This window comes from Halichoeres trimaculatus, unplaced genomic scaffold (genome assembly GCF_033239565.1).
Source record: "Halichoeres trimaculatus isolate MK-OKI-2021-1 unplaced genomic scaffold, fHalTri1.1 fHalTri1_scaffold_1, whole genome shotgun sequence".
Taxonomy (NCBI): domain Eukaryota; kingdom Metazoa; phylum Chordata; class Actinopteri; order Labriformes; family Labridae; genus Halichoeres; species Halichoeres trimaculatus.
The window spans coordinates 39,988,698-40,101,445 of NW_027437179.1; the positions used below are offsets into that span (position 1 = coordinate 39,988,698).

The window sequence follows — 112,748 nt, forward strand, 5'->3', positions numbered from 1 at the left end:
CACTTGGCTTCATTTTAGTAGCTAACAGTAGCTAACGGTGCTAACGGTTCAGAATTGTACCCAGAGATGGAAAATCAATTAAATTAACAAAAAACGGTTTAACACAGGTTTATTTGCGAGTTATATTTCTGAATTTTTTAGTTTATTTTTTTATTGGTTTTAGTTTAAAATCTGAGGCTTCTGAGTGCAACTTAGCTAACAGTGTTGGCAAATGTATTGCAGTTAGCTTACTGTCATTGAGCAGCTAACTCGGCTCAAAGCAGAACATTACAGTATTGGTTAGGTTGATATTCAGTTTTAAACGCTATGATTTATTGTATTATTAACCAGAGAATATGTTTATTTACTTGAACTTACATTTCAGAGATATATTACAGTTTGCTTCATGCTATAACCTTTACAAAAAAGAAGTTTATTAAAGCATGCTATTAGTATACTTATTTTCAAGACAGTACACTTTCAGTTTACTTTCGATGTACTTATCCCAGGTATACTTAACAAAGTAATGCGTAAGAATAAAAAGTCTAAGTATACTTAGCCTATAGTTAAAAGTATAAAGAAATTCTAAGTAAACTTGGCTTTAATTGAGAAGTATAAGAAAAAGTCTGTGTATTTGGCATATACTTAACCTTTTGATCAAGGAAAAAGGAAAAGTATAGTAAGTACTCAAACTTACATGCCTAATGTTCAAGTGAATTTGGGTTGTAGCTGTGTCTATTCTGTTCAGTGCTTATTCTATTCTTTTATTTTTAGGTTAGAAAACAATAAATAAAAACTTCAGAGTATACTTACAGTGTAAAAACTATTAAACTAGCAGCGTATTGAATCTTTTTTTACTATATTGAGACTTGAAGTATACTCAAGAGTGCACTTTCATAGACTACAAAGTGGTTTGGAAGTTTATAAGTTGTATACTTGCAGAATACTTGTAGTATTGTTGCAGTACCAAATAAAACTTTAATATGACCTAGCTGTGTACTCAAAGTTTACTACTCTTAACTTGACAACATACTTTTAGTATTCTCTTAGTATACTCTTATGAACTAAAAGTAGACTACTATCATATAATTAGTGGACTTAAAGTGTACCAGCAGTACACTTCACAGTATACTTTCATAAAGTGAAAAGTGTGCTAGAAGTATATAACTAGTAAATTTAAAGTATACTTGTAAGTTTCGTTGTAGTATACTTGCAGTACAAAATAAAACTTGAATACAAACTAGTAGTGTACTCAAAGTTTACTTCTTTTAACCTAAAAAATACTTATAGTATACTTTTTTAAACTATAATGGGCCAATGTAGTCCCAATAAGTATTTAAAAAGAACACTGGTAAGTAAATTACTAGTATATTAATATTAGTACACTTGCTGTAAAAAGTGTACTTGAAAAATACACTTTACCTTTACTTCAGTATACTTAATAAAATGAACTTGAACTATGCTTCTTTTCTGTAAGGGAAATCAGGTAAGCTAACGGGTTAGCACAGTGAACTATGAGACTCAGCAGCAAGAATATTAGTTTAGAATACTTTTGAAAACTAATTTGGATCTCTGTTTGAAGACTATTTAGTCTAATAGTCTATTTTGGATCATTTTATAGTTTATTTAAATTGTAAAATGTTTTGTTTGATTCATTTGTCTGACTCAGAACAGTCAACAACTGTGTGGCTTAGCTTTAGAGTTGTTTAGCTAGCAGGTCAGACTATATGCTAATATTGTTTCTACCTAGTTTTGCTCAAGTAGCATCCTAATTTATCAGCATTTTTGTCAGTATTAATAAAAAACTTCATCCCCAGCTTCTGAAAATGTCAGTTAAATTAAGCAAAAAGTTTGTTGGATTAGCTAAAAGCTCACATTAGCATTCTTATCCCTTAGATGGTTAAGTTTAAAAACCCACTGATTTATCCTGTAGAGTGGTTTATTTCAGTATTATTCTTTCCTCAGTGTTTGAAGAAACTTTAAACCATCATCATGAAGCAAAGTCAGAGAAAAGTAAATAGTGAAAGGTAAGTCAGCTATTTCATTTTGTAACTGTACAGTACCTCAGGTTTTCTTTTTGTAACAGATAACGGTAAAATTCTACTCTGAGAAAGATTTTCTGGATTAAAAGAATACTTTGTGACTCAATCACATGAAGTTAAAACATGAATTGGATTGAATCTGTAATCTGAGGACAAAAGCCCTCAAAGTTTGTCAAAGTTTGCTTCTGTAAACGTTGGAGCAGAAAAACACTGAGGGATCACCAGCGGGATGTGACACTGATAGTAAATCCTTTCTCGCTTCCTCTTATCTTTCGTGGCTTTCTCGTCTGTTCTTCTGTTTTCCGGCACAGAGTGCTGATGGGAGGCATTTGTGGAGGTTTAGACGGACATCAGGACATCAGGACATGGACAGAGAGCCAACCACGACCTCTGGCACAGGCCCCCCCCTCGATTCATGTTTTTCAGACTTTTAAACAGGTCAGCAGTGAACGACTGTGTGTGCTTAATGTGTGTGAAAGTGTGTGTGTGTGGGTTATGCAATAACAGTTATGATGTCTTTAAGAAATGTTTTATTTATTTGTTTCATATAAATTAGGATAATCTCGAGGTATCAAGAATGTGGAATCACGTTTCAGTTGTTAAAACTATTTTCCCCATCGATGGTGTTACTCATCTATCAGTCCAACCTTTTTGTCCAGACTAAATTTTCCTTACAGCTATTACACAACAATACTGTAGGGGTATTCACAAAGGGTATCTTCAAACCAAGTAAAATTTAATTTTTGGTGCAGACAGGCGCACCAGGTTAGGTCAATGGTCAGAGCATAGCATGCTCTCCTGTATTGAAGTAGAGTCCGCAAAGCGCTGGCCGTAAGTCCAACACCACCCTGGGCATGAATGACAACTTTCAAGTGTGCACAGGACAGAAATGATTTTATCTTATTGATCAGCTTTAGTTGTGCAAAACACGGTTGGACTACTGTAGTCACCTGTGCATCAAAGGACAGCTCACTGTCAAAGATCTGTTATTGAATCTTTTTTTTAGAGATTTCTGCTACTCCAAGATTCAGAACTTGAACTTATCACATATCACAAAACTGTGGGAGCTTTAAAAGAGACCTGAACAGGGGCGGAGTCATGGGTGGGCTCAGCGGGGCCCAGGCCCTCCCACTTTCTGGAAGGCCCCCCTCAAAGTTTTCTTTGAAAAAATTATTTTCTCTTAAATAGTTAATTAATAAATTAATAAATTAATAAATTAATTAATTTATTTATTTATTTATTTATTTATTTATTTATTTATTTATTTATTTATTCATTAGATTTAATTTAATTTTATTTAATTTAATTTTATTTAATTTTTTTAAGTTGCTTTTAGCAAGGAATATCATGAAATTTTGTCACTTTATGCTCAGTTTGTTATTGCTAGAGGCCCCCCACTGCAAAAAACTAAAAATCAACTCAAGTGTTTTTGTCTTATTTTAAGTAAAATTGCCTAATTATACGCAATATGAGCCACATTCAACTGAGCAGTCCAGAAAAATCTGTTGTTTCAAGTTATTTAAAGACAAAAATGAAGCCTTAATTGTTGTAACAAGTAAAAATAAAAATTGCCAATGGAACAAGAGAAATTGGCTCAAAAATTTTGTTTGAAACTAGAATAATGTCTAAATACAAGAAACTTTTCTCATGTTCCATTAGCAGCAGCATTATTTATTACTTGTTACAAGTAATTCATATCTCATTTTTGTCTTTAAATAACTTAAAAAAAAATATTTTTCTGGACTGGTCAGGTGAATGTGGCTCATATTAAGTCTAAAAAGGCATTTATTACTGAAAATAAGACAAAAACACCAGATAAGATTTCACTGTTTTCAGTGTGTCTTAATAACTTGAGCCAAGTTGGAAATTTTTAGTGTCTTGGTAAAATTTTATGACTCATTTAGCCTCATTTTATACCTGTAGGTCTAGAGAATGATTTTGGGAAAGACCATAGATTTTAATCTTTGATTGAATTGTGGTTAATGTTTCTGCTCTTACAGCCTGTAATACATAAAAAGTTGAGGTGGTGCAATATTTTATCAAGTATTAAAGGATCAAAAAGCAACCAAATCTGGTTTTAAACGTGCATAGTAACAGTAATATATCTATATCTGTTTAGTAATAGTTATTTACCAACTTTTGTAATTTAAGGCCCACCCTAAACTGAAACCCTGGCTCTGAAGTTAAGATGTAGGTGGCGTGTTTCTGATCCTGACAATGTGATGAAACAGTTCATCGATGTAATTTGTGACTGCTTGGTTCATGTCTTCAGAGTATTATGGGAAATCTGTCTCAGAGACAGCTGTTGAAGAATGAGCGAGCAGAGCATCAAACTCCACAGTGTCAGCCTGCTTCCTGCTATTGTTCGGTCCACTCACACTTTGACCTTTGACCCCTCCTCGAGCAGGACTCACCTCAGCGCGTCTGTCACGTCTTCATCAAGTCAAAACATATTAAAACAGGAAACAAACTCGGTTTACTCATTAGTTTCTTCTCACTCTGAGGAGCAGGCGAGGAGCTCTGTCAGCTGACCAGGAAATCTGTAAACATCACACCGCCCCGCTGGGACGACCAGGAGGGGAAATCCGTCCCCAGCTTCCTGACAGGAAGAAAGAGGAATTCTCACCATCCCTCTTTTCTCACACTGAGCTCAGACTTAGAGGCCAGAGTGTGCGCATAGATCCCAACATTTTCACAGCTTGTGGAAACAGCGTTAACACCAAAAACACTTCAGGACCTAAAATCTCTCCACACAGACAGATTAAAGCTCCTGAACACAACCTGAATAGAAAAGTCCCTTTGGGAAGGAAATTCAGAGATTACATCTGTCCTCAGACGAACTTTTGTTAGAGGAAACCTCAGAGGTGGAGGAAAAAAACAAGAAGATAAACACACAATGTGTGACATTTAGAAACCAGACACATTAATCTAACATTTACATCCTGAATCCAGGGTTAAAGCAAATCCAAAATGTGGTTTTATCCACAGAAACCTTCAAAGAAACATGCTGATGATTGGTTTCTGAAGTATGTACACAACAATAATCCTGGATGATTTAAGCCAAGCTAAGGTTAGTTGTTGTTTTTGGGATAGATGATGAACCTGGCTATTATGCTACCTCTAAGTTTAAAGATTCTGCGTAGACTATTAAAGTTTATAAAATAGTATCACTTTTATATATCTGCTTGTTCATAATTCACATTTTGCAATGAGATTATCTGCAGCCCCAAAAATCGTATTACTTAATGCTTTTTCTCAATTTCTGTGGGTGACCCAGACAGTCCATTCACAGTTAGCTCTGCTTGGTGAGGTTAGAGTTGGTAGATGAGCGCTGGGAGGACATTGAGTTTACAAAGTTTGATTGCTGACACCTTTGATACAGTCAATTCATACATTAATTCCTCACTTTGCATCATGGGAAAAGTTGCTATGAACAAACAAAAGTAAAGTTAAAAAGAAGATCAAATAAGAGTCATGTCTTTACAACAGTGGGTGATTGGGCTTGTGGGAAATGGAGTCTTTATAGAAATAGAAAACACTTTATCTCTGAGGAGAAATTCAAGAGAAGTCACAGCAGCAATCAAGAAAACAAAGTAAGAAAGTGTATAGAAAGTGTAAAAAGCTCCATAAGAAAATAGATGCTGACAGCTTGTCCATCATTGTCCAGTCAGCCAGCCTCCACCTCCACAGGGTCCAGGACTGGGCTTCTTCAGCAGTCTGTTCAGTCTCTGTCTCCTGGATCCTGTCTGCTCACAGCAGGTGAAGCTCCTCCAATGTAGAGTTGGTGTCTGATGTTAGCTCTGTTAGCCATGACTGTGAATAGCATGATGCTACTCTGCCTTCTGGTATTCCCTAGTTGCTGGGTTAGCACGGCTAGCTCGTCCATCTTTTTGGAGATAGATCTCACGTTCCCAATAACGATGGATGGAAGGACAGGTCCATGTCGTCACTTCTTGAACCAGCACCTCCTTCTCCTCACCTTGTAGGAAACATCTGGCCATGCACCAGTTAGCATTGACATGCTACAGGCTGCTAACAGCTGATTTCACATGTAAACAATGCAGCCATGGTTACATGTAGGATCTCCAGACAAACACAGGAGAAAAAGTAGTAAAAATATCACTGAAGACACAAAAAGTTTGGTGTCCATGACCAACAAATGAGCCATTATATCCTCATTGTTATCTTAGTTATGTTAATGTTATGTAAAGTTATCACAGAAAAACACTTGTCCTTTAACTGTTTCTCACATCCTGTGCCTTAGATGCAGCTTGGTGGTTTACCAGCAGGGCTATCAAGTCTCAAGAAGCAGCAGCATGTTTACTTTTTTATGTGTTTTCTTTTGCTTTAAGGGCCTGGAAACCCCTATATTTATCAACATCATACAAATAAGAATCAGAACTCTTAAAACCTGATAGCCAATCTAATAAAAACAAACTAAAAATAAATTTACTTCAGGTTTTAAATCTCTATTTCTGATTTTATTTTTATGCACTCAGTCAAAATCCCTATTGTAACCCTCTTTGCAAATTTTACAAACTTTAAGTAGTTTGCATTAAACCCATCGTACAAGATTGTTTCCAATCGCTAGAAACTACTAATATTTACAAATGTTTTCTTAAATTTCTGCAAAAATGCTTCTTTAATGACTAATTCTTCAGCCTCTCGAATGGAAAAGACAAATCATTTAAAGGTTGAATTATTTTGTGCATCCGAAGGCCGCTGAAGCTCCTTAGGTTTTGTTGTGAGAAGTTCAAGCTCTGAGTCCTTGAGGTGTAAAAATCTGCTTTGTTTCTCATGAGAAATAAAGCAAAAAATGATAAGAAGTTAGAGAGTTTTCTATCATTTTGAATGCCTGAAATTCTTTCAGACAAAAAATGTTATCTCCTGAATGTTTGGCCTCCTGTGCATGCAGAAAAAGCTGCACAGGGTTAAAACTCCTGCACTAGCATGAAAAGCTAACACAAAATTCTCATTCAGGGTGCACAGGTTTCCATGTGTCCCTGACGCAGGCTTGTGTGAAATCTTCTGCTCCACCTTGCTCTGAACATCTAGCCCTGGTGCTGCCCCTGCCAGAGGAGAAGTGGTAGGAGGAGATGACCTCTGATGGGAGGTTCCTCCTGTGCCAGTTTGCTTTTTTTCTTTCTTCCTAGATTAGAGAGGAAAAGACATGACGCCTGTACTCGCTCCAGCTTCTCTGACCGCTCCGTTCCTCGCCGGACGCTGAGCTGAGAGATTATTTCTTTGGTGTAATCTGTTTGTTAGCGGCTTCATGTCAGAGTTTGTTTGCTGAAAACAAAAGAAGAGTTACTCTGATGATATCAAACAGGCTGGAGATCACGCTGTAGTTTTTATTTTCTACATTTAACGTAGACTCACATTTCCAGGTTTTTTGCGTCTTTTAAAAGTTGCTTTCAGTTTTGCTGCTGGATTTTTTTTCCTCTATTGTTCTGTGATAGTTTTGTTTTTCCCGCACACAGGATGTTGTTATCTGTGCGTTTTTCCTGTAGCTAAAAAGCAGGTTGTGTTTGAGGCTCAGGCTAGATGTGAGAGGAGAGCGCTGGCGTGAAGATCCAACACCGCCTGAGCACATTCCTCCACTTTATCTGCTGGTTTGTTCTACTGACTGAGGAGGGCGCCGGGTGGGTGGATTTATTATTTTACCCCCTGGATGTGACACCCTGAGCCATGCTGCTGCTGCTGCCGCTTCTCCTGCTGCTCCGCCTGCAAACTTCACTGCAGGAGCAGGTAACACACCTCAAACTCCACCACCCATTCATCGCAGATTCACTCTTTGGTTTTCATCCTGGATGGAAGTTACAGGCATGGTTCAGAATATTTTTCAGTGTTTGGACACATAATGGAAATGTGTAAATCACATGAACTCAGATAAAGCTTTAAAATCAACCTTAAAGTTTCCTTTTTTTCAACAAAACTTGTATCAGTGCCTGGAAAGTTCTGAAAACAGATAAACTAAAACCTTAACCACAAACTCCAAAAACCTTTAAAGTTTGAGAATGATCACTTAAACTTCACTGAATCTGTCAGTCTATCAGATTTTATTCCCTTTTCATTGAGCACTTACTCCTCTTATCTGAATATTTAACAGATTTCAGTCTTTGATAAAAGAAAATAAGTTACTGTATTTGAGCAGCTTCTCTGAGGAGTAAAAAAAACACAACGTTCACATTTACTTCAGCATTATTTGCGAGAGCCTTTTACTTTACTACATTTTACATTTAGCGTCAGGCAGAAAGGATCCAAGCTGTCCATTAACAGTCTGCCTGCACCTGATTGGCTGACTTCCATGATACAGTGATCAGATGATTAGCAGTGCTGCTCACGCTGAAATAACAACAAATTAAGTCCCCAACAAGGCAATAAGTGCTTCAAGAAACAAATTTGATAAAGCCGACTGTAGAAGCCCAAATCGTAATAACTGACCAATAATGTAAGAAAAGTCCTGAACCTATAACGTAATAACTTTTCAGCAATAACGCAATAACTAATTACGTTATTGGCCGGTTTTTACGTTATGGGCCTGATGCAAAAAAAAAAACTTTGAAAATGTAATAACTGCGCCAATAACGTAATAACCAGCCAAGGGTGTAACATATTTGCTCCTTTTGACAATGTTATAGGCAAAACACATAATAACTGACCATAATAGCGTAAAGCATATCAGTTAGTGCCTCAAAAAAGTTCTAATTTTTGTCATGAAAAATGCAATCTTTATTAAAACTCTGTAACAGTTGTTCCTTAAATCTACTATTTTTGTTATGGCTTGTGTTCTTCAAGATAAAATTAAACAATAAATAACAAAATTGAGTTCTGGTCTCAACAACTTTAGATCGTGAACCAAAGAATAAAACAACAGAACTGAACATATTTAACCTGAGCACAAAAATAATGAGGATTACTGTTCCCTTTCTTACATTTAAACATTCAAAAAAATCTAGTTCAAATTATTTTCTACATTGAAAAACACAACAACTTGTCTTTAGCAAACAGCTCTTAAAGACCAGTTATTACATTTTCAAAGTTTTTTTTTTTTTTTTTGCATCAGGCCCATAACGTAAAAACTGGCCAATAACGTTATAAGTTATTGCGTTATTGGTCAAAAGTTATTACGTTATAGGTTCAGGACTTTTCTTACGTTATTGGTCAGTTATTACATTATGGGCCTATTACATTTTAAAAATTCCAAATTTATTACGTTTTAGGTCATTATAACGTTATGGGCTTCTACACCGACTCCTCTTTCCAACCACTGACAGCTACAACCTGAGAGGAGCTAGCCGTCCTGCAATCCGGACACTTCATTAGCTATGTTTCAACCATCAGAACTAGGGGCTAAATTAAGCTCTGGGGATACATTTACAGCTTGAATGTCCCTACCTACAGCGGGCGGTACTTTCCAGAAGTCCAGAGACTTTGGGAGGTGGTGACTGCATGTTGAATGTTTCTGATTGGTGGAGCAGCCACAGGTTGGTTAAATTGGTGGCCCCGCTGTGATTGGTTGAATAACTCCTAGACAATGTCCACATGTAGCCGGGTATCTGGGAAACTGCATATATTTTTATACAAAATTTTAAACAATACAAACTCTAAAACTTAGCTGCTTCAAATACCTTCAAGCATATGTTTATTAAACAGCTCCCAGGCTCAGCAGCATTTTTTATACAGTTGAATGAAAACATAAAAACATAAATAAGTTAAGTTTTCCATAGTAAATAAAGTTTTCCAGAATTTCACTGTAACTGCAATAACTGTAATAACTCCACTGCTGATTGGTTGTTACCCAAGCCATGGCTCAGCTTGTAACCAATCAGATGGTACTGTGGGCGGGACAGTGCTGGGGGCTGAGTAGTGACTGAAGACATCAGAGCCGCAACAACGCAGTTTTAAATATGTTTCTTATTGGCTGTCAGATTAAAAAAAAGGAAGATGCCGATATGCTTCAAATTCCAAATATCGGCCCTGATAATCAGTCTATCCCTAGTTTCGGCCTGTTGTCCACACAAAACAGCAGTTTTACATCACTGGAAACAATCTTCTCTGAAAACTCTGGCCAAAGCGAAGATTTTGGAAAACTCCGGTTTCGTGTTGACCCCTGAAAATAAAGTTTTTGGTTCTCAAACGTCACAGCAGAATAATAGGGGTTCATCTTGATTGGAGGGCACGGGTTTCATGCCTGAAAAACATCAAATATGGGTTTGACATGCTTCGAGCTGCACTCACTGTCAGATTTGTCCACTACATGTGGACTTAAGTGTAAAAAATGAAGGGGGATATCTGTTAAAAATACCTGGCTACATGTGTATAAGGCCCTGGACAAAGCTTGGTGTATGCCTCCCTGAGGTCCACGCAGCTTCCTAGGAGTTCCCAGTGTCTGAAGAACAAAACACCTTGGCATTTACATGATTCATCGCACAGAGATCACTGTGACAACCATGTGATGAACGATTCCTGGTGTAAAATTGTGGGCAAACTCAGCAGAGAAGAAGAATCAGCAAAACAATGTCTGTTTTCCAAACCGCCTTCTACATACTACCTACTGCTTTTGCATGTAGTATGTAGTATGACGGTTCTGTTGGGTCTATTTTGTAGTTTACTACTCTGGTTTCTAGTCAGACAGAGCTACAGATGATGTTGGGTTTTTTTGCCTTTAACATAAATGTACAAAACAAGCTTTAGGCAGATCTCAGCAATTAGTTATTTTGTTAGTCATATCATAGTAAAACCATCATTCTTGATTTCTGATCTTAAACCAAAAGTTATATGGTTGACTGAAAATAAATCTGGATTTTTATTATTTCAGCTGATGAATTTGTAGAAGTAAACTTTCAAAACTAGAAGTGACAAGATTTACTGTCTCACAGATTGTCTAACGTTAGTGTTGTTGTATTGTAGTTGTAATGCTGACTCATTCCACTAGATTGCGGTAATTCACCCAAACCTGCCACTCATATTGACAAACAGCGTCAGTGCTGTGCATTGTGGGAAACAGTATGCCAGGTAGACTCGTCTGTTGCATACTGAGAAATTTTCCTGGATCAGGACATCCAGGGATTTTTGGCAGATTTTGCAAGTTTTTGCATACTGACTACTACAGACTGAATTTCAGCCAAAATAGTAGGCGCTGCTAGTGTAGTAGGCAGTTTGGAAAACAGCCAACATCTTCTACTCTAGTTTAGAGCTGTGGTTGATGTGTATTTGGGATACACTGCCCCCTACAGTTTGGGGACACACACTGCCCCCAAGACACGCAGAGTGTTTCTCATCTCATTTCTGTGCGTCATGTTGGTGTGGAAACCCTGACCAAGGTTTCTAGTTCCAGTCCTGTGCTCAGTCCATTCCATTAACAGGCAGAAACCTCGAGCAAGACCAGACTCATGTAAGACCAAGATCTGCTGAGACTGTGGAGTTCATAGTTTGGTGTTGTAGAAGTGTTTTTCTGGGAAAATCAATCTCATCTTCCTGTCTTAAAATGTCTTTTCCAAAAAACTAAAGACAGCAGATGTCAGAGGATTGTGCTGTCGTCAGCTTTGTTGGAATAAAACCAGTCCTCAGCTGATTCATCCTCAGACCACAAAGACCAGAGTGAAACTTCACTGCATCAAGTCAGAGCTCTAACTTCTCCTTCTCTGGGTCTCTGATGATCAGTCTTGATAATCCGTCTCAGTAGGCCTGTCACGATAACAAATTTTGCTAGACGACAATTTTCCAAAATATTGCCGATAAACGATATTATTGTCAATATTATTTTGATTTTTTTCCATTTTTTTCATTGATGTAATTATGATAAATGGGATAATAAAGTGAGTACACCATATCAAAAGCAAAAAACTTTAATTTCTTAAGAGTATTTAACTGTAATTAAAAGGTCAGGATCTTTTAAGTAAAATAAACTTAACAAAAAAATATAATAAATTTAACAAACAAGAAAGAGAAAAAAAATACAATGAAAATGAAATGGACTCTCTTTTAGAAAAAAATACATGTCAATGAAAATAATTAATACTAATCAAAAACAATAAAACATCGACCCTGTCTCTAAAGAAAAAATGAAACTCCAAAAAAATAACAATAATAAAAACTAAAGCCTAAATAAAAGGGAGTTTATACAGTTCCTGAATTGTTTGTAACATGTCCTTTTTCCCAGTCAATCCGTACTGTCTGTCAAACATTTTTAACATTTCTGGCTTTCGACCGTATTGAAGGGCTGCATTTCTTTGGCAATGTAGCTGTCTTTGAGCGCCACCATTTGGCGCTTTTATTTCTATTTACTTTGCAGACCAAAAGCCTCAGTAAGAGCGGATTGTCAAAGAACAAGGCTCCGCTGCACCTCCCCTTCTTCTTCGTCGCCACTATTTTCAAACAAATGCGACATATCAGCTCGTTGGTGTTCATGAGCTCACACTTTGTTCATTCTGATAAAAAAACAAAATATTCCCACACTGGGACTGTGGCAGGCGGCTTAAGAACCGTATCTTTGGTGCCATCACTCATATTAGCGTGTGTTTCCTCCTTACCCCTCAGGACGCTCGCTTCAGCTTTCTCTGTGTGTACGCGCCAGCAGCCCCGTCTTCACCCCAAAGATAACATTTTTGACAGATGCTCACTCCGCTAGAAATCCGCTAAATCCGCTATAGAACCTATGCACCCCGATGTTAGGAAAAATAGACGTAGTGAGCCATCTTCTCATTCAGCCTCTTTGGTCGAAAGAGAGGACAAACATGCACGTGTCAGTTTATCGAGGCTGGCAAACTTACTGAGGACGTTTTCATTTATCATTCGGTTAATTGATTTATTGATTATCGTGACAGGCCTATGTCTCAGTTTCCCACTCACTGTCTTTGAGGATGGTCCAGCTCAGTTCAGGTGGTACCATCTGGTGTAAAGAGAAATAAAATGGTGTCATGTTATCCTTCAGACTTCTCCTCCTGGTCGCTGTGATATCCCGCAGAGGATAGACGTTTACACCGCCTGCACCTCCTGTGCCGCCGTCACCACCAGCAGCTGCCCCAAGGGCTTCGCCAAATCTGGCACGACCAACTGCAGGTAGATACCCGGGTATATCTCCAAAAATCAGTCATGTATGCACATAAATCCTCATGAATGTGGGATTTTAGCTGTATTGTTGACTGATTAAAGCCGTTTATCTCGTTTTGCAGTTACGTGGTGCAGATCGGTGGCAGGGACATGGAGCTGTCTGGGTGTAGACTCGACTGTGCAAAGAGCTACATGCATCCAGTTTGCTGCCCGCAGCACTGGGGACCACTCTGTCTGGGTAACACACACACACTCACACACACACAAATACCCCTGAAGACTCCAGATTTATGCAGCACACAATCATCTGGTCCCTGAGCCTAAGTCCTTGCTGCAGCAGTCTGGTTTGATTCCAGCCCGTCCCTTTGTCTGAGGACGGATACCTTCCCTTTGCTTTCAGTCGTTGGCCTGATTTGTTTCACTGCAGCAGCACATCATTGTTTGTGTTTTCGTCCAGTCTCTGACTTCATATATTGTTAGAGAAATCCAGGAATGGTGCGATAGTATCTTGAATTCTCTGGTGGGAGCGAGCAGGTGCATGCTGGGATGGTGAGAAGGAGGAAAATTTGAGCGCAGTAATTATGCATGGCAGTGGAAGAGCAGAGGAAGAGCCCAGAAACCTCGGGCGTCAGACGGAGGATGTTTGTCATGTTTCTGTGAGAATGACGGGAGTCGAGTGAGAAATCTGTGCAGCTGGAGTCTCTGCCTGAACCAACCCGCAGGTTTCACTCGGTTTATTCTGATTTTCTGATGCTGAAGAGTTTATTAAGAGATAAGTTAACATTTTATTAATCTACAGGTAAAGAATTAATTTACTTACAGCATAACAGGAAATACAGACAGAACGCTGAGGGGAAAAAGAAGAGAACAACAAAATAATTAAAAAAAAAGTTAAAGGATGAATGCAAAATCTCAGCACACCTGAAGACACAGGTGCATAAGAAGAGGGCGTAACCAAAAACGTGTTCACAACATCAAAGACAGGTTCCTGCACACTGTACCACACTCATCATAGCTTTATTAGTGCAGAGGTGGCTCTTTGATCCATTTATAAAAAATAAATATATGTACATGTACACTCACCGGCCACTTTATCAGGTAGACCAGGGATGTCAAACTCGTGCCATGGAGGGCCAAGAGGCTGCAGGTTTTCTTTCCAACCAAAAACTTCACCAGCTGATTTCACTGATTAGTCCCTGCCCTCCGCTTGAAGGTGAGGTAATCAGTGGAATCAGCTGGTGGAGTTCTTGGTTGGAAAGAAAACCTGCAGCCTCTTGGCCCTCCATGGCACGAGTTTGACATCCCTGAGGTAGACCTTGCTAGTACCAGGTAGGACCCCCTTTTATCTTCAAAACTGCCTTGATCCTTTGTGGCATAGATTCAACAAGGTCCTGGAAACATTCCTCAGAGAGTTTGGTCCATATTGACATGATAGCATCACACAGTTGCTGCAGATTTGTCGTCTGAACATCCATGATGAGAATCTCCCGTTCCACCACATCCCAAAGGTGCTCTATTGGATTGAGATCTGGGGACTGTGGAGGACATTTGAGTACAGGGAACTCATTGTCATGTTGAAGAAAGCAGTCTGAGATGATTCCAGCTTTATGACATGGAGCGTTATCCTGCTGGAAGTAGCCATCAGAAGATGGGTACACTGTGCTCATAAAGGGATGGACATGGTCAGCAACTGCACCAGGGGTCTTCAACCTGTGGCTCTGGAGCCTTATGTGGCTCTTTGAATCCTTTGCAGTGGCTGCTTGTAGCTTTAAAAATATCATTAAAATAAAGGTCTTTTAATATTTTTCTTATAGAGGTTATTAATAAAGACACAGACACAAATTAAAAAAATAATGTTATTTTATTTTTTACTAAAAATGCATCACCTTTTGAAGCAAAGCTTTAAATTTTTTGTGATTTTTTTTGCAGTTTTTTTAATTTTTAATTTTTTTTTTTAATTCATTTTTTTTTTACATTTTTGCAAATTAAGAAAAGAGTTCCACATTTTTTGGAAGATTTACCAAATTTTTGATTTTTTTTTAAAATAAAAATCCCATTTTTGCAATTTTAGAAAGTTTTTACAAGTTTTGGAAATCAAGCAAAATTTTGAAATTGCATTTTTTAGGTTGTTTTTTTTTGCAAATTTATGACATTTGAGCATTTTTTTTAATTGTGCACTTTTTAAATTACATTTTTTTATTTTGCAAATTTGTGATTTTTTTAAAATTTCTAACTTATTGAAATTTCAAACATTTTGCAAATTTATAAAATCTATGACTGTACATATTTCTTTTTTTTTCTTAAATTTGCAAATTTATTAAAAATAAAAAACTAAGAAATCACATGTGCAAATTTATAAACACAAAAACTTCTCGTTTAGATAATTATTCACCTAATTATACACTTTTTTTGTCTTAATGTGAAGATAAAGTAGATTTTGCGGCCCCCTAATGACTTTTATCCAGGTGAGATGAGGCAAAACGGCTCTTTGGAAAGTAAAGGTTGCAGACCCCTGAACAATACTCAGGTAGGCTGTGGACTTTAAACCATGCTCAGTTGGTACTAAGGGGCCCAAAGTGAGCCAAGAAAATATCCCCCACACCATTACACCAGCAGCAGCAGCCTGAACCGTTGATACAAGGCAGGATGGATCCATGCTTTCATGTTGTTGAGGCCAAATTCTGACCCTACCATCTGAATGTGGAGCAGAAATCCAGACTCATCAGACCAGGCAACGTTTTTCCAATCTTCTATTGTCCAGTTTTGGTGTTGCTGTGTGAATTGTAGCCTCAGTTTCCTGTTCTTAGCTGACAGGAGGGTCACCCGGTGTGGTCTTCTGCTGCTGTAGCCCATCTGCCTCAAGGTTGGACGTGTTGTGTGTTCAGAGATGCTCTTCTGCAGACCTCGGTTGTAACCAGTGGTTATTTGAGTTACTGTTGCCTTTCTATCAGCTCCAACCAGTCTGTCCATTCTCCTCTGACCTCTGGCATCAACAAGGCATTTTGTCCCACTGAACTGCTGCTCACTGGATATTTTCTCTTTTTGGGACCATTCTCTGTAAATCCTAGAGATGGTTGTTGGTTAAAATCCATCAATGCCTAAATGCATTGAGTTGCTGCCATGTGATTGGCTGATTAGAAATATGTGTTAACAAGCAGTTGGACAGGTGTGCCTAATAAGGTGGCCAGTGAGTGTGTACAGTTATGAGTAGTGGTGTGCCGATCAATCTAAACTAAATAGAAACTAAGCAATCCTTTCCCCCCTCCTTCTATAAAAGATGATGATTATTTAGTATTATCTACCTCTTCATACACCTGTTACTCTTTCCTCTACGCTCACTCGCTGAATTCTCCTCGGCCTCCAACAGACCGACACAATTCCTCTCAGCTCGCTGATTTAGCTCTTACAGAGGAAAGATGCGTCTCTTCACCTGCTGCTGTGTCTCTCTGTCTGTCTGCAGCTTGTCCCAGTTGGTCCGGGAGGACCTGCAGCCTCCACGGCACCTGTCTGGACGGAGACCTCGGGAATGGGACTTGTGTCTGTGACGTGAGTGTGTGAGCCTGTGTGTATGGCAGGTGTTTGAGAAGTGTGTGTTCTGTGTTGGACGTCATACTGGTGTGTGTTTCTGCTTTAAGGATGGTTTCACAGGTTTGGCCTGTCAGGAGTGTAAGAATCCAAACGCTTACGGAGAAAAATGTGATAAAGGTGAGCTCTGTTTTTATCATCTGAAGCCACGGCCACAAAATACAGTGATGTTAATAACGTCTTTAATCTGTGTGTGTGTGTGCAGAGTGTGACTGTGTACATGGAGTGTGTAATAAAGGTCCAGAGGGGGATGGAGAGTGTTTGTGTCAGCCGCCATACACCGGGAAACGCTGCGACCAAGGTAAGAATTGATCCATAACTAGGGTTATAACTACACATGTCCCTTATTTGACTGTTTAAAGACTTTTACTCTGAATAATGTTTTAGTGTTTCCTGCTCTTTGTCAGAAGTCTGACATCGTATAACTCAGTACTAACATTAAGATGTTGTTGAGACTGGTCTGTCAGATGATTCTTACAGGTTTGGTCGACCTGCTGCTTCAGATGGTACGACTAATTCAAAACCATTAAAATGAAGATCTTCAGGAAACACACACACAGATCAGTACCTATTATGGACATTAGAGCAGCTATCAGGCCCCAAACTTTCAGTAGTAAGGAGGCTAAACAACCGAGCAAACATGACGACAGAAAGAAGGAACAAAGGAAGGAGAGAAACGCAGAACAGAGACAAAAGAAGACACAAAAAAGTCACCCTTTTATACGTTTGAAAGAAAACAGAGCGCATCCAAAGAACAATGAAAAAGAAGGAACGGTGGCGATTGCTCTAAGACTGCAAGGGAAGCTCAGCTTCCCCTAAAATGTCCCTAAAAAAGTGTTGATTTGTTCTGCTGTGTGTACATTTCATTGATAAAGTCTGAGCTAGAATTCCTTCATCTTTAGTTCAGAATCAGCTCCTATCACAGGTAACTGGCTCCACCTCCTTCTCATTCATCCCCGCAGCGTCTCAGCGCTTTAACACAGTCGGACGCTGAGCGTCTTCTGACTTCAGCGGGGAAGCGTAGAGTGGGTTGTTCCACTGTGGAAACTGGACGGTCATTGGATAAACGCTGGGCTTTGTCCCGCCCATCGGACGCTCAGCGTCTCTGGGGGTCTATGAGGCAGTGGGCTGGCCTGGACGCTGGGCTTCTGCATGATGATTGGATGATCTGTCTGAGGATGAATCCCTTTTTGATTGACAGTGAAATGAGCCAGTCAGAGATCTTGAAGTATAACCCTCCACCGGAGCATCTTCTGAGTTTTACAGTCAGTTGTTCTGGACTGATTCAGAGGTTTTATCGATCCCCAGTGAGTTTACCTTTCTCAAAAACGATGAGAGTTGTGTTCAAAGATTCTCTCTCTTTTCACCAATAAGCAGCTACAGCTACAGCTGTGGAGCTCCTCCCCCTGTCACTCACACTTACAGCCTGTCGTAGTCTCACGTAGCAGCTCCAGCTGATAACTAGCTGACACAGAGTGTAGAAATTATGTTTAAATAAACTAATGTATGATGTAGGCCGGAAAAAAATTAACTTCCCCTCCTTGACTGACCAGCAACTGCCACTGCCTGAAATCAACCAGAGACTTTCAAAATAAAACAAACTGTGTCCAAACCAGATGGTTTTTGGAATGACTACACCAACAAATGAGCAGAGTCAGACCAGGAGTGAGCAGGTTTGAGATTTTAGAAAAGAAAAGAAAAAACACTTTCTGTTGTCTAATCATCCTCTCCCTGCTCTGGAAATGTGAAACCTGGTGTTGTCTTGCACATATTGACATATTGTTTTCTGTGTGTGTGTGTGTAGGATGTGTGTGTTCTCTCTGACAGATGCTGTTTTGCTCTGTGTGTGTTTCCTGCAGTCAGTAACAGGTGCAGCAGCTGCGGCACCTTCTCATACTGCAAAGGGGAGGGGGCCGGCGCCGCCTGCGAGTGTTTGCCCGGACACGTAAAGCAGCTCGACGGCTCATGCACAAGTAAACACACAGATCAGTGGTCACCCTAGATTTCTCAGAAATGTCATTTAAAGGATTTAAAGGATCTCACTGCTGAATCTGAGCAGATGAGACAAACAGACGCCTGATTCACCTGAAGCACGCTAAAGGTCACCCTGTGCTGTTTGCACGCTTCGTCTCCCTCCTCAGCCGTCTGCCGTCCCACGGACTGCGACGTCAACGCCCAGTGCTCCGTGCAGGGCTGGAAGCAGACCTGCACCTGTAAGCCGGGCTACCAGGGAGACGGCAAAGTCTGTGTACCCAAGAATCCCTGCTCTGTGAACAACGGGGGGTGTCCCTTTAACTCCACCATCTGTGTCTTCAAAGGACCCAACAAGGTTAGGACAGAACCAGAACCAAGACCAGGATGAGATCAGAGCTGGATTCTGTAACAACAGTTAACGTCTGTCTGTCTCTTTCAGTCCAGCTGTGAGTGTATGTCCGGCATGTCTCCTATAGGGGGCAGTGCTCAGTTAGGCTGTCAGCTGATCTCCTCTTGCTCAGCGAATATCTGTGACGTCTCTTCTGTCTGTCAACCTGGACTGGATGGACACCCCATGTAACACACACACACCCCCACACACACACACACACACACCCACACAAGTCGTCTCTTTGTATCATGTACTCCCTGATGCTGTGTGTCCTGATGACCTGTAGTCCCCTTCTCTCCTCCTCAGGTGTGTGTGTGATCCGGATCAGATCGGGGACGGCCGGCGCTGCTTCAGTAACTTGATGGAGCAGATTAAGGAGCTGGACTGGAGGGGGAAGTGGACTGGGAAACTACCCGGAGCAGTTGCTCTGTTCGGTAAAAACATGTCGTCACTTCCTGCTGTTTCCTGATACAGAGATTTAACTGACTACGATTCGTCAGATAGACGAAAAGTTTGCAATTTTTAGCTTAAAGAATAACTGTGCAGATATCTTGTGTGGAAATTAATAAATAGAAATTATCCTGAATATGATTCAGTCGACTAAGAGGGTAGAAAATGAGCGGATTTATCCTTTAAAACCTGATTTATAGTGTGTACGTGTTTTTGTTTCAGGGAAAGGCTGCGGCCTCCTGCTGAGCCACAGTGGACCCTTCACAGCTTTTATCCCGTTACTGAAAACACAGCTGACAGTAAGTTCAACATCAGGATTATCAGCTTTGTTGTTTTTGGATTATTTATGAAAGTATCTTAAAGATCAGAGTAACACTGTGGAAGAAACGTTGGACGATAAGGGTTGGCAGATCAGATCCAAACTCAAACAAACTGCACTCCTGAACAAAACCTGAAGACCAAGGCCCACGTGCACTTCCAGTCACAAACAGGACTGTTAGCCCAAGGCACTGTACATGTAACCGGGGAAATCCGCTGATAAGTGTGGCTAAAAGCATGTGAAACCCACATTTGTCAGTGTTTTTTCAGACCTAAAACTTGTGCCATCCAATCAGGACGAACCCCTGTCATTCAGCTGTGACATTTGTTTAGTTTAGATGGTCTTTATTTCATTCATACTGTCATAAAAATATAATATATATTCAATTAGTGCTGCCAGAGGATTGAAAAGAAAGATCAGTGCTAAAATCAAATTAATGTGTTATAAAAATCAATCAACTAATCAAACTTTATCTGTATAGCACTTTTCATGCAGAACTTTGTAATACAGAATGCTTTACATGGGAACAAAAAAATAAAATGAAATAACAAGAAGTGAAATAAAAGCAGAAAATTGCACAACATAAGAGCTAAAACTAAAACAACTGTTAATTAAAAAAAAACTCGAAAATATGAGAGGGTAAGATAAGTAAATGTGTAAATACATAAATAAATAAATAAAATAACAAAACAATATAAAATACAAGTTGGATAAATAATATGGTAAAATGAGAAAGTGTGACATCAGGTGCTTAATAAAATCAGCTAAGATAGGATAATAAAAAGAAAAACATTAAACACAAAATAAAATTCAAATAAAAGAAAATCTGAACTGAAATTTAGAAATAAAACAAAAAAGGGATTAAAACAAGTTAAAATATAACACAAAATAATATTAAATACATTTAGCTAAAAGCCAGATTTAAAAGGTAGGTCTTGAGTTTTCTTTTAAAAATATGAGCAGTAGGGGGCACTTTTAGGTCTTCAGGTAGACTGTTCCACAGAAGGGGGCCGTAATAGCAGAAAGAAGCACCACCGTACATTTTAGTTCTGACTCTGGGAACAGTTGAAAGGCCACTACCTGAAGACCTGAGTGCTCTACGGGGTTCATATGGTAAAACCAAATTGAATAATTAAGGCTATTAACTCATTGGCTTCCAGACATTTTTAGAGCATCTTAAACGGTCTTTAAAGACCCAAATAATATTGTTTTCTATGACTACATAAACACCAAAACTACTTAAGAAGAGTGGACTCTCTTATTTTATGTATCTCTTCCTGTTTTTTAACTAAAATTGACAAAACATACTTTTGTAATCACGTTCATCTCGGGCACTCCATCCCTTGATCCTCTCCATGATCTCCGTCGTGTTTTCTCATGATGGCGCCGCTCTTTCTCTCTGAACTACCGCGGCACATTCTCAGTTGGAGCCTGAGTTGCCTGAACTTTTATGACTTGCAGCGTCTCTCTAAGGCTGTATTCAGACCAGAAAAGTCCTTTGGTCCACTTGTTTGGTCCGGACCAAAAGCAGACTTTTTTTTTTTTCGTTTGGTGCGGTTCTCATTCAGATTGTACTTTTTGCAAGTGGACTATATTCTGTAAACACATCCATGTGTGTGACGATCGGTGCTCTCATTGGACAGCACTGACAAAGGGCGGCACACAGAGTACAGACCTGGAAATGGAGGTAAACGTGTGTTTGTGCTCTTATTAGAGCTGCTAAATCATTTTCAGTTTCAAGAGCAGCTCCTTCAAAGCAGCTTAACAACACCGTTTACAATTTAGGAACAGGAAGACCAATGATCGCAGCAAGGAGGCGCTATGCTCTGCGTGTCCTGACCCACAACATGCTAGCAACAGCGTGGCTAAACAGAAGACGGAGGATCAGGTATGAACCAAAGACGGTTAGGTTACGGTGGCTTTATAGGCCCAAAAGGCACATGTATCCTGTAGTTAGTTCGGATGGACCTTGGTTTGTATTCAGACCTGCACCGGAGAACCACCTCAAAAAGTGGGTCTTGGTCCGGTTGTTTGGTCCGCACCAGGGTTCGTTTGTGTCTATTCACATCTGCATGAAAAGTCCACACCAGCGTTGGAAACGAACCCTGGTCCGTTTAAAGTGGACCAAACAGTCCAGGTCTGAATACGCCCTTAGTCTCTGTCATCTCACATCTTCTCCTCATATCCATGCTGAGCTCTCATCCAAAAAGTTTACAAGCAGGATTTTAATTGACAAGCTCCACCAGACCCCGCCTTAAATGTGGCTTTCTTTATTTGGGAACCTCAAGCAGAAATTAGGTTAAAATGCGATTAATTGGATTAATTAATTACAAACCCTGTAATTAATTAGATTAATTTTTTAGTTGTCTAACAGCACTTATTTTTATACATTTACGCCTGTCAATCACACGAAACCGTAGCTTTACTTCACTAAAAACTATGTTTTCTGAAAACTCCAGCCAAAGTTAAGATTTTGGAAAACTCTGGAACGTCACAGCTGAATGACAGGGGCTCATTCTGATTGGCTGGCACGGGTTTAACGTCTGAAAAACGCTCACATTTGGGTTTGAAATGCCTTGAGCCGCATTTATGGGCAGATTTTCCTGCTACGTGTGAACAAAGTATCTTAAAAAACGAATGAGGGGGTGTTATCGTTTTTGAAAATACCCGGCTACATGTGGACAAGGCCTGAAAGGAGAATCAAGGACATGAAGGATACAGTGTGGATCCAGGTGGTGGGTCATTACCTGGTGGTGAAATCAGCGCAGAGCTCTGGAAAGACGGGGAACACAAAGAGCTGGTGGATGGGGGTTAAAGTAGCCGCTTGATTGCAGACGAGCTGCAGCTGTGAGCTCAGGTGCACCGAGGTGCTTGATGAGGTGGGCGTGACCGGCAGGCAGCGAGCTGCAGGCAGAGGTGAGTGGAAAATCACTGAGCAGGGCTGCGACACAAGCTTTTTAGCTGCTCGGTAATGTTTTTCTACGTGGTGTTTTCTGCAGCTGGTTGACGAACACAATAAACCTGTGAAGCTCTGTGATTTCATGATAATAACGTGAGCTCCCTGGTTTTCAAAATCTACAACATAGTTTACATTCGAAGCAAAAATGACTCAATTTTCTCTTGGTTTGCTGGAGATGGTGTTATAAAATGTCCTAAAAGTTCTTATATTTTAAAGTTACATGTGTATCTGGTAAAATATTCTCTGCTCAATTTTATTTTTAATGAATTGTTCACCTCCAGTCTTATTTTAAAGACTTTTCCTTTCTTCAGGACGTCAGATATTGAAAAAGCAGCTAACGTGTCGTAGCAGTTGTTATAAAATCACCTCTGCGTCTCTGTTTGAACAGCTAGAATGGAGAAAATGATCATGAATTTAATCCCAGATGTTTCGATCTACTCTCTCTGGACTTTCTCTGCAGGGGGTCAACGAGAATCTGGTCTGTAAAAACCATCTGATTCTGGGTCAGCATCTCTACAAAGACCTGGAGGGACAGGACTTCAGCTTATACGGAGGAGCCAGGTTCAGGAGCAAAGGCAACAAGGTAAGACTGTCTTTGCTGGAAGTGAGGTCACCACAAAAACTGCTCCCCCTGGTGGCTGGCTCCAGCATAGGTCAAAAAATCCAGCTCCCCAGTCATTCCAGATGGGCTGTGGTCAAACTTTAAAAAATTAATACACCTGGTAGAAATGTTTCTCACGTCCGATTGTTGTGGTGATTTAAAGATATTATGCCTTGTATTCAAGTCCTCTTTTTTCTGAAAAGTTTTGTTTTCATTTGTTATAAGAGGTTAAAAACAAGTTTTTACGTCATGTTTAATGGTGATTGACAACTGCCGTTCTTGTGTATTTTTTCGGGGATTGTAAAATATGTCTGGAGATAGAGTCAAGAAGTGATTAGACTCTCGAAAGAAGAAAAATTATTATTTTTGTCACCCGGCTCCACTCAGATTCTCCCAGCGGAGCCACACTGTCAACTTTTAGTGCTGATAGTCTTATTTAAATTATGGATCATGAGCAGATTGATATATAAAAGAGAGACTATTTCAAAAGACCATACTATATTTATTTTTATGGCAGTTTACAACAGGAAACTACTTGAAAACAAGCTGCTGCAGATATTATGCTTTAAATGACTAAAAACTTCAAAACATCTTTAAACTCACAGATGAGCAACATGATATGAGTTTTTTTAAACCAAACTTTATTCATCCCACAATTAGTGAAGTACAAATTGACAGATTTTGAAAATTATTTAATAAATTTGAGTAAAAAATATTTTTGTTCTTCAAGTTTGGCATATTTTCAAACAATTAACCTCAAATGTGAATTACCACCATTCTCCTTCTACTGTGTCATGTAACTTCCTGTTTACTTCCGTAGTCTCTCACAGCATTAAGAACAATCCTAACACCCTACTTCAAAAGTTTTAACAACCCTACAGTGTCACTTTTTTAAAAATCTTTTCAATTTCTTTCATAGGAAGTCAGCGTTTCGAAGCATTTTTTGATGTACAGTTTAAAAAACAAAAAAAGCAAAAATTAGGTTGAAAGTAAACTAAAAAGACAAGGAAATAAAAATATTCTTATACTGACAAGAAAAAAGCATAAATCTGTTTGCTTTTGAAAAGCCAGGAAGCAAAACTCAGCCTTGATTTTCAAACTTTTTCCATAATCTCTGATTGACGTCCAGTATTTTTAATCTCAGATCAATCCTATTAAACAGATTAGTGAGTTGTTCACTCGCTGGAGTCTCGAAGTGCTGCTGTAACTAAATATCTCACCCCACTGCAAAAAACTGAAATATTATCAAGTTTTTTTGTCTCAAATCAAGTAAAAATTGTCTTATTATACTTGATATGAGCCACATTCAACTGGTCAGTCCAGAAAAATGAGAAATTTGCTCAAAAATTTGCTTAAAACTAGAATAATGTCTTAATACAAGTAACTTTTCTCTTGTTCCATTGGCAGATTTTTTTAAAACTTATTTCAAGCAATTCAGATCTCATTTTTGTCTTTAAATTACTTAAAACAAGACAATTGTCTATTCTGGTCAGGTGAATGTGGCTCATATCAAGCATAAAAAGACATTTTCTACTGAAAATAAGACAAAAACACTTGATAAGATTTCAGGTTTTTTCCATGTGTTTTTCCTGTTAAACTCTCGCCAGAGCAATGAGTCAGTTGGTTTTAACATCTTATTGAAAAAGCTGCGTTTCGACCAGAGGCTCTAGGATCTTTTAATTCCTGTTAAACATTCCCCTGAACTAAACTGCCTCTATAGCTCATTATTTCTCTAAGGCCCTGTTTACACAACAACATTTTTTCTGAAAATGCTGAAACGTAATTCAAACGCAGTGAAGAAAATCTGTGTTTACACAAAAACACCAAGTTGGGTCGATCATCTGGTGTATTGGTGAATGCTAAGAGCAGAAGTGGAGCAACAGATGCTCATTTTGTTAAAGACAGTCACAGATTCAGCAGATTGAGCAGCACAAGCTCAACACGGTAGTTTGTGACAATCCTAACAACGGTACTGTTGGACTGTTGTATGCGTGCGCGGAGCAGAGTGTGACGTCATTGTTTCCACTGAAAACGCCGGCTTACTGTTTACATGGTAACGGTGTCGGCAGCGTTTCAGAAAAATTCCCCTCTGGAGGCCGTTTTCAAAAGTTTGCGTTTTAGGTCGGCTGAAACGCCGTTTACGCGTAAACGTGAGGCTGAAACGCAACATAATTTTGTTTCTCCCTTAAAATGTTGTTCTGTAGACGGCCCTTAATATCTCACCCCACTGCAAAAACTGAAATCTGATGAAGTGTTTTTTTCTTCTTTTAAGCAAAAATTGTCTTATAACACTTGATATGAGCCACATCCAACTTAACTCTATTGATGTTACAAAAGCTGCATTTTGACCAGAGGCTCCAGAAGATCTTACATTACATTACGCAAAAATAGCACCGGACCACTAGGGGGCAGTAAGCCAACAACAAAGGCCTTCCAGCAAAAATGACAGAGAAAAGGAGACATGTGGCTCTGCAGTTAGCCTGTTAGCATGGAGGATCTTAAGCCTGTGCTGGTTTTGATGGTGCACTCCTTCCTCTAAAGCATGGAGACGCAGAAAAGAAGCAGATTATGACACGTATATATTCGTATATCAAAGTAAACCAGGATGGCTTCCCCAGGACTTCTCCTGTGTTTCAACAGCTTTTGTAAACTGGATATCCACTGACATGTTCAGCTGAAGGTCTCCACTTTACAGGGTCACTCTTTAAACTGGAGCTGACAGAGACACATTCACACCATCAGGCTCAAAGAAGACTGTTGGTTAGGAGGAACTAAACCAAGACCATCACAGCTGAGGGTCAGATTACTATGAACGGAGGGATATAAACACAATTTATCTACACTGCAAAAAACTGAAATCTTATCAAGTGTTTTTGTCTTATTTTTAGTAGAAAATTCCTTTTTAGACTCATTATGAGTTAAAATCACATGACCAATCCAGAAAAATGTCTTGTTTAAAGTTATTTAAGGACAAAAATGAGGTCTGAATTGCTCGTAACCAGTAAAAAAAAATCTGCCAATGGAACAAGAGAAAAGTTACTTGTATTAAGACATTGTTCTAGTCTCAAGGAAATTTTCAAGCAATTTTTTCTTGTTCCATTGGCAGATTTTTTTACTGGTTACAAGCGACTCAAACCTCATTTTTGTACTCTGATAACTTGAAACAAGACATTTTTCTGGATTGATAAGTTGAAAGTGGCTCATATCAAGTATAATAAGACGATTTTTACTTCAAAAAAGACAAAAACACTTGATAAGATTTCAGTTTTTTGCAGTGGATAAACAATATGTTAAAATCATCAACAAGATCAACAAAACAAACATTTTTGTACTGTTACAGCTCAGGATGATGTACGCCATTAAGAACAAACGCACACATAAGCTTATATGAATTCAAAGTAATCTAACATATTCATGAGAAATTCTTAAAACTTAAGCATTTGATAAAATTCTCTTCATCCACTCCCGTTTTTTGGGACCAAAGATAATGTTGGTAAAAAAGCCTGATCAGAAGAAAAAATGGTCTTGCATTAACTTGGAGAACTCTTTCGAGATGATTTCTGACCGTGTTTCTCGACCATCACACAGATCTTTGCCGGTAAAACCTTCACAGGAAGTGGACTCTCAGTGTAAATGTACGGAAACACTGTGTCAGTGAAGGTGTGTGTGAAGGTGTGTATGTGTGTGTTGGTATCTACGTCAAAGAACGACAGTTTTCCTCCGTCAAAGTCCAGATCAACCCTGATCGTCTGAGGCTGAATCTTAACGGGTAGATCTTTCTCTGAGCCCGTTGTTGAGAACGCAGTGAATGTGCTGTTGGAGAACATGATCCTCCACAATCTGGACTGAAGGCGTCCATCTTTCTGGGTGTGCTCCCCTAAGACGCCGAGTTCCCAGTCCTTATTCGCTCCTACTGCAACCTCCCAGCTGTGAGTCCCTGCGCTGAAGCCCTCCGAGCTCAGGACGGAGCAGGAGAACTTGGTCCTCTTGGGGTTTTTCGGGAACTGGAGCCGCTCTCCGGATCTCACGCTCGTAAGATCATCTGACAGGATGAGTTCAGGATCTGCCGTGTTTGGATCCAGAATCACAGGACTATAAGAGACGACTCTCTTCATCTTGTTCCAGATGTTGAAGCTCAGGTTGCCCAGGTGTTTGGCCTCATCGATCAGAGCTCCTGAGACCAGCTCTGGATCCTTCAGCAGGGGGCGCTGTTGGGCTCTTTTCACTGCAGTCTTGTAGTTCTGGAGGAACGGGATGTCTTCAGCTCTCAGCTCTTTTTCTGCAGCTCTGATAGTTTCTGAAAGAGCTGCTATCTCTCTGTTCAGTCCCTCAATCTTCTCCCTCATCTCCCGACTCTTCCTCTCCTCTTCGTCCCTCAGGGCAGAGATCCTGGCCTCCTCTTCCTCTTTCAGAAAGCTGTAAAGCTTCTTGAACTCTCCTTTGATTCTGCTCTCCGTGTTTACAGCCTGAACTTTGAGATGTTTTGCCGTTTGATCCCAGTCTCCTCTAACCTGCTGAAGCTCCTTCACCCTCTCCTGTTGAGGCTTCAGGACCTTCTGCAGCTCTTCTCTCTGCTCCAGAGCGGCTTCATCGATGGGTCTGAATCTGTGGTTGTTGTGCAGCCTTGAGTCTCGACAGACGACGCACACTGGCTCCTGATGGTCCAGACAGAAGAGTTTGAGCCTCTCGGCGTGCAGACTGCAGAGAGCCTCTCCTGACTCTCCTGGAGGTCTCTGGTCTGTCTCCTGAGAGAAGGCCTCACACAGGTTCCTCAAGGCCAGGTTGCGAGGCGGATCACCCTTTGAGGATTTCCTCTTGCAGCACGGACACTCCCGCGACTGTTTCCTCCTCCACCACTCCTGCAGACAGCTTTTACAGAAGCTGTGGCTGCATGACAGAACGACGGGGTCTTTAAAGATCTCATGGCAGACGGGACAGGAGAGATCATCCAGTGGTCTTAAGGACATTATTCTGTCTCAGGGTGAAGTTAGAAACAGGAAACACACAAAGAGTCAGTCTCCCTCGGCTCTCTGAAAGTTACTTTCACTTTTGGTTGTTGCTCCTTCAGTGATGTCTCGTTTAGCTGCAGGTTGAAGTGTTTGGTATCCTGAGTAATCCAGTAATCCAGTGTTTCCTTCTCAGTCGTTTGTCGTTGTTTTGGTGGTTTTATCGTCAGTTACAGCTTTGTGTCTCTCAGTCTGCCTTCACTCGTGGACGAGGAAGAATAATCTGTCTTTTCCTGTTTATCTGCTTTCAGCCAGAGAGGGGGTGGAGCTTGTGGGGACATATTTTCTGACTGATATGTCAGGTTTATTAGTCTGGGTGTGTCTTAGCAGCCACTTGATTCTGAACTTTGAAGTTACGCTGCTCTCATGTCGACTGTTACATAAGATCCTGAGGCCCTGATGCAACTTTATGTCTTATTTTATAATTTATGTCCTGAGATTTTTAATCCCAGTGGGCTTTCTCAGTTAGATAAACAAAACAAATGTACGGAAATGATGCAACACTTTGATTTGGAGTTTTTGGTTCATTTTTTCCAGATTGTATATGTTTAAAAACAAAAAAAGTAGAAAGTACAAAACTTATACTGCAAATTTTCTTTGCTTCTCATGGGCTGAACAAAAAAATGTTTTGTTGGAGATTAACCATTTCCTGCCTGGATGAAAAAAAAAAGAATATCAAAAAAAGTTATGAACAACATTTTGTCTCTTTATTAAAGCCGCTCATTGTTCCATAAAAGACTTCATAGTTTATGAAAAGTTTGGCCCAACAAATCCAGAGATGAGGTAAGATGTGATGTTGATGAGATGATGATGATGAAATAAGATGACAATAAGATGGCAATCAGATGAGATGATGATGAGCTGAGACGATTATTGGGTGAGATGATGAGATAATGACATGCAAGATGAGGTAAAAAGAGATCAATTGATGATGAGATAAGATGAGGTGGAATAAGATGAAATAATTATGGGGATAGATGAGATGAGATGATGATGAAATGATAAGATAATGATGACTTCATTATAAGATTAAATGAGATGTTCTAACAGATTGATTTTTTTTTTTGAAACCATTTGAGAGTCACCTTTGCCGTGTGCTTTGGATGGTTGTCCTGCTGGAAGGTCCAGCCACGTCTCATCTTCATCATCCTGGTGGATGGCAGCAGATTCAGATCAAGAATTTCCCCATACATGGCTCCATTCATTGCTCCATCAATTATATGAAGTTTGCCAACACCATGAGATGAGAAACAACCCCATGTCATGATGCTTCCACCTCCAAACTTCACTGTTGGTGTAGTGTTTTTTGGGTGATGTGCAGAGCCATTACTCCTCCAAACATGGTCTGTAGTATGACAGCCCAAAAGTTCAGTTTTGGTCTCATCTGACCAGACAACATTCTCCCAGTATTCTACAGGCTTGTCAAGATGCTGTTTAGCAAACTTTAAACCAGCTTCAACATGCCTTTTCTTGAGGAGTGGAGTCTTGCGGGCTGAGCGTCCATAGAGGCCATGGTGGTGGAGTGCATTGCTTATTGTTTTCTCTGTAACAATTGTACCTGCTGCCTCCAAGTCTTTCTGGAGCACTTTCAGGGTGGTCCTTGGCTCGTTGAGTACTCTTCTGACTATCTTTCTGACTCCCTGGTCAGAAATCTTCAAGGAGCTCCTGTGCGTGGCCTGTTGATGGTAAGGTGGTGCTTCTTCCACTTGTGAATAATGGCCCCAACGGTGCTGACTGGAATATTCAGGTGCTTTGATATAAGTCTGTAACCAGTTCCATTCTGATGCTGAGCAACAATCAGGTTGTGAATGTCTTCAGAGAGCTCTTTGCCTTTACCCATCATGAGGTGTGTGCTATTTAACTGCTTGGTGAAAAAACAACCTTTTTTATAGGACCATCAATTTGCTCAAGCCCAGCTGATGTTGGTTTGCACTAATTGGAAGTTCAAGAAATAATTAATGACAGATTTCAGGTGGTATGGTGCATTTCCTTGCCAAAGTATACAGCCTTTCCATGGTGTGTTCAATACTTTTTTCCTGTGTTATTGTACTTAATTCCACATAATCATTATTTATGGACCTGAATGTTGTGATTTCTTTTCATGTGTGAATTATTTGAGTTAATACCAATGTTTGGTAGAAATTTTGTTTGAATTGCAGCTTTGGAAATAAATGTAATGGGAAAAAAGTTGATGCGTTCAATACTTATTTTCCCCACTGTACACACCAGAATGACCGAGAAGTGACATAGAACTGAGCCTCTTTAAGAGCCTGCTGCAGACACTGAAAGACCCGAGTCTCTTCAGGAGAAACAGTCTGCCCTGTCCCTTCCTGTAGATGTCTACGGTATTAGACCAGTCTATCATCACCTGGTTTTTGACCAGGGAAGAGGGAGTCATCTCCTTGAGCTCCTTGGTCTCCCAGATGTTGAGCTTCAGACAATTGATGTCGCACCATAGCACCAACTCAACTGCATTTGCAAAAGTAGAATGAAACGATAAATACTTTACTGTTTGAGTGGCTGTGATGGAGAAACCATTAGCAAACCTTAACAGGACATCATGGGACTATGAGAGCACAGCTTCTGACATCTGTTCAGTGCAAAAGTGCCAAATGAACTTTAACACACTCGTTATTTGCTCTGTTAAATACAGAAGTTCATCCTGATGGAAGATCCCAGAAAACAGTACACCATCATCCAGGAAGACCTGCCAGCAGCCAATGGGATAATCCACATCATTGACCAGCCAATCACAGACACTCTTCCTGTTAGACCGGCTCGGGATGAACAGGTGAGTGAAAGGATCTCTAAACTAAAAACTCCCAAAATAAACAATAAACGGTCTGTTTCAGAGATCATCAGTGAATTCATACTTGTCTTCTCCTCTCAAACAGTACGCTGATAAAACCATTGGAGAGATCCTGAGGATGGATGACAAATTCAACCGCTTCCTGTCTCTCGTTGATGTGAGTATTTTTTGGTTGATAGCATCACACAGATGCTTGTTTTTATGCCACGCCTTCACCAAAATTACATTAAACCATTAAATAATGGTCGTCCAATGATAACCAAGGATTGACTAGGATTTGTTTATAAACAGTGTTGTTTATTTTCTTACAGTTGTTTTGTGGTATTTTATATACAGTCGTGACCAAAAGTTTTGAGAAAGGCACACAAAGTTTACAGCCTCAGTTTTTTTATGGTGGCAAGAAAATTGGAAAATCTTTGCCGTAAAAAATGGGAAAACAGGCTGTTTCAGTTCATCCAACTCAAACCCTCCAGATCTTCATCACTCTCTGTCACTACCGGTGCACCCCAGGGCTCTGCTTAAGGGCTCCTTCTATTCATCATTTATCTACTTCCTCTTTGTATGTAATCAGCAAATTTAACATCAGTTTTTACTGCTTCAGACCATCCTTCATTCCCTCTCCCTCCCTGACTGCCGCCCAGAAATAAAACCATAGTTCTCTTCCAGCTCTCAACCTCAACAGCGATAAAACCAAAGTTCTCCTCATTGGTACAAAATCCACCATCACAAGTTCAAACAGTTTTTCCATAACCATTGATAACTTCTCAGGTTCTTCTTTCCCTTAGACCACAAGGTCACATCAATAAAATCGTTTGGTCTGCATACTTCTATCCACTTAATATTAACTGACTTCCGCTAAAATATCGCATCAATTTCACAACTCAGGTGGTGTTTTTGTCTTATTATCAGTACAAAATTTCTTTTTAGACTTAATATGAGCCACATTCACCTGACCAGTCCAGAAAAATATCTTGTTTTAAGTTATTTCAAGACTAAAATGAGGTCTGAATTACTTGTAACAAGTAAAAAAAATCTGCCAATGGTACAACAGAAAAGTTACTTGTATCGAGACATTGTTCTAGTTTCAAGCAAATTTTTCTTGTTTCATCGGCAGATTTTTTTTTACTTGTTAAAAGCAATTCAGAGAAAGGAGTGCTAAAAGAGAAAAGAAACTGAAACTTAAGTACACGTTTGCGTTTCTCATTCTGGAGAGCTGACCAGCTGACTTTTAAGGCTCACATGGCCTCAATTGTTGGATCTTGTGGCTCTGCCCTCTTTAACATCAGGAGGATCAGACCCTACCCATAACAGGCCACACAGCTTCTGGTACAGGCCCTTGCGATATCACGCATCGACTACTGCAATTCCATCTTGGCAGGCCTGCCTGCGTGCACATTTAAACCTCTGCATATTACCCAGAATGCAGCAGCATGTCTGATCTTTAACCAGCCCAAAACAGCACATGTCACCCTGCTGTTAATCTCTATTAACCGGCTTCCAGTGGCAGCTCCAATCAAATTCAAAGCTCTTCTTCTGGCTTAAAAAACATTGATAAGAACGGCTCCTGCCTACCTGGGGTCCCTCATCCAGGTCTACACTCCTTCTGGTCCTCTACGCTCTGTTTGTGAAAGACGCCTGGTGCTCCCAGCCCAGCATGGCTCCAAATCTCTAGCCAGTGTTACAGTTCTGGGCAGAACTAGCAAGGTACTCGCTGGACCCAAAAGCGAGGCGGAGGCAAGGAAGCAGTTTAAGAGTTTTTATTGCACAGAGGGAGTAAGTGAGAATGAGAGTCCGGTTTGTAGCAGCTCTCTCCTGAGAGCGCTGGGCACAGAGAGTTGTGGCTGTGGAAGGTGGCAAGGGCTGTAGCAGTAGCTCGAGGGAGGCACTAGGACAAAGCAGCAAAAAGACAGGATCAGCAAAAAACTCACAGAAAAAGATACACAACAATGTGAGGTCAGTATACTCATCACGAAGGAGACCAAACTACCACGAAGCAAGACGGAATCCACTGGCGCCGGTCCACACCTGACGAGCGTCTTAAGAAGCCGGCGCCTGATTGAAGATCCGCTGCAGCTGTGCCGGCTGCAGCCGCGGGAGAGAGGAACAGGGAGGGGAGGGGGAAGGAGAGGAGCGCTCCCAGAGCGCAGCAGATTCACCACAGTACCCCCCCCTCAACGGACGCCTCCTGGCGTCCTACCAGGCTTCCCAGGGTTGGCACGGTAAAAGTCATCAATGAGAGAATTGTCCAAGATCAACTTACGGGAAATCCAGGATCTCTCCTCAGGACCATAGCCCTCCCAGTCCACCAGGAATTGGAATCCCCTCCCCCGGGGACGGACGTCCAGAATCCGGGAGACAGAGAAGGCCGGATGGTCATCGATGATCCGGGGGGGAGGGGGGGGGACGGCTGGAGGACTAAGGTCACTGGAGGAGACAGGCTTGATTAGTGACACATGGAATGTGGGGTGAATCCGAAGGGAGGCAGGCAATTTCAACTTTACACATGAGGGGTTGATGACCTTTACCACTGGGAAGGGTCCGATGAACCGTGGCGAGAGCTTACGTGCATCCGAGAGGAGGGGGAGGTCCCGGGTAGAGAGCCACACCTCTTGGCCTGGCTGATACACAGGAGCGGGGGAGCGATGGGCATCAGCCAGACGCTTATTCCGGTCAGCCGTTCTGAGGAGCGCCGCCCGCGCCTCCCGCCAGATGGTCCTGATGCGACGGTGGTGCTCCCTCACCGACGGCACGGCCACAGTCTGTTCCTGCTCAGGAAACACAGGGGGCTGGAAACCGTTACAGACCATGAAGGGGGACATACCTGTGGCCGAGCTGGTGAGGGAGTTGTGGGAGTATTCAATCCACGGCAGGCAGGTGCTCCAGGAGGCAGGATGCTGGGCCGCCACACACCGGAGCGCAGACTCGAGATTCTGGTTGGCCCGCTCTGTCTGGCCGTTGGTTTGAGGGTGGTATCCAGAGGAGAGGCTGGCTGCTGCGCCCACCGAGGAGCAGAAATCCTTCCAAACCTGGGAGATGAACTGGGGTCCTCTGTCAGAAACTATGTCCGCAGGGATACCGTGAAGCTTGAAGACGTGGAGGACAAGAAGGTTGGCAGTCTCTAGAGCAGTTGGGAGCTTGGGCAGGGGAATGTAATGAACCATTTTGGAAAATCGGTCAATAACGGTGAGTATGACTGTGTTACCTTCGGAGGGGGGCAGACCAGTGATGAAATCCAGGGCGATATGGGACCAGGGCCGACTAGGCACAGGGAGGGGGCGCAGCAAACCAGCAGGCGGGTGGTGAGAAGCCTTGCCTCTGGCACAGACAGAGCACGCAAGGACAAACTCCCGTGTGTCCTTGCTCATGTTGGGCCACCAGAAACGCTGCTGTAAAAACTCGAGAGTGCGGGTCACTCCGGGGTGGCAGGCCAGCCTCGAGGAGTGTCCCCACTGGAGGACTTTGGCACGGGCGGACTCGGGAACAAACTGCCGATCCTTGGGTCCTGTCCCTGGATCTGGTTGGGCCTTGAGAGCTTTTTTAACCTCCTGTTCTATCTCCCACTGAGCTGCTCCCACGAAACAGGAGGAGGGAAGGATAAAATCCGGGTCCTCTGAATCCGTAGAGGGGGAATGAAGGCGAGAGAGTGCGTCAGGTTTGGTGTTCTTGGAGCCAGGTCGGTAGGAAAGGGTGAACTCAAACCTGCTCAAAAAAAGGGACCACCGAGCTTGTCTGGGGTTGAGTCTCTTGGCAGAGCGAAGGTAAGAAAGATTCTTGTGATCCGTCCATATGATGAAGGGGACGGCAGTCCCCTCCAGCCAGTGCCTCCACTCCTGCAGAGCCCATACCACAGCCAGCAACTCTCTGTTACCCACGTCGTAATTGCGCTCTGCTGGAGAGAGGCGTCGGGAAAAGAAGGCACAGGGATGAATCCTTTGGGTGGATTTATCCCGCTGGGAGAGCACAGCTCCTGCTCCTGTGTCTGAAGCATCCACCTCCACAATGAACTGGAGAGAAGGGTCAGGATGGCGGAGGATGGGTGCGCTGGTGAACAGCGCCTTCAGCTGGTTGAAGGCTGTCTCAGCCTCAGGGGTCCACAGGAAGGGAGAGGAGGTAGAGGTCAAACGGGTGAGCGGGCTAGCCACCAGGCTAAAATCGCGGATGAACCTCCGGTAGAAGTTAGCGAATCCCAGAAAGCGCTGTAACTCCTTACGAGTGGAGGGAGGGGGCCACTCGGCAACCGCTTGGATCTTAGCAGGATCCGCTTGAAGTTTACCTTGGGCGATGATATAGCCCAGGAAGTGCACAGAGGAAACGTGAAACTCGCACTTCTCTGGTTTGACGAAGAGCCTGTTCTCAAGGAGACGCTGGAGGACAGAACGGACATGCTGCTTGTGTTCCTGAAGATCGCGGGAGAAGATCAGTATATCATCCAGATAGACGAAGACAAAGCGGTTCAGCATGTCACGCAGAACATCGTTCATCAGGGTCTGGAAGACAGCGGGGGCGTTGGTGAGGCCAAATGGCATTACTTGATATTCGTAATGTCCCAGAGGTGTGTTAAACGCTGTCTTCCATTCATCTCCCTCTCTGATGCGGATCAGATGGTAAGCGTTGCGTAGATCCAGTTTAGAGAAGACCCGCGCCTCACACAGAGGCTCAAACGAGGGGTCGATAAGGGGTAGTGGGGTTTTATCCTTGATGGTTATGTCGTTGAGCCCCCGGAAGTCAATGCAGGGTCGCAGGGTTGAATCCTTCTTCTTAAAAAAGAAGAATCCCGCTCCGAGAGGGGAAGAGGAGGGTCGGATAAATCCAGAGGCCAACGAGTCCTTGATATACGCCTCCATGGCGTGTCTCTCAGGGCGAGAGAGATTGTACAGTCTACAGGAGGGTAGAGGTGAACCAGGGAGAAGGTTGATCGCGCAGTCATACCGGCGGTGAGGTGGCAGAGACAGGGCACGGTCCTTACTGAAGACTGGCGCGAGATCGTGGTACTCGGGAGGAACAGCAGACAGGTCCGGAGGTGGAGAAGAAGACAGAGGAGCTCTGGTAGTAGGGACGGCAGATTGAAGGCAGTTAGCATGGCAGGAAGCGCTCCAGCCTGTTATGGATAATGTAGACCAGTCTATAGAGGGGTTATGCAGTTTCAGCCAGGGGTAACCGAGGATCAGAGGAGTAGTGGGGGAGTGGATAATGAATGGCTGAAAAGTCTCTCTATGGTTCCCAGAGATGATGAGGGTGAAGGGCTCAGATTGGTGAGTCACTGTGGCGAGGAGACGGCCATCCAGGGCGGTGACTCTCTTGGGCTCGGGAAGGGGAACTTGTGACAACCTGAGCTGTTGAACCAGTCCTTCGTGGATGAAACTGTCATCCGCACCAGAGTCAATAAGAGCCTGAAGAGAAGAGGACTCCTGTCCCCACAGGATCTGAGCAGGTACCAACATGCGAGGAATGGAACTGGCAGGGGTAGAGATCTGGCTCACCGTGATCCCCTCTCTCAGCGGTGAGCCTACCCTTTTACTGATGAAGGACAGGAGGCAATGTAGTGGCCAGCCTCGCCACAGTAAATACACAACTTGTTGTTCATGCGCCTCCTGCGCTCCTGTGGATGAAGGCGGGCTCTGCCCAGCTGCATGGGTTCCTCTGGGGGCTGGGGATTAGGTGGCCTGACCGGGGAGGCTGAGGACGGGATCTCTGGGGCTGCAGGCTCACCTAGAAGGGCTGGTCTGCGAGGTCTAGCACCCCGCTCTCTAACCCTCTCTCTTAGTCTATTATCAATTCTGATGGCGAGCGAAATTAAATCCTCCAGGGAGACTGGTTCATCCCTGGTAGCCAACTCATCTTTTAACTGATCAGATAAACCCTTAGCAAAAACCCCCATCAGGGCTGACTCGTCCCACCCACACTCACTGGCTAGAATACGGAATTCTATGGAGTAGTCGGCAACAGAATGAGAACCCTGAGTTAACGCTAGGAGTCTCCTGGTAGCCTCCCTCCCCCTAACCGGGTGATCAAATACCCTCTTTAACTCAGAGGAAAAACTTGAAAAAGAAGAAAGCACAGGTGAAGAACTGTGCCAAAGGGCAGTAGCCCATTTAGCGGCCCGGCCGCGAAGTAAATTAATCACATACGCTACTTTAGCTTTATCACTGGGATAGCTGGAGGGTTGCAAATCAAAAACAAGAGAGCAATTTAACAAAAACTGAGCACAAGCTCCTAAATCACCAGCAAAAGGCTCGGGAGAGGGAACATAAGGCTCTCTAACAGTGCCAGAGGGTTGGGGGGCAGGCTGCACAGGACTGCTGTCAGCAGAGGGCACTCTAACCTCACTGGAGGAAGCCTGCGGGGTGAGCTGGTTGATCTGGAGGTGCAGGCCCTGTAGTGTCTCCAAAATCCCCTGTAGCATCTTGTCGTGCCTTCCAAGCAGCATGCCTTGGTGGGTGAGGGCTTCCTTAAACTCCTCTGGAGAGGTTGGATCCATACTTCTTGGCCAGTGGATTCTGTTACAGTTCTGGGCAGAACTAGCAAGGTACTCGCTGGACCCAAAAGCGAGGCGGAGGCAAGGAAGCAGTTTAAGAGTTTTTATTGCACAGAGGGAGTAAGTGAGAATGAGAGTCCGGTTTGTAGCAGCTCTCTCCTGAGAGCGCTGGGCACAGAGAGTTGTGGCTGTGGAAGGTGGCAAGGGCTGTAGCAGTAGCTCGAGGGAGGCACTAGGACAAAGCAGCAAAAAGACAGGATCAGCAAAAAACTCACAGAAAAAGATACACAACAATGTGAGGTCAGTATACTCATCACGAAGGAGACCAAACTACCACGAAGCAAGACGGAATCCACTGGCGCCGGTCCACACCTGACGAGCGTCTTAAGAAGCCGGCGCCTGATTGAAGATCCGCTGCAGCTGTGCCGGCTGCAGCCGCAGGAGAGAGGAACAGGGAGGGGAGGGGGAAGGAGAGGAGCGCTCCCAGAGCGCAGCAGATTCACCACAGCCAGACTCTTCTCCTCTGTTGTTCTCAAATGGTGAATGAATTACCTAACTCTATATGATCCACAGAGTCCCTTTCTACTTTAAGAGATGTGTTCAGGGAACACTTAGACCCTTAGTCTGACCCTCTTTGTCCTCTTTCAGTCAGTAGGTCTTAAATTTACCTTTTAAATTGATTTTTTTAACTGAATTTGAAATTGTATTTTACCTATGAAAATTCAACTCTTTTTATACCTTAAATAAAAAAAATACATTTTTCATAGTTAAAAAACAATTTCAAATTCAACTTGAAAATAAAATTAAATTAATAAAAAAATAAATTAAATTTCAACACATTTAATTCCATTAGACGTCAGGCTTTTTCAAATTCAATATTTTAATTCAAATTCAGTTTCTGGTGACACAAATATAACCTCATATTCCTGCAGCTTTATGGACAAATTCCTCAGATTCTTGATATAAAGAAACTAGTTGAAGACCATCCATCCATCCATTTTCTATACCGCTTATCCTGTTTAGGGTCGCGGGTGGCTGGAGCCTATCCCAGCAATCATTGGGCGAGAGGCAGGGTACACCCTGGACTGGTCGCCAGTCAATCGCAGGGCTGACAGGGCTGAAGACAAATAACATATATCTTACTCTTATCCTGTAAACTGTTACTGAAGTCCCAGTCGACCGGCTGAATGAGAAGCTGTTTTTGGTGATTTTCTGAAATGTGTCAACTCCTCTTTATAAATTAATGGAGATTACTGGAGTGTAAATCTGGGTCTTAACAAAGCCCAGCACCATCAATACCAAACCCTGATCTGGTTGAATGTCTGCAGAACTGTGGGTCACCTCTTCATTTGAGGGGTCCGGGGCCCCTCACTGTGTTTGTCCCGACTAACGAGGCCGTGGACCGAGCCAGGGACGGCAGCATCTTGTACATGATGCACAGTGTAAGTGTTCAAAACAAATCAAGAAGGAAAATGTAGATTTTAAAAAAGATGTGTACAGATATTTTTATGGAATTGATGTTCTCTTCTTTCTTAAGGCCTTACATAAACTTCAGGAGCTGCTCAGACACCACATTTTTACCCAGGCCATGGTAAGACACGTACGCTCGATGTTCCACCGCAGCAACAAATGGAGACCCGTCAGAAAGCTAATCCTGTTTTATCTCTTCAGCTGACGGTCGACGGGCTGGCTGCTCTTCCTCAGATCCGTACAATGGCCAATCAGGTCGTTACTATCAGTGTGTCTGAAACTGTAAGTGTTTCTGATTGGCTCTTTCCATATCCTGGCTGTTACACATGAACTCTAACTCCCTCCTCTCCTTTTCCCAGGGGGAGATTCTGTTGGGGGAGAAGGGCATCCATTTGAAGAGCACCAACATTATAGCGTCCAACGGGATCATCCACATGATCGATGGCCTTCTCTTCCCGCCCTCCATCCTTCCGATCCTTCCACACCGCTGCGACGTCACCGAGAACAAGATCACTGTGGTAAGATGTGGATTAAACACAAACCTTAAAAAGAGGTTATCAGTGTCAAAATGTGTTATTTCTCTTTTTTAATCAAATCAAACAAGGAGTTTTTCTGGAATTCCAAATCCAAAACACTTACAGGCAGACAAGTCCTCCGTCCCTCCCAGCTGCAGCCAGAGCAGGCCACTGTGTTCCCCTTTGGGTCACTCCTGCTGATCCCAAGCCCCCATAAGGAGAAGGGTTGGGACTTGGACATTGACACATTCTAGCTGCAACTTCCTTCTAGCTGCAACTTCTAGGACAGCGTGTAGCTACGTTCCTTACTGAAGAGTTGGCAATGCAGTGAAAGTCACTTTGACACTATGCCAACCAGTAAAGTTCAGCGGTGAGAAGAGAGATCTGTGTTTTTCTCTGGGGAAAATGATTTCTGGACACTGGACTTTTTGCCCTGAGTGGAGGAGTCCAAGTTTCTTAGGGTCTTGTTCACGAGTGAAGGGAAAATGGAGGGAGACATTGACAGACATATCAGGGCGGCGTCAGCCGTGATGCAGACACTATACCAATCCATTGTGGTGAAAGGAGAGTTGAGCCAGAAGGCAAAGCTCTCAGTTTAGCGGTCAATCTACGTTCCAACCCTCACCTATGGCCACGAGCTGTGGGTAGTGACTGAAAGATCAAGATCATGAAAACAAGTGGCTGAAATTAGCTTTCTCTGCAGGGTGTCTGGGCCCAGCCTTAGAGATAGGGTTCAGAGCTCGGACATCCAAAAGAGGTTCGGAGTAGAGCCGCTGCTCCTCCACATCCAGACGAGCCAGATGAGGTGGTTCAGGCATCTGGTGAGGATGCCTCATGGACGTCACCCTGGGGAGATGTTTCCGGCATGTCCAGCTGGTAAGGGGACCCCGGGGTAGACCCAAGACACGGTGGAGAGAATATATCTCTCGACTGACCTGGGAACCCCTTGGTATCCCCTCAGAGGAGCTGGTGGAAGTGGCTGAGGACAGGGGCTATTGGTCTTCGCTGATGGCACTGCTGCCTCCGCGACCCGGACCTGGATAAGCGGTGGAAAATGCGATGAGATGAGGTGGACACTGGAGCCTAACTGTCGGACAGAAAAAGGACAGAAGAGCAGAAGAAAGATAAACAGGAGAGAGATAGAGCACAAGCTAAAGGCTAAAAGGGCTAAACTGTTTGTGCTAATGTTGACTCCAACCCACAGTCAGCAGTTATTCTGCAGTGGTCTGTTCAAATTTGAGAGTCTATCAATAAATGAAGAGTGAGGTTACGTTAGCTCTGATTGGTCGATGACTGGCAGGACATAACCAGAATTCACTAACGTGACACATTACAGACATGTCTCACCTCACGAACCAGAGCGCTACTTAACTACAAATAAATACATGACCTTATTGCTTTGCATCCTGGGAAAGTTGCATTAGAGAGAAGATCTGCTCTCCAAAACACCACATAGTCTCATGAAGGGAGAATAAACTGGACCAATACAAGCTTGGAGCTAACAGAAACGCTAACAGGAAACGCTGACTGTTGTTTTTTTAAATTTGTGTTTTTCTGTTTTTATTCAGGGTCCATGTGTTCACTGCAGTTACCTCTACGAGACCGACTGTCCTGAAGGCACCACTGAAATGGTAAATCAAGCCAATACTGGTTTAACTCTGAGGCTTGGTTTGATTGGACTGAGGCCTCACATTAGCAGGTCACTTTTAAAGCATCTTGGGTGTAAACAAACTTTGATTTTGGTTTATAAAATGAATGTCGAGCTTTGTGTATTCATCACACGCATATTCCAGAGATCTTTATTAAAAATGTCGTACAGGAAGTGCAGCTTTAAAGCACCGTGATGCACAATCTCAGAACTTAAACCCAACAAACTGTGTGTTTGTCTGCAGGACACCCATCAGACCGACTGCTATTACGTGGTGTCTCCTCTCAGGGCAACGCTCGGTAAAGGATGCGCCAAATACTGCAACGCCACCAGAGAGGTGAGAGCTGGATGGTAATCATTGTGTCAGGAGATCTATTTTAAGCCTTATTCATCAGCTCCAGGCTGTTTCTAACACCTTCAAGTAAAAAGGTGCATCGACTGTGGGATCATCTGAGGTGGACGATGAACCTGAAGCAGACTTTACTGACAGAGACGATGGTTTTTATGTGCAGGTTATACAGAGGAAGGCTCTTTTATGTGTAAATCTGTTAAATGCTTTAATGTGCGTGTGTGTTAAACAGATAGCGGAGTGCTGTAAAGGTTTCTACGGTCCAGACTGTAAACCCTGTATCGGAGGATTCCAGCACCCCTGCTACGACAGAGGAACGGTGCGCAGCATACAAACACTTCTGTCTCTGAGTTTTCATTTCCTTCGTCTCTCTCTGATATGATTTCTCTCCTCTTGACCCCCTGCAGTGCTTTGACGGCATCCAAGGCAACGGCTCGTGCAGCTGTCAGCCGGGATTCGAGGGTATCGCCTGTCACATCTGCTCGGATCGCTCGAAGCATGGAGAGAAGTGTGACGAAGGTAACAGCTCCTCCTGATTGACACCTGAAGAGCGAGAGCTGCTGAACCAAAGACAGGCACTGGTTTAAGATGGGAGTAGTTTTACTCATCTGGACTGCTGTCAGGCTGAGACAGAAGCTTTGGGGTTTTATAATTGAAGAGAGGAAGTTAAGAATTAAAACCATCAAAGCCAGGTCTGCACTTTCTCCAGAGCCTCAGCTACAATCACTAAATTTAAATCATTTTTAAACTGCAATGCACATTTTTGCCAGTTGTTGACAGTTAGACATTTCACTTTTTACGAAGAGCCTTTTTCTGTGTAGCCCCTAAAATGACATGAAGAAAGAAAAGGTAAAAGAAAAAATAGTTCTCATGTGCACGATACCAACCCATCCTAGCAGAAAAGTTACCAAACTAATAAGAAAGTCATCATGCTCACAAAAAAAGTTTAAATGACCATAGAAGAGTAACTGTGCGCACAAGCAGGTTTTCAAACACTAATGAAAAAGTAGTTACTTCATTGATGAGAAAGTAACTGTGCTCATGGGTAAGTTACAAAGCTCATGGCAAAGTTACTGTGTTTATGGTAAAGTTACTGTGCTGATGAGAAAGTCACTGTGCACATAAAAAAGAAACTGTTATCATGAGAAAGAACGGTGCTAATGAGAAAGTAACAGTGCTAATGAGAAAGTTACTGTGCTCATGAAAAAAGTTAACATGCTCATGAGAAAGTTACCCTGCTGGTGAGACAGTTACTGTGCTTATGAGAAAGTAACTGTGCTCATAAGAAAGTTACCATTTTAATGAGAAGGTTAACCTGCGAATGAGAATGAGATATGCTCGTGAGATAGTAACTGTGCTCATGGGTAAGTTACAAAGCTCATGATAAAATAACTGTGCTGATGAGAAAGTCACTGTGTTCATGAGAAAGTTACTGGTCTCATAAGAAAAAAATTGTTATCATGAGAAAGTTAATGTGCTCATGAGAAAGTTACAGTGCTAATGAGAAGGATACTGTGATGATGGGAAAGTTACCATGCTCATGAGAAGGTAAAGGTGCTGATGAGAAAGTTACTGTGCTCATGAAAAAGTTAACATGCTTATAAAAAAGTTAACATGCTCATGAAAAAGTTACCCTGCTGATGAGACAGTTACTGTGCTTATGAGAAAGTAACTGTGCTCATAAGAAAGTTACCATTTTAATGAGAAGGTTACCCTGCTAATGAGAATGAGAGATGCTCGTGAGATAGTAACTGTGCTCATGGGTAAGATACAAAGCTCATGGAAATATAACTGTGCTGATGAAAAGGTAACTGTGCTGATGAGAAAGTCACTGTGTTCATGAGAAAGTTACTGGTCTCATAAGAAAAAAAATGTTATCATGAGAAAGTTACTGTGCTCATGAGAAAGTTACAGTTCTAATGAGAAGGATACTGTGATGATGGGAAAGTTACCATGCTCATGAGAAAGTAAAGGTGCTGATGAGAAATTTACTATGCTCATGAAAAAGTTAACATGCTCATAAAAAAGTTAACATGCTCATAAAAAAGTTAACATGCTTATGAGAAAGTTACCCTGCTAATGAGAATTAAATATGCTCATGAGAAAGTTACTGTGCTCATGAGATAGTTACTGTGCTCATGAGAAAGTTACCCTGCTAATGAGAATTAAATATGCTCATGAGAAAGTTACTGTGCTCATGAGAAAGTTACTGTGCTCATGAGAAAGTTACTGTGCTCATGAGAAAGTTACCCTGCTAATAAGAATTAGATATGCTCGTGAGAAAGTAACTGTGCTCAGGGGTAAGTTACAAAGCTCATGGAAAAGTATCCGTGCTGATTAGAAGGTTACTGTGCTGATGAAAAAGTCACAGTGCTCATGAGGAAGTTCCTATATTCATGTGAAAGTTACTGTGGTCATGAGAAAGAAAGTGTTATCATGAGAAATTAACTGTGCTTATGAGAAAGTTACAGTGCTAATAAGAAGGTTACAGTGCTGATGGGAATGTTACCATGCTCATGAGAAAGTTACCATTTTGATAAGAAAGTTACCCTGCTAATGAGAATGAGATATGCTCATGAGAAAGTTAACCTGCTTATGAGAATTAAATATGCTTATAAAAAAGTTACCCATACCCCAATGAGAATTCAATTTGCTCTTTTGAAAATTACTGTGCTTATGAGAAAGAAACTGTTATCTCACCCTGCTAATGAGAATCAAATACGCTCATGAGAAAGTAACTGTGGGCACGAGAAATTTACTTTGTTCATGTGAAAGTTACAGTGATGATAAAATGATAACAATAATAATAATGATAATAATAATAATAGTAATAACTATCATTTGTATAGCACGTTTTAAAAACTGAAGTTTACAAAGTGCTTTAACAGCCGGAACATAAAAACAAGCACAAGCATCAAACACAGAACACCAGCTTTCACCCATATAAAGGGGTTGGGAGCAACATTATTGTTGATTTTACTCACACAGATTGTTTCTCTTTTTATTGAATACAGGGGGAGTGAAGAGCAGATGTTCATGAAACTGTTTTATCATTTAGCTGAGGAGTTTTGGTGTTATTGTCTGTGTGTGTGTTTTCTCAGAGTGTCACTGTGTCCACGGTGTGTGTGATAACCGTCCTGGCAGCTTTGGAGCGTGCCGGAGGGGATCCTGTGACGAAGGATTCTCTGGAGACAACTGTGACAGGAAGGCCACGCCGTGCAACTCTGACGGACTGCGCGAACACTGTCACATCCACGCCTACTGTACGATGACAGGGCTCAACACCAAGTAGGAAACTACCACTGCTGCTCAGAGTCAGTGCGTGATGTTTTACCTGAACAGCTGCTGAGGCTTTTAATTAACAAACCTGTCCACGTGTGTGTGTGTGTGTGTCACCAGGTGTTTGTGTAAGGACGGATACGAGGGTGACGGTCACTCCTGTTCCCCCATAAACCCCTGCCTGAACAACCGAGGAGGCTGCGACAAAAACGTGAGACTTACTGGTCCTGTGTGTGTTCATGTGGTGTGTGTGTGACTGAACCACTGACTCCTTTCAGTGTGTCTTTGTTCACTGTCAGACTGTCTCACAGATGTCTGCTCACCTTCACTTCACACCCCCCTCCCTCTCCACAGGCAGAGTGTGTGCACGTGGGGCCAGGCAACGCGTCGTGTGTGTGTGCTGAAGGTTGGACAGGTGATGGAAAGGTGTGTGTGGAGATCAATAACTGTGAGCTGGAGAGTCGGGGAGGCTGCAGTCCAAACGCCAAATGCACCCACATCGGTCCTGGACAGGTCAGTTATTATTTTACCTCGTCTGTGTTTTTATCTTTCACCACAGTTTGTCCAACACTGGCAGAATTTCTTCAACAAACCAGCAGATTTCATTCAAGGCCACAGCTTAGAGGTGAAGAAAGTCAATTAATGTGGGCATTTACATTTTCAGTCATGTGGAAAAACCAAAGCCAATCTGTAAGGTCTACATAAACTCACTCTGGACTGTGCATAGGCTGCTTGTCTTTCAAAAATGTTCAACATTTTTGCAAAATATCAAAATTTTGTTAATTTCATACATTTGTTAAGTTTTTTAAATTTCAGGTCTTTTTTTTTTTTTTTTTTTACAATTTTTTGGATTTTTTTTTACCTTATTTTTGCATTTTTTTCATTCTTTTTTTTGACAATGTTGCAAAAAAAATTACGTTTCTCTTTATTTTTACTACTTTATGTTATAGCAAGATTAAAAAGCAAATTATCAAACTTTAGAATTGAGAAATATTTTTTTTTGCAAACTGTGACGTTTTTGAAGTTTTGCGTATATTCATTAAATTTGCAAAAATGTTGGAATTTTTGCAAATTTTTAAACTTTTTAAATTTTTACTTTTTCTAATTTTCTTTTTTTAAGTTTTTCAATTTTTGATTGATTTTATTTTCAGTTATTGCAAAATAATTAAATTTCTCTGTATTTTTGTAAATTTATGAATTATTAAGTATAAAAAGTTCTTATTTTAAATAATCCCATATTTTCTTTTCAAATTGTAACATTCTTGATATTTTGCAAATTTTTTTAATTTTTTTTTTTAAAAAAGGAATTTTTGCAATTTTTTATTAGGGCCCGAGCCCCCGAGAATCGGGGGGCGAAGCCCTATTGTAACTGTTAGGATTCTTCTTCTTCTTCTTCTTCTTCTTCTTCTTCTTCTTCTTCTTCTTCTTCTTCTTTGTTTCTGCCAATACAATGCCATTTTGCGTGCCTTTGGCTTGAAAAAAAGGCGAAATGACCTAGCCACAAAATTCAAACTCGGCGAAAAATTTATGATTCCACTGTCTGTGCAAAAATCCATCCCCCCTTGCGCCCCCTAGGGGCTTAAAACTGCAGCCCCTTGCTCTGCTTTCAGCTACAGCCCTGAAATTTGGTGGGTATAACAAGCATGCCCACATGAACAAAAAAGTCTCTTATGACTATCGTGAATTCTCAACACGAACTTCGCTATTAGCACGTAAACATGGGATTTTGACGATTTGTAGCCTACGCATTTGAACGAACTAGTCCTAGGGCTTTTGTCACAGCAACTCCAAACTTGGCATGTGTATACTACACACATTGAACATTAATAATCATAGCTAAATTTACAGAATTTTTTTCCGTTTGGCTAGGACACAGGCTCAAAGTTCGGCATTTTTCAACTTTGTCTAATCTGCACCAAAATTTACACACATGTTCAGTGTTAAGCCCTGGACACAGCCATGTCTCTATTCCTCCCAGAAATTACAACGCCTCCTGATGGCAATGGCCTGAAATTGCCAAAATTACGTTTATAGGCTATGTATTTCAATGAACTACTCCCAGGTTTGGACTAAGATGAACTCCAAACTTGCCTTGTGGAAACTACACACATTGAAGATGAACACTTACAATACAATTCTTATCATCTTGTATGGCTCGGCCACAAATGGCCGCCAAAGTTCACCATTTTGCTACTTCATGAAAATCTTAATAGCTCTCTTGTACAATGTTGGATCAGGCCCAAAATGCACACACATGTTAACTCTCCCATCTCCAACACATCCATATACTTCTTTTCATCTAACACTACAGCGCCCCTTACTGTTAACAGGAAGTAATGTCTTTTACTCTCTGATTTATAGCCTCTTCATTTTTTGCCATTTTCTTTTTCATTTAACTTGCAAATCTCTGTCACGCCTTCATAAAGCATTACAAATCAGCTCATGTCCTCAAGGTCAAGGGTGTGTCTATGGCACTAGCTTCACCTCGCTAATGTCAAAACACAGCAGGAAGTAGTACTAACTCAGTCATTTAAGGTCTAATTTCTTCCAAACTTCACACACACCATGAAAGTCCATCCCCCAACTCTTCCATAACCTCAAATCTCTGCTACTGCAATAGCGCCACCCACTGGAAATGCTTGATCATATTATTACATTCATTTTAACGTTTGCTCCAAATTTTACACACATGAAGTCACTCCCACTCCTGACTGCTGTTGACATGAATTACAGTGATAATGCTGCTCCCCCTATGGTACACTAATCATATCAACTATGCTTTCAATGTACTATGTATGCTTGCTTGCGGGGGAACAACCTCATCCATACACAGAGCTCTTGCTTGAGGCACATTTTGCTGCACTTAGGCTGCTTGGGAATTACCCCAATACGGACCATTTTCCGCGGGGCGAGGGCCCGTCATTGCTGCATGCAGCTATATTTTTTATTATTTTTACTTTTTTATTTATTTATTTTTTATTTTTCATTAAATTTTTAAGTTTTCATATTTTGAAATTTTACTTTTTTCGTTATTGCAGAATAATTAAATTCCTCTTTATTTTTGCAAATTTATGAAATATCAAGATGTTTAAAACAACGTATTAATTTTCAATAATCAAAAAAAAATTCACACAGTGTAATGTTTTTGAAGTTTTGCAAATATTCTTAAATTTCCAAAAGATTTTGAAATTTTTGCAAATTTTTGGCACAAAATTTTAAACTTTTTGCAAAGTTATTCGAAATGAAAAACTTAGGCATCACATGAACAATTTTATTTATTCCAAAACATTTTATTTGTATAATTATTCACTAGTTTTTAATTTGTTTAGAATTTTTTACACTTTACTGTCTGTATTGTGAAGATTAAGCAGACGTGGCTCCTGAATGACTTTAACCCAACTGAGCTGAGGCAAAATGACTCTTATGGAGTAAAGGTTGCCTACCCTGGTCTAAAGTATAATTTTCATTAAGTTAGTCTCCACCTGAACTTGTAATCCTCTTTGTCTTTCTGTCCGCAGAATGAGTGTGTGTGTAAAACAGGTTACATGGGGAACGGTGAGGAGTGTGACCTTGTTGACCCCTGCCTCAGACGGAACGGAGGCTGCCATGACCTGGTGAATATTAACAGCCACACAAACATAAAATAAACATCTCTATTTATTTATCCATTTGTTTGTATCTTGTCTACCATGGACTTTATTTCCATTAATATGCTGTTGTTGAGTCTTTATCCTGAAACATTACTGATTCCTGATAATCCTTTAAGTGCCTGATAAAAACAGAGAAATGTCTCAGCAGGTTAGATTAGTCTCTGATCCCTCTCTGCTGTAATCAGGCCGTATGTGAGAGGACAGAGAATGCAACACGCACCTGTACCTGTGTCGATGGCTACTTTGGAGACGGACTTGTCTGCTATGGATCATTAATGAATGTAAGGATAATTCAACTGGATGCACAGTATCTGAGTGAAGCATGAACCCCTGACTGCATGGCAGACACCAGCTCACTGAAGAAAACAAGTCTTCATCTTCGTCAGATGTTCTCATGTTGTTTCTGTCTGTGTTTGCAGGAGCTGGAAATGAACATGAAGCTGTTCCGCTTCACCAGACTGGTTCAGGTGAGAAAAAACAAAACTCGCTCGTTGTGAATCTAACTTGTAAGGTGTATCATATGTGTTCTTAAAACAACATGCTGCAAAATGGAGATGGAACAACCAAAAACTCACGACTAGAAGAAAACTAACAGTTTGTTTTTGTTTGTTGTCAGAATAACAAGTACAGCGCTGAGGACCTGAGTGGAAACGTCACTGTTTTGGCTCCGTCCAGAGAAGCTATGAGGAACATGACTGGAACACAGATATCATTCTGGTTAAGCCGACACCGCCTGCCCTACTTCCTGAGGTCAGTCATTGTTTTTATCCCCCCCTCCCCACCGTCCACGCTAAGCTGACCCCCAGCTGTGATGGACTTGGTTTAGTTCCTCCTAACCGATGGTCTTCTTTGAGCCTGATATTGTGAATGTGTCTGTCGGCTCCCGGTGTCCCAGTTTAAAGAGTGACCCTGTAAACTGGAGACCTTCAGCTGAACGTGTCAGTGGAGATCCAGGTTACAGCAGCTGTTTAAACCAGAACAACTTCCCCAGGACTTGTTCTGTGTTTGGTTTGATATACTTGTCATAATCTGCTCATCAGATCAGGATTTAATGATGATCTAAAGCTGTTGGAAAAGGATGCATCCCGCTCAGAGTCCTCGATCAACGGCTCCTTTTGAAGCTCAAACATGGCTCTATCTCTGTGTCTTCATGCTTTAGACGCAGGAGCACGCGCTTCTAGAAACAGCTTAAGACAGTTTTGTCTCTAGAGCTGGTCTCCTTTATGAGTCCATCTGCAGTGAAATAAATCTCCATCAAAACCGGCTCAGGCTAAAGATCCTCCATGCTAACAGGCTAACTGCAGAGCTAAACAGCTTCTATGTCTTCTTCTTTGGTGTCATTTTGTCTGAAAGGCCTTTGTTGTTGTCTTACTGCCCTCTACTGGTCTGGTGATTTTTTGCATTTACCTTTATGGGCTCTAATTTCGTGGCTCAGCGCAAGGGGCGCAAGCCTGGCGCACCCCAGGCAGTGTTAATTTCGTGTGGCGCACCGCCGTGCACTGCCAATTTGACAATTTGGTAGACCGTCTGTGCAGAGATGGGTATGGTTGAACGCCAGGGGGAGTTGACGGCGCACCAGGGGGAGGTGTCGGCAGATTCATGTTGGCGCAGTGACAATTTCGTGCCAAAAACAGTGCAGAAAGTGCGCTGAGCGCTCGCCAACTCCAACCTGGTCTATCCTCGGCGCAAAGCGGAGTGCACCCTCCGCAGCTGTAATTTGGTGACAGGCGCACATGTGCGCACATGTCAACAAAGCCTCAGAGGCAGGTTTCCAGAGTGTCAGGCACATTTTAATGCAATAAACAATCACAGCAATCACTATTTAATGTAACCGTCTGAACCAGCATATACATTTATATCTATATTAACTGTCCCGTCACATCTGATGTCAGATTAAAGCCGTTTGTCATAATGGAAAGTTAACCTGACGGCAGCTGGAAGTTTGATGCACATCTTACAATTAAACAATAAACAGCCTTAACATATGATACTGAGTATATATCTGGTTCTCTCATTACATTTAATTCAAAGAAAAGAGGGAGAGAAAAGACGAAGAAAAAAGAGACAAAATAAATGTGTGTCACTCTGGATTTACCGGTGATTTCCCATATTTCTCTGTTTTAGTCTTTATTTTTAACGTGATCTAAAAAGATGGAGTACATAATTGTAAGGAGGATGAGGTGAAGACATCAGGAGAGTAAACAGTATATCACCAAAGGTTCTGCTATTTGGTGTTGACAAACCAGGAGTGCAGGTGGATCAAAAGTATTCTGAATGGATAAGCTTCGCTGGTCTTATTAGAATAATCTACAAACATAAATATTGGGCCACAAGATCAATTTAGTTCGTGGACATTCCTGCAAAAATGTACCTTTAATCTGGATTTCTTTTACTCCCACCAGCTTTGACCGTCTTCTCCTCATTGTGTTGACTTCCACCGTGCTAGTTCTACGTTTCCAGCATCTGTCATTAATCAGACCCCTGCAACAGTCATCATCCGTGAAATAAGCCCTTTCCTTTTACCTTTCCTGGTTTCAGGGCCCACTTCCTGCAAGGGTTGTACCCTGTGGAAGATCTGGATGGACTAGTGGGTCACAGAGTTCCCACCCTAAACCCCCAAACCTCCTGGGAGGTCAGCAACAAAAGCGGGGTAAGGAAAGGGCGCTGGGCCGAGTAGATTTAAAGTTAGGAAAGAAAACTTGGTATTCAAGTTTTTAACTGTTGTTGCTTGATTTCAGGTGATCCACATCGGGAACGCCTCCATCATTACCCATAACCTGCCCGCCACCAATGGCTACATCCACGTCATCGACAAGGTGAGAACAAGCCTGGGAGGAAGTCAGACTAAACTGACAGCCTGTTGTGGTTTTTAAGTTAAAAAACAAAAAGAGAGCCAGAAATCCTCAATAAACCAAAACTGTTTTTGTTTGTTTGTCTGAATGTGGTCAGGTTCTTTATCCTCTGGTCTCAGATCTACCCCCTGATCCCCCGACCCTGATGGGCTTCCTGAACTCCTCGTCTAACTTCAGTCTTTTCAGGCAGTACGTTGAGGTGAGACAGCTTTCGCTCTGTTTGTCTACACCGTAAACAGTGTTGTTGTTACTGAGGGTCTCAGACCTCAGGGAGAGGTGTAGTCGTCCATCTTTAAACAGTCTGTGTGTTTTTTTTTCAGATGTATAACCTGTCAAATGTTTTGAAGCGTGACGTCACCATCCTGCTGCCGACAGATGATGTCATCAAGCAGCACCTCAGCGGGACCAACTCCTCCACTCTGGTAGGTCTACGCTTGTATTTAAGTCTGCTCTGTCTTAAAACTTAGATTACATCTCTGTAGTGCTGATCATCACGTTTCTTATGTTTGACCAAAAATCTTGAGCTGAAAGAAAGAAACTTAAAGTTACAGAGTTGAATCATCTGTGGGTTGGATCCTTCTCCATGTTTGAAACTTTCCAGGCTTGAGTGAACGAAGAATAAAACTGCAATTCAACCATTTCTGTGACCCATGCAAAACAGGGAAATGTCACATGGTGGTGAAAATAAAGATAAATGCAAAACATCATCAGACCAGTAGAGGGCAGTAAGAGAATAACAAAGGCCGTTGAGGACTCTAACAGCTTTAGATCCTCATTAAATCCTGATCTGATGATCTGAAGTCAAAAAAACATCTCTTAGAAAAGAGACGCCATTCGAATCCCACTACGTCATCACCTCTAATCTTTCTCTGGCTGTCATTGTCAGAGACTGTTTCTTCTCGTCCCAAGCGAACACATTTTTAAAAAGTGATGTCAGATTAGGGCGACACATTCACAGCAAACAGACACCACTACCATGGACTGCATTACATGAGTGATGAGACAGCTATGCTAGAAAAAGCTAACATGAAGCTAATGCTACAGTATCCAGAATAGAATGGAAAATACTTTATTTATCCTCGAGGGGAAATTCAGGAGGAGTCACAGCAGCAATCAAGAAAACAAAAGTAAGAAAGTGTATAGAAAGTGTAAAAAGCTCCATAAGAAAATAGATGCTGACAGCTTGTCCATCATTGTCCAGTTCAGCCAGCCTCCACCTCCACAGGGTCCAGGACTGAGCTTCTTCAGCAGTCTGTTCAGTCTCTGTCTCCTGGATCCTGTCTGCTCACAGCGGGTGAAGCTCTTCCAATGTGGCGCTGGTGTCTGCTGTTAGCTCCGTTAGCCATGTCTGTGAAAAGCATGATGCTACTCTGCCTTCTGGTATTCCCTCTGTTGCTGGGTTAGCACAGCTAGCTTGTCCATCTTATTGGAGACAGATCTTACGTTCCCAATAATGATGGATGGAAGGACAGGTCCATGTCGTCACTTCTTAGCTCATACCTGAGAACCAGCACATCGTCCTCACCTCCTTCTCCTCACCTTGTGGGGAAACATCTGGCCTTGCACCAGTTAGCATTGACATGCTACAGGCTGCTAACAGCTGATTTCACATGTAAACAATGCAGCTATGGTTACATGTAAGATCTCTATCATGGGAAATTTGTCAAACCCCTTGGTTTCAACTGAGGTCCTGGTTTGTCTTTGTTTAAAGTCAACTGAACGATTGGTGTATTTGTTGTTGTTTTTTATTGAATTAGGAGCTGTTAACTGAATTCACTATATGGGATAGATAAAGTTTTGTGTTTCTGAATGTAACATTTGACATAAAGCACTTCATCACCAGCGTCTCTTCATTTGTCTGTGACTCTGTCCAGGACCTGGATGTCCTCAAATATCACCTGATTCCCAATGAGCTGATCTTCCCTGACCACATAGCTGACGGCATGTTGAAAAGCACTCTGCTGGGCACTGAGTACCAAGTCCAGTTCCACGTAAACAGCAAAAACCAGGTAAGAACACCTGGACTATCAAAGTCATGTGCCTGCTTCTCAGACCCTGCCATTCTCGCTGTGCTCCTCATCCAAGCTGCCAATAGTCAATGCTTTTATAGGTCATGATGTCATCCTATGGTTGCTAAGTGACATATGAATGAGCTAAGGGTCGTCCTGCTCAGTGGAGATTAGTTTTGATTCTCTGATGGTAATAATTCGAATCAGAATCAGAATGAGAATCAGAATACTTTATTGATCCTTGAAGGGAAATTTCATTTCAGTTACATCCCTTCCAAGACATAGAAGAAAACAGACATGGGGAAAAACCCGAGTCTGAGGGCTCTAATTTCGTGGTGGAGCGCAGGGGGTGCAAGCCTGGCGCACCCCGCGCAGTGTTAATCTCGAGCGGCACACCGTCATGCTCTGCCAATTTGCCAATTTGGTAGACCGTCTGCGCAAAGATGTGTGTGACGGCACATCAGGGGGAGTTGACAGCGCACCAGGGGGAGGTGTCGGCAGATTCATGTTGGCGCAGTGACAATTTCCTGCCAAAAACAGAGCAGAAAGTGCGCTGAGCGCTCGGCAACTCCAACCTGGTCTATCCTCGGCGCAAAGCGGAGTGCACCCTGCACAGCTGTAATTTGGTGACAGGCGCACATGTGCGCTCACGTCAACAAAGCCTAAGAGGCAGGTTTCCAGAGTGTCAGGCACATTTTAATGCAATAAACAATCACAGCAATCACTATTTAATGTAACCGTCTGAACCAGCATATACATTTATATCTATATTAACTGTCCCGTCACATCTGATGTCAGATTAAAGCCGTTTGTCATAATGGAAAGTTAACCTGACGGCAGCTGGAAGTTTGATGCACATCTTACAATTAAACAATAAACAGCCTTAACATCTGATACTGAGTATATATCTGGCTTCTCTCATTTCATTTAATTCAAAGAAAAGAGGGAGAGAAAAGATGAAGAAAAAAAGAAACAAAATAAATTTGTGTCACTCAGGATTTACCCTTGATTTCCCATATTTCTCTGTTTTAGTCTTTATTTTTATTGTGATCTAAAAAGATGGAGGAAACTTGCCTGCAGAAAACTTGCAAAGTGCGCAGGTCACACCCTGTCTGCGCGGCGAAGGCCTGCGCAGGGCATGTGCACCTGCGCTTGCGCCTGGTCTACAAAATTAGAGCCCTGAGTGTTGACAGCCCTGCACAATCCCTCAATGATGGGCTGCTTGTCAATTACCAAAACTGCAGCCTCCGTCTTCTAAAGTTTGCAGTAAATCAGGAAATCGCAAACAGCAGAAAGCCAGATATCATAAATCCAAATATGTAGAAATCTTTGACATCTTCAACGGAAAGGATCGACAGGCATACGGTCCTCCAGGTATCCCAGGAGTCGATCGTATACCGCCGGCGGGCTCCCCTTTGCCCAGTTTCCTCGTCGAGAAAATTTGATCTATTGCGTTGGGAGACCAGCTGATCAAATCCAAGATTATAGGTTTTGGATTGGATACAAAGAGAGGCTCTGATGGTTCAGGCAGAGACAGACCAAGAGCAAGCAGGACAGATAGGAAGGAGGGAGCTAGAAGGAAGGTGTCCATCTTCGTTGAGAGCAGAAAAGAAAAGACAAGCAGACAAAGTTCAAACTTTTAATGTGAAAACAGACAGCAGCCTGCAGGAGCTGAAAAGTTTGAGTTTTACTGCCAGTACTGAAATATCTGAGATAAAAAAGCTTTGTTTTTTTTGTCTCCTCCTGTTTCCCTGCAGACAGCTGTAAACGAAGTCCCTCTCGATGGCAGTCACATCAACGCTGAGGAGGGAATCATCATCATCGTCCCTCAGGTCCTTAAAATCCAACGCAACAGATGTGGGAAAGAGGTCCTCATTAGGGGCATGGTAAGTATGGAAGGAGTGATGGGTTAAAGGGTGGCTGGATGGAGAGCAGAGTAAAAGATGGATGGATAGAAGGAGGAGAGGTACGCGGGGTCCACACTCAGCCAGTAGATGTGTAACACAACACATAGATGAATGTTTACAGGGCTGCATCTGTTCATCTCTCTGTCTTTGTCTCCAGGGACGTTGTTCAGACTGTGAAGGAGTGCCCAGATGTTCGTTCGGATACAAACCAGTAAGAAAGCCTCGTCTAATCAGGTCTAACAGGGTCTTCTGTTTTTATTAACATTTCACTCAATGCCTCAACTGTTGGGGAATTGGGGACGTATCATTAAAATTAAAAGGAAAAGAGCTTGCTTTGTTCCAGATACATGGTGTTAAAAAGTATTGATTTTATTTATTTATTTATTTATTTATTTTTATGCACTACCATTCAATAGTTATTAAACAGCCCAGTTTACCATTCTTTTTAAGTCAAGCAGTTCTAGTCCAATGAACAGCTTGAAATGCTTCAAAGAAAGTGTTGAACTGACAGAGGTTAAAAAAGATGGAGTTGCACAAAACTGAAAAATAATGAACATTTCATAGTTCTACAAAAAGTTAGCGCTCCCAGTTCCTCCAGGAGTCCAAAGTTTTCGTGATTCTTTCCAACCGTCCCTGTGTATAAAAGTAGAACTGAACACAGTGTGGGACCAGACCCTCATGGTGAGCATTATTGATCTATAGAAAGTTGTGAATTCTCTAAAAACGAGCAGGAAAAAACAGTTTATAACGAAAAAGAGGCAGAGCATCAGAACATTTCTAGAAAGAGGTCTTTGCTCCAGAAAAATGAAGTCAAAGAAAGTCAAAGTTAGCTCAGTGAGGAGAGTTTCCTTTAGCATCCAGAGACACTCACACACTGGGACTGGAGACTCAAACATCAAATTCTGATGCGTTCAGGAATTCTGGCGACATTTTAGGGTTCTGGAAACGTTACATTGCTTGAGTAACATTCTAGAATCTTGGTAATAATTTAGAATCTTGGAAGCAATCTATAATTTTGGCCACATTTGAGAATTCTGAAACAGTTCCCAAATTCTGGTGTTATTTGAGAATTATAGAAAATTTTAGAATTCTTGTGACATTCTAGAATTCTGGGGTCTGTGTAGAATTATACTATTCTAGAAATCCAGCAACACTCTACAAATATGGTAACATTATAAAAACTTAGATTCCTTAACTGTGGTGTTATTTGAGAATATTAACAAAATCTTAGAATTTTGATATAATTCCGGAATTCTTGCATCACTGTAGAAACAAAGCAACATTCTATAATTTTGGTTACATTTTAGAACTTGGAAATGGTTTCGTAACTACAGTGTCATTTGAGAACAATACTGACATCCTAGAATTTTGGTATCATTCTGGGTTTCTGCTATTAGTCCAGAAAACAAGCAACATTCTTAATTCTGGAAACATTTTAGAATGCTGGAGTAGTTCCTTAAATCTGGAGTCATTTGAGAGCTATATTAAATATCAAGAATTCTGGGAACATTCTAGGATATCTGTCATATTCAAGAATTCTGGGGTCAGATTTATGCTCCTATTCCAGAAAGCAAGCATTATTCTATAATTCTAGTAATAATTACAGATCTTTAAATTATTTGAGAATCCTGGAAAAATTCCACAATCCAGTTACATTTTAGAATTCTGACAGTAATCCACAATTCTGGTATCATTCAGGACTTCTAGACTTTTGCTTTGATTATAGAATCCTTCTTAAATTCTGAAATTTTCCTGGCATCCCATAAGTCTGGAAATATTCCAGAATTTTGGTGGCATTCAAAAAATCTTGAAAATGGTTTCGAATTCTGGTGATGTTCTAGAAACAAAGCACTTTTCTTTAAAGTCTGGTAACATTTTAAAACTCAGAAATGGTCTAGTATTTCTGGTGTCATTCAAGAATTAAATGAAAATTTTAGAATTCTTGTGACAGTGTAGAACCTTGTGACAGTCTAGAATCCTGGGGTCAGTGTAGAATTAGGATAGTATCCTAGAAATCCAGCAACATGCTAGAATTCTACTGATAATCAAAGATCCTTGAAACATTTGAGAATCCTGGAAAATTCCACAATTCTCATGACTCTGAAGTTCTAGAACTCTCCTGGGATTCTAGAAATCTGGAAATATTCCAGAATTTGGATCTTCAGTGTAGTGAATTATCTCAACTTTTTCTTTCACTGAATGTCCATCCATGTGTGTAGAGTTGTGTTTGACTTCCTGTTATCTGTCTTCATGTAGACCAGACAAAATTTTCCACCCAAAATGCGAAGCAACTGTAGCTACATGAAGCGAATCAGAACCCTCAGGCTGTATGTGCCCGGCTGTTCCATCGACTGTATTAAGACAACCAAGGTCAGCATCAGCATTCATACGTCACCGCCTGCTCTTCTATAACTACTGTAAATTATCCTCTATGCTGTGGTTTGGGCTCTGTGGCAGGTTAGCTCAGAGATGTGCTGATAATAACAATCACCTTTCCCGTCCGGCAGGATCACACATGTTGCCCTGGTTACTACGGCCACGAGTGTTACAAATGCCCAGGAGAGGAGGGCAGCTGGTGCTCCAATCACGGGACTTGTCTGGACGGTGTCTCTGGCAGTGGGGAGTGCCACTGCTATGAGGGTTTCCATGGCACTACGTGTGAGGACTGTGAGCCAGGACGATACGGAGTCAACTGCTCCTCTAGTAAGAAACACACACACTCACGAAGGAGACACAAAATCTCACGTGGTACTGGAGGATCATTATCAGGTTGGAAGAGGAGCTTCAAAATGAAGAAACAGGAGCGAGAGACAAAAAAATTGTGAGTAGGTAATTTATCGAAGACACAGAATGATCCTCGAAATGATCCTCAAAGCGTCACTGCAGCCCAAAAAAGGCAAGACGACATCTGAGGAGACGAACTTTAAAGAACTGTAACTCCTTTATCGTTTAAGAAGATTCAAACAGCCCCATAAAAAAGCTTTACAGTGATATCCAGGGTATTACCGTACAGTACATAGGAGTCCAGGTGCGGAAACGTTCCAATCATAAGCAATAATTAAAGCAAGCTGTTCTCATTACCGTAACTCTTCAACTTTAAGTGCAAGAGAAAAATCCAAATGGTTCCTAAAAGAAGAGATGAGCTTTGCAGACGTGATCTCTGACTCTTTTAAAGACAAATACATACTTGGATTTTGCAAGGGAGCATCAAACATTGAAGTGTGGAAGAAAGTTGTAGTCCCTGACAAAGAAAACGCAACCCAGGAGGTTTTCAGTCAGTTTAATGATTTTGTCCAGGAGTGTACGCTCAGCTTGTATAACATAGTCCTGCCACAAGGAGGCATTGTTTGACCAGATGGATCACGTAAGCTGAAAAAATGGGTGTAGGCTAATATTCATACACAGATCGGCATTTATCAATCTGGAGGATACACTTAAGTTCAACACCAGGTCTGAGTTTGTTTACTGGGAAATTCATCTGTGGCAATATTTAAAAAGTTGAATCAAATACCACTAAAAATGTATCTAAAACTTTTCTTCTACCACTCTGTGAAATACTTTGCATATAAAAGGGAAGCGTGTAAATCCATAGCACTCTATTGATTTACTAAACAGCTGCTTGTTAAAAAAAAAGACATTCACTTACAAGAGATCACTTAACTGTGCACTTCTGGGCCAGACTACAAAAAGACCATAAGTACAGTGACTTTAAACCATTTTGGGTTACGAGTCTGCTGCCTGGATGTTGTAATTATCCCTATCTGAACCGGTGCAGCTGCAAGTAGAGGGCACTGATTGTAAAGTTGTACACAATGCAAATAACAACATTTCTCCAATTTTAGATCTAAAACTTCACTTTTTCCACAGATTGGGTGAAATATTTGTGAACTATATTTGTCAAATATTATGTATAAATGTTGAATGTTTTATCTAAATACAAAGATTTGCAAATATTTGCTAAAATTTATAAATATGAAGTCAAGATTTCTAAATCTTGAGGTACAACTTCGAAATATTTAGCTAACATGCAAATTCACACTCCCGCCTGCCAGAAGTACCGAAATAAAAGTTCAAGCGATCCCGTCAAGCTCAAGATTTTATAATATCTAGTCAAGATTTATAAATCTTGAGTAGATATTAAGAAATCTTAGCAAATATTTAGAAATCTTTGCTAAAGATTTATAAATCTTATATAAATATTTAGTCTTAGCTAAACTCTGACATCAAACTCTGATGACATTCAAGAATTCTGGTGAATATTTAGGTTCTGGAAATGTTACATTAATTAAGCATCATTCTAGAAAATTGGTAATAATTTAGAATTTAGAAGCAATCTAACATTCCAGAATTCTGGTGTCATTCGTGAATTATAAGAAAATTCTAGAATTCGTGCATCGTTCTAGAATAACCTTGTGACTTTCTAAAATTCTGGGTTCTGTGAAGAACTATGATATTATTCTAGAAATCCAGCAACATTCTGGAATTCTGGCAGCATTATAAAATCTTTGAAATGCTTCCTTAACTGTAGTGTTATTTGAGAATATTATTGAAATCCTAGAATTATGATATCATTCTGGAATTCTTGCATCATTCTAGAAATAAAGCAACATTCTATAATTTTGGTTATATTTTAGAACTTGGAAATGGTTCCGTAATTTAAGTGTCATTTAAGAATAATACTGCCATCCAACAATTTTGGTATCATGCTGGGTTTCTGGTATTATTCCAGAAAACAAGCAACACTCTTAATTCTGGAAACATTTTAGAATGCTGGAGTAGTTCCGTAAATCTTTAAGAAATCTTGACGAGATATTTAGAAATCTTAGCAAATAATTAGAAACCTTTGCTCAAGATTTATAAACCTTTGATAAAAATATAGTCTTAGCTAAACTCTGACATCAAATTCTGATGATGTTCAAGAATTCAGGTGACATTTTAGGGTTCTAGAAATGTTACATTAATTAAGTTACATTCTAGAATCTTGGTAATAATTTAGAATCTTGAAAGAAATCTACAATTGTGGTAACATTCCAGAGTTCTGAAACAGTTCCCCAATTCTAGAGACATTCCAGATTTATATGAAAATTTTAGAATTCTTGTGGCATTTTAAAACCGTGTGACTTTCTAGAATTTCGGGTTCAGTGAAGAATTATGATACTATTCTAGAAATTCAGCAACACTCTAGAATTCTGGCAGCATTATAAAATCTTTGAAATGCTTCCTTAACTGTAGTGTCATTTGAGAATTATATTGAAATCCTAGAATTTTTATAGCATTCTGGAATTCCTGTGTCATTCTAGAAATAAAGCAACATTCTATAATTTTGGTTACCTTTAAGAAATTGTTAATGGTTCCCTAACTATAGTGTGATTCAAAAATAATACTGACATCTTAGAATTTTGGCATCATTCTGGGTTTGTGGTATTATTCCAGAAAACAAGCAACATTCTTAATTCTGGAAACATTTTAGAATGCTGGAGTGGTTCCTTAAATCTTTTAGAAATCTTGACTAGGTATTTAAAATTCTTGGCAAATATTTAGAAATCTTTGCTAAAGATTTATAAATCTTTGATAAATATTTAGTCTTAGTTAAAAATTTAGAATGAAACTGAAGGTTTGGAATCGAAGGTTAATATTTAGAATCAGGACATTCTTTTATAACATTTATAAATAATATTCAACATTTATTTACATTATTTGACAGATATCTTTTACAAATATTTCTTTAAATCCGCAGAAAAGTGATTTTGTGGAGAAACGTCGTTATATGTCTTGTGCATCTTTACAATCAGCGCCCCACACGCAGGTTCCTCTGTCACTTATCAGAGCCTGTAGATGCTCCACGTACTGCTCAGTTTGTCACATGACGTCGCTGGCAGCCACAATGGTTTCTTTGTCAACGTGGTTTTTCTGACGCCACTTTTCTTGCTGCAAACAACGAACCTTCACTTCCCTTCCCTTCTGTTGCCGTGGAGTCCATCTCCAGCACGGAGAAGCCTCTTTTTTCCATGATGTGTCCCTCCATTCAAGATTGATTAACGAGGGCCCGAGTGAGGCGCAGGATGCAAAGAGGTCGAATTAAGCCCCTTGATTTTTCAAAGGTGTTGTTTGTGTCACATAAATCAGCTCCTCCCCTCCTCTCAGGAGCCAGGTGCGCCTGCAGGCAGGAGGAGTTTCATGGTATACACTTCTGATCTCAGCTTTACTCCCTAAAAACATTAGGCTCCGGCCTGAGCATGGATGGAGGTTTTATGCACTGACTAAAGCTCCTTTCAAAGTGTGTATGCAGTGAATACACACCCCTATGTGTGTGTTTCTGTGTGAATTACAGAGTGTGCGTGTGCTCACGGGAAGTGTCAGGACGGTCTTGCAGGAAGTGGCAAGTGTGTGTGTTATAAGGGTTGGAAAGGAGCGTCCTGTGCTGTAGGTAAGACACACACACACACACACACACACACACACACACACACACACACACACACACACACACTGTGACTGTGACTGCCATCTTTTTCTTGCATCGACTGAAATCTTTGTGTGTGTGTGTGTGTGTGTGTGTGTGTGTGTGTGTGACTCAGAGATCAAGGATGATGCCTGTCAGGGAGCGTGTGATGAGAACGCCAAGTAAGTCCTCCTGCTGCGTGAACTCAGAAACCTGCCGCCACGGCGAGCAGGATGAGCCGAGCAATCAGTCAACACGTCTCCACCTGAGCGCTTTGACACAAAGGAGTCAGACACTTCAGATTTAATGATCTGCTGGCGTGTTTGATCGATCAGTTGGTTTTTGTTTCTAGTCTTCTGGTCCAAACGGTTAAATGTAGGACGCCTGCTGCTCTTTGCTGCATTAGAAACATGAAATCTAACAGTTTGTTTCTCTGCTGCAGCTGCATCACAGGACCAAAGGGTACGGCTGCTGTGTGTCTGTGCATGGCAGGATACGAAGGCAATGGAACCCACTGCAAAGGTAAAAAGGCCCTCACACACACACACACAGGCTGACACACACAGACCCACACACAGAATCTCACACATACAAGAGTCACACACACAGACTTACACACAGAGAATCACACACACACACAAGCTCACACACAGACTCACACACACAAACTCACACACACTAACAAACACCTTTAGAAAAATGAAGAGACCACTGCAAGCAGGGCTGTAAGAGCTTCTAGAGACAAGCAGGGCCCCCAAAGGCAGGCAGGATTTCTTGAGGAAGGTAAGGCAAGCAGGGCCCCCAAAGGCAGGCACAGCAGGCAGGCCTTCTAGAGGCAAGCAGGGTAGGCAGGATTTCTAGACGCAGGCAAGGCAAGCAGGACTCCCAAAAGCGGGCAGAGCAGGCCTTCTGGAGGCAAGCAGGGCAAGTAGGGCTCCCAAAGGCAGATAGGGCAGACAGGGCTCCCAAAGGCAGGCAGGGCCTCCAGAAGCGGGCAGGGCTTTTTGAGGCAGGCAGGGCGAGCAGGACTCCCAATTGCAGGCAGGGCAGTGAGAGCTTCTAGAGACAGGCAAGGCAAGCAGGGCTGCCAAAGGCAGGCAGGACTTTTTGAGGAAGGCAAGGCAAGCAGGGCCCCCAATGGCAGACAAGGCTTCTTGAGGAAAGTAAGGCAAGCAGGGCCCCCAAAGGCAGGCACAGCAGGCCGGCCTTCTAGAGGCCAGCAGGGTAGGCAGGATTTTTTGAGGCAGGCAAGGCAGGGCAAGCAGGACTCCCAAAAGTGGGCAGGGCAGGCAGGCAGGCCTTTTAGAGGCAGGCAGGGCGGACCGGGCTTCCAGAAGCAGGCAGGCCTTCTAGAGGCAAGCAGGGTAGGCAGGATTTCTAGAGGCAGGCAATGCAAGTGGGACTCCCAAAAGTGGGCATTACAGGCAGGCCTTTTAGAGGCAAGCAGGGCAGGCAGGGCTCCCAGAGGCAGGCAGGGCAGTTAGAGCTTTTAGAGAGAGGCAGAGCAGACAGGCCTCCCAAAGGCAGGCAAGGCAGGCAGGCCATCTAGAGGCAAGCAGGGCAAGTAGGGCTCCCAAAGGCAGATAGGGCAGGCAGGGCTCCCAAAGTCAGGCTTGGCAGGCAGGGCTTCCAGAAGCAGGCAGGGCTTTTTGAGGCAGGCAGGGCGAGCAGGACTCCCAATTGCTGGCAGGGCAGTTAGAGCTTCTAGAGACAAGCAGGGCAAACAGGGCTTCCAAAGGCAGGCAGGACTTCTTGAGGAAGGTAAGGCAAGCAGCCCCCCCAAAGGCAGGCACGGCAGGCAGGCCTTCTAGAGGCAAGCAGGGTAGGCAGGATTTCTAGAGGCAGGCACGGCAAGCAGGACTCCCAAAAGCGGGCAGGGCAGTTAAATTTTCCAGAGGCAGGGCTTTCAAAAGTCTTTAATCAGTGAGATGCAAAAAAGATCTAGGCTGAGGTTTGACAAGGACCAAAAAGACTTCTTTCTCTGATGAGTCCAGTTTGCAGTTCTCCCTAACAGCTGGTGAAGTAATGGTTAAATGGAGACCTGGAGAGGCCCACAGGCCACAGGGTCCCACACCCACTGTGAAGAAGCAGTCATTAAATCAGCCATGAACAAGAACATCCTGGAAGAAAAGCTGCCTCTCTCTGCTTGAACCATGTTCCCTGACTCCGAGGATGGATCCATGACACACAGCTCAGTCATCAAGGTGTGGACGAAGGAGCAGCAGATCAAGATCCAGCACAGTCTTTAGATCTGAACCCCATTAAAAACCTCTGGACCGTGATCCAGAAGAAGATGGAGGGTCATATTCCATCAAATAAAGCTGATCTGCTTGAGTTTTTCTTCAAATGATTATACGGTTTATCATTTTCTGCCTATAAATGGTCAAGATGACAATATTCTTATTTGAAAACTGGAAGGAATCTGTAAAACCTATAACCTATAGCTATAAAAAGTAATGTCAGAGGAAATTTCGCAGTGGTCTCTTCATTTTCTTCAGCTGTTTGTCCTCTGTTTTTGAAAACATGTTGATGGGTTTACTCTTCTTCTCTCAGAGCTGGATTTGTGCAGCATGTCTAACGGTGGATGCTCAAAGTTTGCTATCTGCACCAAGGTGTCGGCAGGTGAAAGGACCTGCACCTGTAGAGATGGATACACTGGAGACGGAGTCGTCTGCCTGGGTTTGAAATCTTATTTTATCTCCTATTGTCTGAAACATGCTACATGATTCAGAAGTCACAGTCTTTTTAATGTTTTTACACGTGCATAGTATAAAGAAGTGGATATGTTTTGAATGTGGTTGTAGGAAATAATCAGATAGCTCAGAAACAGTTTTAATAGAGACAGAAAAACCTGGACTGATCCTCTGGAAAACGTCAGACTCAGGGGCTCAGTCCATCTTCACGTCTCTTTCCTCGTCTGCTCACAGAGATCGACGGCTGCCTGGTGAAAAACGGAGGCTGCCACCAGTCAGCAGATTGCATCAGATCAGGTCCAAACATTGTAAGTCAGCTCTGTTCTGTTGCTCTGCAGTCAGATTAACGTCATGTGGATGAGGGTCACGTAGCATCCAGAGGGTGGATTAAACCTTTTATTAGCGTGCTGCTCTCTGGGTTTAGACTTTATGGAGGAAACGCTCCTCCTAAACATCTGACCAGCTGTTCCCTGTCTTCTCTTTGTGGTCGTCTGCAGACTTCCTGTGTGTGTCGGATGGGCTTTCAGGGATCAGGTCGGTTCTGCTACCCGGTCAACCCCTGCAGAAATGTAAGCATACGTGTCATCTTCAGTCACTCTTTCCTGATTAATCCAAAAACATGTTTTCAACGCTGAACTGGCATCAACTAATCCAAGGGTATCTGAAAACTACACTGGTTTAAACAGGTGCTCAATCAAAGCCAACTCTTTCTCCTCACTGGAAAGACACATTAGGGGTCAGCTGACTTGTGAGCTCCTAGGGGGCGCTGATTGTAAAGTTACACATGCTGCAAATAACAACATTTCTCCCCATGTAGCTCTAAAACATCACTTTTTCTGCAGATTTCGAGAAATATGTGTGAAATATATTGGTCCAATATTATATACAAATGTTGAATGTTCTATCTAATTGTTGAATGGTATTTATAAATGTTATAAATGAATGTCCTGATTCTGAATATTTAGCTACGTTTCTAAACAATTAGTTTTGTTCTAAATATTAAGCTAAAACTAAATATTTATCAAAGATTAATAAATCTCGAGCGAAGATTTCTAAAAATGAAGTTAAGGTTTCTAAATCTTGAACTACAATTTCCGAATATTTAGCTTGTATCCAAATTCACACCAAAGTAAAAGTTGGAGGAAGCGATTTTGAGAAAGTCAAGCCCTACTTCTTCGATGTCGGCCACAGGATCTTCAACAGCGCCATCACAGCACTTGGTACGTTCATTTTTTTAACGGCTAATTTAGTCGACTGTGCAGGCGGGAGTGTGAATTTGCACATACGCTAAATATTTAGAAAGCGTACCTCAAGATTTATATATCTTGACTTCATATTTAGAAATCTTTGCTCAAGATTTAGAAATTTTTGCTTGATATTGAGAAAAAGTTTTTTTATAATGTTACAAAAATTCTAGAATGTTGCTGGTTTTCTAGAATAGTATCATATTTCTACACTGACCCCAGGGTTCTAGAATGTCACTCTGTGACATACTTTGCTTATGAAAGGGCAGCAGGAGCTGTCAGCTGATTTCCTCTTATAACGAACGCCTGGTTCCTTTATTGATTTACTAAACAGCTGCTTGTTTAGAAAAAACAACATTCACTTACATGAGATCACATAACTGTGCACTTCTGGGCCAGACTACAAAAGACCACAAGTAAAGAGAGTATAAACCATTTTGGGTCACTAGTCTGCTGCCTGGATGTTGTAATTATCCTTCTCTGCATCAGACGCAGCTGCAGGTAGGGGGCGCTGATTGTAAAGTTGCACACACTGCGAATAACATTTCTCTTCATTTAGATCTAAAATATCACTTTTTCTGCATAATTAGAGAAATATTTGTGAAATATATTTGTCAAATATTATATATAAATGTTGACTGTTTTATCTAAATACAAAGATTTCTTGATATTTGCTAGATATCTTTGCTAATATTTGCTAAAATTTATAAATATGAAGTCAAGATTTCTTAGTCTTGAGGTACAATTTCTAAATATTTGGCTAACATCCAAATTCACACTCATGCCCGCCGGAAGTAAAAAAACAAACATTTAAGTGATCCAGCCAAGCACATTTTGAGAAAGTCAAACACAGCTGACTGAATCAGCCGTTAGAGAATAAACACACTCAAAGTTTTTATAATGTTACAAGAGCAGAGTTCTAGAATGTCACAAGGTTCTAGAATGTCGCAAGAATTCTAAAATTTTCATATAATTCTCCAGTGACACAAGAATTGGGGAACTGTTTCAGAATTCTGGAATGCTAAATATTTTGAATCAGGACATTAATTCATAACCTTTATAAATAACATTTGGCATCACAGCACTTGGTATGTTTATTTTCAAACGGCTGATTTAGCCGGCTGTGTTTGACTTTCTCAAAACCCGCTTGGCTGGATCACTTCCTCAAACTAATGTTTTCGTACTTCCGGCGGGCAGAAGTGTGTATTTGCATGTTAGCTAGATATTTACATTCATAACATTTATAACTAACATTCGACATTTATGTATATTATTTGAAAAATATAATTTACAAATATTTCTCTTAATCTGCAGAAAAAGTGATGTTTTAGAGCTAAATGTGGATAAATGTCGTTATTTGTAGTGTGTGAAACTGTACAATCGGCGCCCCATAAGCTTGTGGCTCAGAATTTAAAAATCCAAGCGGTCAGGTTTAAATCCTGACATTCCTCGCAAACACAGACTTAGATATTTTTAATCCTGAGCTCTGAATGTGACGCCAAACTTGGTACCTGAAGTTGAGTATAAGTATTCCTCTGTTTCTCTGCGTAGATCTGTTTTTAAATGTCAGAATAAAACTGAACATTTAGTTTTAGATCTGCCAGAGAGTGAGGGAACCCATAGTGAGCTCCTCTGAGCTTCAGATTTCAGGATTCAGAGCAGAGACTCTCTGACGTTACCTCTGTCACAGCAGCAGATGAAGTTTCTGCTGACGGTATTTCAGGATCAGTGCAGATGAAAGTGTTTGAGGTGAACCTGGAGCGTAGCGTCATCTTCGGCTGTACTTCACGGCCCCCCGGTGAGGTGACTCCTGCTGGAGGAGTCTTCTTCAGGAGGCGCAGACAAAACTCTGCTCATCTGAATTCCCTCTGAATCAGCACAGGACATCACACTTTCACCACGACAGAGCTCATATTTTTTGGTTACTTCTGAGTGTGTGTGTGTGTGTGTGTGTATGTGTGTGTGTGTGTGTGTGTTTGCAGAACAATGGCGGCTGCAGTAAGTACGCGCGCTGTGAGTATCTCACCATGGGTCAGAGAAACTGCACTTGCCTCAGAGGTCACATCGGCGATGGCTTTGAATGTCGGGGATCCACCAACAATGTGAGTCACATGACCTCTGACCTTTAACCTCTGCCCTCCTCCTCTCCCCTCCCCCTCACAGATAACTCTGTTTTCTCTCCTCCAGGAGATCCACAGACAACCAGAAAACTCCTTCTTTCGTCTGATGCTGAGTGTGAGTCATTTTGATTTTATCAATTTGGTGCTTTTTGTCAAAACTTTCTGAGTGATCCTGAAATAATCTCACTTTTACACGTTTGCCAGTTGATAATCCACGATTTAAAATGAGATTATTAGGGCGAAAACATGGGTTAAGGCACATTTCTCCTCCCTTTACATATGAAAATGTAAATTTTTTTTTTCTTCGGAGAGTCTTATTTTTTCTTGACTCTACCTCCTGTCATATTTTACAATCCCTGAAAAAATACATAAGAACAGCAGCTGTCAATCATCAGTAAACGTTACATAAAACCTCGTTTTTAACCTCGTATAACTAATGAAAACGAAACTTCTTAGAAAAACAGGACTTAAATACAAGACAGACAAATAATATCTTCAAATCACCACAACAATCAGACATGAGAAACATTTCTACCAGGTGTATTATTTTTTAAAGTTTGACCACAGCCCATCTGGAATGACTGGGGAGATGGATTTTTTGACTTATACTGCAGCCAGCCACCAGGGGGAGCAGTGTTTGTGGCAACTTCACTTCGAGCTGAGCGAGATGGCGTCCACTTATTTTACAGTTATGGTTGTAACAGCAACCCTGCCCCCACTTTAGTGAGACATGAAGAAGAAATATCAACAGTGATTTATTTAACAGCCTCACCACCTCCAACGCTGTCTCTGTTTTTGTCTTTTATGTTCGAGCTACATCAGCAACACCTCCTCCACAGTCGCCATGTTTGTTTCTGAGTTTGTTGTTGTCACAAACTTTTGACTCTAAGCTGCCCCTCCTGGTGGATGAAATGGTTAACAGCAACGCCAACATAAACGGGAAAGACGGAAAGATGTATGTGAGCAGTTTGACAGACGTATATATTTTCGTACGTAAATGGAGGGTAAATGTGCCTTAACCCGTGTTTTAGCCCTGATAATCTCATTTTAAACTGGTGGTACTGCTCCTATTGCTTATAAGCTTTATAGAAACGTGCAGAAATACAGACAAATTGACGCAGACAGAAAGCTGGGTTATGTGTTTAAAGTTGAGCATAAACGGGTCTTTAAGCTGTTTGTGATAACGTGTATTACAACCCGCTGCATTACTGATTCTGGCCACAGGTGTCACTGTAGTCAAGGCCAAACAGACAGTCCTCACAGAGACTTAAAAACGCTCTGTGACGACTGTACTGGGATCAAGACTCCATTTCCCATGAGCACAATCACCCATTGTAGCAAAGACATGACTTTTATTAAGGCGCTTTCCAAACACATTAACGGGTCTAAACCTGAGATATCCCAGCTCACAGTGGGGGCAGACAGAGATTGGTTTATTTCCCTTTTTGAACAGAAATCTGCTGAAAGTGCAGCCGACAAACTGAACTCAAAGGGGCTGTGAGGAGTTTCTGGATATATGCCTGACCGTTATCCACACTTCAAAATGAGATTATCAGGGTCAATATTACTGGTTACAGGTTATTTCAAACTGCTTCTTTGTAGCTTCCTGATCAGGTCGAGCAGGACCAGATTTATTTACAGCACGTCTAGGTCTTAATGACAACACCACACCAACTGATGAAGTTTAGTAGAGAGTAGAGAGATCTGAGTTTTTCTCTGCTGAAAACAATTTCTGTGATTAATTTGATAACACTTTTCTTTAGAGGTCTGCAAATTTTATCACATTTAGGTAATAATTAGACAAAGTTTTTTCTTATTTCTTTAAAATTAGCACATAACTTCTTTAAAATAATGACCTAATGTATGTCACAAGTCAAAATAGGTAGGTTACTGTTTTTTCCAGTTTCTTTGAAATTTACTCCAAATTTCAAGGTAAGAAAGTGACGATTAGCAATTGATTGATTTGAAATTAAATCACAACCCACCACAAATTATTTTTTAAGGCGCATCCCAACATTTCTGCTATTTCCAGAGAAGCAGGTGATAAATAACTGCTTATTCTTGAAAACAGAAGTTAGGTTCATTGTTCCCTCTGATATTTACCTTTGAAATGTTCAGTAATAATACTTTAATTTCCCAATAAGCAGTTGAAAGTTAGCTATTTGTTATTTAATTTCACCAAGATCTTTAGTACCCAGTTTGTTGATCTGCATAACTGAGATCAGATGTAAAATGATAAACTTTATGATCAGGCCTATAATGTTTTACATGATACAACTGAAGGCTTCAGGTGTGATATTCACCAAGAGTGGGGTTGGAAATTGGTCTTACCTGATTGTGATAGACACTGCGAGTACAGACGCACTGCAAAACAGGATCTGGCCAGAAGTTACGTGTTAATTTTCACCAAATTCTCGTGAAATTTCGGGGATAATTTCAAAGAAAAAAACTTTGTCTAATTATTACCAAAGTGTGTTGAAATTTGCGGATCTCTAAAGTAATGTGTTAGTGAAAATCTTGTTGTGATGGTGGACACTGGAGCCTTACTGTCAGACAGAAATAGGACAGAAGAGCAGAAGAAAGAGAAACAGAAGAGAGATAGAGCACGAGCTAAAGGCTAAACACAAGAGCTAATCTGTTTGTGCTAATGTTGATTCCAACCCACAGTCAGCAGTTATTCTGCAGTGGTCTGTTCAAACTTGAGAGTCTATAAATAAAATGAAGAGTGAGGTTACGTTAGCTCTGATTGGTTGATGACTGGCAGGACATAACCAGGATTCACTAATGTTACACATTACAGACACGTCTCAGAGGATCAGGCTGCCGATAGCGCTACATTTAGCCAGCTACTGACATACGGCACAAACTTATGTTTGCTTGTTATCACGCTTTAAAAAACAAAAACTTTGTCACAAAACAAACACACGTCTGGTTAAAGTCACATCTTTACGACAGTGTGTGTGAGATTCGGGCCAGAAGGTGGCGCTGCAGTCAAATTAAACAGCAGCTTTAAACTGGTAACACGTTTTGTTTTCGTCTGGCAGAAGTCAAACAGTCGTTCTCTGGTTGGTGATGGACCGTTCACTGTCTTTGTCCCTGATTACCAAAACAACAACGACTCCACCGTGAGTGAAACTTCATCATCTAACAGGACAGTATTAATGCTATGGTTACGGAAAAGAAAAATATCAAAAGTGTGTGTTTGTGGATGTGTGTGTGGGCAGTTAGAGGAGTGGGGAAACTACGGTCGTATCGATGAACTGACCCGCTACCACATCGTCACCTGTGAGACTCTGACCCTGAGCGACCTGAAAACCACCTCGACCGTCGTCTCCACATCAGGAGGAAGACTTCACTTCAGCTTTCAGAATGTAACACACACTCTCACAAACACACACACACACACACACTTTCACACACTTTCACACATTCACGCTGGATCAGGTTGAAGCGTAAAGCTCTCTGTCCTTACAGGGTTCAGTCTGGATCAACAACGTCTCGAGGATCGTGGAGAGCGACTACACCACATCAAACGGGGTCATTCACCGCGTCGACAAGATGTTGACGCCCTACAAGCTGCGCGACAAAGGCAACCTCACCTCTCGCAAAGTGCGCAGAGTTTGATCACAGAGAATGAAAAAGTAAAGATCTCTGATTTGACAACATTAAGTGACCTCTCTCTGTCGCTTTGTTTAGATGAACTTCACCACAGCGGCTGAGTTTTACGGCTACACCCGCTTCTACAAACTCATAGAGGTAAACACTGCAGCAGTGGTCTGTTCAGACTTGAGATTATGGAGCTGTTATTGTAGCTTAGTTATTTGTGTGTGTGTGTGTAAATGCATCCACAACTACGTAAACTGATCCACAAATGTGTAAAATATTGACAAATGCACTAATGCACAAATCTACAAATGTGTGCACAAATTCACGAATGTATCCAAAACCAACAAATGTGTAGACTGATAAGCAAAAGTGTAAAATATTTGAAAATGTTTTTTACACATCCTCAATTGTGTGCAAAAATCCAAAATTTGTGCATAAATCCACAAATGTGTGCACAGTGGTGGTGATTGCTCTAAGACTGCAAGGGAAGCTCAGCTTCCCCTAAAATGTCCCTAAAAAGTGGTGATATGTTCTGCTGTGTGAACATTTCATTGATAAATCTGAGCTAGAATTCCTTCATCTTTTGTTCAGAATCAGCTCCTATCACAGGTAACTGGCTCCACCTCCTTCTCATTCATCCCCGCAGCGTCTCAGCGCTTTAACACAGTCGGACGCTGAGCGTCTTCTGACTTCAGCGGGGAAGTGTAGAGTGGGTTGTTCCACTGTGGAAACTGGATGGTCATTGGATAAACGCTGGGCTTTGTCCCGCCCATCGGACGCTCAGCGTCTCTGGGGGTCTATGAGGCAGTGGGCTGGCCTGGACGCTGGGCTTCTGCATGATGATTGGATGATCTGTCTGAGGCTGAATCCCTTTTTGATTGACAGTGAAATGAGCCAGTCAGAGATCTTGAAGTATAACCCTCCACCAGAGCATCTTCTGAGTTTTACAGTCACTTGTTCTGGACTGATCGGGAGGTTTTATCGATCCCCAGTGAGTTTACCTTTCTTAAAAATGATGAGCGTTGTGTTTAAAGATTCTCTCTCTTTTCACCAATAAGCAGCTACAGCTACAGCTGTGGAGCTTCTCCTCCTGTCACTCACACTTACAGCCTGTCGTAGTCTCACGTAGCAGCTCCAGTTGCTGACAAGCTGACACAGAGGGTAGAATTTACCTTTAAATAAATAAACAAATTTATGATGAAGGCTGGAAAAAAATGAGCTTCTCCTCCTTGACTGACCAGCAGCTGCCACTGGTTTACAGATCCACAAATCCATCAAAGTGAGCATGAATCCACAAATGTGTAAAGTAATTCACAAATGCATCCAAAACACACAAATCTCTAAACTGATTTGCAGATATGTAAAATATTAAAAAATCTGAGCACAAATCCATAAATGTGTGCAAAAACCTTAAATTCATGCACAAATTCACCAATGTGAATACTGATGTGCAAATAAATATCTAGTCTCAAATGGCTGAAAGGTGTAAGTGTTTTTCTGCAAGACCTGAAAATACACACAAATCATTGGTTACAACTGAGGCAGGCCTCCTGATTGGCTGCCTGTGTTCATGTGACGTTTGCTACGGTTCAAGTGTTTTGAAAAGGAAAGGGAAAATCTGTCTGTAAAAGGTGGGTTAGTTTGCCCTGAGCGCAGGCTGCCAGGTGGAGCTATCGTTGTAGCAATAATAAGTATCATTGTAAATATTTTACGCATTTATGGCTCAGTAATTTTTCAGCAATACTTTACTTCCTTGCTTTGCATCCTGGGAAAAGTTGTCTTGAACAAAGAAAAGTCACATCAAAAAGAAGATTAAATGCACGCCTCGGTCAGAGTCACATCTTTACGTAAGTGGGTAAAGGTGCTCCAGAAAAGCACTACCGATTTCAGCCACAGGTGTCACTGCAGTCAACGCCAGAGGGATAGTCCTCACAGAGACTTTAAATGACGTCTAACTAACCATTCACACAGTGAAAAACACATTTAAAACTTTTCTGACACCTCCTGCTTTGGTCCTAAAAAGTTGGAAGGATCATGAGGCCCCGCTTTCCTGTATTCAAACTGAAAATCAAGATCAAGAGTTTTTGTCCTTCTGCTCCACAGGAGGTTTCCGTCCTCCCTGAACTCGCCTTAGGTGACCTGTGCTATCATTTGACAGGTGTTTGGCTCTGAATAAGCAGTTATATTCCATTTTATAGACCAGGTCCCAAAGTTGGGAGTCATTAAATGCATTTCAAATCCAAAAAACTATATAAAAAAATGCACATTTCATTCATTATTGTAAAAATATAACTACAAAAAGAGAATACATTTGATATAAAAGCATGCGAAAAGTAGGTGTTTGATTTTTTTTCTGTGTTGAAGACATTCAAGGTGACAAAACCAGGATAACAGCAGCATCAGGCAGATTCATACAGGAATACGTGACCATACATGATAATAAAGTATAATAACACACTTATACTCATCAGATAAATTCAGTATTCAGTATTCAGTAGACTTTAGCTGGGGAAAACAATACCAATTCTGACCACAGGTGTCACTGCAGTCAACGCCAAACAGATAGCACCTTTAAAAAGCTCATCTCCTTCTTAAGTCTCTGTGATAAACAAACACAATACGTAAGATTTTGAAGTATGAACACATTTAATGATAACTAAATGATAAATCATGACGTGTTCTTTGACTTAGCACCTGGTTTGGCTCTGGGTCTTTGTAAACCAGGAGGAGGATCTTAAATCAGACGAGCAGCTGAACCAGGACTGATGCTCCTTTGTCCGTATTCAGCGGCTAAGATTTACGAGCTGAACTCTCCGTGTGTTTGGTTTGTGGTGAGGCTTGTAAAGACGTCTGACGAGGAGCGTTTAAAGCATGAAATGAAGTCATGAATCAGTGCAACCCCTCCACTCCTCACACATCCACACGTCCTCCTCTAACACCTACCTCTCCTCGTCTCTCACATCTTTTTATCACGACTTCCAGCAGCCGCCCACAACTGTTCCTCTGCTCTCATCACCTCTTTCTTATCAACTCTAACAACAAGAGAAGCTGCAGGAACAGACTTTAACCCTTTAAGACTTTTCTGGACCTGGTTTGTGAAGAAAAGTGGATTTGGAGAAATGATTTAAAGTTGGTTTCCAAAGATTAAACAAACAGGATCTGTGAAAAATAAACAATCCTGGCTGGTTTTTGATAATCTGTTTGTTTCTTTGCACGCAGGATGCAGGTTTAATCCCCGAGCTCCAGAGAAGCCTCCACCAGCCGTTCACCATGTTCTGGCCCACAAACCAAGCCCTGGATGCCCTGCCGGCTGAGAGACAGCGCTGGCTCTCCAGTCCAGACAATCAGGAACTGCTGGCTGCGACAGTGAAGGCTCACATCATACGTAGCTCCAAGGTAACGCCAACGCCCACAAAACTCTTCGATCTTAAGGCTTAGAAAGAATCTAAAGGTTTTTCTCCTATAAGAAGGTCCAAAACTTTAAGTTCAGAGTAAAAAAAATCCTGAATCAAGCCAGTGAGGTAGGAAAAAAAGTAACTGCGATACACCACTAGACCAGCAGAGGGCAGTAAGACAATGACACCATGATGCAAAAATGACACCATGGAAGAAAACTGGACCTAAAAAAAACCTAAGCTATAAGCTGTGTCCCAATTCAGGGATTGCAGACCACAAAGGCTGAATTTAAAGACCGATTACGCCACAGCAGTCTGTCTAAGGCTGTCACATTCGAAGGACGGTTTCGATGAATCCTTCTTAGCCTCACGTATCCCAAAATTCATTGCGGGTGAATACCAAAAATGATGGACATGGCCAAATACCAGAAGGAGTCCAGTTTTATCTAGATGTGAAGAATTTCTGGCAACAAATGTGTGATTGTATTCTAAAACACTAAAGAAGATTTTGTTTTACTGAGGATAAATGTGTTTAGGCTCTTTCTAAGTAACAAACTGAGGAAAAACAGTGCTTTGTTATAAATCTTATCATTATAGAAAAATTCTACGTTGATAAATATACATTTTTTGGGGAAAGAAACTTCATTGTTTTTTACGTTTTTTTTTTTACAGGGAATTCAAACAATATATTTAATCAATTCAGTATTCTAAAAAGCAATTAAAAGAATAATTTATCTAGTTATTTTTTATTTATTTATTGATTTGATATATTTTATTTTGTTATTTTTTCTGGATCCAACACCCCTCTTGTGCTTTTTAAAATGTTGAAAGTGAACGTTGTTGCTTAACTCTTACATGTAAATTGTGGTTCAATAGAGGGATTATTTGTTTATCAACAACGGGGTGCAGAAACACTGCAGAGTATAATGGTTTGTCAACTGACATAAAGGAGTTAACCACCAAAAAACACATTTTTAAACTAAATATCATCACTTTTTACAGATGGTAAACGGCTCCCAGGTTTTTGAAATAGCAGTGAGTGAACAGAGTGGACAGATATTAGGCAGACAGACCTTTTTTTTTTTTAGCGGAGAAATCCAGCGTGTACCCAGGGAGCAATTAAAACACACAACTGTCACTCGATGCTCATGACTACATTATCTGTGGACACTTACCAGACTGTGACAGACCAGGACGTAAACATGTGTCAATAAATCAGAAACCCTCCCAGACCAAAAAAAGCACACAGACTGCTGAGTCTGAGACCAGGTTTATAATAAAAGAACCAGAAAACTACGTCCAGAGTTAATTATTCACCCACAGACGTCGCTGGTGTTTCAGTGTAAAGTGTGACCCTGTTAACTGGTGACTCTCAGCCGTTAATCACTGACACTGTGGACTGAGAGTCACCAGTTAGCATGGTCGCTATTAACTCCAAAACACCGGTTGCTCTGTAATCAGGGTTCCCGCGGATAGTCTGCCTTGAAAAGTCTTAAAAGGCATTGAATTCATTATTCTCAAAATAAGGCCTGAATTGGCTTTAAAAAGTCTTAAATCCAAATTTCAAAAGTCTTAAAAATTTGAACACATTGGTAAGATTTATGTTAGTTTGAAGTAAAAAAAAATATTAAGTAACATTTATCTATTTTTCTAAATAATTTCCTGATTTACTCTCATGGCAACATTACGTAATTACAGTAGTGGAACTAACAAAACGATGATGTGGTTGCACAAGGAACTTTTAAAGCAGACGCATGTCTTGGTTCTACCTAGGGTGCCTGGAGAGAGAAAGAAATGAGCAAAAATCGGCAAAAAAAAATCTAAAAGTGGAAAATTGATTATAGCAGCAAAATTGAGACTTAAATTTGAAATTGAATTTCAAAAACCATGAAAAAATTCCAAAAATGGTTATGACAGTGGCCAAAAAGATGAATAGGGGTTAAATAGGCATAAGGTTGTAAAAATGGGGTTAAAAAAAGGTCAAAAGTGATGTTTTATGTAAATTAAACATTGCGTTAAAATTCCCTTTAACCCAGGTAATTCATGTGGTGTTTTTGTTTGTTAGTTTTGTTTGTTTCAATTGTGTTGGTTATCGACTTGTTTTTAAATTTTATTTCCAATGTCATTAAAAAAGTCTTAAAAAGTCTTAAATTTAACTTACCTTGAGCTGTAGGAACCCTGGTAATGGTCCAAACTTGATACACGTTGCCTCTGTTGTAAAGTATCGTTTCTAAAAACTGACCACAGAACAACCGTACATTTTTATGCTGACAACAGGTTGATTTTAGTGTTTAAAAAACGCTAACTCGTCTTAATGAATGGAGCTAAACGCTGCTTCTGCGGTCAAGATGTGTGCGCATCTTTATACTCTTTTAATACAGAAAATAATAAAGTAAAACATTTAAAAAAACTAATAGAAACAAACATCCTGCATTGGTTTAAGTGTGTTTTAGAAGCAATGTAAGCCTGACAGGTGAGGATGACAAACAGGAAACGCTTTAGCTCTAGGGTCTAAACTTACCCAGAGTCTTCCAGAGGACCAGGAACATTGGAGTGTGAGTTGATAGGCTGATAATGTAAATGAAATTTGTTTCTCTTTGTGTTTTCGTGTGTTTGTGTAGGTGATGAGTGTCAGTCAGCCCGGTAAATACTCCAGTTATCGGACCATGCACGGATCTCAGGTTAAATTTTCCTGTGACCCGACTCTGGTGGTGAGAAAACCTTCACTCTCTGGTTGTTGAAGCTGTTTGGATCCTGTCTGGTTTTATAATGACGTCCTCTGTGTCTGTGCGTCCAGGGGGAGATTTTAATAAACCAAAACGCCGCCAAGATAGGAGACCGCTTCATGACCTTCCAGGAGGGCCTGGCCTTTGGCATCGACCAGTTACTGGAGCCGCCCGGCCTGGGAGCTCACTGTGACACCATGGAGAACAAAACCACCAAAGTGAGTCGAGGAACGATTGTGAGAAACACAAACCTGACCCAGAGCTCATCATCATCATCATCATCCTTATTATCTTTCTGCTATCGTCTCAGGGGCGCTGTGGGAGCTGTGTGATGCCTCCGATCTGCCCGTACAGAAACCAGGACACGGTAAGACCTGCCTCTCAACAGATACAACACATCGATGATCAGAAATCAGAAATGAGTCCTGCTCTGTTTCAGGGACAGAGGGAGAGCTGTTTGAATTTCCGCTCCAGGTTTGGGCGCGGCTACGGGCATCTGTACGACCTGGACAGTTCTTTCAGGCGGATGGGCTGCAGGAGAGTGTGTCAGCTGGAGACCTGGACCCAGAAGTGCTGCAAAAACCACTACAGCCGTGACTGTCGAAGTAAGAAACGAAGAAAGTCAGAAAAATAACAGACTACGTTAACAGTTAGCTCCATGTTTTTACTGAACACAGGGTGTTAACATTCACAGAACAGGGTGGGAGAAGTGTTGCCTGATGTGACCAAGGCCTCACATAAAGAGCTCTAACAAGACCCAGGACTAAGAGTTGGTGACTTTCTTAAAGCTGGAAACAGTTAACAATTAGCACAGCACACAATCCCCAATCTGAAACTGTCAGCTAAAGACTCACACAGATCTCAAATCTTTGCAAATCTACAATCAGCAAAACACTCAACAAAAAAAGACGAAGCCACTGCTGTCCATAAAAAACAGATTGCTGGATGTTGGAAGGAGGAGTTTGAAACAGAGCACCTGGATGTTCCACAGCACTACTGGCAAAATATTTTGAGGACAGATGAATCCAAAATTGATTTGTTTGGAAAAAAAAAACACAAAGTTGAAGCAGGATTAACACATCTGGGACCTCTTTGAGCTACTTGGGTAACATTCACAATTCTTATAAGCTGAACTACGCAGAAAAGAAAAATAGATGCTGACAGCTTGTCCATCATTGTCCAGTCAGCCAGCCTCCACCTCCACAGGGTCCAGGACTGAGCTTCTTCAGCAGTCTGTTCAGTCTCTGATCTCATTTCGTGGCGCAGCGCAGGGGGCACAAGCCTGGCGCACCCCGCACAGTGCTAATTTTGTTCGGCGCACCACTGTGCGCTGCCAATTTGACAATTTGGTAGACCATCTGCGCAGAGATGGGTGTGACTGCGTGCCAGGGGGAGTTGAAGGCACACCAGGGGGAGGTGTCAGCAGATCCATGTTGGCGCAGTGACAATTTCGTGCCAAAAACAGCGCAGAAAGTGCTCCGAAAGCTCGCCAGCTCCAACCTGGTCTATCCTCGGTGCAAAGCGGCGCATCCTCCGCAGCTGTGATTTGGTAACAGGTGCACATGTGCGCTCACAACAAAGCCTCAGAGGCAGGTTTCCAGAGTATCAGGCACATTTTAATGCAATAAACAATCACAGCAATCACTATTTAATTTAACCGTCTGAACCAGCATATACATTTATATCTATATTAACTGTCCCGTCACATCTGATGTCAGATTAAAGCCGTTTGTCATAATGGAAAGTTAACCTGACGGCAGCTGGAAGTTTGATGCACATCCTACAATTAAACAATAAACAGCCTTAACATCTGATACTGAGTATATATCTGGTTCTCTCATTTCATTTAATTCAAAGAAAAGAGGGAGAGAAAAGACGAAGAAAAAAGAGACAAAATAAATGTTTGTCACTCAGGATTAACCCGTGATTTCCCATATTTCTCTGTTTTAGTCTTTATTTTTAACGTGATCTAAAAAGATGGAGGACATTGTTGTAAGGAGGATGAGGTGGAGACACTGGGAGAGTATACAGTATATCACCAAAGGCTCTGCTATTTGGCGATGACAAACCAGGAGTGCAGGTGGATCAAAGGTATTCTGAATGTATAAGCCAGCTGTGTAACTGTCTCTTCATTTTGTTCTCCTATTAATGACAAAGGAACAGATTAAATCTGTCCTGGGAGCTGGCCCACACGGTGACGCGCTTCATGTCCTCCGATGCACCCCGCTGTCCATTCTCTTGCTGCAGGGACAGCGGCTCTGACCATCTCCGCTACCGGGTCTTTCCCAGTGTCGAGGATCACTCAGACCAATCAGACGCTGCGCCTCGGCCGCAGGGCATTTAAAGGCGAGGAGAGGCGCTCATTTGATTGGTGAAAACAGCGCTCAGCTGTGTTAAACCCACTCACGGCTTTTCTCCTCCCTCTCTGCCATTTGCACGGAGGGAGGCGTGGACGCGCAGCTCTGCGCCTCTCTGCGCCTTGGGTGCGCCTCTCTTGGCACTGCAGGAAACTTGCAAAGTGCGTCGGTCACACCCTGTCCGCGCCGCGATGGCTTGCACCTGGTCTACGAAATTAGAGCCCCCTGTCTCCTGGATCCTGTCTGCTCACAGCAGGTGAAGCTCTTCACATGTGGCCTTGGTGTCTGCTGTTAGCTCTGTTAGCCATGTCTGTGAATAGCATGATGCTACTCTGCCTTCTGGTATTCCCTCTGTTGCTGGGTTAGCACAGCTAGCTCATCCATCTTATTGGAGATAGATCTTACGTTCCCAATAACGATGGATGGAAGGACAGGTCCATGTCGTCACTTCTTAGCTCACACCTGAGAACCAGCACGTCGTCCTCACCTCCTTCTCCTCACCTTGTGGGAAACATCTGGCCTTGCACCAGTTAGCATTGACATGCTAAAGGCTGCTAACAGCTGCATGTAAACAATGCAGCCATGGTTACATGTAGGATCTCCAGACAAACACAGGAGAAAAGTAGTAAAAATATCGCTGAAGACAAAACAAGTTTGGAGTCCATGACCAATAAATGAGCCATAGAAAGTCCTGACCTTTACACACAGGAGATGCTGTGAGATGACCTCAACACAGTGATTTATCCCAGACATCCTGAGAAAATTACTGAAGGTAAACAGTTGAGTAAAGAGGAATGATCCAACACTCCTCCGTCAGGCAGGTTTGGTCTGACTACAGGAAAATGTTTGGTCCAAGTCCACATATAAAATCTGAGGGTTAGGATCCTTTCTCCATCCTGCATTGTGAATGTTTGTATGTTGTGATAAATAAAAACATGAAAACATAACTGTTATCCCAGCGGCACCGCGGCGTCTGAGGAAGTCAGCTTCTCTTCCAGTATTCTTGTGTCGACGTCCATAAGAAGGAGCAGCGTGCACATCTCTGCTGTCTGACGCGTTCTGTGTGTTTCAGTCTGTCCAGGTGGCGTGGAAGCCCCCTGTGGAAAAAATGGGGAGTGTGATGACGGGTTGAGAGGCTCTGGATCGTGTCGGTGCCGCGAAGGCTTCAGGGGTACAGCCTGCGATCAGTGTTTGCCCGGATTCTACGGCCCCAACTGCACAGGTAGACCAGAACACACTGACAGGAAACACAGGATGATTATCACCATCAAAACAATGTTTTTGTTTGTTTTTTTTTCTGGATTATTCAAAGTTAAAGAAGAAGATTTCAGATCAGGTCGATTACAGTTCAGGGAGCTCAACAAACGACCCCGGAGTAATGTCACTTCACTCCTCTACCCACCCCAAAACACGCCATCTGAAGTCAGCCTCAACCCCTTCAGCTCTACTTCAGTCTGTCGCCATAGCAACAGTCCCCACTCACCATCACACAGCTGGATGTTGTTCAAGCAGACCAAGCCGGCAGCTGTGCTCACCCAGAGTCACCCTCCCAGAACCGGGTGTTTAATCAGCTGCCGATCAGCGTCTGTGGGGTTTCAGAGGATCTCCTCCATGTTTATCAAACACGCTAACGACTGCGTGTGGAAAGATGGAGGCGTCTCCACATCCTCCACAGCTTCACCCACAATGAGGAAGGAGCTTCATCTGTTTGTCCGTTTTGTTTTGTTTTGTTTCATTTGAGTTGTGTTTTCTTCCTTTGTGCTACGTTTACTATTGTTGCTGCTCTGATTAGCTTCTTCTACTCGCTATTATCAACACACAGTCACTTACACACAGGGAACGCTGTGATCGGCTGAGATAACCATGTAACTCTCTGCTCAGAAACGTCCTGATTTAACCAAAACATCACCATCCAGGCAGAGGAGAGGGTTGAAGCAGACACAGACACTGACACACATGCATAGAGGCTTAGAGGAGACGATTGAGCAGGATTATTCCTGTAAAAGTTAAATGCTGGATCTAAATATAAATCTTAAACCATCCCTGATTTTGAATTTCTCCCAAATTTTCACATTGATTCTGTAACGTCTGAATAATGGGAATGAGAATTACAAGGGTCGGTGAATGCATCATCCACGATCAGCTGTTCAGCAGGCAACATCTCTGTGTGTCGTGTGTTTTCTGAGAGAGATGTGGGACACACTCACCAGAGGATTGAATAGAATAGAATAGAATAGAAAATACTTTATTTATCCCCGAGGGGAAATTCAGGAGTCACCGCAGCATTTAAGAAAACAAAAGTAAGAAAGAGTATAGAAAGTGCAAAAAAAGTCCATAAGAAATTAGATGACGACATCCCGTCCACCACTCGTCCACCACTCTCCAGTCAGCCAGCCTCCACCTCCACAGGGTCCAGGACTGAGCTTCTTCAGCAGTCTGTTCAGTCTCTGTCTCCTGGATCCTGTCTGCTCACAGCAGGTGAAGCTCTTCCAATGTGGCGCCGGCGTCCGATGTCAGCTCCGTCAGGCACGTCCGTGAACAGCACGATGCCGCTGGGTTAGCACAGCTAGCTCGTCCATCCCCTGGGGCTAGATCCCACGTTCCCAACAACGATGGATGGAAGGACAGGTCCACGTTGTCATCTCCCAGCTCACACCCGAGAACCAGCACGTCGTCCTCACCTCCTCCTCCTCAGCTCGAGGGAAATCATCAAGCCCTACACTAGTTAGCATTGACATGCTACAGGCTGCTAACAGCTAATTTTGCATGTAAACAATGCAGCCATGGTTACATGTAGGATCTCCAGACAAACACAGGAGAAAAGTAGTAAAAAATATCACTGAAGCAACAAAAAGTTTGGTGTCCATGACGGACAATGAACCATACAAAGTGATGATCCACTCCAAATACAAAGATGACGAAAAAGAGACAAAAAAATTACAAGAAACGGACAAAGACGAGAGAGCTGCTGCAACAGGCAGCTACTTAGGTAGCGCCTAGCAACGGATTAATGCAGGGCTAAGTGTTACTTTTTGTGGTGGTTACGGCCAACAGTAACTGGTGCAAAGTGTTCAAATGAACTACTTGATGCTACAATAACAATTAAAGGCTCGTTCATAATTACTGTGTAGGATACACTGAAAAAACTTAAATATTATCAAGTGTTTTTGTCTTATTTTAAGTAAAATTGTCTTGTTAGACTTGATATGAGCCACGGTCACCTGACCAGTCCAGAAAAATGTTTTGTTTTAATTTATTTAAAGACAAAATGAGGTCTGAATGGCTTGTAACAAGTATAAAAACCTGCAAAGGGAACAAGAAAAATTTGCTCTAAAATTTGCTTGGAACTAGAATAGTGTCTTCATAAAAGTAACTTTTTTCTTACCCCATTGGCAGATTTTTTTTTCTCATTACAAGCAATTCAGACCTCATTTTTGTCTTTAAATAACTTGAAATGAGACATTTTTCTCGACTGGTCAGGTGAATGTGGCTCATATTAAGTCTAAAAAGACATTTTACAGAAAATAAAACAAAAACACCTGATAAGATTTTAGTTTTTTTGCAGTGCATTTGTCCTCAGACCTGGAATTCCCATATGACACCTACAAGCATTAGCTGCAACTTTTTACATTTAGATTTGACTTTAACATTAAGATTAAGTATTAGGATTAAGTATTTAGATTTTAAATTCAGATAAAGACTTAAATTTTAGATCTAGATTTAACATTTAAGTTGAGATTTTGTATTTTAATTTATATTTTGTATTTAGATTTAGATTTTATTTTAGATTTTGATTTAAAATTAGATTTTTTTTTTTTTAATGTGCACGTTTTTAGCAAGGCATGCCAAGTTTATTGTTTTAGCACATTTCAGCAAGGCAAATCAAAGTACTTAACAAAAAGACCAAGAAGATTAAAAAAAAATTCAACTAATAAAAAAATCAGAAAAAATAATAAGAATCAATAAAACAAAATAAGATTAAAAGAAAATAAAACAGATTTTAAGATAAGAGTAGCAGTGCAATGTTGCAAAATTGTACAACTTTTCTTTTTTTTTTCAAAAAAGAAAAGCAATAAAAAATAATTTTTAAAATGCTCTAATAAAGGCAGCTGTAAAAAGGTGAGTCTTCAACCTGGATTTAAAGCAGCTCAGAGTTTCAGCAGACCTGATATTTTCTGGCAGCTTGTTCCAGATATTTGGAGTATAGAAGCTGAACGCTGGCTCTCCATGTTTGATTCTGTTGTAAACCAACAGGAGTGTTTTAAAGTCTATCCTCTGACAAACAGGAAGTCAGAGTAAAGACCTCAGAGCTGGACTGATGACAAGTTTACAGAACTTTCTGCTTTGCATGAATTTTAGTCTCAAATGAAAGAATAACAAGCTAAATCTTCTATTCTTCTATTAAAAAGTGACTGAAACTTTGCATTCAGTTTCCCACAAGCCTCTACCTTTAAGATAAATCAGGTGTGTTTTTTTCCCTCCAGTCTGCTCCTGTACGGCGAAGGGGAGGTGTGACAATGGGATTGCAGGATCTGGAAAGTGTGTCTGTGTGCCCGGCTGGGAGGGGACGCGCTGCCAGAACAAACTGGGTGAGTTTCCCTCATGAAGTTAACATCAGGAAAACTTATTTAAATCAGATTTTATGTTTAAAAAATTAATATTTTGTTTTTGATGGATCGCCGTGTGTCGTTGTGTCCCAGGCTCCATCCCTGAGGAGTGTCGGCAGTGCCACTCTGAGGCCGACTGTTTGCCAGGCGTTGGGTGTCAGTGTAAACCCGGGTTTCAGGGGAACGGGACCTTCTGCGCTCCAGAGCCACGTGAGTCTCTTTTTCTTTTTCTGTTATTTAATAATCCCATCCTAAAGCATAAAACGTGTAACTTTAAAGCTTTTCAACACCGAATTGAAAGATGAATTTCAGCACGTCAGGGTCACAAGCTTCCTTTCTTACAGGAAGGAGAGAAAGAAAGAGAAAAACAACGAAACAAAGACAAATTCTTCAAAATAAGCAGTTTGTAGCTTTTCAACTCGTCTCCAGGTGACTTTCAGTGTGAGCAGTTTAATCAAACATCCACACTTACAATAAAGGTTTTAAACAAACTAAAGAGCTCTTAAAGACAGAGAAAAGGAGCCAGAGAAATGATCTTAACCTTCAGCTGTGATGAGAACAAGCAGTCCTGAATTTTTCTGCAGCGTGCCGTGAGATCGTCCTGACCTTGAGGCTCGAACAAACAAGCTCTCACCTTTTAGAGCTCAGATAAGAAAACTGGGACCGTTAACACCGGCTTTGTCTCAGCGGTTAAAGAAATCCAGATTTTATTTGATCGTTTAACGTGACCCGAGTGCAGAGGATGGGCTAACAGATGAAACACAGCGATCAGACTCCTTCTGCTGTTTTCACGTCTGGAGGGAAGCCAGCTCCACTTCCTGCCTCTGAGGGAGTTCAGCTTTCACTCTGGTCTGAATCACTCAGAGAGATTTAGTCAGGGTCGTCCACACTCTGAACGATAACAGGACTTAAAGAGAGGGTATTCTGCTTTCCCATATGTTAAACAAGGATATAAAGTATTTAAAAGTTTCAGACAGAGGCTGAAGTACAGGTTTTTTAAAACATCAGGGAGACAAATAGAGATTTTTTGAGCTGTCAATCAAGTAAAGATACTACAGGGGCAGCAGAGGGACAAAATAAAGACCAAAAAAAACATTAGTTGATGCTAAGATGCTACAAGGCAGTGTTAATTCCAGCGACCAAAAATATAGTGTAAAGTTTTCATCAACAACACATTTTTCCGCTGAGATGACGAATGATGACGAGCTAAAAATAAGTCACTGACAATAAAAACTGCCAGCCATTTCCAGAGCATCTTGAAAACGATCTTTCAAGACGCAAATAATCTTTTTTTCTCTGACTATATAAACACCAAAACTACCTAAGGAGAGTGGACTCTCTTCCTGTTTTTGATCCAAAAAACAGACAAAACGTACTTTTTTGATGACATTCATCTCTGGCGCTCCGTCCTTTGATCCTCTCCATGATCTCCGTCGTCTTTTCTCATGATCACGCCGCTCTTTCTCTCTGAACTACTGCGACACATCCTCAGTTGGAGCATGAGCTGCCTGAACTTTTCTGACTCACAGCGTCTCTCTCTGTCTCTGTCATCTTAAATCTTCTCCTCATATCCATGCTGAGCTCTCATCCAAAGAGCACACCGCTCTCACCCACAGTAGCTTGATTTTGATTGACAAGCTCTGCCAGACCCCGCCTCCCCCTGCTGAAAAATATAATTTACTTCTATAGACGCAGTAAATGGTTGTAACTGAAGACGTCAGTGGCAGTGAATGAGTTAATAAATGAAACATGGATATAGAAACACTGAGACTGCTCCACCAATCAGAAACAGGCAGCTTAGAGGCCCTGGAAAGTACTGCCTCCCAGGAAGTGCTGTTTTCAGGGGTAAATTTATTCCCCAGAACTAAATTCAGACCCCGGTTCCAAGAGTCGAAACGCAGCCGACGAAAATATATCACATTTATTTGTTTAATGAAAAATAATGTCAGCCTGTTGACGTTTTAGTCCAACTAGATCACATGTGTCAAACTCAAGGCCTGCGGGCAAAATGTGGCCCACCACGCCATTTTATTTGAGTTTAAAGGTCTGATTGCGCTGCCGGGCAAAAACTATGATAGCATTTGGTACTTTCCCAGCACGTTGATTAATTTTGTTTAAATGGAAAGAGAAATACCGTCCAACTTTTAAATTAGGGATAAATGATGTTGTTCACCATCTGACACGTGAGAAAATATGTTATACCACAAGAGGCAGTGCCCAGAAATTTTATTCCATCTGGCAACCTTTTTTAACCTTGCAGAGCAGACGGACCTGCCTGATTCTGTTTCTGGACTCCTGCAGATCCATCTTGCCAGACTCCATTGACCAACGATTTCACACGGCTAAATTCTGACCGACCCAATCAGGGAAGAGAGGCGGGAGCTGTGGGAGCAGACGTGACGTCAGCAGACTTTCGTACTTGTCAGCGTTCCTTTGATTCTTAAGTTAAATTTATAAAGACGGAAGCTGTCGTCTAACGCCTTTTTCACAGCTGTTTCTCATGATTCAGTAGTTGTTCATCTATTGTTTCTTAGAAGCATCGGCTCACATAAGCTACGTCATACCGTGGCTTGATGTGGATTGGTCCGTGGTGAGTGTGTTAATCAGAACGGTTGTCCAATCACCAGCTGTGGATATTTTTTAAAGTCCCGCCTCTGAAAACAAATCGGAAGAGCTGCTACCCAGATGGACTTGTGAAATATTTCCGTGGCGGATATATGAAACTCTTCGTCTGGCGTGTCAGGTTAATTCCAGATGGGCTGTGGTCAAACTTTAAAAAATTAATACACCTGGTAGAAATGTTTCTCTCGTCTGATTGTTGTCATTTGGCTGTCTTGTATCCAAGTCCTCTTTTTTTCGGAAAAGTTTTGTTTTCATTAGATATATGAGGTTAAAAACAAGGCTTGACGTCACGCTTAACGATGATTGACAGCTGCTGTTCTTGTGTATTTTTTGGGGGGATTGTAAAATATGTCGGGAGGTAGAGCCAGGAAGTGATTAAACTCTCAAAGAAAAAGAAAATAATTATTATTTTTGTCACCCAGCTCCACTCAGATTCTCCCAGAATCCCTCACAGTCTCTACTGCTGCTACAATGGCTGAGCCTGTGACGGGGAATTTGGCTTCAAAACCATACAATGGTAAATTGTGGAGCCACGTTGTCCACTCTATATACAGTCTATGGTCGAAACGCAGCCTACGAAAATATGCCACATTAATATGTCAAAAGAAAAATACTGACAGCCTGTTGACGATTTAGTCCAACTAGATCACACGTGTCAAACTCAAGGCCCCAAATATGGCCCTTATGTGGCCCTCAAGAGTTTAAAAGGTCTGAATGCCTTACAAAAGATATGTCATAATGCATTGACCTTAAAACTACGTTTCCCATAATATCTTCCAATTATGTTAACCCTGAAGTGATAGCATCCCACCACTAGACTGCAGTGTTTTCACATAAGTGCCATTTTTTGAACCAGCGGAATTGATAAATAAAACAACGATCCAAAAATATCCAGGAAGGGAAAAGCTGATGCAGATGAAGGTTGTTTGAAGAAAGACGGGAAGGTCAATATATGTTTGTGCTGAAGGAGAAAAACCAGTATGACTTTCATTTTATCAGGCGGTGGCGGTTGTCTAAGAGTACAATCCACGTCGGCATTTTAACAACAAACATGGAGCTAAGTACGCTAAAGTGAGCCTTCAGGAAAATAGTGCAAGATTTAAATTGCAAACTGCAATCACAGCAGGATGTGTTTAAGAAAGCCCCGACCAAAAACAACGTAGCAGAGAAAGCTAACATTACTGTGGCTGAAGCCTTTTTCAGAGGGGCCATTTTTGAAGCAGTAGTTGCATTTACTTTACATTACATTTAACTCTTTGTGGGCAACCATTGTTGTTGATTTGGCCCTCGGTGAAAACGAGCTTGACAACCCTGAACTTGATGATTTTAAACAAGTTAAATCTTTGAGAAGGCAAACAGCCAATCATAAAGCCAGATTTTGGGCAAGCCAATCAGATTTTAAGAGGGCTAATTCCACCGCCATTTACCCCTCGAACACGGCCCTGTCAAATTCACTCATAAGAGACAATCATTCAAACAAGTAAATCAGGAGGGAATGCGTAAAGTGGAAAGTATTCTTGTTTTGTGAGTTTATCTTAAAGAGTTTGTTTTGAAAATCCTCATCTGATAATGTTTAGCGACAGGTTTTTGAGTGAGACCTGCAGCTGTTTGCTCTGGTGATTGGATTATGATGAGGAAGAGGAGGAAGAGGATGTGTAGATATGAAGACGACCCCCTCACAGATCAGATACCGTCCCTCTCCCTCGACATGAATCCACATCCTGACAGCTTTATCACACCCCACAGCTCCAGACCTCTGCTCCGTGTACCACGGCGGCTGTCACCAGAACGCCGACTGCAACCAGACAGGACTGCTCGTCAACTGCACCTGTCGCAGCGGTTACCAGGGCGACGGCTACTCCTGCGAGCCCATCAACAGGTTGGAGCGGCCTGTCGTTTCCTCTGATTTAAATCTCTGTTCCTCTTCGCTGGTTTGTGCATTACTCAGTGGATTCAGGAAGTCCTCAGCGTGTGTTTGTCTCCTGTCTCTGTCAGGTGTGTTGAAGAAAACGGAGGCTGCAGTGAGTTCGCCACCTGCAAGTTCACGGGGCCGGTATGCCACACTTCCTCCCTCTCTGTATTTATCATCATTTATGTTTTATTTTTGCGTGTGAAGCGATAAAATGTTGAGATATTTTTTCTAGAATGAGCGTGAGTGTGAGTGCCTGCCGGGGTACCTGGGTAATGGAGTCCAGTGTTTGGAGAAGGTGGTCCCCCCCGTCGACCGCTGCCTGGAAGACAACGGAGGCTGCGACCCCGTGGCCACATGCAAGGATCTTCATTACCACGGTAACACGTCTGAATGAGCTGCTCTGACGTTTAACTCCTGACACTGAGTCTGATTTTAGGACCTTCAAACCGTCACGGTGACTTTCAGGTTACGTAACACTCGTGTCATATTTCAGACAACAAAGCCGGAGTGTTCCACCTGCGCTCTCCGGAGGGGAAGTACAAGATGAACTTCAGCCAGGCTGACGCCGCCTGTCAGGCCGAGGGCGCCACGCTGGCCACCTTCAAACAGCTGGGAGACGCACAGCAGGTGAAGCTGCTCTCAGAGGCCCACCCCACTGAGCAGCTGAAGAAACTACTTCTCAAAAAGTGGAAATAGAAAAGCAGATTTTAGTGCAGTGCAGTAATTTTTAGTGCAGAGTGAGAGGTCTCTCATTTTTTATTACTATCTTTGATATATAATTAGAAAGATTTTCTTCTGTAGTTTTAACAAATACACAGACATGAGAATAAACAACACTTTAAAATCCCATTAGAGCACCAGCACTCCCTTTTTGTTCTCCTCAAATTACCGTAATTCCTCAAATAAATGAGCAAGTGAAAACATCCAAACAGCTCCTTAAAGAAGAAAGACAAGCTTTACGGCTACTAATGAGGTGTTACAGTAACACCTTAGTTTAGTTTAGACCGGTTTTGTCTGGTTTAGTCTGGTTAAGTCCAGTTTAACTCAGGTATGTTAAGTTTAGTTGGATTTTCTTTAGTAAATTCAAGTGTAGTTAATTTTAGTAAAAATAGGTTTAGTTTAGTTTAATTGATTTTGTTAATTTCGTTTTTGTTTAGTTGTAGTTGTAGTTTAGTTGTGATTTAGCTGAGATAAGTTTAGTCTGATTTAGTTTGGTTAACTTTGATAACATTGAGCTCAGGTAACTTTTGTTTAATCTAATTTAGTTTTTTTCTGTTTAGTTTATTTTTGTTAAGTCCTGTTCAGCTCAGATACATTTGGTTTAGTTTTGTTTAGTTAAGTTCTGTTTAGTTTAGCTTAGCTTAGCTTAGTTTAGTTTGGTTTATTCCTGTTAAGTTTGGATATGTTTTGTTCAAGTTAAATATTTCATTTGTTTCAATTTGAGTTTTGTTACATTAATTATTTTTTCTCAAGTTGATTTGTATCTTGTTTGTTTGATTTAGTTGAAAAAAGTCAAATTAGGTTTTACGTTCCAGTCACAGGTAAAAATTAATGCATTCATTTTCACTACCGTAACTCCTCAACTATTTGGGCAAGAGAAAAATTCAAACAGTTCCTTAAAAAAAGAGAAGATGAGCTCTCCAGGCCTTTATAAAATGTTAAAGCATCAAAATCTGTATGTCTATCAATATATGACTACCCAAGCTCGTCTGTTTTCAGGAAAAAAAATGCTATAGCCACAACATTTCTCTTGCAAATGCCGACACGTCTGTGAGGATCATACATTTGTGTGATGAGCAGCAGAGCTGAGTATGTGCTGATGAACCGTTTGCCAAATCTTCCATTCTTAATTACGGTTATATTCTGTGTGTGCATGCTGGACTCAGTCTCCCATGCTGCTTTGCAATTTTTCCCTGGTTTAGGATTTCACACACATTATTGAGTGTTGTGTAAAAAAAAGGTTTGCCTTACTCAGAGGTGTCAAGTAACAAAGTAAAAATACTTTTTTAATCTTACTTCAGTAAAAGTTTTAGGTATTTATACTTAAGTATTTAGTTTTTAGCCAACTTTTTCTTCTACTCCTTACAATTTTAGGCAAATATCTGTACTTTCTACTCTGCACATTTAAAAATAGCCTCGCTACTCATGTTTCATCCCAGTTTGTCAGTGTTTAAAAAGACTCTCACCAAAAAAAGTAAAAACCCATCCTGAAATCACTGAAATCACGCCATCCAGAAAGCATGAATTTGATTGTGGATGGATGAGAGGGATTAAAGTCATTTAGGAGCCACAAAATCTACTTTATCTCTACAAGGGGGAAAATTCAAATTCTGTACATGGTTAAAATCTAGTGAATATTAATCACAACAAGACATTTTTTGAAGTCATGAAATTTGATTTGTGATGTCTTTGCTTTTTGTATTTGCAAAAAATGTCCAAAAAAAAAAAAAAAAAGGTTTCAAAAATTTCCAAATATTAAAAAAATTTTTTTTAAATCCAAATAAATCAATAAAGATAAATTTGCAAAATTAAAAAAAAGAAATTTCAAAAATTTGCAAAAATTGAAGTTTAATAAATTTGCAAAAATATCAAAAGTAAATGAAATCAAATTAAAAAAATCAAACATTTTTGAAATGTCAAAAATTTGTAAAATTAAAAAAAATTATATATATATATATATATATATATATATATATATATATATATATATATATATATATATATATATATATATATATATATATATATATAAGTAGATTATTTGCTAATGCCACATATCAAGCATGTTTATTAGGCCGTCTCGTTGCCAGTTAAATGAATCCATCCACACAGAATTAAAATCAGTATTTTCTTCCAGATTAGTCTTTTTGTAGATGTAGTTATCTTCCCAGGGCTGTAAAACTTGAGGTTAGCTACAGGTGCATGGAAAGTTGGTGGGCTGTTGATGTTGTAGGAGGTGAAGTAGAGCGGTGGCAGGCTTTATTGACAGATGGGATGAAGATTTAGTTCAACTCAATGTTAACACAGGATTTTATTTAGTGTCAGTGTCTTTAATCATCAATACCATCTGTAAGAAAAATAACTATTCTTTATTTCAGTAATATTACTTAAAGTAGTTTTTTTACACTTTTAATTAAGAAAAAGCTTGAGTTGATACCTCTACTTTTATAAAAGTCTTTTTAAACCCTTGGATCTATACTTCTACTTAGTAATGAATGTGGATCCTTTAGACACCTCTGGTCTGACTTTCTCAACAGAGGGATGGAGCGTTGGTAAATCTTTTTTTTCAGAGCCGTATTAAATGATCTGCTGTGTTGTTGATGCTCTTTACTGACTCCTGAATCCATCACCAGCTGTGCCCTCTGCTCCCACAGACAGATTCAGTCTGACACTCTCTGTTTTTGGTCAAAGTATTTTATGTGTTTTTACTCCTTCCTCCATCTCTGAGCTACAAGCTCTCCTAAAACTGGATGATTTTGATGGTTTGGATTATTTTAAAACCAGGATTAAGGATCATGTCGTGAGTTTGAGTTTCAATTCTCACGATCCCTAACAGTAAAATCTCTGCAGCTGATCGTGAAGTATTTCTTTGATCCTCAGACCCATTTTGCAGCAAAGCATGCTGGTATTTCTGGTATTTCTCCTCTTATCTTGGTTCTTCTCTGGCTGTGACAGCTGGGAATGCATCTGTGTGTGGCTGGCTGGCTGGACGGAGGAAAAGTTGGATACCCGACCACGTTCCCCACCGTCAGGTGTGGAGGGAACCATGTTGGTGTGGTTCTGTACAAAGAGCCGGTGGACCAGAGCAGCACGTACGACACCTACTGCTACAGGCTCACAGGTACAGCGTTAGCTAAGTTTACTTAGTTTAAATTACTGACATCTGAGAAGTTAAAACCCCCAAATACTTGTTGCTATGTCTTCATCAATATTTCACTCTTTTGTATTTCACTGTTAACTAATAACAACAAACCAAACGTTTAAAATCTCATGAAGAGATCAGATTTTATGAACGTGGCTTCAAGACACAAGAGTCAAGTTCTGACCCTGAGAGAAATCAGAAATTGTTGAAAAATAAAAACTCTTCAGACGCATGATAAGCAGCAATGACTGAGCGTTGTGACGTGTGTGTGTGTGTGTGTGTGTGTGTGTGTGTGTGTGTGTAGATGTTTCCTGTGACTGTCCGGCCGGTTACATCGGAAACGGAGACTTCTGTAACGGCGTCCTGACCAGCGTCCTCGCAGCGTACAGTAACTTCTCCATCTTTTACAAGGTCAGTGGAACACCTGAAACCAGGGTCATCCAGACTGATGACATCACAGCTCACCTGTCCCTCAGGTGTCTCTGATCCCAGATGATCAGTGGTCAGTTTTCTGCAGCGTTACGTGCTACGTCAACATCAGCAAACTGCTTCTGACCAAGGAACATGTTCTCCATAGGGGGGCGATGTGAGGGGAATATGTCAGGATGGTTTTATGGCAGGATCAGGATCTGGATTTGATCAGGATCTGGATTTCATACTCAGACTATTTTGTCCTGAAACAACATTTTAGCTCTAAATATTTCTGATTTCTTCTTTCTCATGCACCGTTTTTTGTCAAGTCTGCTCTATTTGTAATCTCATCCTGATAAATTCATTCATTTAAAGACGTCAGCTGGATTAGTTGAGTTTCTGCAGAAAGTACAGAGTTTTAGCTTTAGCCAAGCAGCCTATGAACACTCCAAATGCTACATTGCGTTTTGTCCCTGGTTCAGGATTTCCCTCACAGCTCGGAGTCTTGAATGAATTGATGCTCTCAGAGTGAGACATTTATACTTTGGCTTTGTTCGAGCACTGAAAAAAGACCTTGGGCCGGTCTTTGGACATTCCTGCTTCAGTATCTTATTTACAGAAAGTTAATCTGCTGTGATTATAATCTGACTTCTCTCCTCTTGTTTTAGTATTTGATGGATTACAGCGGCTCGTCTGCGGAGGGACAGAAGCTGGTGGATTATCTGACTCGTAAAAAGTCTGAAGTCACGCTGTTTGTTCCTCACAACTCAGGTTTTACTGTGAACAAGGTAAAAAACCTTCAACAATCACCCACCAATTACAACTTTGATTAAAAATCACAAGTTTCTTTCCAGCTGAAAAATTATAAATAACTAACTTAATGATTACCTAGTTAAATATTTCTTTTTATTATGAATTTAGTTAACTAATTGATTATCGAGATGATTTAGAAATCACAAAGAGATCAGGTAGGGCAGCCAGAGTCAACTTTAAACAAAATCTTAACAGTCTTAAGCCCTTTGCACATTAGATGCATATTTTTGTGCCAATATTTTGCACGTTATTTACTTTTTTAAAACCTACTATTTTCAAATGAGAGCTTTCACACCAGCAATATTATTTTGCTGAGCAAAATTATGGCTTTTTATTTTTTCAGACCAAGGTTGATTTTTCCAAAGTTTTGCTTGCAACAAGTTTACATCTGACACGTCACATACCAAAAGACTTAAAAACTGCAAAAACAGCGATTACAAAGACAACGTTTGGGGGAGAATAGCTGCAGAAATTAAATTTTCTCCAATTTTATTGCAATTTCGTGCTGTTTATTAGCCTCGCCAATGGTGTGCAAAGGCCTTTAAACAAAAATGTGTCCGAAATTAACTCAGAATTAAAGCTGCAAGCAGCGTTGGACGGGTCCTCACTCTCTTGCCAGTCCTTCATACCAGCCCGTCATGACGGATTCCCTCCAATGTCCAAGTTTCATCCCTTTAGAATGTGTATGTGTGAGAAACAAAGCATTTTCCCGCCTTCACTGAGTCACATGACCAGCTGCACGGAACTCCTAATCAGTGTGTGACATCATCACTGCTGCTACACTGAGGAGTGAAGCTGACTGAAGTTTTGGAAACAACTCCTCATAGACGCCACAATGCTGACCAAATCTGTGTAAAAATATGATATTTGGGTATGAAATTTTGTCAGGAACCCATCCATGTTGTTTTTAAAGCTGTACCACCTTTACATTTTTGTCCAGAGGCCTAAAGGTGGCAGCATATATGGTCTAGATTCAGTAATCCCATGTATTCTAATGGAGGGAGCTGAGGGGGTTTCTTTGGGGTTCACCGACTTTGAGGTGTCGTAATTTAAAAACCGGGTCAGAAATAACAACTTCCTTAAAAAATGTTGAAGAGGAGGGTCCACTCTTTCATCTGAGCAGATTTCAGGCCAACACCTCTTATGGTTTTGGAGGAGATAATATTTGAAGAAAGGTTAAGAATGTGGCAAAATCTTATTTTGAAAGGAAAATCGCTGGCTTCCTGTTGGAGATAAGTTAAAATACCTGGTGCCTTTTTTTGTGCGTCTTAATGAGACAAACATTTTGATGTTGGGCATTTTCATCAACAACATTCCTACTGCCCACCAGAGCCATTTAAGTGTGTTTTTGAATGCCTAGGTGGCGCTAGAGAGCAAATTATGGGATGCTGGGGATTAATTTTTGCATTTTATTATTTTTTTTCACGATCATGAGGTGTGTGCTAATTTTGGTGTGTTTTTGAGCATGATTTGGGGGTCAAATTCGAGTTCCTGCGTGGGAGGGAATAGGGCAAGGAGCCTAAATATTTAATTTCATTCAAACAAAAAAAAATGCTGCAGAGTTTAAAGCTTTGTGTTTAATAACCATTACTGTATTATCTACCTTCCCATCCAAATGTCTGCTAATGACATCTACTGTTTCTATTTTTTCCCTCTGTGTGTGTGTGTGTGTGTGTGTGTGTGTGTAGACTCTGTCAGGTCGAGATCTCGAGTATCACATCTTAGCCAACAACAGCAGACGACCGTTCAAGGGTCTGAAACACCAGGAAGCCATCGTCTCCAGGCTGGGGTTCAACCTGACGGTTACACACGGGAAAAATGAGGTCAGAGAAACACACACACACACACGCACACACACAGACCAGATTCATGAATCTAAATTTATGAATTCAGGACATGATGAGAGTGGTTTGATGGTTTCACTGACGTCTCCTCAGAGCGTTAAGCTGGTGAACAAGCTGCTGCTGCTGGACTGGGACATTCCTGCTGTCAACGGGATCATCCACGTCATCGAGGCCCCGCTCATGGCTCCGCCCCCTCCAGTGAGTAGGCCTGGTTTCACCCAGAGACGGCGACGAGAAAATCTGCTTTATATATCTGGTTTGACCCAACGCCAAAGTCACAGACGCAGTCATGAGGGCGACTACTTCTGTAGTTCTCCTCCAAAACACATGAGGGCAGTGTCATCTGTACAAGCATCAGATCAGCTGTTTCACAGTGATTTCAGTTTGTCTGGCGCCCCCTGTGGCCGAAGGGTGCCTTAAATCCTTGATCCAGAAGAGTTTCATCATGCCACAGTCTGAGGATCTTTGTTGTTATAAAATCAGTCTTCCTTCTCGTGGTTTTGTTTTCTTTTTTGGTCTGAAAGGATTAATTTTCATTCCTGCGAACGATAACAAGAAATGTTTACAGTATCGTTCACTGCTGCAATTCCTATCACGTCCACAGGGTGGTGCTGTAGAGCCCACTTCTCTGGTGGTGTAGCTTGTCTCTGATAGGATGATCCCCCCCTGCTGTTGCTAGGCAGCAAAGAGCAGATGGCCACGTTGAAATTTCTGGCACGGCGTTCAGGAAATGAAGATTCAATCAGCTGAGTTTCCAGAACGATAACATCACGGCTCTGCTCAATATTCATGAGGAACAAATCACAGCAGATCTGGAGCCTCCAGCTACACAACCAGATTTCATCCTTCCCGATGGATCATGTTCACTTAATCACCCTGTCCTGTCCCACCACGTGATACCTGCCCCGTTCATTTTCATCCCAGCAGCAAGATTCAGGTTTTGACCTTTAGAGTTCGACGTCTCAGATTATCTTTTTATTTAATCTAAGTCGCCTTTCTTTCATTTAACCTTAAAACGATTTCCTCTTCCTGTGATCATCAGGAAGCTGCAGAATCTGTTTCAGCTCCGCCTGCCCTCTGATCAGATCATTAATTATTGATTTTGTTAACGAGAGGGTTTTTATTGGCCTGTGAGGACGTCCAGCTGCTGGGAACAGCTGAGGCTGAGGCCACAATAACAGCTGAGCCGACAGTGTGTGTGTGTGTGTGTGTGTGTGAGTGTGTGAGTGTGTGTGTGTGTGTGTGTGAGTGTGTGAGTGTGTGTGTGTGTGTGAGGGTTTAAAGGATACAAGGATAAGGATTAACGCCGTCACACCTGTCTCTCCAGACCTCCCACCTCCCCTCCAGAGGCCACGCCCACTCCAGCAGCACAGTGTCGGCCATCTTGGTTTCAGTGGTCCTTGCTTGTGTGCTGGGAGCTCTGGGCTACTACGTCTTCAAACACAAGACTGACGCCTTCCGCTTCCACTATTTCAGAGTGAGTCACACACACACACACACACACACACACACATGAAATGGAGTTTCTTAATGATCTTGAAAAAAAGTCTCTTTTCTGGATACACTCACCGCCCACTTAATGAGGCTCACTTGTCTCGTTAACACAAATTTCTGATCAGCCAATCACATGGCAGCAACTCAACCTACATGAGAGTTCAGGGGTCTGCAACCTGCACTTTCCAAAGAGCCGTTTTGCCTCAGCTCACCTGAATAAAAGTCATTCAGGGGCCGGAAAATCTACTTTATCTTCACATTAAGACACAAAAGTGTATAATCAGGTGAATAATTATCTAAACGAGAAGTTTTTGTGTTTACAAATTTGCACATGTGATTTCTTAGTTTTTTATTTTTAATACATTTGTAAATTTAAGAAAAAAAAAAAAAGAAATTTGTAGTGTCATAGATTTTATAGACTTGCAAAATGTATGAAATTTCAATAAGTTGGAAATTTAAAAAAAAATCAAAAATTTGCAAAATACAAAAATGGAATCTAAAAAGTGCCAAATTAAAAAAAAATGCTGAAATGTCATAAATTTGAAAAAAAAAATAAATAAATAAATAATGCATTTTCAAAATTTTGCTTCATTTCCAAAACTTGTAAAAAACTTTCTTAAATTGTAAAAAATTGATTTTTCTTTTTTTAATTGCTAAATCTTCAAAAAAAATTGAACTCTTTTTCTTAATTTGCAAAAATGTCAAAAAAATGAAATTTAAAAATAAAAAAAAAGACATAAAAAAAATTAAAGCTTTGTTTCAATAGGTGATGCATTTTTAGTAAAAAAAATTATACTATGTTTTTACCTAGTGTCTGTGTCGTTATCATTAATACCCCCTTAGAAAAATATTTAAAGACCTTTATTTTAATGATATTTTTAAAGCTACAAGGAGCCACTACAAAGGAGTCAAAAAGCTGCATAAGGCTCCAGAGCCACAGGTTGAAGACCCCTGGTGTAGGACCATGTCCATCCGTTTATGAGCACAGTGTACCCATCTTCTGATGGCTACTTCCAGCAGGATAACGCTCCATGTCATAAAGCTGGAATCATCTCAGACTGGTTTCTTCAACATGACAATGAGTTCCCTGTACTCCAATGTCCTCCACAGTCCCCAGATCTCAATCCAATTGAGCACGATGGTGGACACTGGAGCCTAACTGTCAGACAGAAAAAGGACAGAGGAGCAGAAAAAAGAGAAACAGGAGAGAGATAGAGCACGAGCTAAAGGCTAATAGGGCTAAACTGTTTGTGTTAATGTTGACTCCAGCCCACAGTCAGCAGTTATTCTGCAGTGGTCTGTTCAAACTTGAGAGTCTATCAATAAAATGAAGAGTGAGGTTTCGTTAGCTCTGATTGGTCGATGACTGGCAGGACATGACCAGGATTCATTAACGTTGCACATTACAGATATTTCTTGAAGCACTGGGCTGCCAGTAGAGCTACATGAGGACGTCTACTAAACTTTTTATGATCTCCTTTGTGGCAGAATGACGATGAGGACGGCGCCGGCGGCAGAAAGAAGCCCACACTGGTCTCCATCCCTAATCCTCTGTACAGCGGCTCCAGAGCCTTCAGCGAGCCGTTTGGGGTGAGTCCACCAATCAGAGTTTGACCCCACCAGCAGGAGCGTCTGAGCCGCTCTGAGTCATTTAATCACAAACGTGTGGTGATCAAAACAAACACGAGCCAGTGTCCAAACAACAAGAGTTAGAAATGAAATCCAGTTACACTCGCTGTGTGAGAAAAATAACTTGCAAATATTGATTGCTTAAAGATATCTGAATTGTTCTTTGATTTAATTATTTCAAAGTTCAACAAAACTTCCACTTTCAACATGATTGAATGGTTTCTGAATATGGATTCTTTCAAGTAGTTTCCCCTCTTTTTTCTGGGCCACACAGACTTACCTTCCTGGATTTTGCCAATAAAGAGGAAGCAGCAGTTTTTAATTTAGAAAAGACAAATATAAAGAAGGAGTCTGTGCATGTTGGTGTTATTCTTCAGGTTAGCAGGGCCTGATGTGGGCTGAGGAGGAAAATAAATGTTTATCTTGCAACATTCAGCGTTAGTTTGTGGTCTGATCCAAGGCTCTGACGTCTGAGCTGAACGGTTAGAGTTCAGGTTAATTCAAAGCTGCCTCTTCTGTCTCCGTCATGTTCAGTTTGTTTTCTAACATTTCAGAAACTGTCCCTGCACAGGCCGACCTCTTTGTTAAACAAGACGCTCTTTCTAAACCAGAACAAAAAAAAAACGCTGTTACATCACCCTCTGTGGAGCCAAAACAGTGATTTGATTTTTCAGAACACAGAAGTTTCTGGTCGACCGCTGGGAGGTGAAATGACTGTTTTTGTAAACGGTCTGGAGGCTTTGAAAAGAGCGATGTAACAGCTGTTTCTGGAGTCAAACAAAGGTCAGTCTCTGGGCGACTTCCTGCAGGACTCAGTCGTGACGGCTGAGGGACAATCACTGACACACCTGGAGCTACAGCAGCTGATCGTAAAAAGCTTTTAGTGGGTTTTTATTTCTGCTTTCAGACGATGATCAGGGAGTAGAGGCGTAAAACCAGCTCAAATCCTGCCTGAAATTTGATTTAAGCTGGTTTTAAAGGGGATTCTGAAAGGATCTCCTTGAAAAGATGAGGAAACATCTCACAGGTAAATATTACTTTCTTCTGTCCCTCTTTCAGGATGCTGGTCCAGGATCAGAGTCAGCAGAACCTGAAGAAGCTCCAAACATCCTGGACCAGTAGCAGAAATAAAAACTGGAAATATCTGTTTACATCTCTCTAACTGGGTGACACTGACTCGGTCATCTGGTCTGTTAAGATTTACTCATCTCTTCATTTTTATCTCAACAAAAAAAAATAAAAATCTGTTTACTTAAACCTGAAGAATTTTCTTTATTATTTATAGTTTCACCTGGCTGTGTTCTGTACTAGATTCTGATTGGCTGAACTTGGTTAAAAAGAAGTAAAACCACTTCTTGCTACAAAATAACATCGGTTCCTTGTTAAATGACACATTTTATTTCGAAAAAAAAGGAAACTACTCAGTTGAAAGCACAAAAACAATCTGCACTTTGTGTCAAACAGGATTAAAGTAATTTTACGTTTAAGCTTCTACCTCTGAGCAAAGCATGCAGGCGCAGCTGATGAGACTGTTGCTACTGGGTAACCGCATCACAAAAGCTGGCAGAGCAGTTTTTTCAGCTTTTAGACAATTTAAAAACAAATCCTTTAAACAGTAAACCAATCATCGATGAACTGTGGCAGAATCTGTGATCAACAACTGGTTCAGGAAGTAAAAATAAGAACATGCTGGATTTAAATGTCAATTAGCACTTTGTCTGCACTGATGCTGCCAAAGACCGAATAATCTTCTAATATCTGTGAACTGAGGACTTGAGACCATAGGGAACACGATAATTTTAAACTGTAATTTTCTTGAGAAAAAAAAAGAGAAAGTAAGAGTTTGATCAAGTTCAAATCAGAAGAGGAGAAATGACCAGAAAGCAGAATCACATCAAGAAGAAGAAAACGCTGGAATCCTCATTTTCCCCAGACGCTCGCTGATGTTTCTACCTGAGCTTTAACATTTAAACTTCACCTGGGGCTGAATGATCCTGTCATAAACTAGAGAGAGAGAGACTCAGGGGAAATAACAAAATGTCAGTCAGCTGCTGAGCTAAACACACACACACACACTCAGTCATATTTAGGGTGTGTCTATTGCTAGACACTCTCATAAATCAACAGTTATGGGAAATTGACATCAGATTGTTCATTGTTCTTGAAATAGTGATATAACAGTGATATTATTACTATTTTTTGCTCCTGTGTTTGTCTGGAGATCCTACATGTAACCATGGCTGTATTGTTTACATGTGAACTCAGCTGTTAGCAGCCTGTAGCATGTCAGTGCTAACTGGTGCAAGGCCTGATGTTTCCCATAAGGTGAGGAGAAGGAGGTGAGGGCGACGTGCTGGTTCTCAGGTGTGAGCTAAGAAGTGACGACACGGACCTGTCCTTCCATCCATCGTTATTGGGAACGTAAGATCTATCTCCAATAAGATGGACGAGCTAGCTGTGCTAATCCAGCAACAGAGGGAATACCAGAATGCAGAGTAGCATCATGCTATTCACAGACATGGCTAACAGAGCTAACACCAGACACCAACACCACATTGGAAGAGCTTCACCTGCTGTGAGCAGACAGGATCCAGGAGACAGAGACTGAACAGACTGCTGAAGAAGCTCAGTCCTGGACCCTGTGGAGGTGGAGGCTGGCTGACTGGACAATGATGGACAAGCTGTCAGCATCTATTTTTTTATGTATGGAGCTTTTTGCACTTTCTATACACTTTCTGACTTTTGTTTTCTTGATTGCTGCTGTGACTCCTCCTGAATTTCCCCTCAGGTATAAATAAAGTATTTTTTATTTTATTCTGTTTAAGTATTTAAGACATTCTTCTGGTTTAATAAACTGATTGTTTTCTTCTGGTTTGACCGAGTCACTGTTATGCAGACAACACTCAGTGTAGAGGACTTTCAACTGTCCCTTGCCAACCTACTTGTAGCCGAAGGCCCCTACAGCTGTCACCCTCCAGTCTGCAAATGGTGACATCAGAAGCTGGCTCTCTCCAGGACAAAACCATAAAATTTGCTGCCCTTTGCCCCCTTGAAGAGTCGGCTGACATGCGTGTTCGAGGCCAGCCATGACACAAAATAACTTGAAGACATCTGAGAACATTGAATTTGAGCTTGTACTACAGGACTGCTGATAGAAAGAAAAGATAAATAATGTCAAGAAAACAATCTTGACAATCTTTTATGTCTCCTAAGAGCAATTTCGTTAGCAAGAAGTATAAACATACATTCCTACAACCCTAACCAGTACAGTAAAAGCAGTCAAACAGAAACAGCCCACAATGCTGAACCAACATATTCACTGCTGCATGGCTATCCTTTACTTTACTCAGAACACTCAGAAACAGGAAACTGTCACGAACCTTCCAAATATACATCCAAGGAAAAAGCGTCTGTCACCCAAACTCTTGTTGCGCAAAGAAGGACCTACCCTACCCTTGGTAGACAGTTGATTTGATAGATAAATAAGTCAGGAAACAGGCAGGGGAACTCAGGGTCCATCCAGACCCCACCTGCAGGAGGCATTTGGCCCCAATCCACTGTCAGGAAAAAGACATGACATCAGTTGTATAGCTGAGTGTCATCTGCATATTGATTAAACTTCATGGGGTGATCTCTGAGGGTACCTCCAAGGAGAGGTTTATATGAGGCAAATTGGTCCAAGTACAGAACCTTGCTGTACACCATCACCAATGTGAACAAACTGAGAAAGATTAGTGATCATGGGGTTGATTGGTTGTGATATTTTTATCAAGTTTTTTCTAACTTTTTCAGTGTTCAGAGAGAAATAAGGATTTTACTATGGCCAGTAGGTGTCAGACAACTTGCAAAAGCCACAACATGAATACAAACTTACAGCTACAACGGAAGTTATCAAAAGGTCAGCTCTATGTGTCACAATGATTTACAACAATAGACTAACTTTCAACAACGGTCTGTTGGTATACGGTAATGCTAACATTATAGCATGAGTTTCATACATTTATTTTCTTCGGTAGTGTGTTCTGAGAAATCCCACTTGTGTCCAATAGGTGGCACCACTAATTTCACTATACGTCCAGGGTGGCACTGTGTTCACATGTGTAAAATCTGACGAGAAAGGCACTACCAAACATCTCCAGAGGGTGGTGCTATTGCAGGGACAGAGATTTGAGCTTATAGGGAGGTGGACCATGATCATGTGTGTGAAACTTGAAGCAGATTGGGCCTTATATGAAGGAGCTATGACTTCCTTGTTGATTGGGAGATAGAGTTTGATGTGGCGCCATAGACATGGCATGGTATAATAAATTACTTCCTTTTGACAGTAGGGGGCACTGTACTTTTCTGTAAGCAGAAAAAAAAGCATATAAATAAATTCAAGCTGATTGTAGCAAAGTATAAATGCTTTTATGTTGATAAATAAATTGTCAAATTTGGCGACTGTTTGTTGCCACAGCCATTGCGTTACAAAAAATCGTTGAATGACTTTTTTTGTAGGTGTTGTCATGAAAGGTATGCACAAAAAAATTCAGGCCTGTAGCTCATTTTGTGTAGGAATACAAAAGCCGAGTTTGGAATTGCTCAGATCAAAAAGCTAGGAGTATTTTTTTCAAATATGTAGCCTATAATCGTTATGAGTACAAGTTGCCACTTGGGGGCGCTGTACTTTGAGGTGAATATAATTACACTGATGCCTCCAGGCTGTGACACTGAACATGTAAGTCAGTTTTTGTCCAGATTGGACATTGTTGAAAAATAAACGAACTTTGACCTCTTGGCCTGGCCACGCCTATTTAGTGACAAAAAAAACTTCAATAACTTTTCATCGACAATGTGTGTTGTATGCACAGTCCAAGTTTGGAGTTGATCTGAGAAAAAACCTAAGACTAGTGTGTCGAAATATGTAGCCTTTAAATCGTTAAAATACAATGTTAAAGTCCAAATTGCAAACTTCCTGTTTGGAATTGACTATGGTCGTAAGAGAGTTTTTTGTAGGTCCTGGCATGGTAGTTATGGCCAGAAAATTTAAGGGCTGTAGCTAAAAGTAGCTGGAAGGGCTGCAGTTTTAAGCCACTGGGGGGCGCCATGGAGCATATATTTTTGCGCAAATACTAGGATAATAAATTTTGTGCCATGACTGAATTTTGTGGCATGTTTTGTTTCAACTTTAAGCATGTTAAAGGCACCAAATTTGGGATTGTTTGGGCAGAAACAAAGAAGAAGAATAATCCTTGGCCCGCTGTCTGGGCTCTAATTTCACTTTATTGCAAACTAGGATTTTGACACCTCTGAATAAGATTCAAGCGTGGTTTGAGCACTCTTTTTTCTTTTGGACGCCCAAAAAATTTCATTCAATTGATCTGTAGCCTCTTAAGCCAAAGACATGGTCAGGGTTTGATCCTATTAGCTTTTCCTTCACTCATTTGCTGCTAAAAGTTTGTTTTCTCCTTTCATTTTCGGCCGTTTCCACTGAAACGTGTCTTAACTGTCGCCTTGATCATGTGTGACCTAGGTGTTAGTTTGTCGCCTCCATGTTTTCTTCGTTTTCTCTCCCGTCTAAACAGGATAAACCAGTTTCTTTCCACAGCCAGTCCATGTTTTTCACGTTGAAATTTCCTCTGAAGCAGATATATTTTAGTTTGTAAATACTCAGCCCTCTCCTCAGCTCTGTTACCCTGGCGCGTCCACTAACTGAAAAACCTGAAACGCTTCCTTTCTTTGTAGACCTCCCTTTAAATAGCTTTCCCTCTCTTCTTCCACTGACAGTGAAGACACAGAAAGGAGCGTGACCTCCTCCCTCTGCTGTCCACATGGCTGACAGACACTTTATTGGTTTGACGGTTCAGCAGAGAGCAGGGAACACGAGGCACATAAAGCTGTGTAATTAAACATTTGGCCAAACTCAGATCAGACTATCTGAGGAGCTAACCTTTCCAAAATGGAGAGCGGCAGCTGTGGAGGTTTCTGCACCGACCGTTTCTCCGCCTGCTGGGCTCCCTTCCCCCAACACACAAAGAGCCGCGCGGCGGAGCAGAGCAGCTTGGAAATGGCTTCGCCTGAGAAGCAACGCTGTGGGGGGAGGGGGCGGGGGAGCGGGGGCCATAAAGACCAGAGACCCTGACCCCCTCTGCTGCTGCAGACTGCCGCCATTGCAGACCAAATTTCAAACTGCAGGTGTTGGTTCACGTCCCACTTCTCGGGCTAAAGAAGAGTCTTGACCAGGTTTTGTGTCCAGAGGGGACCAGGATTAAGGAGCTTGGGGTGTCAGCAGACGCAGCGCTCCAGTCTGACGCTGTGATCACACAAAGAAGAGTCAACCTCTTTGTAATCCTGACAAGTCTGAAGACTGAGGCCTGGGCTCATTTAAATAAAGGCGCCGCAGCTGCTTCTGAACACCAACCATCAAATCTGTAAACATGGTGTCCAAAAACGCTAAAACCCAGTGAAAAAATTTCCGTTTAAATGGAAACACTGAGACACTGAAGTAAGCATGCGAGGCCTATAGGTGGCGCTATAACTGTCTTGTCCAGAAGTGGTTTTTGGTAGAATTAGAAGTAGAGTTGGGCCGATCATCTGGTGTATTGGGGAATGCTAAGAGCAGAAGTGGAGCAACAGATGCTCATTTTGTTGAAAGACAATTGGCTTTCAGCAGATTGAGCAGCACAGAAAAACTCAATTTTCGGTTGACTGAAACGCAGTTTCCATGTAGAAGCGAGGCCATATCGCTACAATACTTTTGCGCTTTACCCTAAAACCATTGTTGTGTTAACGACACCCTAGATTGTTTGTTTACTGCAACCCCAAGTTTTTAGTTTAGTTATTTGGATGCGGCTAACTCTGAAGCCTAAAAGTTGCAGTTCTTCGTAATTCCACTTGAGACTGGTTGCATAAAGAAGAAACCACAAATACAATAATTACAGAAAATTAAACATGTTTACAGACAATGGTTTGGGCATGGGGCATGGTTGATTTGACTGACAGATAAGCTTGTAGCTGTCTGCAGAGACCAAAAGCCCTGTTTCCACCAAGCGGCTCTGTTCGTTTTGTCTCGGTACAGCTTGCACTGTGTGGCATTTCCTTTGACTAAAACCTGGACAGGTCCCTAACTCACCGACCTATACGGTCTCAATTTTTGGTACCCTTCTGTTGGGGTGCCAGACACACCAATCCAACCCCAGAAGGTGGAGCTAGAAACACTGCAGACCATTGATTTGTCAAAAGAATCATCACTTCCTGTGTTACAGCGGCTGCTATATTTCTCTGAAACAAAGCTTGATTGTTCTTTGTATTAAAGAGCTACATGCCAATCACAAAAAAGACTGACACTCCGCCTAACAAGAATAGCATGGTTGGCTGTTAAAACAGGACCATGCTTCAACTGATCTATACCGAACCCCTTGGTGGAAACAGGGCTGTAAGGCTCGTCTCTACCTCATCCAAACTCAGATAAAGGTTGAGATCAGCATTTTATTATGGTCCTGGTCAACAATGGGCTTTAAAACTCTAAATGGGCAACGTTATAGAGACTACGTCCATGTGAAAAAGCTGGGGTTATTTGATGTTAAAAGGATAGGATGTGACATCATGATTGACAGCTCTGCTAAGAAATGTGGTTTCTAGAGTTGTTCTTTACTGAATTATCAAAGCAGGACAAGATCTGCACCAAGACACAAGAATTGTCTTTTTGATGTGGATCTACCAGGAAGATCTCTGCTGATTTTATGATTAAAATGTTTTGTTTATTAGCTTGGGCAGCACCTAGCATAGATGGCCTCCCGTAAGTGTTTTCTGACCTGGCGACTCTGTACTCAGTAGGGGTGGGCGTATTGATCTAAATATCGATGGTATCGATACCAAGATGAGTATTGGTATAGGATCGATACTAGCATGATGATATCGATACTGCAGTTTCTCTAATATCTTCCAGCAATTTACTTAACTTTACTTTCCGATGCAAATGGGAGGGAACTTTTTGAACTTTTTGTTATTTTGCACTTGTGATTTTTTTAAACAATTGTGGTGGTAGCATAATTATTTTATCACTTTTATACAGTTAAAATGTTGTTTTATTGTTGTGGTTAGTTTAAAAAAAAAAACATTTTTATTGCCTAAAACCTTTGTGCTGTATTTTACCATAATCCTAATCAACCAACTCAAGGCAAAATCACAAAATGATTCAATGATCATTACATTTCCTGTTGGAAGTATCGGTATTGGTATTAGGGATACTAGACCTGTATTTACTTGGTATTGGATTGATACTAAAATTCCCAGTGTCGCCCACCCCTAGTACTCAGCCACACATTTCTAAAACCACGTTATCTTTAGCCCGTTTCCACCAAGCGGTTCAGTTCCGTTCATCTTGGCACAGCACACATTTCATGGTTTCCACTGACTAATCCCAGGACAGATCACCCAAATAACCGAGATGAGCCGTCCCACTTTTGGGACCCTTCCATAGAGGTGCCAGACTAAACTAATCCAATCCTGTAAGGTGGAGCTACAACACTGCAGACCGTTGATTGGCTGAAAGAATCGTCACTTCCTGTGCAACAGTAGCTGCTGTTTTTCTCCTGACAGCAAACAGTCTTCTCTGAAACAAAGCTTGATTGTTCTTTGTATCAAAGAGCTACATGCTAATCACAGAGAGGACGAATTGCTGAATGTCTTCCATCGTTGCTCTTTGTTTACTGTGTCACGTTTTTCTTCTTCATTGGATTTATATAGTGTCATCCTATCATGTAGCTGATGCGGCAATTATCATCCAACTTACATGCAGCCTACCATGAAGGACACGGTTGGCTGTGGAAACGCAAACAGGACCAGTCTAAGCCGATCCAAGCCGTACCATACTGTACCGATCTAACCAGGACTGCTTGGTGGACACGGGGCTTTTGAGGGGCGGTTTACACAACAACTGTTTTAGCGTGAAACACAAAAGTTTTGTTGCGTTTCAGCCTCATGTTTCCACGGAAACGGCATTTCAGCCGATCTAAAACGCAAACTTTTGAAAACATCTCCAGTGTGGGATTTTTTTAAATGCTGCCGACACCGTTGTTGTGTAAACAGTAAGCTCCCAAAAGTCTCCCAAAAGCGGTTTCTGGACAAGACCGACGACAGGCCTGGCATGCTTACTACAGCGTTTTCAGTTTTCAGAGTTTTTTCACTGCTTTTTTAATGCGTTTTTAGCTTTTTCAGACGAAACGCATTGAAAACTTGTGCATGTGTGTGTGTGCTGGGATGGGGGTGGGGGATGGGGATCAGGGGTTGGGAGTGGGTAGGAGCTGCTTTTTAACATGTCAAGCACTTTGTGTTACGTATTTAACGTATGAAAAGTGCTTTATAAATAAAGATTGATTTCACAGATTGGAAATGTTATCACTTGTTTCTATTGTAAGTACTGAATTAGACTTAGCATAGGGTCAAAATCTACTCAAAGAATAGTTTTCCGTAATAAGACGCCTCGTCTCCAACTATGATGATTGGGGACTCCTGGACAAATCTAATCTTTAAACTTCTTTCCTGGCTGTTTTGGTGTAAATCAGAGACATGAACTATAAACACATCAGAAACAACTTTCTCGTTGTTTCTGCACCAGTCAGATGGAAAAGCCAAGAAATCCATTCAAATGGAGCTCATCTTTCTTGGGTTCAGCATCATACTTCGTGTATATTTTTCTTGTTTTTCTCCTGAATGATTAACCAGAGATTGTACAGTCAGAGGGTGTGAAAGATCAACTTCCTAACATCTTTTGTTTGGCGTCACAGCTCAGGTGATACAGAGGTGACTGGGTGATACACCTTTGGGAATTAATTAACCCAAAGCCTAAAGGTTCACCAGCAACAGACGGGACCAAACACGTGAATAATGAGCTTGGTTTGTTGCTGAAACCTGAGACAGACTCACTCCTCCTCACCTCAACGCCTCTTAGTTTGGATCACAGTCCAACGTGTTGCTTCACCTGGAAAAATATACGGCCCTGAAGATTCTTTCTCAAGTCACTTAAAACAACTAAAGTATATTCACACCACACATTACACTGCAGGGAAATGGATGGTACCAAAGCCAGTGTTAAGTGAAGAGTGGAACAGTCAAGGTTAAACTGAGATCAGAGGGAAGAAGAAGGGAGTTTGAGACAAAGACCAGAACAGTCGTAAATCGTAGCTCCGGCCTGTAACAGCCTGGGCTCTGTTTATAACAAAGACGCCACTTTGTTCAGCTCTCTGCTGCAGCTCCCAAAAAAAAGTATGTGTGAGGCAAATTAGCAACAATAACAAAGAAGAGTTACTTAATGGCTGATCCAAAGTACGATGCTCACCTGTATGTTTGAGGAGGCTGGAGGTTTCAATATTCTCCAGAAAACGTGACCCATCATGCCTGTAGATGAATGAATATGTCAGTGAATTAAAGGAATAGTTCTGTTTTTAAGTAGAGGCGTTTAAGATTAAAGAATGGATTCCCCACCAGGCAAACAACCAGGACTTAATGCTTGGGTTGCAAGCGAGGTCTTCTCTACAACCTTATTTAGCCAAACGTAAGACAGTCTGACCTTAAAGGGGCTGTGAGGAGTTTCTAAGTGATCTTGGAAAGTCTTCCTTCTAGATATTTGCCTGATCGTAATCCACACTTTAAAATGAGATTATCAGCACCAATATTACAGGTTACAGGTTGTTTCAAAATGCTACTTCTTAGCATTTGTGTTTTTCTCTGCTGAAAACAATTTCTGTGATTAATTTTGTTGTGATGGTGGACACTGGAGCCTAACTGTCAGACAGAAAAAGGACAGAAGAGCAGAAGAAAGAGAAACAGGAGAGAGACATAGCACAAGCTAAAGGCTAACACAGGGGCTAAGCTGTTAGTGCTAATGTTGATTCCAACCCACAGTCAGCAGTTATTCTGCAGTGGTCTGTTCAAACTTGAGAGTCTATCAATAAAATGAAGAGTGAGGTTACGTTAGCTCTGATTGATAGATGACTGGTAGGACATAACCAGGATTTACTAACGTTACACATTACAGACATGCTACTATGCTACATACAAACTGACAGCGTTTTCTTGTTGTCATGTTAGCCTACAGATATGTCTGAGCACCAGGCTGCCGATAGCACTACATATAGCTTGATTCGTCAACGTTTGCTTGTTGTCACATTTCAAACCGTAGTGCTAAGTAACCGTACTGATTAATACCTAACACAACAAAAACAATTCCAAAACAAACACATGCCTCGCTAAAAGTAGTTTACGACAGTGTGCATGAGACCCTTGGCCACAAGGTGGCGAGGCTGTCCAATTAAAACAGATCCTCCTCATACATAAGCTAAGTTGGGAGTGGAACAGTCAAGGTTCTCCAGTTAAATGTAGGTAAACTGGTTAAAATGTGGAGTTACTTTCATACTAACCAGTGCTTTGCTCTGGCTTCTACTGCTGCTTCCTTCTAAAGCAATGTTAGCTAATAAAGCTACTGACTTGTTACTGTTTTGGCGAGTATATCAAGATAATATTTGTTGAAATTTGGTGCTATATTAATGAATTTGTACAATTTAATGTTAGTAGTTTTCAGGTTGGCTCAAAATTTGGGGCTTTTCTTTTAATATGTTGAGTTTTTAAATTAGAATCCAGCAGTTGAAGCTGGATCTAAGCTGAAAACATTATTTTTTCACTGTGTTAATAGTTTCAGCCTGTTTTTGTTTACCTGGAAGCACATGAGGCTCACTGTTTTGTAACTACCTCATAGCATGACCACAGAGTTGGTCGGTTGTCAGAAAATCGTCACTAACAAACATTCCTGAACACAGTCCACACCGGTATGACCTGTTTTCAGCCAAAGAAACATGAGTCACCACAGTCAACAGACAGTTCAGTAACTTGTGCTTGGAGTGGTAACAGATGACTTTTAACTTTCTGCTTTAGTCGGATGGTCAACAGAATGTATTTGAGTCTTTTAGGGGATAGACTGAATAGTTTCCACGCATCATTAGCCTAATAGGATAAATGCTGAGTCATATTCCTAAGTTTTAAGAAAAGAAGAAACAAAATTTTATAGTTATTTGTAATATATAACTTATTGTTTACATGTTGACTTAAGTAATTAAAGGGGACATATCATGCTTGTTTCTCCTCTTCACTATGCCAGACTAGGATGCCTGTAAAGCATTTCTGCCCTCAGTACAAGTCATTTAGTTCCTTCATTGCCCCACAATGGCGTTCTCAATATCCTCATTTTAGGCCTTTCTGAAGATCTGGTTGAAACGCTCCGTTTGGAGAATGACCTCCAGTAACCTCGCAACGTCACAGCCCTTTATGCTCTGATTGGTCAGTTCTATCAGAGGGGCGGAGGGGGTAGAGCCAGGGGGGGGTTTTGCAGCATGGCAGTATTTACAAAATCGCCATATTAAATGGGGCAGACCGAGCGAGTTTGCTGTTTGCCAAAACTTCACCGTAAGGCATTGATAGCACTAATAAAATGGCAGAGTGTAGGATACGTCCTTTTGTATTGGACCCCGAGTCAGACCCGGACGGTTCTGCAGCTCAGGAGGAAGAAAATCCACCTGGACACAGATCATCTCAGGACGCTTCAGTGTGGTGAGTCAAAGCGGTACTGTAACATGTATAGTTTATACGTGGAAATATAGGCAGACTTCACCAATAAACTATTTGTATAACAGGGCTCCATCCTGCTCCTTCACTTTTCTCTGTCTGTTTTATCCATCATGCTGAAAGTGTAGTCTAAAGATCACCTCTACCGTCAGTTCCTCACTATGTTATTACCGCAGCATTATTGTGGTCCAGGTTCACAGTGCATGTCAGAACAAGCATGCAAATATCACAGTCTCACAAGTATTACGACGTCTGCTAAAACTATAGTGTTTTAACTGCTAATTCACCATGTAAAGCCCAGCTGCTCAGCAGAGCAGAGTCCCTGCATCCAACACTCAGTCAAGTTAGCCAGAGCTGGTGGGGAGCTGTATTTATACTCGGCTCTTGGTGGGTGTATCCCTCGGTGGCTGTTGTGTAACTAACTGACATCACAGAGGAGGAGCTGCTTTATCAGATTACTCCAGTAAAAAGAAAGGATCCTTGTGTCGTCATGAAGGTTGAAATCTCGCGGCCAAATGGCAATGACCTATTTTCAGAGGTATCAAATCTCGTTCTAGGATATCAGAAAAAATACAATATCTCATTTTTTGAAAATTCAGGGGGTGTAAGGTCTTGTTTTCAACTTTATTATATTATATGTAAGTATTAAATCAGGGATCAGCATGATAAGTCCCCTTTAAGCTATGAGGCTTCTTATATAATACATAAATAAATCAATAAATAACATTTCTGTTACTTATCTATCAGCAGTAATTTCTTGTGGTTGGTTTTTAAAATGCCAGATAGTCCCAATTTTTAAAAAATTGAGTTTTTAAATCCGCCATTCAAGGGTATTAAAATGGATGAAGATTATAAACATATGTGACAGGGAATTAGTTAAATCCTCATACTAAAGCTGCAGGCACCATGACGTGTTTTAGTATAGATAAATAAATAAACAAACAAATGATACCAGTTCTTTTTAACCCTCTATCAAAAATTTCCTGTAGTGTCTGTGCAAGTGCAGTAGTTAGCTTACAACACAGCACCATATCCATAACATTGAAAGGG

At 41.4% G+C, this 112,748-nt stretch overlaps 2 protein-coding genes across 5 annotated transcripts; one reads left to right on the plus strand and one right to left on the minus strand.

The window, feature by feature from the left end:
* The first annotated feature begins 2,436 nt into the window (after positions 1-2,436).
* Positions 2,437-100,328, plus strand: stab1 (stabilin 1). 4 transcript variants are annotated; one of them, XM_074687574.1, is made up of 71 exons: positions 2,437-2,459; positions 7,540-7,769; positions 12,958-13,085; positions 13,199-13,314; positions 16,537-16,622; positions 16,712-16,781; positions 16,867-16,962; positions 18,521-18,634; positions 18,803-18,990; positions 19,075-19,211; positions 19,333-19,460; positions 19,699-19,775; positions 23,215-23,337; positions 31,015-31,152; positions 31,256-31,327; positions 38,974-39,087; positions 39,183-39,236; positions 39,317-39,397; positions 39,475-39,633; positions 41,199-41,261; positions 41,523-41,615; positions 41,860-41,946; positions 42,035-42,146; positions 44,729-44,915; positions 45,027-45,117; positions 45,261-45,419; positions 48,425-48,520; positions 48,742-48,837; positions 48,976-49,023; positions 49,173-49,306; positions 51,095-51,206; positions 51,295-51,372; positions 51,506-51,607; positions 51,729-51,830; positions 53,283-53,417; positions 55,175-55,303; positions 55,482-55,535; positions 57,581-57,694; positions 57,832-58,027; positions 61,656-61,751; positions 61,903-61,948; positions 62,209-62,288; positions 64,320-64,445; positions 64,694-64,767; positions 64,957-65,028; positions 67,686-67,805; positions 67,891-67,938; positions 70,868-70,948; positions 71,048-71,194; positions 71,298-71,432; positions 71,520-71,579; positions 74,649-74,825; positions 77,446-77,535; positions 77,622-77,768; positions 77,861-77,917; positions 77,990-78,155; positions 80,980-81,129; positions 84,392-84,496; positions 84,608-84,724; positions 88,883-89,015; positions 89,132-89,189; positions 89,281-89,425; positions 89,542-89,675; positions 92,724-92,889; positions 93,215-93,321; positions 93,990-94,109; positions 95,823-95,957; positions 96,072-96,176; positions 97,306-97,455; positions 98,961-99,062; positions 100,161-100,328. In XM_074687574.1, the coding sequence occupies exons 2-71, from the start codon at positions 7,710-7,712 to the stop codon at positions 100,221-100,223; spliced, it is 7,641 nt and encodes a 2,546-aa protein (XP_074543675.1). In that variant the 5' UTR covers positions 2,437-2,459; positions 7,540-7,709; the 3' UTR covers positions 100,224-100,328. The 4 variants fall into 4 exon arrangements, with proteins under 4 accessions (XP_074543675.1, XP_074543590.1, XP_074543821.1 ...); XM_074687489.1 differs by lacking the exon at positions 2,437-2,459 and having other exon boundaries at positions 7,214-7,769; XM_074687720.1 differs by lacking the exons at positions 2,437-2,459; positions 7,540-7,769; positions 12,958-13,085; ... (7 more) ...; positions 19,333-19,460; positions 19,699-19,775 and adding an exon at positions 22,589-22,711.
* Positions 26,830-28,526, minus strand: LOC141803847 (nuclear factor 7, ovary-like). Its single transcript, XM_074687914.1, has one exon. It carries the CDS (start codon positions 28,320-28,322, stop codon positions 26,886-26,888), a length of 1,437 nt encoding a protein of 478 aa, XP_074544015.1. The 5' UTR covers positions 28,323-28,526; the 3' UTR covers positions 26,830-26,885.
* Positions 100,329-112,748: the final 12,420 nt, after the last annotated feature.

Coding starts and splice junctions, on each gene's coding strand:
- stab1 (XM_074687574.1), top strand. CDS start 7,710: ATGCTGCTGCTGCTGCCGCTTCTCCTGCTGCTCCGCCTGCAAACTTCA. Junction 62,289..64,319: donor CAATGGAACCCACTGCAAAG/GTAAAAAGGCCC, acceptor TTCTTCTCTCAG/AGCTGGATTTGTGCAGCATG. Junction 81,130..84,391: donor CTACGGCCCCAACTGCACAG/GTAGACCAGAAC, acceptor TTTTCCCTCCAG/TCTGCTCCTGTACGGCGAAG.
- LOC141803847 (XM_074687914.1), bottom strand. CDS start 28,322: ATGTCCTTAAGACCACTGGATGATCTCTCCTGTCCCGTCTGCCATGAG.